We start from the raw sequence: 142,587 nt of genomic DNA, 5'->3' as shown, positions 1-142,587 counted from the left end.
CAGCCATTTTCCCATTATCTGAAGTTTAACCTGATTTAAAAAAAAAATATTGCACACCAGATACATATTAACACTTACAAAAATACTAACTGCATATATATATATACAACGAAAACAATACATACATTTCTAAGGCTCCCTGACTCCAAAAAAGCCCCTTCAAGCAGATCCAATAAATTAAGTGAAGTGATTTTTAAAAACAATATTGAACGATTGCGTGTAGTTCAGGCGTGAGGTCTAACAAGCTGCCCTCTGCAGAAGGAACTGCAGTCTAAAGTTGTCGCTCTCTGTGAATTTGTGAAGGGCCTGGGTAAATATTTCCTTCGGACACGCCTCCTCTTGAGGAAAAAAATACGTCTTTGTTTAAAAAAATCACCGTCTGCCGGTCGAACGCTGCGGTGCCTTCCCGGCGCCAGGCTGCTGGTCAGGGGAGGAGAGAGGCACCGTGTCCTCCGGCTGCGGTCCTTCACGCCGCCTCGGTGGCGGCCATCTTGTTCCTGACGCGCTCGAAGATCTGCAGGACCTTCGCCGTGGGCACGGCGCCCTCCCTCAGGAAGGACAGCTTCCCTGCGAGGCAGAGGGGAACGCAAAGCAGCTTCAGTTCGTTTCGTCTGGCTAACTAATAACGCGAAGGGTGGGGTGGGGGGGCTCAGGAAATCAGGGGTGGCTGGTTTGAGGCCTGGAGTCCACAAAAAACCTGCTGGTTTTCTTTCCAGCCCAGCCTAAAGGCTTCATTGTGGCCTTAATTGATCTAAGAAGGTGTATGATTGGAAAATTGGCTCGTTTCCCCCCCCCCCATTCGGTAGTTTGCAGCTTTATGGTGCTTGTGACATGCAGCAGTTACAAGGATGACGAGCCCTGCGTGTCGAAGAGCTGAGAACGGATGAAATCAATCCTGTTATTAAGTCAAGTGAGGGATCAACCCGCACACCCGTGGGACTGCCGCCCCAGCGCTGGGAACCCCTGGGTGAAGGCAGCCAAAGAGAGAGAGAGGGAGGGAGGAGGAGAGAGGTGGCGCCCAGCAGGGGGCAGTACCTTCGTCGATCTTGGTGCAGATGACCACCGTGGAGGAGACGAGCTCTGTGGAGTCGCCGTCGCACAGGACGCCGTCCAGCTTGTGCCCCAGGCGCCTGCAGGGGTGAGCAGAGACCGGCTGTCAAGTGAGTGGCTCACACGCCAGGGCCCTGCGGGTGCCTGCGGGCAGCTCCGGGCTCACATTTGCAGTAAAGCACATGACAGCGCTGTCGATGGCGCCCAAAACGGCTGCACGGCTCTAGATGTCGAAGGGGGTGGTACTCACGTGACGACCATGTCGTGGTGCGTGCTGTCGGGCTCCCCGCTGGGGTTGGCGGAGGTGATGGCCAGCGGCCCGGTCATGCTGAGCAGGTGGGTGGTGACGGTCAGGTCAGAGATGCGGATCATGATGGTGTCCTTGGTCCCCACGTAGTCGTAGGCTGGGCCCACTCCTGCTCCCCAGGGGGTAAGAGAGAGATTGGGCCGTGTGACTTTGAACAGCAGGGTGCCACACAAAGGCCATGGGGCAAGAGGTTGGATTTCAACAGCCTGTAACGTTAGAAAAAGTGTTCTGGGGTACATCTCTTTATATGCCTGCGTAAGACCTGAAAAATGGGTTCAAGGTTAATTAGTTCCTTTGGTGAAAGGAAAACCAGATGACCCCCTGGCCCGTGAGACACAGGCCGAAGAGCACAGCTTTAGTGGCTGCAGGTCTTGGTGGCTATAACACCCAACGACACCCCCTTCTCATCGTGTGGTTACACTCTCCACTCGGTCTGCTTTGCAGCTTGAGCAGACTTCACGCTTTTCCCCAACTTGAATGACTGCGCAGCCATAGCTCTCATGTTCATGCGTGCCTTGCCATCTGTGCCCTGCTGGACTGTGCCCTCCTCTCTATGCTCTGCTCTGGCTGTGCCCTGCTGTCTATGCTTTGCTGTGCCCTACCGTTCCTGCTGTCTGTGCTCTGCCTACTGTGCCCTGCCATGCTCTGCTTGCCCTGCCATCCCGCCGACAGGTGCTCACCCAGTTTCCTCAGCCACTCGCCCTTCCTGACGATGCAGCCGATGCCCCCAGGGTAGATGTTCCTCATGAACTCCCACAGCAGGGGGCTGAAGGGCGGGTTCACCTCCTCCAGCTGCTCCAGGCTGGCGATCGTCAGGCAGATCGGCTTTTCCAAGGGGCGTTCCTGCCGGAAGAGCGGCTGGTTAGGGCTTGGCCCCAGAGCACAGGTGCAGAAACCCTGCACACGTGTTCTTACTCTCTTCTTCAAACCAGGATTTGTGAAGCTGAAAATATTTAATGGTTTTCAACTATCAGAATTGGAGGGCTGTCATACCTTCCTTGCTTCTGGCCTGTTTATAGTTCAAAGTTTTATATTTGAAGTGCACTTTAATTATTATTTCAATGGGCAGAGATGCCCTCTGGGTACAATGGCCATCCGTGTTCTCTTAACAGTGCTTAAACACAAGTTTTAGAAGTGATTCCCAACCTCAACACTTCTATTGCCTAGCACTAAAAAGCAGAATGTTTTGCCGTATGTAAATTGAGCACACTTGGACATACAGCAACAGAAAGTTTAGTGTCTTAGTTACATGCTATGATTACTTCAACTAACTTGTCATAAAATTCAGTTTTACGGTACAGGGATGTGCCAAATGCATTTTAGAGCGAGCGAGAAAAGATCAATCAGTCACTTCACGTAAAATGATCCTCTCTTTCAGACTTCCCAGCTGCGGACTTGCCTTATGCGGTTCTAAGAGTAGCCAGGATGGCGGCGCTCACCTTGATGTTGTAGATGCGCTCGATGGCGGAGGGGTGCTTGCAGGAGGCAGACAGAGTGTAGACGGTGTCAGAGGGGATCCCACACACCCCTCCGGACTCCAGGATTCGTGCGATCGTCATGAGCCCACTGGTCTTCTGGGAGCTGGGGCAGGGGCAAGGCAGGGCTTCTGCGCTGGTTTTCTTGCTCTTCCCAGACTAGGGGAAGCAGAGGTACACAGGACATCACCCACTGCGGAGAGAGCCGGCTGCAGCATTTCCTAGGGGCATGCTGTTCCACTATTTCCACTAGCAATTTGTCTCTCTCTCTCGGCCGGCGCAAGCAAACCACTGGCAGTCTTTGTCACTCGATCCCTCCCTCCATTAGAATCCATCACATGTTGAAGTTAAGGAAGAGAAGGCAGGATAATGATTTTGCTTTCAATTCCGAGTGCAAAAAATAAAAGCTGCCAATCCACATCTCAACTGATCTTTTTTTGTTGTTGTATTGGGCAGTAACCCAACCTGCAGTGTGTTACAGGACCGTACCTTCATCAGCTGTGGTCCCATGGGAATCAGTGGTTTCTCAAACAGGTAGTTGGTGAAGGACGCAGTGGCCCCATACATGCAGAGCACAGTGAAGATGACCAAGAACACACCTGAGAGTGCGACAAGAGAGTCATCAGACATCAGTCGTCTATGAATTGGCTACATTACTCTGCTCTTCTCCCCACTGATCGCTGATGTGTGGGGAGCGTTCTAGCTACCGTCGCATCATCCAGGTGGGGGCTGCACACTGGTGGTGGTGGAGGGGAGTCCCCATTACCTGTAAAGCGCTTTGAGTGGAGTGTCCAGAAAAGCGCTATATAAGTGTAAGCAATTATTATTATTATTATTATTATTGTCAGCAGTTTATGCCTTTCTCCCCCTTTCAGAATAGCGCTGCTCTGTAATCAGCCTGGAGAAAGAGCAACCAAGCACGGTTGCCTCTTTCAAGAACTGGAGCAGACCCCTGCATCACTTATCTGCTAAACACCAAACAGCACAGATGTAGCAAATGGCCTCTCCTTGTTTTGTTTTTACAGGAAAGTTAGAAGACCAACAGAAAACAAAGGTTCGCCAGACCACACATTTCCAAACTACTTCTATAAGGTATTTAGAATCAGCACGGTTTTATAAGAACATCAACTGTGTATAAAAGGAAGATGGTTCTCAGATTGTCTCTGTAATGTATCATTCAGTGATAATAGCTTGCTTACTATGCATTAAAACAATCATTCACAGCCCCTGAGTTAAAAGTGTTGTGTTTCCAGCTGTCTGTAGAATTTCATCAGACAGTAATGGCTTCACACTGAGGTTACCCAGTAGTCCTAAAAAGCACGGCTTCGCTCATGTTATGCAACAAGACCTAGCTCTAAAATGGGCCCTTTTCTCAACTCCATTTTTTTAACTGAAATGACGAAACTCCTCTTGAACGGAAAGCGTTTTGCTTTGTTATGTTGCAAGACACCTTCCACAGAAGCCTGATTTCTGGCAGGGGCTTTGTGGAGCCCCGTGCCTTGTGAAAGTGTGCTCGTGGGGCACGGTGTGGTGGAGAAAAAAGGAACAGGAGGATCAAATCACTCTATTATCGGCCCTTACCTTCGAGAGGAAGTGGCAGTTTGTTCAAGGTGAACAGCAGGAAGCAGACAATGAGCACCTCCATTGATGCAGTGAGGGCCAGCAGCACAATATTGGAGTACGCAGCTGTGAGGGGGAACAGAAATCCTGTTACTCATGTATGCCTGGGGGACCACAATTACTGAAACACCTCGCCCTCGCTCATTTCAGCTGGAGGTCCAAAGGGAGGCATGTGGCGGCACAGGTATCCCGCGCGCATGCTGTAAAATGGAAGGAAGGTGGCAGCTCCCAGGGACGTACCAGTGATGATGACGAAGGCATTGATGATGAGGAAGGCCACAGCACCAGCAGTGAAGGCATGGAGAGAGGGCTCGGTGATTCTCAGGAGAGGGCCTGTGAGGAAGAGGGGGAGGGAGGAAGACTGAGGTTAACGAGGGCACCTGCACGCATGAAACGTGCACGAAACACCATCAATCCCACCCACTGATCTCCTTCACTCTTCCCTCACGGCACGTATTGCACACTGTGCAGCGTTCATACAACACTAGCATCTCCGTTCCATATCTGTATTGCTTTATAACCCTGCACATCATCAGAACGTGTGAATTGCTCTGGGATGTGTGTTATAGGTGGGACCTGCGGACCGGCAGCCCTGCCTTGAACAGCAGGAGTGTTCTTCCAGGTGGAGACGCTGTACCTGCAAACCGCAGCCAGGTCCAGGAGGCCCAGATGGCCGCGTAGCAGAACGGCACCGTGGGGCCGAAGCGGCGTCCCCCTCGAACCTGCAGCCGGGCCACATAGAGCTGAAGTATCACGCCCGGGATCAGCACCCAGGGCACGGACAGGTGGGAGCGCGCGAGGTCCGGGCCAGAGAACTGCAGGGCGGACAGGGCAGCCAGGCCGTTGCAGAAGAAGAAGAGGGCGTCGGACAGCTGGGCGCGCAGCTCCTCCACGGGCGAGGGCGGGGGCAGGGGCCGGGCGTAAGGGGTGAGGCAGCGCTTGAAGCCGAACAGCGCCTCCTGCAGCTTGAGGGGGCTGACGAGACGGGCCCCCAGCGGGATCAGGGCCTTCTCGGCGATGGAGTTGACCAGGCTGACGAAGGAGATGCCCAGGCTGAGGACGGCGTACAGCACGCTCACCACGCCGAAAAACGCGTAGCGGCCCTGCCCACGGATCTGGGGCAGCGTGGAGACCGTGAGGCCGGCGAAGGCGGCGTTGTGGAGCAGCTCCACCCTGTCGCGGCTCAGGGAGAGCAGGCACAGCAGGAGGGCGGCGGCCAGGAAGAACCAGCCGCCCAGCATGGCCGCCCGGGAGTCGCCCACGTCCTGCCCGGCCAGGGGCACCGACACCACAAACTCCTCCCAGCTCTGCACCAGCCAGTAGGCGCTGTGGAAGGCGAACTTGGTGCCGTGGAAGACGTCGAGGCGCAGGTAGGCGTAGTAGCTGGCCAGGAGCTGGGCCACGCAGTTGATGCTCACCCAGAGGGTGCCCACCTGGAAGGAGCGCGGGTAGCCGAAGCAGTGGAACGCCAGGATGGCCGCCGACACCGTGTCGCTCATGTTGCCCAGCGCCAGGGGCTCGGCGTACTTGCTGTTCTTCTTCTTCTCCTCCTCCTCCTCTCCCCGGCCCACCATCTTGCGCTGGGCGGGCTTGATCTTGGCGCCCAGGAGCAGCACGTCGAACAGCGCGTTGCCGAAGCCGGGCAGCACGTGCCGCTGGTACAGCCCCTTGAGGAGCAGGGCTGCCGCCCCGTAGAAGCCGCAGGCCACGATCACCAGCTGCGCCGCGCCCGACACGGCCAGCGCCCACTCGGCGAACAGCCCCACGGCCTCGAAGGCCAGCGTGATGGTGATGGCGCCGAACACCACGGGCATGACGTAGTTGGCGGTGGCCGAGCAGAAGGACACGATGAAGGCCACGCTGATGTAGGCCACCAGCCCCGCCACGGCCGACTCCTGCACGGGCGGCGCGCTCGCCGCGGTGCCGTTCCCCGGCTCCGTCAGGTTGGCGGGGCCCTGCGCCCCCAGCACGAGGCGCGTGGCGCCGTAGCTGCTCCACAGCGCGGCGAAGGCCAGGAACGTGGTCCCGGCCAGGTGGTCGTACTTCCGGAAGGTGAGCAGGCCCGCCACCAGCTGCACCACGCCCCCGATGAGGATGAGGTGCACCCCTGAAAAAAACACACACGCAACGCACACACACAAGAGCCCCCCGTGAGACACGGACACGCACCAGGAAATCCGCCAGTGAGAAAACCGTGCCAGCGTCTAGAAATGACATTTTCTGTTTCACCCGGTTCAGGGTCGCCGGGGAGCCGGAGCCTATCCCAGCAGGCAACAGGCAGGGTACACCCCGGACAGGACGCCAGTCCATCACAGGGCGGACACACAGACACACACACTCACCCCAGGGCCCGTTTTCCCAAAAGCCAGTACGTCAGTAAGGACTGTGGGAGGAAACCCACCCAAACACACAGACGGCGCCCCAAGCCTGGAACTGAAGCCATGCCGTGGGTTTAAAGCGCCTCTCCCGGACCTCCCCCCCGCGGCGCTCACCTGCCAGGGTGTTCTCAACGCCTTCGGCTTGCCGGTGGGTGGAGACGTGGGCGAAGTTCTGCAGCGCCACGTAGAAAGCGCTGAAGACGTTGGCGAGGAGGCCGAGCACGGCGGGCTCGCTGTAGAACACGGCGGCGAACCCCTGGGCCATCCTGCACACGCATGGAGACACCGCCCGTTACAGCTACAGCGGGGGTCCGGAGGACACGGCCAAGTACACAGGGAGACACAGTTAGCTTGTGCAGCTCCGTGTGCTCGAGTGTCGTTAATAAGAGAGTTCATGTGGACGGATGTGGAACAACCAGCACCGGAGCCAACGGGTCGCGCTTCTCCTTGAATTGAAGACTGGGGTTTAGGGGCGAACCCGGTGTTGTGATCAGTTCCGGAGCCCTCCCCGAGCGATACGGGCGCCGGCAAAATCAACCCCGCAGCTTTCCTCAGGGCGAACGGCGAAGCACGGACCGCGGGAAGGGCAACTGACAGGAGAGCAGGAGGCGCTTCTTTACACAGAGGGTGGTGGGGGTGTGGAACAACGTACCCAGCCGTGTTGTTGAAACCGATACCCTGGCTTACTTCAAGAAACTGCAGGATCTTGGGATCAATTTGCTACCAACTACCAGCCGGGCAGGAGGGGCTAAATTGCTCCTTTCGTTCGTAAGTGGGCAGTTATTTCCTTTGTCTTGAAACCTCCGCAGAAAGTGAAGCAAGGGTTTCAAAACCGCCGAGTTTCTGCTTTTTGGCTGCGCGCCAGTTCCAGTGTTTGTCGTCGCAGCTTTATTCAAGACCGTTAGTTGTCAACACGTCCAGATTGACTTAAATAAACGTATCGCACTGCTTTTTAAGTGCCCAGCTCTTTTTTCTGAATTTGAATAACGTGTTATAAGATTATTATTATTGTTATTATCATTTGTAAAAGCTTCAAATCTGTAACGTCGAAGACGTAAAACATTTTCGCTAATTCTGCAACCGGTTTTGTTCCAATTTGAAGGCGCACTTCTAATGGAGTTTTGTAACTCCTGTACTTACAAAGTGCACGTAGCAAAACTCTAAAACACCGAATTATGTGACCAACTCGTAAATGTGTATCCCCAAAAGACTTGTTTCTTAGGGTGTTTCCTCATCAGGATAAACGCGCATTAAACGTCACCGTCGCGTTAAATTAATGAACGCGTTTTTCAGCCGCTCAAGTCCGCGGGAAGCGAAGAGGGTCTAATTGCCTAAGAGTTTAAAAATATAAAAGTCCTTTGATTACAGCAGCTTTCTAGTTTGTGTTGTTCACAGCTGGCTGATGAAACCAATTCAGGAACGTAAGCAATTCTTTTCGATTCACACAGCCCAGCGCTGTGGCAGAATTAGGAAACATTACAGCTTGAATTATACAGCACCAGACAACAGAGCGTCCTGTGGAGAAATGATTTGGATATTGTTATGTAAAATGCCTTGCGTGTGTCGGTTCTGGTTACGAAAAAAGACATTCTGATTTCTGGTTTTGATTTCTTTTAATAACAAACCCAGACAGAATGAAGAATAGTAATAATAATAATAATAATAATAATAATAATAATGCGCTTGAAAAGTTAGGTCAAGAAAAAAAATAGCTCCCCTGTGAGCGCTAGACTAAAACTGAGATGACATGACTCAGAAATTCATCGTGCACCAAACGTCTGATACCATTGAGTCTGCAGCATAGTGTGAATATCAGTGAAACTAGGTGATACAATACTCTATTGTCGTGTATCACAACTGTAAGTTTATTGAGGTACCATAGTTATTTATAATGTAAAAAAAGTAGAAATTTGATTCATTAATAATGTAAACCCTTTAGAATTCTACAATTTTAACAAACTGCTGCGATATCACATTTGAATTAAAAAATGCTTATGGAGTGTAGTATTTTATTTAGTGCCACAAAGGTACCAGAATGACTGGAGAATGAGTTTTCAGGACTTGGCTGAACAAGCCTGGCTCACAGGGAGAGAGAAACGACACGTGTCTGTCACAACAAATCCGAGCAGTGATGCGAAGACAAAGGTAGGCACACTTACCTGGCTGTCGCTGGAGGAGAGTGCGGGGATGTTGCTCTTTGAAAGATCTGTCTTTTGATCTGGGCTGAAAATCTGCGTTCTTCTGTTTCCTGGCTCGCTGTGCTCAGGCTGAGTTGTGACAGTCTTCTCCTCTGTCCGCCCCTGCAGCGTGTGATGCTCTGTGCTCCTTTGCAGGCTGTATTTATAACAGGGTCCAGGAGGAAGCACAGACTGTGAATTATTTCCTTGAGTGGATTACCAGTCCCATAACGTATACTATGCTAACATTCCAGGTGGGACAGGTCAGTCATCTTCTGAGGTGTTTTTTGTAAAGGTAACATTTTTCCTTTTAATGATAGTAAGAAGAATTTACAAAGTAGGGGAGGAACCTTCAGCACATCTAACCCTTTGGTACTGTAGCTAGTAGTTAATTAATCCCAGGATCTCATCCAGCTGTTTCTTGAAAGATGCTAGGGTGTCGGATTCAGCACGGCTGACTAGCTTGTTCCAGTCTCCCACCACCCTTTATGCAAAGAAGTGCTTCCTGTTCTCAATTTAATGTCAATGGGGACTCCTCTCCACCACTCCCAGCAGTGTGCAGGGCCACCTGCATGATGCGGCGGCAGCCATAGTGCACCAGTCTGCTCACCACACACCAGCTCTCAGTGGGGAGGAGAGCAGAGTGATGAAGCCAGTTCAGAGAGGGGGATTATTTGGAGGCCACGACTGGTAAAGGCCAGGGGGAAATTTGGCCAGGACACCAGGGTAACATTCCTACTCTTATCGAGAAGCACCCTGGGATTTTTAATGACCACAGAGAGTCAGGACCTCGGTTTTATATCTCATCTGAAGGACGGGTGCCTTTTTACAGTATAGTGTCCCCGTCACTATAATGGAGCATAAGGACCCTGAAATGAACATCTTAAACTTAATTGTTGTTGTGGTTTGTGTTCTTTATCAATACAAAGTTTACCCCTGCTGTTTGAAACCAGGATTATTTCCTACATCCCCACTTCCAGCTGCTCACTCTGCGCCATGAGCTCTGTACTAGCCTGTCCCTGGAGAAAATGGGCTCCTATTCCCCTGATATTCTTTGTATAGAAATTCGTCCAAATTCTAATAATGACAAAAAAAAAAGCTAACAAATATAAAAGGATAGCGTACTTGACACTTTGGAGTTACTTTGCCTACGGGAGGAAATGACAACTCTGGGCAAAGATCAATGCTGTCACAACCCCCCTCAATTTTGAGGAATGAACTAGGGAGGCAGCTACAAGGGTTAAGTTGGAATTGAGGAGGGAAAGTCCAGCCAGAGAGTATTCTGAATTTGACCTCCTCCTGAACTTCTGTTATATTACACCCATATGCTCAACATACCAGCTGTGTGAGAACTGTATCCATCAGGAACCAGGAAAAAACCTCCACAAGGATCTGGGGATCACATGACTCTGGAGTCCTTGTACTGTGCGTCCAGTCTTTACCTCTGGAGCTTCACTCTTCCGTGTCCCTTTGGACTGTGACAGGTCCTTGGTCGGTGTTTTTAAATCCAAATTGAAAGGTTTTAGACAAAGACTCTTACTCGCTCTCTCTTTCCTAGCGTTAATCCCGCATCAGCAGGGTCCGCTCGTCGGCGCGCCCGTCTCCATTTGGTGGTTTGAACCAAATCTTTGAGCTGACGTTGCCATTAAATGTGACCGAGAATACTCCGACTCTTTTTTTTAAAATAACTGCAATACATATTATAAAAATGATTAGTATTATTAATAGATTAGTAATAAATCGATGATGATGATGATGTAACGTTTGGAGTGGTGAATACTCATTGGTGGTGCTCATAGCACATTATATGAGACTAAGTGGCACACAACTACAGTAGCTCCGGTTAGGTGCTCCTGTGTCCAAGCGCTTCGTGCCAATGGGCTCAGAGTCTTAGCGGCGTGCCACTGCAGGGCTGTTCTCAGGTATGTAACCTCTCCCCCACTGCGGGGCTGTTCTCAGGTATGTGAACCCTTCTGGACTACTGCTGGGCTCTTCTCAGGTATGTGAACCCCCCCACTGCTGGGCTACCCCTGGGCTCTTCTCAGTATGTGAAATCCCCCCTCCTGCGGGGCAACATCAGGACCTTGGCAGTGCAGAACTGTTTAGCAGCTTTGCTTTGCTGAGGAGCTGTGGTGTGTTGATGGCCCAGTGGCCCTCCCCCATCTCTGGGGACCCTCTCCCAGGGCTGGTCCGGCTGTGCTCCAGCTCCTCCGCATGACTCTGGGGCTCTGCCCTTGCAGTGGGGATGGGGTGTACCAGGACTCTCCGGTGTGGGAGGAGTACTGAGGTGTTGCGGTAACTTCTCTTCACGGGTGGAAGTGCCTGGTCTGGCCTGTGGTGGTCTTGGGTTTAATGATACTACCAATAAGTGTAATGTGAAACATATTACTCCGTGCAAGACAAATGAAATGAACAGGACCAACATTTTAGAAAGAAAACCTGTTCCTGATACAGCCATTGGCTTTACAACCCAGTTGTAAAAGTTCATTTTTACCCACGCCCGAGCAGTAACAGGTGTTGGCACTGGGCTTCTTTGTTTCCAGAAATGAGGTAGCCAGGTCAGGAATAAATCATCGAGTTAAAAATAAAATAGTACAGAAGCACACATTGCCTAATCGTATGTAGCGTAGATTACAGAAACTGCAGGTATCTGGACCCAGCCATTAACGGAATGAAAAAAACGATTAGAATTAGCGAGGCTCCAACTCTGTAAAGGAAATGGGTTCCCGGGTTCTTACAATGATAGAAGACCCTACTCAGGACAGGGTATCATTAGCCTGATAGATATGACAAAAAGGAACTTGTAAGCCCCACAATTATAAGACAACAGACCCTTTGCTAAATCCTGAGGTCGATGGCTTCAGCGCTCATATGACGGGAGATCTCTGTGGTCTGGTTTGCCCAGGATGAGCCTACTCTGGATTCTACGCTTCTTCTAAGCCTCTCCTCCTTTTCGTGTGTGCAGTCTTAGTCAGATTCTTTTAGAGCCCATTTTATACTGTACTGTCCCCAAAAATGTTGGCCTAATGATCTCCCAGGGAAGGTTAAACTATTGTTAAATATCACTCAAATTTTCTTTGGCCATTGTGGCTGCCTCAATAGACCTTAAAAAACAGGTCCTCCAATCAGCCGAACCCAAACACTCCAAAGAATGACCACTGTCCTAAAGTCTAAACTTCAATAGATATTGATAACTGTAATAACCTTTTGAAAACCCATAATACTATATACTGTAGTTCAGGTGGGTGGCTGCATCAGCATGCATAGGCTGCAAAGGAACAAGTCATAGATATATATAGATATATAATACTATACAGTATATTTCTACAGTAATGTACTTCTACATTATAATACTACTGATAAAATAATAAGAATTAACGCTCCCGTCAGAAAGCTCTGAGCTCTAGTTTAAAGAGCTGCAGTTTCGAATGGGACTAGGATATGGGTTCACTGTTTGTATCCTTCCTTGTTGTTGTTTTTTCTTCACCATCACGATGGTTATTCTTTAATTTTTTTTCGTTATTTATTAACAATTTACTTGTTATTGATTTGAGAATTTGAGAAGAACATAAATGGAGACTTGCAGTTGCTTTTAACCTTCTTTCATATATGAGAATTGTTTGGTCCCAGGTCTGCTGTGTCCCTGTGCAGTGGGACTGCTGATGTCTCACCCACTTAGTCCTGCACTGCAGTGATAGAGGATGGGGTGTCCCTTCGTGTAGGTAAAGTGCTTTAGTATCCTAGTGGTAGTAGTAACCATCTACAAATGCACTAACTGTGTTAAAGAAAACACAGGAATAATGCCTTGAAACTGCTTGGTGTAAAAAAGTTGATCTTCCTTGTCAAACATTTTTTTTTTCTGCCTTTCGTTTCTCTGCCTGGGTGTGAAACTGGACCAGTTGTGAGTCAGTCTAAGGCATTATTTCCTGGTTAGGGGAAAAAAGTTAAAAATAAACCTGATGATGTCGTAACCCCCCCGAACAAAAGAATTCTGAAAGGATTAAGAATTTTAGATTACCCTATGATATTAAAAAAAAACTTACAATAACAATAACAAAAAAAAAACTTTCGCCAAAGCCTGAGAGACAAAATATCACCCCTCCAATATCTAAAAACACCAAGTGATCCTTTGGGATAGAAAAGCACTATGTATACAAAAATATTTTTGATTGATGTTGCTATGATGATAAGGGTGGTGAATCATAGAATTGATTCAAGTAAACATAATAACATGCACAATTATGGCTGCGCTTTAATGATTCATGAGATGACACACCTCAGGAAGTGGAAATCAATACAGATGTACTACAAAAATGTATCCTAGGCCAGAGATCTACATCCCTACAGATTCCAGAGGGAACTCAAACTAAGAGTGAAAAATAGGACCAATTACTGTAGGTCAACTAAGAGCTCTGGCAGAAGGACTGAGAAATATGTTAGGTGGTTTGGTGGTCAGTGGGTTGGTGAGTTCAAACCACTGAGAAATATCTAGCTCCTTGTGTCCACCCTTTGGGAGAAATGTAGAACCCAGGCCCATTTATCCTGCTGATGATGTGGAGTTGGGCACAGAGAGCTGATGTGGAGATAGGCGAAAGTGTAACATGATTGACTCATTATTCTTGTTCTTCACCTGGTTCCTGCAGGTCCAGTGCCTTCTGAGGGCTCCGATCCCATTGTCCTGTGGTTCTTGTGTTGCATCCTGCTCCATGGTTTTGTTATCGAATGGCTCTACCTTACCTTAGCCTAGGGATCAAAAGGCCAACTGCTGCAGAGTCCCAGTGCAGCTCGTCCTGTAGGTGACCACTGAGTCTCCAGTTTCTAAAGATCAGGAACAATTGCACTGTGACCAATTAACCAGGTAACTTGTTAAATTCAGTCATTTAGAGATCATTTAGGACTCATATCTACTTATGAAAATCTAAGTAAGGTATGTACTAAGGGCTGGGGTGTCTGCAGGGGTTCTAGGCCTCTTCAAAGAAGCAACACCTGAAGACCTGGGAGAAATGATTGAACTGGTCTCACTAAGCCAATAATAAGCAAATTGATCCTGTTAATACATGAGTTAGAATGAAAACCTACAGACACAGCGACTCCTGCAGGACGAGGACCGCCCACCCCTGAAGGACCAGACGGCTCTTAGTTGAACAGATTGCTTGCTTCAACCATCACGCGTTTACAGGTCGTGCCAGGCTTCAGAGAGAGGTGACCTGTCAGACTCACTGGACTGGGGCTCTCCAGGACCAGGTCTGGACACCCGAGTCCCCCCGAGGCTATGCAAATAAAAAAAAAAGACCCTGGCACACAGAGAGAGAGCCCTTACCTCATTTACACTCATCACTGGTGGCAGCACTTTACCTTGTCCTTATTATCGGCTCTTTCTTCTCGTTCATTCTCAATGTTTCAAAGCCTTTTAGTATCTTTGAGGGTTGACCCACAATATGAGCACCCTGTATGCTGCTATCCTGAGCTCTGACGTCTTTAAAGAGGGCGAGAGGCAGCTGTCGCCCCCATCTCGCTGGTGCGTCCTGGGCTCTGCAGGAAGAGCTGCAGGCGGCTGTAGGGGTGACGGTTGTGTAACGAGCACACAGCGCCGAGTTGGTGCACCGCTTGGTGTGTGTTTCTTTCCAGAGCAGAAATGGAAGAAATCTGGTGAGCCTCTTCAAGAATGCAAATAAAGAGATAATTCTTTGGTAGTACAGCGGTTCGCTTCCTGCTACATTCATTGCTGATAACACCACCACCAGTGGCAGCAGTCTCGTCATGCCTGTGCTGTAATCCAAGTCTTGCATTAAACCGAAAGCACAAAAAGGCACAGGGTGTCGTACCGAGAGGGAGTCTGAGAGTGAAACTGTCTGAGGACGAACCCCACTCATGACTTGTGGACAGAGAAGACACGTTACATTAGCAAGCGGTTTGCCGGGCTGGCAATAATTTGAGAGGAAGTGCTCAAATTAATTTTCTCTTAATTAATTAATTGAATCCGCCAGCGTAGAGCGCTTTAATAATGAAGGATTCGCTGGAACAAAACTGGAATGGAATTTTATAACCTATTTCTTTTTCTGATTAGACATATAGCCAAAACACTACCTTGGCACTGGGCGAATTATTGTTCATAGGTGTGTGTATTCCCTGAGTTATGTCTGTTCCAAAAATATTACTGAAGGTGCGTTCAGTAATATTTTTCATGAAAACCCACAGTCTAGTTATTCCTATAGTTCTCCCCCTAATTACATGTAATTTAAATATAAGGCACCATTGATCCATTCAGCAAGTAATGTTTCAGTGAAAAGAACACTAGTATTTAACGGCTGAACTAAAATCACATTTTTGTTCTAAATGATCACTAAATTATTTAATTGAACAGCACCTGTTTATTTGAGCATAGTTAATTTGCTCCAGGCCTTTAGAAATTGTGGTTTTAAAGGCTGCCCTTTAAAACTTGCTGGACTGGGTTGGAGAGGAATAATCTCTGAGTAGGACCCTAGTGCCTTATAGGTTTTGCCTGGCTGTGCTCTCAGTTACTTAAGCAAGCGACCCTCACCAGGAGAGAGGGGTTATACAATGAGAGATGAGAGAATTGAATCTAGTTGCTCAGACAGACAATGAGGGTGTTGTGGGAGAGACCATGCAGAAGGAATTGCAGTCAGTGATGCATTAGGGTGGGGATATATCTTCGAATACTATGCTTTCAAGTTTTTCTGATACAATGGCCATACCTGGTCTGAATAGTAGCTAATGGCTGGTGATTAATAGATTTCTATCATTCCACTACAACGGAACAGTAAACATTTGTGCCAATGCAGATCACATACTGATTTATCCCCTTGCCCCCACCTTTCCAGTGCAAATTACCTTTTTTTATCCCTGCAAGGGTGTGGTATAACCCTTTCTGAGGAAAAGAACAGGGAAGGAAGTCCACAGAGCTGCAGAAGAATGAGGAAGTGTGAGAATGGAAAGACCATGGCCTCAACCAAACTTGACCTCTGCCGTCTCCCTTTCTGTTTTGCGATCACAACTAGAACTCAGACATTTTTATTGTCCCCATTTCCTTATAGGGGTTTCTTATGCAGGTTAGGTAACTGTTTATGCGCGTATCATTTACTGTAACTGTGCCTCTGTAGTTAAAGGAAATGTATGGTGAATCGATTTCAAGTTTGTCTTTTAACCGTCTGTCCAAGCCCCTGGGAACAATATTGCTATTGGAAAGTGGCAATATGGCTGGAAGACAGCCATTTCCTAAAGCAGCCATGCTGTAAGAACAAGGAAAGAGGAGCCATGATATCCTCCCAGCCTGTTCGGTAGTTTATTGATGCAAAGATCTCATCCAGAGGTTTCTTGAAAGAAAGAGCAGCGGCTTCAACAACATGGTGGGGTATCTTTTGTTCCACACTACTTTCCACTTCTCAGTGTGCAAATAACCTTAACTTCTTTCTTTCCAGCCAGCACACACTGAGAAACTCCCTCTGTGATAGCTTTACTGTACACGAGGCCCGGGAGGGCAGAGGAAGATCAGTGAAAACATTTCAAATGAATACAGGAAACTGTGATACAAGCGCTGCTGTTCACGTTCAATATGGTTAATGTCTACAAAACATCCCTCTAATTTTTGTGGAATAACAAAGAAAATCAGCTCTGTTTTCTGTCCTTTGTTTTGCATTAATTCTGCAATCCCATCGTTTTTCTTATATACCCTCCTAATTTGAGATTGCCAATTGATTTAGAAGTCATCAAACTACAGCTCCTTGTGTACAGTCTTGTAGGGGAGAATGTGGATGTGACCATATGCTCCTCTGACGATTGGCATCAGTCTGCCTTAACATCCAATGAGCTGCAGAATTATACCTACTGGTCTTGTAGCCAGTGCTCTTGTGATGATGCCTACGCACACAAACTGACTGCAGTGTGATGTCAGCTCCCTCCCTGAGTCTCTGCCTCTTCAGGGGAACAGGAGTGTGCAAATGTTCTGTGAAACATCATCTGTACATTTAACCTACGGTGATGAATACCAGCCCATTACCAAGCCTCTTTCGATTGCTGACAGCAGAATGGCAGGTATAAAAAGGAGGAAGGATCCACTTATTCAGCTGTTACAGTAAATACTTTGACGTCTGTCATAAAATTCAAAAGAAGCCTGGAAGGGAGATAAAAGAGAACGATAGAAGAATTCATTGTTTTCTTATCTTGGAAAGTGTGTGTCATGTAAAAGGCAAAGAATAAGGAAGTCTTCGCAGTTGTTAAGACTCTCCAAACCGGGAACACAGAACCTGGTAAATGAAACGGAAAGCGCTTTTTTTAGCACAATACTAGAATGTTTGTAGTGCTATGGATTGTAAATAAGAGCTGCACTCTCACACTACTAATCTTCCCTTAAGCAGAGGTGGGTGTTGGGAGTGGTCTGCTGCTTCAAAGGTCAGGAATTTTACTGTGAAACCTACTGATTGTTGAAAACGGGCTGCACGAGGAATTTTCCTGTGAAACCTACTGATTGTTGAAAACGGGCTGCACGTCACATTGCTACCTGTGCTACGGACTGCCTCCGTGGCACCCCAGACCCTGATATGTCTTATATTTACCCAATAAAAAACAAATTAACTGACTCCTGCACACCAGGCAACTTAATCCAAGATAACTGCTGAATAAATTCAGCAGTCATATCACCCTGCAACTCCCAGCTGGCAGCCCACTGAAGCCTGGTCAGTACCTGGATGGGAGACTCCTGGGAAAAACTAAGGTTGCTGCTGGAAGTGGTGTTAGTGGGGCCAGTAGGGGGCGCTCACCCTGTGGTCTATCTATGTGGATTCAAATGTGGGACCAAATGCCCCAATATAGTGATGGGGACACTGTACTGTAAAAAGGCGCCGTCCTTTGGGTGAGACATGAAAGTGAGGTCCTGACTCTCTGTGGTCATTAAAAATCCCAGGGCGTTTCTCAAAAAGAGTAGGGGTGTTACCCTGGTGTCCTGGCCAAATTTCCCATTGGCCCTTATCAATCAGGGCCTCCTAATAGTCCTCATCTCTAAACTGGCTTCATCACTCTGCTCTCCTCCCCACTGAGAGCTGGTGTGTGGTGAGCATACAGTACTGGTGCACTCTGGCTGCTGTCGCATCATCCAGGTGGGGCTGCACACTGGTGGCGGTGGAGGGGAGTCCCCATTACCTGTAAAGTGCTTTAAGTGGAGTGTCCAAAAAAATGTTATATAAGTGTAATGAATTAGTATTACTGTAGTCAGCATAGTGCAAATAACACACTGTGTAGGCTTAATTGATCTGCTTGCTCGTTTAAACTTTTATGTAACTTGTCCTTCGCGAGTCTTGAGTGTCAAAAATACCTTTCTCCTCATTCTCAAATCACAACGTTTCAGTACTTTTGAAGATTTACCCAGAAAATGAACACCCTGTATTCTTCTGAGCTTTAACATCCTTAAAGAGTTTTCTCAAAACTACTTCTTCCTTCAGTTGTTTAGGCACGCTTCTGCTCCTGACTGCCATTGCTTCTGATTTAACAAACCAGTTTACAAGTTGACCATTTTCTGCCGAACAGACGCAGGTGAATGAGACAGTATCAAGACAGGCTCACGGTGGGCGTGACACTGAACTACCAGACGCGCCCAAGAGCAGTATTATTCCCTTCTGCAGAGCTCCAGTTGTTACATTTCAGACAACACCCCTGGTTGAGGGCGTTCTGAAGGGCGCATATCATTTGTGAGAATAGATCTCTTTAAGATGCTGCATTCCAGTAACACGTTTATTTCTTCTGGATATCGAGAACACAGTTCATACTTAAACAACAAGTAATACAAATAGCAATGTTTATAGCACGGATTTTCTTTCGCTGTAATTCTTCAGACACAAAAAAAAGAACACCCCACAAACTTCACCATTCCCAAGTCCTTCGTAATTAGAGAACAATTATTAGAAATTAATAATTCTCCCCATCCGCATATAAAAAGGTGAAACGTGCAATAAGCTGTACTGTACTGCATTTCGCTAGAGAAGGCTGTACACCGGCAGTGCCCTTATTTCCCCCTGACGTCGGCAGTGTTTTGGTTTGATCTGATTCGCCTATTATTTCAGGGGGCGGGGATTTGAATGAGTGAGTTCACGACACGAGGGAGACCCGCAGAAAGGAGCCGGGATCTCTCCTGCTGCAGCCGGACACTGACACCTACTGGCCAACGGCAGTAAAGCACTTACTCTATGGGCTAAATGCTAAATTTAATTTTGTTTTTCGAGTTTAAGAAAATAAATATCCAGATTTAACTGTCCTGGAAGATGAAGTCGATGTTATAACCCAGGGCTTCCCAACCCTGGTTCCAGAGACTCACACACCGGATGGTTTTATTCTAGCCGAGCTTAATGCCTTAATTAAAGCCTTGTTTGAACGGCTAAATTGCTTGATTGCACTTTTTGCAAGTTATTTTTTCTCCTCTCAAAAGCTTGTAATCTTCTGCCACCTGTGAAATACGGCGGATAAAATGTGAGCCTCTTGTTTTAGAGCTGAACGCAGTTCGAATGACTCCTGTCCCGAAATCAATTGATTACTTCAGGGTGAGGTGGTGTATACGGAGAACCAGCCAGAACAGCTGTTATGTGACCTCACAGGACTGGGAACCCTTGCTTTAAACATCTCATTAAATATAATAGGTCTTGGGTGAAGCCAAAACAAGAACTATGTCATTCCGGTGACCATGTCCTCCCTGAACCTTGTTGAACCCTGTAGTGACACGTGCTGTCCAGCTACTGGTTACCAATCTTGTTACAACCTATTCCACGCAACATCGCTGTCACAGGCGTTCTTCATTCATATGAATAACTGTATATATGGCCCTTTTTTCACCTAGGCTTAGCTTATATAACGGAGGCTTTCAGATTCGGGTGTTTTAAGAATCACCTCAGCAGGATAAACTTTGAGGAACGTGGGTCTCGCTCAGAGGCAGTGAATCTTGAAACCCGGATTCCATCTTATTTCAGGACTTTCCAAATTAACACTGAATTCATTTTTATTTGCTTAATGAACCCTGTAACCTTCGAAACGCTCCAATAATTAAGATTTACCTGGAGCAGAGAGTTGCAATAGCCTAGAATCCAGGTGCCAGGTAGGACCACACCTGGTGTCATTTAAAGCCGCTGGCGACGAGAAAGGAACGGAAATGACGCATCCTTGCGCTAACCGCGTGTTTCAATGACGTCACGCAGTGGACTCTGTATGAAGCTGTTCCCTCTTGGAATCGGTGTTAAATTCTGCGGTCTAGAGCTAATGTGCCGCTCAGACTGGACGGGTTGCGAAAACAATTTGTATCGTTACCTAAAAAATACATTCAGCCGCTGTTGTCTGACCCAGTTTTAACGCACAGAATGGTGTTAACGTCATACGTTATTGGCCACGACTGTACCAGACAGGGGCGGCACGGTAAAGCAGTGGTGAGCATTGCTGTCTCGCAGCGCTGGGGCTCGGGGTTCAAATCGGGACCTGGGGGTGCTGTCTGTGTGGAGTTTGCATGTTCTCCCCATATTTGCGTGTGTTTCCCCCCACAGAGCAAAAACATATCGATAGGAAGTTATGTGTCTGCCCTCTGGCGGACCGGTGTCCCTTCCAGGGTGTGCCCTGCCATAAGGCTCCGTCTCACCCACGACCCTGAACTGGAAGAAGCTGGATACGGTACAGCATCTGTAAGGCCGATTTAAGGCCGATACGAAGTAGTGTGTGGCCAAATTTCCCCCTGGATTTGACGAATCATGGCCTCCTAAAAATCCCCATCACTGAACTGCCTTCATCGCTCTGTTCTCCTCCTCACTGAGAGCCGGTGTTGGGGGAGCGGACCGGCGCACTCTGTCTGCTGTCGCCTGTGGGGGTGGAGGGGAGACTCCCATTACCTGTAGAGCGCTCTGAGTGGAGAGTCCAGAAAGGTGCTATGTAAGTGTAAGGGATTAATATTTTTAAATACAGTCTACAAAAATCGTATTTTTTTAAAAATGTAATCAACAGCCGCTTGTTAAGATGCAATAAAACAGCGACCCATGAAACATACAGCCACAGCGGTATCATCCTTGACAAAAGGTAGTATATTGCCCCCCGTTTCCTCTTGTCTCGCGGGAAAGCGGGGCAAGGGGCTGTGTTCAACAGCTGAACACGTAAGGCTTTATTCCATGCTGAAAAGAGAAGAAAAGAAACACAACGTTTCGGCTGTGGAGCCTTCTCCGGGTGTCGCCGTGTTGAACAGTGGGGGCAGAGCTCAAGAAGCTGTGCGATGCCCACTAGGGTGCTGTGCACCTTAGCCGCCAGAGGGGGCGCTCGCATTCGCTCTGCGCTCGAGTCCGGGCCTATCTAGGCGCGGTGGGGGGGGATGTCGTGGGCACGTCCATTCGCGCGCCGCTTCCGGTTTCAGGCCTGGCGAGCGTCTTTGCTGCTGCTGCGAGAGAGAGAGAGAAAGAGGGGAGGGAGTTTCAGTTTCATTGCAAACGGAGAACAAGGAGGAGGGCAGCAATGATCTGAAATTAAACCTTTTAAATGAGGAAAACTACACATCCGCTCAGGCGGAAGAGGGAGGGCCGAGCTTCAAGCAAGCCGTCGTTGAGAGCCGACTGCTTCGAAAACCGGTAGCACAAAATTTTCAGCCCTCGTCTTTTTTTTTTTAAAGCCCTGCTACATTTTCTTAATTCGGAATCAACCGGCGTTTCAAACATATAAAGAGGGGGCGGATTGCATTAGTTTTTATTTCTTTATTGGCACGTACGTCTGTGAATCGGACAGGATACAAAAAAAAAAAGAATTTCTTGCCCTCTGCCTTTTACAGATTGGGACAGGAAACGTGACTTAAAGGGAGCTGAAAATATATGCGGCGTATTTTATATTTCCTGTTCGGCAATCTCGTAACTGTTTATCCTGGTCCGATTTCTTTCATTTCTCAGCAAGGAATCGCGATTTTAAGGGATATTTTCCGCGTGGTTCTCGCGGTAGAGGGAGGTCAAGCCCCACTGCGGTAGAAAATCGCTGAGCAGCGACGACTGTGCAAAGGCTTGCTGCTCCTGACAATATATATATATAATTATTAGAATCAGGTGAATCTTAGCACTTTACCTTGTTTTTGTAGCAGTCGATCTATGCTTTGCTATGGTCTAATACGCTAGAGAACCCTGGACAGCAGTTTCCGTGTGGGCTGTGTACTATTGCACTTTTTTTTTCCCGCTGGAGAATTTTTGCTAATTTTTTTTTTTGAAAAAATGAAAACCACCTGTTCCCTTTCGGGCTCCGTTCACCATTCGAAAAGGGCGTTAGACGCTTTCTGTGGGGGCGTTTAAAAGCGGTTTTTAAGTTTGTTCTTCGGGCTGCCGTTGGTCCCTGCCTCTTGTGCGACTTCGCGCTGGTCAGAAACAGAATGAAGGGGTGTAGGACTGGCACGGTGTAGACGTTGGGTGTCTCTTCTCGAAATTTATTTTTATTTTCAAATGTGCGTCTACACACCCGGACCCGCTTGAAGGAGAGAGAGCAGCCCTTTTCTCCCCCTCGGTCTCTCTCTCTCTCGTGTGTGTGTGTGTGTACATCTATTTTTTTAATTTTATGTTTCTGGCTGGAGGGATAGCTAACTCTCACTCGCAGCCCAATGAGGGAGTACAAGGTGGTCGTGCTGGGCAGCGGGGGCGTCGGCAAGTCGGCTCTGACCGTGCAGTTTGTCACCGGGACTTTCATTGAGAAGTACGACCCCACCATCGAGGACTTCTACCGGAAAGAGATCGAGGTGGACTCTTCGCCTTCGGTGCTGGAGATACTGGACACGGCCGGAACCGAGCAGTTCGCCTCCATGCGGGATCTCTATATCAAAAACGGCCAAGGATTCATTTTGGTCTACAGCCTGGTAAACCAGCAGTCATTCCAGGTAACGAGAGAGAGAGAGAAAAGTATTGTGACTCGTGTTATTGTTGCTTTGATTGCAGTACAGGAAGCGCACGGGTAGCTCGCCCTGTACTGCAGAAACAAGAGTTACTTTTCGTTACACTTTTCCAGTTCTCCAGTTTTAAATCGCACAGCCTGACGCGTTTTGACGATTGCTAAAACTTTTTGTCCACAGACCGCCCTCAGAAATGAGTTTCGTCGGTGAGAGAAGTTCTTGTGGTGTAGTTCAGCGACTTTCCCCCCTTTACTTTAAACGTTTAGTTATGTTCTGAGTATAGTAATAGCTGTAACTGTGGTTCCACACGCGTTTCTACCGACCCCGACTGAATCAGACCCATTTTGAACGCTGTCATTGCACAGAGTGAGCTCCCGTGCCTCTGGAGCTAACGTCTTCGTGGTCTGTACCCTAGTGTGGGTGGTTCGACTCCATCAAAAATAGGGGATGCCTCTTTTTTTAGATGCAAACATCGTGGCACGTTTTCATTTCCTTGAGGCGGTTCAGCTCGAAAGGTTTAAATGCGTGGTGTTAACCTCGCCAAGTGCTATATCTAGAAACCCACCTCGCCTTAAAAAAAAGGTGTCCCGTGCAGGGTGGGGCACGTCCACAAGCGTGCTTTCATTCCTACAGACTGTGGGAGAGAGCGAGACTGTGGAAGGCTGCCGCCACTTTCCTGACAGACCGCTCCGTTAAATACGGTTGCCATGCACAGAGCTCCAGGTGATTGAAAGCAGCGGTGATCCGTGGTTACCTGGCTGCCTCGCTCAAAAACACCCTATAAAACCCTGGAAGGCATTCGAGGAATGTGACGTCTTTTGAGGGAAACGCACGGAAGTCGGGACGTCAGACGTCCCCTGGCATTCCAGGAAGCGGCGATAGGGAGACTCCTGTTTACAGGGGCTTGCTGGGTTCCAGTAGCCAGTGCCAGCCCACCGCTGGGGTCTCGGGTTAAAGTCCACCCGTTCTCGTTCCTGAAAGCAAATGGGTGCAGGCGCCCACGTTTGGCTGAGGTTTTCAGTGAACTTTCCCTGTTCACGTGATGTGGAGATCGTGTGCATCAAAAAAGTATAAACTATGTCCGGTCCCCTGTAAAAAAAAATAAAAAAATCACTTTCAGATCCCTGAAGGACACGACAGGATGCAATATCTTGCAATGTGCCTGGTGCACGTTTTGTAGTTTAATTCTAACGCATATATCAAAATGGAAAGTTAGATAGTTCCTTTTGAGAGCTGCAAAAGGCACTGATTAAGATTTTGTGTGTCTGGAAGGGGAGGGTATTAATTATTCTTGGCGGTGAATTGGCTTTAAACCACACCCCCTGTGCTCAGCAAGGTGGGGGGCCCGAGTGTACTGTGTTCTGCAAAGCACTTTTCCCCAGTGGCTGCAGCCTTGCGTCGTGTGGCTCCTGGCTCTGGTGCCAGGCAGGCCAGCTGTGAAAGAGCACCAGAAACCACAAGCCTGTAGCGGGGCTGTGTCCCAGTTTGGAGAGCTCCCACAGCCTTTCAGAAGAGGGAGTGCGTCGTGTTTTACCCTCCCCAAATCACATGTTTTCAGACTGTAGAAACCTCAGTTTGTAGCCCTTGCCATCAGGCAGGCCCTGGACAGGGAAGGGACAGGGTTAAGGTTGATTTAAGCATATGCCTGTGTCGAAGACAGTAATTATAATTGAGAGAGTTATGTGAGAAATGCTGACATTCGGGCAAGTCAGTGCTCTACATTGGCCACATGGTTTGGATGTACACCCATACCTCTTTGTTCAAATGTCATTTGTTCCCAGAAACCCTTTTGTCGAGTGAAAATTCATAAAAATATTTTTTTCCGTTATTTCTTATGGGGAAAAATTATGATCCGTTCCCTTCCTCAAAAATTTCACCCCTACATTAAGTTTTGTTCACCAAAAATGACAACGGAAACACTAACTAACTAACATTCATGCTGTGGTTTGTGTTTTTAGTAATAAACTGCTTACCTAGTTAGACATAATCATTCCTAAGTACAGTACTGTACAGTTACCACTTCATCTGCTGCTTGTTACAGTTTTCTTTTTCTTAGCTTTAGGGTCCATGATAAAGTCTAAACCACAGATATTCACACAAAAAGTAAGCGCGCAGACAATAGTGATCACTGCACGGAGCAAGGCGAGGCGAACTGTGTCGCACATCTCTCCTGCCACTCCGTAGGCTCTGTGCTCGCTCACCCAGGCTAGTCAGTGGAATGTGATGCGGACATGCGCATCGAGCCGTATGACGCCTTCCTCTTCACTCTCTGCATTTGGCGGAGGATGTCCACATTTTTCTTCGTATCGCCTGTTCGTGGTTTTCCCAATGTGGCTTTTGTGATTTGGAATTTGGGTAACGGTTCACAGGCTTCATAGCAGCGAAATGACATGGAAACCAGTTGTGGAAAGAGGTCAGGGTGTAGTTTAATTATGGGACGCATGGAAGGTTAGTCCCTGGAGTTGCAGGTGTTGATCACTTCTTGTCCTCGCATCAGAACAGGTGTCGTGTCCCCTGTGTGGTCCCACACGTCCGTGAAGAAGCCCTCCGGGTTTCCTGAAGGCTGCATGTGTCATCTGTTTCCCGGGCGGCCTGTGTAAGCGCTTGTGCCCCCCCCAGTGCTGGCTGGGCAGGCCCTGACCCCCCCCCCTCTGTCCCCCCCAGGACATCAAGCCCATGCGGGACCAGATCGTGAGGGTGAAGCGCTACGAGAAGGTGCCGCTGATCCTGGTGGGCAACAAGGTGGACCTGGAGTCGGAGCGCGAGGTGTCGGGGGCGGACGGCCGCGCGCTGGCGCAGGAGTGGGGCTGCCCCTTCATGGAGACCTCGGCCAAGAGCAAGACCATGGTGGACGAGCTGTTCGCCGAGATCGTGCGGCAGATGAACTACGCCTCGCTGCCCGAGAAGCAGGACCAGTGCTGCACCACCTGTGCCATCCAGTGAGAGCGGCCCCGAGCGAGCCGTGTCTGGGGCCGGCGCTGAAGCAGGTGAGCTCTCCGCGCTTTCTGAAGCTTGAGCCCCCGGGCACAGGCAGGGCAGTAAATCCCGGGGAAGTTTCAAACCATCCGTCCTGCTTAACCGTGGCGCCTGAAATCACGGGAAAACACCTGGAGCAGTCACTTCTTTTAGGCACCTGGAACTTTATAGCCACCTGTTTTGGAAACTCCAAAAAATTTCCTCAGCCCCACCTGCCATGAGAGGCGCTCTTCTGACCGGCTGCCAGCCTTGTGGTGCCTGATGGGGGAAGTTTACAGAGCTGCCATTCAGCTGCAAGCCCGCAGGTGCCGGGGAGTCCCAGGTGTCATATTCTTGGTGAGGACGTTGGAGCCCTGGCGCCCCAATCCTAGCCCCATCCCCATTCCCATCCCTGGCGGAGCGCTGTTCCCCCGGGACAGCTGGGCTAGTGGCCTGACCCAGGCTGGGCCTCCCGACATCCGGAGCGTCACCCGTGCACTGGACGCACTGCTTGAGTTGCCCTCGGCTGCTCATTTAAGTTACACCCAACAGAACAGCCCACCGCTGAGGTCCCGCCACCTCCGCGTGCGTCTGCCAAGCTGAGACCAAGCTGCCGCTCGGGTGAAGTGGCATAACGTTTTTATTCGTCCCCCGTTGCTGGTTGCCACCGAGCACCGGAATATTAATTTAAAACTGGCCCACAGGTCAATGTTGTGTTACGTGCTCTAGCACCAGGTGCTGGACGTTCTGGCGAGGGAGCTGAGATTACTGCAGCCCTTCTAAAGTTCAGTGCCCTGTGATTTAGGCCTTTCTTGGGTGTAAATGTGAAAAGTGTCTCTGCAGTGTTGGCTCTGTAATTTTGTCCTGCTTGCTTACTGCTGGGAGAGGCTCGTGGTCTGCCTTTAAGTCGGGCGTTCCTGGCCTGTTGGATAGATCTCTGCTGTGATTTTTTTTTGCTACAGATTCCGTCCATTAGCCTTTCCGTACCGTTTGAAACGTCTTCTGCCTCTGCTGTCCGCAGTGTGTGTCCTGACATCACTGTAGAGCTCGCACTGGGGGTGTTTTGAGTTCTCAGAACCTCTTATCCTCCCTCTCACTGTGAGTTTCAAGGTGTGCCTTGCTGTCCTGTTTCTATATCAAATGCATCATTTTGAAAGTGAAAACGCGAAACTCTCTTAAAAGATTTCCTGAGGTATGAACTACAGGGCAGATTTTTTTTTATCCTTGTCCCAAAGACTGTGTGATATCCCCCCACCCCCCAAAACGGTCCAGCCGTCTGGTTGAAGTTAACTCTGCAACCATGCAAGAAACAGCTGGAGGTGATTTTCAGCTGATGTGCCGAATGGCTTCCGCTGTTTTACAGCCTTTCTTGTTTAGTTCAATTGGTAAAATGACGTCCCTGGTGGAATTTTCTTTGTGTGGAGTGATGGTGGGCAAAGTGCTTTCTCTATAGTCCTGTAAGGTGACATCTGGATCAAAGAAGTGGATCTGATTCTCCAGCTGGAGGTGGGGGACTGTTCTAGACAGGTGCCTTGTGCTTCCTGTGAGTTTCCCCAGCCCCTGTAGGTGGTGTGCTGCGTGTTTCTAGGGTTTACGAGGGGTGCATGGCTGATGGTTTGTCGGCTGGGCCGTTATCGGGCGATCACAGGAAGAATGTGGCACAAAACAGATGCTGTCTATACAGGCGAAACCTGGAGGGAGGGAGAGAGTGTGGAAGTGAGAGGAAACTCAGAGCTCACAACATCCTGAGTGAAATTGCTGCTCCAAAACAGGAAACACATTTCTCTGCTGTTAAAAAGTACCCCTTGAGTGTGCACAAACATGAGAATACACACACACACACGCCCACCCACCCTCGGGCCCTCTCTCCCCTGAACAGCTATGCTTGAAGTAATGGTGTTTGTTCTTGCCCGTCTGCTTGTGTCAGAGTGTGGAAAAGCCTACTTTGGTGGCATGCACTTCGCAGAGCTTGCTGCCTCCTCTTGCCTTACCACTTCTTCCCTGCTTTCCTAGGAGTTTTATAATAATGCGAGAGGCTGTGTTGTAATAGTGGATAAAAAGCAATTTTGCTTTTTTTCAGACCCTACACTTGGATGCATCGGTTGTTACTTGGCTCCCTCAGAAGGGATGCAAACCTTGCATGTTTCCTTTTCAGAAGCTTGTGGTTTTAAGAGTCGGTAGGTGCCAATGGCAGAGCTGGTGTGAATCAGAGGTGAGATGCAGCTCTCTCTGACAATGCTGTAAGCACATAGGAGCTGCTCTTGGGTGGCCAGCCAGTGATACCCTGCCCAACACCTACCCGACTCCTAGCCTATCTTGCCATCTCATTTCGAACAGGACCTGTTTAACAGGAAGCAATTCAGTGATAGCTATGCCATTCTCACCCTGGGTGTGTATAAGCTTAAAACCGACAACAGGAGGCATTTATTTACACAAACATAGTGAGCGTATGGAACAAGCTACTGTTGAAGCCAATTCTGTGGCTTCTTTTAAGAGATACTGGATGGGATCAGTGAAATTAGCTCCTATCCCCCAAACAAGCATAGATGGACTAAATTGTTAATAAATAAATTAATAAACTAAATGGTTTATAACTGTTCTTATGTTCTTAGACCCATTACGTTTGTGATTCTTGTCCAACCTGAATATCTGTGTCATGACACATGTAGTATAAGATAAGATCACTTTATTAGCTGTATACAATTTCTTGCATTAGGAATGATCTTTTCACAGACCCCAGCTTGCTCTCCATGAGACGCACAGACAGGGAGAGAAGCTGGGGGTCAGAGCGCAGGGTCAGCCATTTATATGGCGCCCCTGCAGCAGTTGGGGTTAAGGGCCTTGCTCAGGGGCCCAACGAAGTAGGGCCCCTTCTGCTGGCTGGGGGATTTGAACCAGCAACCTTCCAGCCACAGGCGCAGATCCTTAGCCAAAGAGCCACCACTCCACCTATGCCAGTATTGACTGGCCGCTGGCAGGAGAATGCAAAAATGGGTTCCTTCTTCATTTGCCCGGGACTCAAACAAAAAGCTGTAATGTCTAAATCCTGCTAATGAGTTTCAGAAAGTTTTAACACGGTGCTAAAGTAGAAACTTGGTGTTCTCTTTAGAGCAGTAAGTTGTACCCTGCTATGAAATATCTTCTCATCGGCTGATCGGTTTATTTCTGGTTGTTTATCTGTGGTGCCCTTTAACATTGTGTGGTCATCAAAGGTCTGCACTCTGAAGCACCTTAGAGCACACAGGCAGCCTTCCTGTTTATTCATAGGCTTCCTGTTTCAAACTCCTGTCAGCTCTTCGCTTCACGAGCAGTATCGCGCCGTTGGCTCGTATTGATGCCTCTCTCTGCCCCTGCATGCTGATCCTTAGTCCATTTATAGTCTTTTTTTTTTTACATGGCTCTTCATTTATTAACCTTCATCGCCACTGTCCACACGGTCGTCATAAACTTGGAACAGTTGTTTTAGTGAAATGAAACTATACAGAATGTAGAACTTTGTGGTTCTGTTGGCCTGTTGGTCATATTGCTTTTTGTTTTTTCAGACGGGGAAGTTATTGAGGAATCTGAAAAGCAAAGGCTTCTTAAAAACAAGTCGATACCAAGCTTGCTCATGCTGAAAACCGTGATGGGCAACAGAGGCGAAAAATGCTTCTTTAAAGGAATTAATTTCCTTGAAATCATTGCTTCTGGGCTTTGAAGGGGTTTCCCAGAACCGCAGAGACGTATATGCACCTGTGTACAAAACCGAATGGGCAAGGCCAGGAAGAGCGATGCTCTTTTGAGAGCCCCTGTTTCCAATGTGGGTCGCCAGGCTTTCGCGGACATGTGCGGTGCCAGCTCAGCTGTCGTTGATAGTCCACTTTCACTGTCAGCAGAACCTCCCAGCGCCTTGCCACGCGGGGGCGCGGTCGGGGTGTCGGCAAACATTGCGATCGGAATAAAATTGGGATATCCAGGATCAGCCGATTGAGCTCGGAGGGCTAACGGAGTCGGAGGAAGGGTGACGCCCTGAGGGTTTGTTCTCCTGCTGATACTCCAGGGCAAAGCGCTGAAATCCCACAGACTAAGAAGTGACATCTGGCGTGAGCGGTGCGCCCTCCGGCTTCTGCAAAGGCATATGGTGACTGTTCTCTCCCACGGCAGGTGTTAAGTGCTTTAGTAGATGAAGCCTTTAAACCCACTAGGTGTTTTTCCCTCCCATTACTGACAGACTCCCCCTCCAGCCATGGTGATTATATTTGCAAATTTTTTTTTCCAAAACGGCATAAGAACTCGACCGACGAGGCCAAAACGCCCGATGCGGAAGCCTTTGTGTCTGATCTGTTTTTCTTGGTGCTGAAGTAGTTTTTATCACGGTGGAGTGGTGGCTCTTTGGCTCAGCACCTGTGCCTGTGACTGGAAGGTTGCCGGTTCAAATCCCGTGGCCGGCAGAGGAACCCTACTCCGTTGGGCAAGTGAGCAAGGCCCTTCACCCCAACTGCTCCAGGGGCCCCGTATAAATGGCTGACCCTGCGCTCTGACCCCAAGCTTCTCTCCCTGTCTGTGTGTCTCATGGAGAGCAAGCTGGGGTCTGCGAAAAGACAAATTCCTAATGCAAGAAATTGTATACAGCTAATAAAGAAACATTATCATTGTCATCATTTGGCAAGGGTGATAGATTGTAGTGTAGTACGTTTTCACAAGTAGGTCCCTGCCTATAAAGCAAAAGTGAAAATGGAAAAGATGGCTGATAATCTTTGTAACCTTTGTATTTTGTAATCTGTTTTGTAGGGAAAAAAAAAACACGCTGGAGGATGCCTCGCCCACCCATTGCATTGACGACCTTGACCAGCTCACGGGCCGCTGAGCTGAGCCTTGACCTCTGACCTCTGCACCAGGGGAGGCCAGCTCTCCCGTGCTTACTAACAAAACAAGCCTGTCAGGTTGGCCGCCAGGCTCCTGGGCCCAGACTCAGACTCCAGAGCACACCTGCTGTCTTCATACGTGTGACATAAACCGTGTAATAGCATATACACTAGTTTAAAATGATGCTTTGGGGTAGGTATTGCGAATTTGTAATTGAGGTGGGGGGAGGGGGTGGCATTTGCTCAGGACGTTTCAATATTTCAACCATCCTGGAAGGTGCTCAATCAGTATCTCCATTCTTTTTATTATTATTTTTTCTTTTGTTAAAGGTGATATCTTCCATGGTCGATGATAATGGCTATTATGCAAGACTAATTGCCCCCTTTTTATTTTTTTATCTCATTTGTTAATGCTTTTTTTTCCCCCCTCCTCCTAAAATATTTATTAAATTCTTAAATTCAGTATTAGATACTCATGGCCTTTTTAATTTTGCTTTGTGAATATATATATATTGTTTTAATGGAAAGTTAATTGAGCCTTAAAGAATTGTTACAGACTTTATCTGTGTATTTTTACTGTGTCAGTGCTGCTTTGTTTTGATTGCTAACAATCAACCTCTTCTTTGTTGTTGGCTGGGCTCTGCTGTTTCTTTCTGTACACCAGGGCATTCCAAAACGGCATGATCCAGATCGGATTTACTCTTGGCAGCCAGGAATGACGGGATACCGTGTTGAGCTCTGTTGGGAATGAAAGCCTTTTCTCATTGAAGTCAACAGAGGATATTACCGTGATTCTGGCAAGTTGTTGTTTGGAGAGGGTTAGAAATGATCCGAGGTAACTTTGCAGGTTAAATTTTTACGGAATGTAGAGGGGGGGAAATTAAGGTTAGTATAAGTTTCCCAGTGCATGCCCACTTTAATCTGATTCTGTTGAAACTGCAGTGTTAAAGTTTCGAACGATCTCTCCATCGGGTAGGGACAGAATTTCTCGACGCGTTCCGAACGCAGTTGAAACGCTTCTCGAGGCTAAAGTAAAAACCCATGTTCCGCTGAGATCGCCCCCTAGTGTTTTGGCAGCCTTGTGCGCTGGTGAATGTGGAGGTTGTGGGAGACTTTTACTGGCTCCTCACTAAAGCCAGTCTGGATCATGCCTGGAGTTGCTGCCTCTGGAAAAATGAACCAGCTGAGACCGTGTTGTGTGTCTGCTGGCTACTTTTGGTCAGGTCTTGTAGATTACTAGTTAGGTTAGTGTAAAGTTTCTAATAAAATTTAATTTTATAGCCACTTCTTTCCCCACTCTGTTTTTTTTGGCAAATGTATTTCTGTCAGGTGGTGGTGATCGAGGTTTGCTGACTTTCGCGGGTCCCCATGACCCCCAAAAAGACTGCGGGCATTGAAGAAAGCATGCGATATGCAGGGGTGTGTCATCACAGACCCTTCACCAGCTGCGTTGTTTAGATGCAGTGGCCCAAAGAAAAGGAGTTGTCTTGCGCAACAGTGTGAGTGATTGGTGTCACTGACAAGACCGTGTGCTGTGTTCCCAAATGAGCTCCAGTTAGATTTACAATAAGACACCGAGTCAAATAGGAGTATCAGTGACAGTCTGTAAGGACACAGCTTTAAAAATCAACTTGCTTCTCCCCTCTGACAGTTGTAGAGGGAGTTGTCTTGTATATTATTGCCTTTTGGTGATGTGTATACCTGAAGACCTACCTGGTTTAACAGTAAAAAAAAAAGTCTCTGTTAAAGCTGTTTCCTTTAGAGTGCAATTACTCCTTAAAGGGGTGTGGTGTGGGACTTCCTTTACTGAACAGCATTGCTACAATCCTCGATTAGACAGTGGTCAATCATTACACTGTTAGAGCAGGCAGTCATGCTGATCCTATCCACTTAAAACTGAAGGAATAACTCCTGGAATTTCTCCAGTTTCTTCTCGCCTTATTTTTTAAAATTTTGCTTCATTGTTTGTCCCCAAGGATGAACCGGAATGTTATGGTTGGGCTTGAGTTGTAGCAGCGGGCTCAGTGCCAATGCGAGGTGTATTTGAGATCTATAGCTATATTTCCTCAGAGGGGGATGATCTGCACACTGTGCCACATGCCTGAGGGGCAGAATGTGCGCTTGTGCTTGCAAGCACTGCTGCCACCTGTTGGCAGTGCTGTGTTGCTCCATTGAGCTCTGCAGGTGGCCACCAGCATCAAGCCCTCCTGTCTCCTGCAGAGCCGTGCTGCCCGGTTTGCCCCCTACACAGAAACGGGCTGCTCCGCCTGAATACCCTGCAGCTGTCGTTTCTCTACCTTTTTAAAGTCATTCAACTCTTCTGCTGTGCAAAAGATATCTCCAGGGTGTGACAAAATCCTCCATGAACTTCTCCACGTGGGTGCTGGAACTCCACTACAGCTGAAGGTTGGGTAGTGAAACAGGGTAGTGTAGTACTCCCTGCCTGACAACATGGGGGTCTTGCTTTCTCTGACTGCTTGGCTACTTGGAACCCAGGAGGCAGGCTCTCCATCACCGACAGCATAGCTGCAGTCCACACCTGGGGCATGGAAGACGGCCAGGTGGAGCATAGGCGGCACCTGGAGTTCAGGGTGTTCCGGAAGAGCGCAGGTGAGGTCAACCGCGCCTCATGGTCGGAACAGCACGGATGGGATAGTTTATGTTCCGTGTAGCCAAGTTCCACAGACCTGATCTCTAAAAGAAATTGCTGCGTCGTGCTGTTCTTTTTTTTTTTGGATTGTATAAGAACGCGAGAGGTCGAAAACGAGAGGAGGCCATTTTTTCCCCTCTCCTCGCCTGTTTGCTCGTTAGTACTTAATTAAACGTATGAGGTACCCTTACCAACCGTATCGGTCCAGGAAGGTCATGTTGAAAAATGCTGTTAGGTGGGCCAGACGGCCTTCTCTCGTTATTGACCTTTGTTTGTCGTGATGCCGGGGTCGTGCCCCGACGGGTTTAAGCTCGATGCATCGCGCACCAGTGTGGTACTGCGAGTTATTTACAAGGGTACAGTCCTTCATTCCTCATGGAAATCACGCAGTGTTTCACACACCATGGAGACAAGGGTTTGTCAGGTTTAATACCTGGGGAATCCCAGGAGTGGATTTCTTTACATAATAAAGGGTTAAAAAGATCCATGTGCCATCCGTGTTTTTCCCTCCTACAGGGACAGCGGGGACTGTTCCTGCGCTTGGGGCAGGATTAAGGACGGAAACGGGGCTGCTGAAGGGAATTAGTTCAGTGTTCAGACGCCGGGTTCCTTGAGTGTCGTTGCAGCTTTCAGCTTGGCAGAAGGGAAGAGGAAGAAAAGGAAGGAAATCATACCTGCTCCTCAAACATCACTCTGCTGGAGAAGGAGTTCTCACGGGCCTGAAAGCGGTTTAACTACCTCCACATTTTATTGTTGCAAATGTGAAACTGACGTTCCTGGGAAGGCATTTGGCATATTTCTAAGGCACACACACACACACTTTGAAAGAATGTCCTCTTAAAATGAAGAGAGGTTTGTGAGAAAGCTCGGCCTCGAAGTGTGGGGGCAGAGCACACGGCCGGTGAGGCGCTCGGTCTGTACCCCCGAGAAACGCGAGCTGCATCGGGGGGAACGGTGGAGGCCGTGAAAGACTTTGATGTTTTACAGGGCTTAGGAAAAAGTTTTGATTAAAAGGTTTTGCGTTCATGGAATAAAAAGAGCGACTTGCACCGACGCACATTTCCACCATGGTTGACCACTTGGCGCACCTGCGCACGACAGCCACTAGGGGGAGACGTACCCTGGAAAGAGGCGGCTGCCAAGCGCTCCACTCGTTCGTCTGAAAATTGTTTCCGAGGCGCGCAGGAGCGAGATCTGCCTAATAAACTGCTGCACTCTTAGTCAAAAAAGAAGTAGCTGCAGCCATTACACAGCTTTTTGAACATGTTCAACCTGAGCTCCGGAGTCAAATGTATTGAATCGCAAGGTTAATCCCCCCCCATGTCATCCTGGCATCTGAAAGTTAAGACGGGCAGCAAAAAAATATCTCCAGGAGGATGGGCTGGTTGTCTGCAGCCGCGGTCTGCTTTTCCGTCTTCTAGCGCATTCTCCACAACCTGTAGGGTCTCTTCCTTGAACGAAACAAAACTCCTGCAGGAGCCTTTCATTCACGGGACCAATCCGGTACCAAATCCGAGGGGACGGACATGTTAGGATATAATAATGTGAGGCACCGTCTGAGCGCATGTTCACGGGAGCCTGGGGGAAAAAAAAAACAATTTAAAGACTCGTTTGTTTTGATAGTGTGACAGCGCTGCTTTCACATACAAAGCCACAGAGCCCCGGGTATTGAAGTCGCAGCACGCCTCAATCGGGCCCGCACGCCCAGTGGGCTGCTCCCGGAGGCTTTCAGAACGGAACGAGTGTTTTCGGTCACTCGCTCGACTGCCTTACGCGCGTTTCCCATTTTAACCCCCTTTCCCAGAGCGCCCATGCAACAGTTACCTAACTCACGGGCTCGCTGGGCAGGCCGCCCTCCCGGCCAGCACGCCGCCAGCCACGCGAGTCCCAGTTTAGAGCCTCCCCCCGGGCGCCCATTGGCTAGCGCTGCCAGCGACGGGCGGCTCCTGATTGGATGGCGCGGGAGGGGGCGGGCGGGGCGAGGTCGGTCAGCGCACGTTGTGCAATAAAGCTGCACCCGGACAGGTTGTTCTGTAATAAACATACTGATTTCAGTAGGGCTCTGGTCAGGCGAGGAAGGCTTTGAAACGCGAAGCGTGTACGCTTAAACACTTCAGGACGATAGAGGAATTTCCGATGAAATAATAATGAAGCAGAGTTGTACCGTACCTGCATTTCTGAGCAAGCTCTGGACGTTGGTGGAAGACCCTTCTACCAATGATCTGATCAGCTGGAGCCGAGTGAGTAGCCTGTTTACGTGCGTGACTGCGGTGCCGGGGGTGTGGGGTGTGAAGTGGTTCTATGGCCAGTCATGTCAGGGGGTGTTGAACTCGGATATTTTAAAAATGAGACAGATAAGACTTTATTGATCCCGAAGGGAAATCGATGTGTTGGGAGAGCGGAGGTCTATATTATTTGGTTTTGAATGGTATACTGGGGGGTGCGATCTGTAGTGGAGCCAGTGGATGACTATTCTGCGTTCATATAAGACGTATAAGACATATAAGCGTACATTCTGCACATGCATTAGTCCTTGGGGTGTTTACAAGCGGTGTGGTATTCCAATACTCCGCACCCCGGCTGAGCTGCTTGCCCAGAATACAAACTGCGTCACAGATTCACCTCGGTAAATCTCCCAGAGGCAGCAGCGTCTGAAATTACGTCTGACATTTTTGAGGTCAGCATAGATGAAATTCAAAAGGTATTTTGTCACTTTTTTTTTTATTCCGCTCCCGGGGGGAAAAAAACCCGAACACATTTGCAATATGGAAATATCTGATCTTCTAAAACCCTTGTTCAAGCTTCTCCAAGGATACCGTGTTTTTCTTTGACAAGGAGTGTTGAAATTGAAAACATTACCGTGAGTCGGATATAGTCCTAATTGCAGACAGGGCCATCAAGACTTGTCAATATACATTTTATTTTTTTTAAATACCAGTGTCGTTTGAAGGAATGAGTTTGATGCTGAACTATTTTTTGTTGTAGAACTGCTTAAAACTGAGTATTAATTTCACAAAACAAGATGTGCGATGTTGAGTCGAACTTGTAGTTTTTCTTGCTAGAGGAAGACGAACTTTTATAAAATGTTAAAGGACAAATCTCTGCAGCTCAGCTCACCTCCGCTTGGGAAACAGTTCCACGTGGATCGCAAATGTGCCCCTGAACCGCTGCCTCGATTGGTTCTTTTTCTGACCTATCGGTGACCACATTTCAAGGGACGCCCCGCCCCCACCCTCTACGAGTTGTCTGATTGGTTGACCGTGAGCCTTAGGCTCGCCAGTTGGAATACCAAAGGCCCAGAGGGAGGAACTCCAGGATGCTGTTATTCATTATACAAATAAGATATGCATGCAATTAAAATAGTACAGTATCTTAAAGATGTATACAGTTTACAAACGCTTTGATTATACACATAATACCTACAGTATTTAGATTTTACAATGGCCGTGATAGTTATTTGTTATTGTTATTGATGTTGTTCAAGCTCACGTTGATTTGTCATTCCAGCCAGATACAAGTATACAGTGAAATGAAATATCGTTCCTCCTGGTCCACGGTGCAAATACAGACAGGACACTGACACAGACATTGTAGACAGGATACACACAGTGCAAATTACAAGGCAGTACATAATACAATCTACACACCGCACTGGGGGGATTTAAACCCTGTCTCTGGAATTGGGGTGGGTGCAAGTAGATTCCAGGGTGTCGAGGAGCCTGACAGCCTGTGGGGAGAAGCTGTTCCAGAGTCTGGTGGAGCTGGCCCGTACACTGCGATATCCTCTCTCAGATGGTAGGAGGGTGAAGGGTTTATACAATTGCGCAGATGTTGTTGCTGCTGTCATGAGAAGAAGACTGCGGTGGTTTGGCCATGTCATGACAAGAGGTCAGGGCCTGATAACAGAGGTAGTAGAAGAGAATATGGAGGGAGAGATGGCGACAAGGCGGAAATCGCTGTAGATGCCTGGAGAGATAGGATGCGATGGAGGAGGCTAGTGGGTGAGGCAATGGACCGGCTTGGGTTCAAGACGCCACCTCGGTAGTAGTAGTAGTAGTAATTGCTGTGTTTGGCTTGGTTTTCTGGGTGCGGTCAGTAGACATTGGCTGAAGATACAGTCAGGTAATGTTTTGAAGAGAGAGAGAGGGTGATAACACTAGCCTATATTCCCTATAGTTGGACGTTGCACGTGATTCAGTGAAGGGGAACCGATTAACATTTGTTATCGAGCAGAATTCTATTCCTTTCCTTTCCAATGTGGTGAATTTCTGAACGGCATTTCATCCACATTCAGATACCTTTCTGGAGCTATGAAAATGCAAAGGCTCTGCCTGCATCGTTCTGTTGGAGCTTCAGGGTGATTTTTTGATACTCTGAATGTCGTGACCTGATTTCGGGGCCCAGGTGGTACGTCTCTAAGCCCAAGCGTGCGGACCTGACCCCTGCTGTGCTTCCCAATATCCTCGCCGTGAGACTCTGCCTCAGCGTCTTCACATCCGGCCCTGGCAGTGGTTTCCCAGCGCGCCTCTCAGGGCAGTGCCAGGGAACGTGCCACACGGGGAGTCCTGTACCGGAGGCTCGGTGGACTTCAGTAAGCTTTAAGGCCTCTTCAGCTGGAGAGTCAGGAGGACCGTTTGTGAACGAGCGATCACCCGAAGTGCTGCTTGGATAGCACCGCTGTTCTTGCAGCAGGCAGCTTCCCTCTGATCGCTGGTGGCAGGCGCACGAGGTGGCTGTGCAGCCCGTTGATTTCTAGGGTGGTTTAGGAACAGGCCCCCCTAGAGGTGTGTAAAGAATCCTGGCTAGATAATCACAGTAGCACAATGGTCACGGATTAGAAATAAAATCTCGGCCATATGTATGGGTTAGGTGACCCTCCGGCCTTCAGTCCCACAGGAGAAACTTCAGTCAGACCACGACTTTAGTGATGTGATCGGCTCTCTGGCGTTAATGAGTAAGAGCAGGGAGCTGGGCAGCGCGGTGTGGCGGGAGAGCAGAGGCTGCCAGCTCTGCAGTCTTGTCCTGGCCAGAGCGAGAGCCCAGCGGCTGGACGCCTGGCAGTGAGCGAGCGAGCGAGCGGAGCGGAGCGGAGCAGCCAGTCGGTCAGTAGCCCCCCTCCGCTGCCGGACCGTGAGATAAAATTCACTCGGAATTCTCTCTCTCTCTCTCCCTCTTTCTGCAGAATGGCTCCTGCTTCCAGGTCTCCAACGAGCGCCGCTTTGCCAAGGAGATCCTGCCTCTCTACTTCAAGCACAACAACATGGCCAGCTTTGTTCGGCAGCTCAACATGTGTGCGTCTCTCCGCCCGGGGTGCTGTGGGCTTTGGAGGGGGGGGGGGTGCAGTATACAGCCATGGTGCACTGCTGATAATTGACCGCACTGCCGATGCTAAGCCTTCCTCCTTCGACGTCTGCAACGGAGCGGTTCGCTCTGAAGCTTGGGCTTCCTGTCTGCTCGCGGGAAAACCTGAAAAATTGGGTTTTTCTATGGGCTTGTGTCAAGGCAGAAGCGTAACACGTTTTGTCCTTGCGAAGAAGCAAATGATTTAGCAGAACAGCACCAGAAAGGTCCACTCCACTGCAGTGCATCCCTTTGGTACCGCTAGGGACTAAATTTACACACATGAGCTACTTACCTGCCAAGTAAAAAAAAGTATAAGCAGGCCCATCCCTCCAACAGAATGGAGATCAGAAGAGATGGGTTCTGCAATATCCGACTTCGTCTAAACCGGTTGTCCTCCCTTGTTGTTGCAGATGGCTTCCACAAGATGGCGCATGCGGATGCAGGTCTGCCCCGGGACAGGGAGGAGAGTGTGGAGTTCCGGCACCCACACTTTCAGTGTGGGCAGCTCCACCTCCTGGACCACATAAAGAGGAAGGTGGGTAGTTGTTTGTGCGGGTGTGTGTTGGAGGAGTGATTCAGCAGGGCGGCTGCATGCCCACGCCTGGTGGCTCCCATCTTGGTTAGAAAACTCCGAGGGAGTTGTCAGAGGGAGCAGGGACGGCTGTGCTGCAGCCCCCAGCCCCCAGCCCCCAGCGTCCACCGTATCAGCTGCGCCACTGGGCAGCCCTGGAGTTGCCATCGGAAATGAGAGTCTTGTCATGGTTTTGAAAACCTTTAGATATGCCCACGCTGGTATGGGACTGGTGTTTAAATCCAAAGCATTTATTAATTCAAGATGCTGTAGCTCCCTGCCCTGCAGATGGGGGTGTTAATGTACTGTTTGTTTGAAACCTCCCCAGTCTTAATGCGTGTGCTCACTCACCTCCCCCCCGGGTTCTGCCTCACTGGCGCCGCCCTGCAGGTGTCTATTAGCCGGGCAGGGGAGGAGGGAAGGATGAAGCAGCAGGAGTTCTCCCAGATCCTCCTCGACATCCGTCAGGTGCAGTGCTGCCAGGAAGTGGCGGACTCCAAGCTTCTGGCTATCAAACGGTGAGCTGGTCCACTTTGTTCCCTGCGTGGCTCCTGTGTGAACTGCCCCCTGCCGTGCCGGCTTCCTTTGTGCAGAGTAGTGCTGAAAATTCACACAGCAGGCCATCAAGCCCATCGCTCTTAAAAACAGTGGTGACGTGCATCTTCTGCTTGCTCCTGTCGCAGTTATCTGATTGGTTGTTCACTCTTGTAGATCGCCGCAGGTTTTTCTGAGTATGGTATGCGGTCTTGTGTTTCCGGTCTGGGGAAAACGACGATTGGCGTAATAAAAAGCACTGCCTGAGTGAAGCAGCTTAACACCAAATTGCTCCAAATGAAGTTGCAGATTCCTGAAAACGGGAGATTTACATGTTTTTCAGTATTTCGTCTTAACGCCACAAGTGGAAAAAGCTTGAGGGCTTCTCTTAGTTTCAAGGGCAGCAGCTGAGATAGCCCAATTAATACCGGCATGTTTTGACGGCCATGGTTTTCATAAATAAGACTTTTTTTCAGGTAATAAGACTGCTAAATCAGGCAATAAGACTGTTAACCTGCAGCTCCTTTAGCAAATCACCTGTAATGGCTACATGGACATACAGTTTTCATTGTAATCATCATACTGCACTACTTGTATACATTGCATACACCATGGACACATAGCAGCTCTATTCATATTGAGTTTTATTCAATTTCTATTACATCTATTATTATGTTATCTTATTTTCGTAACCTGATTTTTGTGATTTTTGTGATTCTTGTGATTTTTGTGAGCTCGCAGAAAAGACATTTCATGCTGCATGCTGTATTGCTGTGCACTTGATAAATACACTTTGATTTGATTAGATTTGAAATGGCCAGCAGGCATGTGACTCGTTCAGCCGGAGGTGCGACTGCCGTGTCTCTTTTCCTACCCGACAGGGAGAACGAGAGCCTGTGGAACGAGGTGGATTCTCTGCGGCAGAAATACCAGCAGCAGCACAAAGTCATCCGCAAGGTGAGGAGCAGTCCGTGGCTCCTGAGTGCAGGGTGGCAGTCCGCTCACAAGGAACTCTGACCATGTGATGCACATCCCGATCTTCCTGGTTTGTCGTTTTCGAGCTGTCTGAGTGACCAGAGCAGGAAGCAAAATGACATCGGTTTGGATGCTTTTAGCTGGATGGCAGGGACTGGGCTTGGGATTGCACTGAATCAACCACTGGTACAATTCCCAGCCAACGTGATGGAGCTTGTGCAGGTTTGCCAGTAGAATGAGCTAGGAGTGCACCATCTTAGTGTTCACAGTTGGTACAGACTTCTCAAAAAAGACTGGTAGCTGTAACTGCTGCTGCAGGTCATCAAGTATCAAGTATTGGGGGGGGCCTGAACACTTATGCAACATTGAATAATGTGCTGACATTTAACTGATCGTATTGTTCCGAATATTTTTTTTTGTATTTACCAGAACGTTTGTCATTTGTAATTCATATAACTTTCTGTAAATAATTAGTACTATTGACTGGAATGTGCTAGAACAGTCACGTGAGGTGTCTAGAAGTTTCTAGAATCGATCCAGGTGTAGAAAAAGGGGGATCGACTGATTGGTGGGAAGAGTAAAGAGAGAGAGAGCAGAGAAGAAGAGAGAGGGATTCAGTACTCTTTTAAGATCACCTCACTTATAGATCAGATTTATATTCAGATTTACCGTTCGTCGAGGGACTTTGGCCATTGAACTTGGCCACTGGTGTTACTTCATTTTAGTGAAGTTTCACAAATTGAAAAGGAAATCATAAGAACAGCTTAATCTACTGAATAGTGACGGAAGTGCATTTATGGACAAAAGCCTTAGATACGTGAACCTTTGTTGTTTTTTCTGTAACTCGTTATAAGTAATGGTTATTATAATTATTTTCTTTTTCTTTCGTGGTTATTGTAAATAAATTTGTAAATACAAAAAAAAAAGAAACCGCGGACTATCTTTACCTTTCTGTACCGTAACAGGAATTGGGGGTTCGTCCAGGATTCGAATTTTGTAAATTCGGACTAATTATATGCTAATTATAAAATTCTTTATATAGACTTTTACCAGGCTAATTTAATTTTTTGATTGTGTAGGTATATCTTTAGAATTGTGGTGTCAAAGTCAGCGATTTTTATTTCATGTGTGTGTCTACAAGGATTCCCCGAAGGCTGTACCTCTAAGAAACAGTAAGACTAAGACCGTTATAAAAGCCTTGATGACATTTTTCACGTTATTTGGACTTCCTGAATCAGTTCAATCTGACCAGGGTTCGGACTTCCTGTCAGTAAGGCATGAGTTAGGCATTAAGCAGTATAGGTCTCCTGCTTACCACCCTGAAAGTCAGGTGTTCTGGAGAGGTTTCACCAAACTGTAAAGAACGTGATTCGGACTTGCTTTGATGCTGAAAAATAGTGGGATGAAGGAATTCCTTTGCTTTTATTTGCTGTTAGGGAGACGGTTCAAGAATCGCTAGGTTTTAGTCCATTTGAATTCGTTTTCGGACATACAGTCAGAGGGCCACTTAAGCTCCTTAAAGAGAAATTCTTGTCTGATGACGATGAGCATTTGAATCTCCTTTAGTATGTTTCGGACTTTCGCACATGACTTTAAAAGGCATGTGAAGAAGCAAGAGAATCTTAAATCAACTAAAAAATCAATAGCACAATTGAACGTAAATTTGAACCTGGTGAGAGCGTACTTGCTTTACATCCTGTTCCTAGAAAACCACTTGAAGATGGGGATTTTGGTCCTTTTGTTATTGACAAAAAATTAAGTGATTTAAAATATGTTTTAAAAACCCCTGACGGGCACAGACAGAAAATATTGTGTCATGTGAACATGTTAAAAAGCCTTATGCAGACAGAAATAGCGCTAAGAATGTACATCCTGTAAATTGAGTTAGTTCTGACCCCGCCCAGGCCGAAAATGATTTTTGTGAAACATTTTATGTTCCTTCCGTCTCGGCAAAGCTGGAAAAATCCGAAATTCTTTGAAATCTGGACTCAGAATTGTCGCATCTTCCACAATATGACCGGGATCAATTATAACAGGTTCTTCACAAGTTCGAACATTTCCAGATGTTCCGACCAGGACTGACAAAATCTTTCACGATGTTGATGTTGGCAATTCTTTACCAGTGAAACAACATCCTTACAGACTGAATCCCATTAAACAAAAGTATTTACATGATGAAATTCAGTATCTTTCTGACAATTACCTAATTGGACCTATCAAAAGCAATTGGACCTCTCTGTGCATCCTTGTACCAAAACCTGATAGAAGCTACCGGATGTGTACCAACTACAGGAACGTTAACAGCTTGACTAAGACGGACACATTTCCAATCCCTCGCGTCGATGACTGTATTGATAAGATGGGGAATGCCAAGTTTGTAACCAAATTTGATTTACTCAAAGGATTTTGGCAAGTTCCTCTTACGGACTGTGCTAAAGGAATCTCAGTTTTTGTTACACCAGAATGACTCTTCCAGTATAAAGTGATGCCGTTTGGCATGAAAAATGCGCCGGCAACATTTCAACGTCTTGCCAACAACATCATTTCTGGTCTCAGTGGTTGTGAAGCCTGCATTGCAGACGTACGGCTTTACAGTCATACGTGAGAAGTGATCTCGGAGGATTCTTGAACGACCGAGTGACACCAGGCTTACGATCAACCTCACCGAGAGTGAATTTGGATGTGCCTCTGTAAATTATTTAGGACGGGATTATTGTCGGCCAGGGTCAGGTTAAACCTACTGATGCTAAGCTCTGTGCTATTTCTGTTTTTCCTAGACCTGAGGGTAAGAAAGAACTGATGCGCTTTCTTGGTATGGCTGGTTATTACAGAAAACTGTCCAAATTTCTCTTCTATTACTGAACCTCTGACTCACTAAGAAAAAATATTAAACTTGTGTGGTCAGAAGAACGTGAAAGGGCATTTGAAGAACTTGGAGCCATTCTGAAAAGCGCTCCAGTTTTGTCAGCACCAAATTTCAATTCACAATTCAAAATAGCTGCTGATGCAAGGGACGCTCCAGCTGGTGCCCTTCTATTGCAAGAAGGCAAAGAAGGGGTGGATCATCCAATTTGTTACTTTTCACAAAAGTTCAACAACAATCAGATAAATGACTCTACCATTGAAAAAGAAAAGAAGAAGACTCTTCAAGTCTACCCATTACTGTCTTTAGTGCTCAAAACCCCCTCGTGTTTGTTGATAAATTGAAAGATAAGAACCAAAGATTTTTGAGGTGGAGTTTGATATTCCAAGAATATAATCTGGACATAAGGCATATTAAAGGGAAAGACAATTTAATTGCTGACTCTCTCTAGAATATAATTTGTTCATGTTGTCAGATTGTACACTTCCTACGATATGATATTCTCATGTATATTTTGTTTGTTCTTGCATATCCTTTCATTTTTGTTTGATTAAAAGAAAGTTTTCTTGACAAAAACTTTCTTTTCTTCAAGAGGGGGAGTGTTACGGTTAATTCTTTGTGTATTTACTAGAACGTTTGTCATTCGTAATTCATATAACTTTACGTAAATTAGTACTATTGACTGGAATGTGCTAGAATGGTCACGTGAGGTGTCTAGAAGTTTCTAGAATCGATCCAGGTGTAGAAAAAGGGGGATCGACTGATTGGTGGGAAGAGTAAAGAGAGAGAGAGCAGAGAAGAAGAGAGAGGGATTCAGTACTCTTTTAAGATCACCTCACTTATAGATCAGATTTATATTCAGATTTACCGTTCGTCGAGGGACTTTGGCCATTGAACTTGGCCACTGGTGTTACTTCGTTTTGGTGAAGTTTCACAAATTGAAAAGGAAATCATAAGAACAGCTTAATCTACAGAAAAGTCACAGAAGTGCATTTATGGACAAAGCCTTAGATACGTGAACTTTTGTTGTTTTTTTTTTTTTGCTCGTTATAAGTATTGGTTATTATAATTATTTTATTTTTCTTTTGTGGTTATTGTAAAAAAAAAAATGAATCGCTGACTACCTTTACCTTCCTGTACCGTAACAATATATAAGTGTTGAGCTTATGCTTTCAACATCTGATTAAAATGATTCTCTGTAAAAAAGTGTATACTTCATTTGTAATGCCACCAAAAGGGACACCACAGGAAAGGGCTGGATAGTTTCACCAGGCACTTCAAGTGCACGGAGTAATGAGGCACCAATGTTCCTCTCTTTTCTTTTGTTAGATTATTCATTTCATTGCCAGCATGGTCCAGTCCAAAGGCATCACAGGCAGAAAGAGAAAGCTGTACGTATCTTCACCTCATACCTGACCTTCGTGTGCGTCACGGCTCTGTCTGCGCGTGTGCTTTCTGGATTGAGCTAGGTGTGCATGTTCCTCTGATCAAGAAGAGTCCCCTGCTTGCTGGGATAATGTAGACAATGTAGCCATGCTGAAAGAAGTATCTTCTGTGGCTTTGTTTCATTGAACCTGAGCAGCCCTGTGTGACTTGTCTGCCTCTTTACCGCAGTCCTTTAATGATCGACAGTTCCGGACTGTCCCACTCCCATCCCAAGTACAGCCGGCCATTCACCATGGACTCCAGCCAGGAGACCTCAGTTTTCCACGGGATTCCGGTGAGTGGGGACACAGACTTCCCTGGAGTTGACAAGCATTGGTTGTTCAGTGTCCAACATGAGCATTTTCAACCCCAGGAATACAATATCTGGTGTCTTAGCCTGCTGTCTACGTCTTATGCACTTGTTCAAACTTATTGAGCACAAAACATTTCAGGAATTTGCTGAGTTTTGATCTATAAGAGTTAAATGCTAAAACACCTTGTCCCATCCTTGTTTCAATCTTCTCCATGTGAGGGTGTCTTCTACTTTTAAAAAAAACGTGAATTAATCATTATAATACTTGATTTTAATGAACAATGATAGTGTTATTTTAAAGATGTGCTTTCTCGTTAGGTCAGGCACGCTATCCATTATTTAAGTAAAACATACCCCAATGGTATTCCTCGGAGAGACATTAAAATCACAGATTTGAAAAACGTAATTTTCAGGCACAGATCTCTTCCTGATGCTTAGTTAAGTTTTATTTAATAGCAAAATACTTGTCACATTCTCCAAAGAGTCCATGACACAGTGTGTAGTGTCTTGTAAATGAGATGCGAGGGGGCGTGGCTGGTGGGCGGGGTCTTTGCTTTGTGTGCTCTGTGTGGTTAGCAGACTCATGGGCTCAGTTCCCTGTGGGTTGTGTCCCCAGCTGGGCTCCAAGACCCTGGGACCCTTTGAAAATGGCAGCGTGTATCCGAATGGCATGATCATCTCGGACATCACTCACCTGCTGGAGCAGCGGGAAGCTGATTTGTGCCAGGGGTCTTCCCCCGGGGGCAGCAGGTAACAGGAGAGATGGTGTCTGTGTGTGTCTGTGTGTGTCTGTGTGTGTGTGCTGGATTTTCAGCAAAGACCCAGCCTTGAATTAAAAAACGTGTCTGAACATGATTGCACAGCTATTCACATCCCTGTTCTTTAATAATTCAGAGCCCTACAGCTTGTGGGCAAAATAAAAAAAAAAAAGATAAACCTGTAACAGCACATTATTTGTTCATTGATCTAAAAGTGATCTAAGCTGTGCTCGAACGAAGTCCTTCTGAAGTCAATGAATGACTTTACCCTGGTTAATAACTTGGTTATATTCCAAGACACTGCATTCAGTGTGAAAGGAGAGGGAATAGAAACCTGATAGGCCCTTATACCGCTGAAGTCCTGTTGTTCCGGACTATATGTAATAATCTGAGACGAGGGAGGTGTGATCGCCTGCAGGCAGGCAGTCTGTATCTTGCAGTGGTTGTGGAAGAGGGCCGAGGATAGGGATGGTTTCCTCCCTTTTGTCGGGTTGTTAAGAGCCTCCTGTTCTCTCCAGGAGCTTTAAGGAATTCTGACTTCTTTGTCGCAGCAGAAATCAGCAGCTGCGTCTGTAGCAGGGCCTGGAGATTTGCTCCATGCACTCCCCTCTCTCAGTGTAAAGATGTGCCTCCTGCTCCCCCCCCCCCGCAATGCTTGTTCATCTTGCATCTGGCCCCAATCCTGGTGGGATTGTCTGGGGTGGCTTTCCTGCTCTCACTGTACTTGCTCTGTGCATGTGCGCTCAGGGATACCACAGGGATCTGTCCCTTAGTCTTCCCTGAGTCTTGGTCTCTGAGGTCTAGGTGGGTGCGTGAGGTTTTTCTGCAGCCACACAGCAGTTCTGTCTGTGTTTCTCCCTGAGCCAAACACGCAGAACCAGGTCACCCGAGTTTACAGTCCAAGAGCAAGGCTACGTCGCCCAAGTGCAGCTCTGCCTGGGTTCTAGTGCCGCCCATTAAAAGTCAGCAGATCTGGGAGATGATGTTGAAGGTCACCACCAGTGCGCAATATGGTATTGCTATCTCGGGAATTTCACCGTCACCAAGTTCATATTTGGGGTGCTTTCTGCATTACTGCCTTTTGTCCTTATGTGTGTGTGTGTGTTTATGCGTGCGTGCTACTGAAAACCAGCCTCTGTGGCCTTGTGAGTATAACTCCGTTTATTTTCCAATGTCAGACATGAAGTAAAAGATTTAAAGGCTAACAGTGAGAAAACAGCTGTGTAGATAAGCCCCCTTTTTTCCTGCGCTCATTCCTTTCGAAGAGTCGTCCTGATGTGGTAAGTGGGTTTTCAGTTCTTCTCCCCGATCTCGTTAAGGGCTTTCCTCCCAGTGCTTTCAAAGCGAGTACCAGAAACCAGGCCGTGAATTCTTCCTGTCGCTGCAGCTGCTGAAAACCATCCAGTGCATCATGGGAAGGGTGATCTGGACAGGGCTTTGTGGGAATCTGGAGAGTTCTCCATCGGGGGCAGCTGGGGCAGTCCATGCCCATGTTGATTTCTTTTCCATTTGAAAGACCTTTTCCACACCTGTACAACTAAGATGAGAACAGTGGAACTGGGCAGCAGCTGTCCTGTGTACGCTTGCCTGCTCCACTTCTTGAATGTTAAAACATTTTATATTGTTTTTTTTGTGTGGCAAAAACCAGCCCAGACAGTCCTGTGTACACTGGGGAGTCTTGAGAGTGCTTAGAGCAGATTCCTCCAGGCACAGCGTAACAGTCATGTCTGCCTCAGGCCTCTGCTGCTTTTCACCCCTGTGCTGAAGCTGGTTCTGTGTTTTTTTGTGTGAACCTATATACAGTGTGGATTTCTGTTACGTTTCCTTTGAATTCCTTAATGCTCTCTGCTGGTCTCCTTTATCCTATATCCTATCCCAGATCCTATAGTTCCCTACTTAACACAACTAAAACCGCCACCTCATTCTCTTCCTGATCCTGGGTACTGAAATTGCACACGTTCCGAGCTTCTCCCGGTTAGGGACTGTTGTGTCATGTCTTCACAAGGGGGCTGTGTTAAGGTAGCGTGGTGTAATTCTGGTCATTCTGTGGTAAGCTGATGATGTCAACAAGGACTGTGTCACAAATGTTGGTGGGTGGCAGGGGGGTGAGATGTATGACGTAAGAACTCGTAACATGATCACAGGTGGGTCAAATTTTTGTGGATTGAAACCAGGTATTGTATAATTCACTTCAAAAGCTCTTAGGAGTCCTTAGAAGTTTCTCTGATTCTGTCATAGCAATTTCTTCAAAGACCAACAGGGTGTATTATTGATTTAACAGACATCTGCACCCATTTCTCTAGCTGGGTATTTTATTGGAGCAGTTTTAACTGAAGTACCCTCAGGGGCACAACAGTAGTACCCACCTGAGATTTTACCGCCATTTCGAGAGCCCTGGCCCCTGCTGGCACGATTGGCAAGAAGTTTGCTAGGGGACACAGTTGTTGTTGTGGTGCAGCACTCGTGCAACACTCCTTCTTCCTGAAGACTTGCCTTTTTCAAACTTTTTTTTTAACCAAAAAGTGTGTATGAGGTCAGAGACTTAACACTGACAAATACATAAAAAATGATCGGGAAAGGTGCTGATTGTTCATTGCTCCTCCAAATCCTGTGAAACAGATGTTTCAGTTATACAGTAATTGCAATCAGCAGTAATGAGTGAGAACGTTTCTGTATTATTCTGTGCTTGATGTCTAGCCTGGAGGAAATGGGTGCCGATTCACACGAAGGATCTGCTTGCAAACAGCCCAGTCTTCACACTGTTAGAGTCAAGTGTCAGCTGATTTACAGTCTCCAGAGCTGCTTCATCAGGAAACTTGTAAATCATGCTGATGGTGTGCAGGTCTCCACTGAAAGACTGTGGCCAGGAAGCTGTTATAGGTTTCCTAGGCACGTTCTTACATGTTTTCCTGCTCCATGCCCATCCACAGAGGGGTTTGTCTTGCTTTTCCTGTGCTCACCTGGCCTTCAACCAAGGTGTGCATGTGGAAGTGTGCCTTGAGTGTTGTGGCTGTGTTTTTATATGTCTCTCCTCCCTCCGCTGTGCGGACAGCCCCCTACACGTGAGCCACAGGCCCTTGCTGACGGAGGCCATTGTCCTAGAGGGCTTAGACAGCACCCCACTGTCACCTCTCAATCCTGTGGACCTCTGCAGCGCGCTGCTGGACGACTGCATGCCTGACGGGCCAGAGGAGAGTGCCAGCGAGAGGTAGGCATGCTCCTTTTCATCTCTGCTGCCCAAACTGCTAAAAAACGGAGATTGTTTTCCTGGGAGAGCAGACAAGTCTGTCATGGCTAATATGAAGATTCTGTCACACAGGTCAGAGTATCAGCCTTATTCTAACCCACAAGCCACTAAGAACAGCACCGTTGTAAACAAGATGAGGCCGTCTGTCCCATTTGGTAGTTAGTAGCTAATTGAACCTTTTATTGAAAGAATCCATTCTGGGCGGCTTGTGCCACACTCCCACTTCCCTTTATGTAAAGAGAGCCTTTCTTGCTCTCATCTTAACTCTCCTTCTGGGAATGTCTGTTGTCTAATCACATGTAGTAGAGCTAGTTCAGATACGGTGACGTCATTGCCCTCCCTGCATGTAGCAGGGACCTCAGCCGCCTGGGCTGGGGGAGGTCTCCTTCAGCTCGGTCGGCTGGTTCCCTGTTGCGTTACACTGGAGACCCAGGTTGGCGCCCAGGTGTTTTGCGGGACGAACCGGTGGGGTGGAGCGGCGAGGGGATGAGACCGCGCGGAACCACGACGGTCACACACGCACCCACGTTTTTAAATTCTTCAGATGTTTTGGACTCGTATCTTGAGCGTGGGATGGAGCAGAATGCCAAGCAAATTTAGGAATTTCAGAAACGGGCCTACACAAGACTGGGTTTTTAATCTGCAGTCATGCGAATACTAATCCAGCCTTCTGCAGAGATGCCCAGAGGGTGGCGGGTTTGACTCTGTGCTCTGCTCTCCTCCCCCTGACCTCTCCAGGGCCGAGCTGACCGATGCCCTGGACGCGATCGACTCCAGCCAGCCGCAGGTCCCCTCCTCCCCTGACGCCTCGCGCCCCAGCCTGGACCTGCTCCGAGAGGCAAGTTCGGCTCTCCTGTGTAAAAACGGCGCACCTGTGTGGCTGTTCACGCAGAAAACCTACTAATCCGTGGCCTGGAGTCTTAGAAGCTGTGCAGGTTTTTGCAAATGGACAAATGGGTATCGCCCTGACTAGCTCTGCCAGGCTTTGCCCACTGTGTTACTTCAGTCCACCAGCACCTGAATTACAAGACTGACCCCTAAATCATTCACCGTGCCATTGCTCTGGGTGACTGGCTGTTCTAGTTTCTTGATACCCTTATTAATGAAATAGTTTTAAACTTCCAGATGGATAAATTCTTCTCGGAAAGCATGCTTTAAACTCGTAGGCATCTCGTGATGGCTGGGTCTCTGTGTGGTTTTCCGTTTCAGAAGACAAAAGACTGAAGATTAAAGCTGTCGCTTGCTTTTTTCCAAATGCTGTTCATTGCGAGGTGATCATTTTACAGCAGTATGAGGATTTATTTTTTTCTCGTCCCATCCCCTCAGCTCTTCAGCCCCACGTCCTTCCTGAGCTTGGCCTACCTGGACGCAGAGGAAGAGCAGCTCCTCAAGGTGAGTGCGGGGGTGGCTCACCCAGGTGGTCCCCGCTCCTGGGAACTGCTGTACAGGAAAGAGGGATTATCGCTCGCTTGGCAAAAGACCGGCTCAGTCACTTCTCAGTCTGCTGTACCCTTGACCTGAGCGTCTGCAGTCGTTAAAGGGTTAAAGGATTCGCACACTGCAGCAAGACTGCTCCTGCTGTTCCCGATCTTCTTAACTGCTGCACGGGCTGGGGAGAGCACTGTGTTGTCCAGGGTGGGAGCGGTCATGGCTTTGCTGTGTAAGAACGGCACACAGTTGAGTACTACACTGCACTGCACAGAGCTAAGGACAGGAGGAGAGTCTGTGCTGGTGGTCCGCATGGTCAGTCCCCTGACCCCAGTGTTTCCTTTCCCCAGAGATGCTCTGAGAGCGCAGAGGAGGACCGTGGTCACTCACAGCCGCAGAAGATCAAAGGTAACGGAGTTTAACTCTGGTCTTCAGCCTGGGGCTGCGAGACAGTCGCTTTCTGATTGACTAGACCAGACAAGACGTTTTGTTTTGTTTGTTTCAGCTGGGGTCACTTGGTATGTTTTTGATTGGCTTGAACCAAAGTATTAGATTTTATTTATTGTTAAAAGAAATGATGTTTGCATGGATTCGCAGCACAGTCCAGCGAAGGTTGGAGATGAGTTTTAATTGCAATGAAAACTGAATTGTCACTGAAGGAGACACACGCAAGGTGTATTTCCCACAGAGCCCTGAATTACAGCTGTGTTACAGAAGATTTTTAGTCGGAGTCCAGCCATGTTATTGGCATGAACGGGTGTTTATCCACTTGTGGCCCAGTGGCTCTTCCTGAGGTGACACAGACAACAGCGGGCGTTTGTTTAAATTGCCTGCAGCCAGGTCAGGAGTCGCGACCTCAGGACAGAGTCAGATCTCTACCATCTGAATTGCACAAGCATGGAAAAAGAGCTTGGTAAATAAGCACAAATCGGGCTCGAAGCCGAGTGAACGCGGTGCGGCAGCGATAGGAAGGGGATGGCATTCTGAAATCCTGCTCTCTCCCCTAGCGGAGATGGTGCAGTACAGCAGCCTGCTGCCGGGAGCCCCGCAGGAGGGCTGCGAGGAGGAGGACATTCTGCCCACGCTGCTGCAGCTGGCACAGGAGGTGTCCAACACTGGCCCCTGCCCTGGCGAGCTGACGCCGGGCCCCGCGCCCCCTGCGCCCGGCCTGGCGTGCAGTTGAACGGGCTGGCTGGAGCGCGAGCGAAGAGCGCTGGCGTCGTACAGTCGATTCTCCGCCTGCTGTCTCCCTCGCTGCTCACCGCACAGGCAGAGTTGTCTAGTGGGCAGAAAGGACTAAAAACGGTAGGGGTTTGGGAGCTGGTGGAGGGATCCTATCTTTTATCATGTGCGCTGTTTTCTGCCCTGAGAAATGCTCTATCCTGCCCTCCAGTGGTAGGAAGGAGTGGAACAGCCCTGTGGTTGTGTTGCAAAGACGTCGCCCACTCGTGGAAATTCTGTGAAAGTGCATGTAGGCAACCCCCCCCCCCCCAGCCACTGCCTACATTGTAACAGTATATCCATTTTCAAACAATGTGTCTCTCTGCTGGTTCTGGAGAGCCCTGAGGGTTGAAGGCCTAAAAACAGCTGTGATTTGGACCAGTGAAGTTGCACATTAATTCAGCTCCTGCTGTTCTTCAGGCTCAGGACTAATACTTGGTTCTTTTTTAGTACTTTAGTAATATATGTGCTTTTTGAGGTTAACCAACCAGAATTGCTGTTTTGCTGTATGGCCATCTAGTGGTAGTTTGAGCATGTAGTATGCAGCAGTCCCCCTTGTGGACATGCTTAGGAATTACATGCCGGTTGTTCTTCTGTGTGTCAAAAGTAAAAAAATTGACTGTATCTGGTAAATGTAGCACTCTTCTCCCTCTTGGCTTTCTCAGTGGTACTGTGAAAATGGTAGATCTGGTATGTTCTATCAAGAATGGCCCCTGAACATGTGGCGTGAACTAGAAGGAATTTGTGATATTGGCCAGCAGAGAGGCATTTTGAGGGTTTCAGTGCTAGAGCTCCTTAGCATGTCTTAGGGGAGAAAAATCACACAAAATGAGTGGTGTCCAGAAATCTAGTGACCCTGCGACTATTCTGTACAGTGTGTTGGTGGTGGTGGGGAGGGGGTCAGGGGAGAGGAAAAGGGGTGTCCAGGACGCTCAGCTCTGGCCCTTGGAGTCTCCCTGTGGGGCGCACAGGTGTCGCTCTGAAGTGCCATTACTGCACACAGGCTACTGTGTGGTAAATCCTGCCAGTTCTGGGCAGCCTTGTTCCTTTTCCTGGGCTGCTGAGCGGCTCTTAACTTCACGGATGTGTCTTGGGCTCCCAGGGCAATCTGTCCTTGTGTTGAATGTGTCCCTACACATGCTGCCATGCAAACATCTGAGACACTGTCTACAGGAAACTGCAACACGCGTTGGTTAACTGAGCAATGCAAATATGCTTGAAGCCCTTGCGATCATTTTCTATTACAACAGCTTTGATATTAATGCCAAATCCGTTGATTCGTTTGGGAGAGAAGATTACAATCTTGTCATTTAGGAGTCTTTAATTCGCATTTATCAGGAGCTCCCGAAACCTGACCTCACCAGCTGAATTTAACCCACACACGAGTGGTGAATGTGAATGTAGTGACCCCTGAGTCATCTCATTCACCCGGCAGGTCTGATCGACTCGTTGTCAGGTGTTCCTCCCTGTGCCTCCATGAAGATAAAAGCTACTGCTGGCTTAGAACAAGCTGACTCGCATGTCAGGAGAGAGTCAACATTGAGTTGTGTCTGTGCAGCGCAGGAGAAGGGAGTGTGCACAGTGTCCGAGATGTTTGTTTGTGTAGCAGCAGAGATGTATGCAGGTATGGTCTGTGACCTGCCAGCTAACTGGAGCCAAGCACAGCTGCTGACAAAGGCCAGATGTTCTTGGCAGCCATTTAGCAGTCCAGCTGTTTGTTTAGCCTGGTGTCAAAGAGGAGAAAAGACTGGAATTGATTTTGGGATTGAAAAAGAAAAATCTCTGTTTGACACTAAAAAGATGTAATAATGTGTTTTGTTTTGTTAATAGCACTTTCACCCAAGTGTGATGTCTAGCATCATCTGATGTTTTGTTCAGTTTGTGTTTGTGATCCTGTGTGTGTGAGGGTGTAGCTCACTCTTAAGTGTTATTCCACTGTTTGTGACTGCTGCTGACTTATGTAGGCATTTGGCTACTGACCGCCCTGTACAGCACACTTTGCACTGAAGAAATATATCTTGTATTTTATTAAACAAAACCTTTTGGAAATATCTAAGGCTCATGAATAGACTTTTTTATGGAGTGTCATGTGATAGTGTCTTGAGTTCTGTATATTACCAAGAAGTAATCTCATTTACAATACAATGGGTGCCCCAACGTGTTCCAGTAGAGCAGTATAACCCTTTGCATTTACTGGGTCTTTGTACATTATGAAACATTTAATATCTAGAAGAAAATGTTATGGTGATCAACAACGCCCACTGTCACCTCTCAGTTCTGCAAGAAGCCAGCTTTCACAGTGGTAGAGCTTAAAATCCATTTACTGGCAGGCAAGCACATTGGAAACTAAAAAAAGTCATATTTGTTTTTGATGATGGTATGTTTATAGTTCTGAACTAATAGTTTGTAAGACTTTGCATATTTTCTGTACAGTATACTAGGCATTACAGTACAACATCAATATATCAAAGTATATAACCTATCAAATGTGCCTAAAGCCACATGATATTCACAAGAGTGTGAAAATGTAGGGAGTTTATCATGCGAAAACAAGTGTTGTGTTTTTTCTTGTAGTATTGAGATACCCAGTAGTTCCTCCCCCAGCTTCAGTGATTGAAACGCATCTTGAATAACAACAACTGGCCATTCGTTTCAGTTTTATTAGTGCAGAGAATTTTTTGTCGAAGTCAAAGTTTACAACTGAAGTTTTACAATCTGTAATTTATTCTTAAATATTTCTGAAAACAAAAAAGGCTACTTTTAAATTTTAGGAAGAATAAATGTCATTTACTTTCTCTCTCTTTTTTTTAAATCAGTTAATGTACAGAATAACAGTTAATATCTTTGAAAAAAGAGCAATATGTTCCTTTTTTTTTAATGTCGCAGTGCAACTTACATCTTACACATCTGTGCAATGTACCATGAGGTGTATACCCTGGAAATAGCACACAGTGGAGTCCCTTTCGGACAGTTTCCTAAGACACACAGACAGAGAGGAAGAACGGGACAGTCTGCGCCTAAAATGCAAATCTATGCCTTTAATAGATCGTCTTTTAAAAAAGGAAAAATAGAATGCCACTATATATATTGGGGGGGGAGGGAGAAATCAAGAGATCTCTACAAATGCAGGACGTGTGCTGATCCCTATAGCAGGGAGGTTTCCTTTTCTGATTGGCATGCTCTAAGCTCCAGGCCAGTTACGGCAGCGCTACTGGCTTCTGGGTTTGGATGGAGGTATGTCAGGGCTGGGGGAGGGGGGAAGTAAGTGGATTGAAACGGGCGTAGCGACACAGCCCCCCACCCCCCCCCACCAAAACCAAGCAGCGGGCGCGACGGTCCACAGAGGGCAATCACCGCATCGGTTGCTGACAGGGTCCCATTTATCAGGTGAGCAAAGTCTTCATTTACCTTTCGATGTTCTCAGCAAGGCTGAGCTGGAACACGAAAGCTCGTTCAGCAGGTCAGAAGACCACAGAATGAGCCCTGCGGTTTTGGACCGTGTTGCTGGCCCGTTCAGGGCTGGCGGGGCCTTCAAGGTCCAGTGTGCGCACCCTACCATCCTCCTTCCTGCTGCATGAGGCCTCTTTCATCCCCTGGGGGTTTGGGAATTTACAGAGCACTATTGAGAGCACTGTCTCTCTCGCACGTGTGTGTCTGCTACAGAACCATGGCTGACGTCTGATCGGCTTCCTATCTACGGCTGCAGGGGGTGGGAAGAGCCGGCTGGAGAAGGAGGAGGCTGAAGGCTGAAAGGAGGCTCAAAAGCACACCTCCATTTCTTCTTCTCTACAGCGGAGCAGCCTCAGGGTCTGGGAAACGTCTCGCCCAAGGCCTGGAAGGGGGTGGTGGTGGATGCTCACAGAGGAATGCTCATTGTCCCCCCCCCCCCTTAAGCTGTTCTTTAAGATTGGCTGCCTGCGCCTAGGGGCCCCTAGACCGTGTGGTGGAGTCCTGCAGAGCCTTGAGCCCGCGTGACGGAAACACGGGCCGGTGCAGGCGTGTGATGAAGGCAGGTCCGGGGCGTTCCGTGCTCATGCCTGCTCAGAAGACGGAGGCACACGGCTGGTGGGCCACATGGTGTCTCCCCCGGAGGGCTGCCCTCCCAGCCGTGGCTTGTGAAAAGACAAGAAGGGCCTTTTTTTGTTAACTGCGGCACCGAGGACATCGGAGCTTTTTGGACCCTGAGGCTGAGGCTGTAGCCAAACCCATCCATGGGCCGAGACATTAGCCTCTTCCTGCTCCTGTCCCTGTTTCTTCAGGCCGTAATGAATGACACGTTAAACCGTTCTTCAGCAAAGTGCACTCCTGCTCTCTTGGCATCACAGTGGTATACATTTTCACATATATACACATATATTATAGGTCGAGATATACTGTACATGTATATTTTAAAGCTGCAGCTGTTGTCTGAATCCCAAATCGTGCTCAGAACTTAATCTAATGCACCCTAGTACTCGCACGGTTGGTTCCTAACCCCTGCCTTTCGAATGCATAGGCTGCTGACGCTTGCACTGCAGAAAATATTAAAGAATCGGACAAGATGGAAATAGGGTTAAGTCTCTTGCACTTATTCAAACAACTGATTAAAATAGCGATAAACCTGTCTAAAGCACTACCCCTGTTTCACCACAGGGCTGTAGCCTTGCCCCAGGAATGACACCTCAGCGGAGGTCGGGGGGGGGAAAAAAAAAAACCAGGCCAGCGAATAAGCAGGACCCTGCATACAAGCGCATGTGCTTATTCTCAAAGGATCCTCCGAGTTCTCCTTCCTCATTCACCCAAGGGGACCCCACGTTTGTGAGACTGTTGACTGGGAAGTAGTTCTTGTTCAGACTGGGGGTCGGTGTGTGTGGGGGGGGGTCCCCATATTTTTCCATGGCTCAGAGCAGGAAGTGAGACTGGCTTCTGCCCCCCCTCAGCTTTCTGAGTGCTTTCACAGCCGTGGCGAACATCGCGCGACAGACCGCTCCTCCACAGCCAGCCCCTCCCGACTCCGAAGGAACCGCACAATGCTCGGCTACTTGTCTTCCACGGCGCTTCGATTTAAAAAAAAAAAAAAAATCCTAAATAGAAATTTCTCCGAATCCAGGTGGCGTTCAGCCCTTTTTTTTAATTTTTATTTCCGAACGTGCCCCCTGGGGCAGGATTCATTCCTCCAGGCTGGTAGGGCCGGTGGCCTGCAGGCCTGGGCCTCTGCTGGGAGTTTGCCCACAGCGGCGAGGGACAGGCAGCAGCAGCAGCAGCAGCAGCGGGGAGACCCCCTCGGCACACACTGGCCACGGGGCAGGACCGTGCAGTCAAGCACACAGAAAACAAAACCCACAAGCAAGGAGAGTCGCTTGAAACCTACGTGGTGAAAATAACAGCAAATCTACCAGCGGTGTTTCCGACAGGCACCCCAGATCAGCCCTCCACAGCAGCGATGTTGGTAAGTAAGACCAGCCTGTGAACATGGGGCCCTATTTCCCATGGAGCTTTGCACAGTGTCCCCTGGGGGCCTATCCAGCTTGGCCAGCAAGGCCCTGCTGTGTCCGATCCGAAGAATCCTCTTGCCTTAGCTTTGGAAAGGGTGGGGAACAGCCGAGCCTCGAGCGAGAGGGAGGGAGGGTGGGGTGGGTTGGGTACGGCGCTGCGTCTTAGCAGGTGGGAAAAGAAAGGGGGAGAGAGAGAGAGAGAGAGAGATAGAGAGAGCGAGCGAGCGAGCGAGCAGAAGGTGGTGCTTCGCTTCGCACCATCTTGCGGCGATGTGCCACGAGCCGAAAGGGGAGCAGTAGAGGCGTCCTGTGGCCGTGGCGTGGCGAGAGAAACGGTGGCCCTGCGGGGGGGAACCCACTGGCGCGGGGACTTCACGTGCGAGCCTGCTGTGGCGTCTTCGTCGTGGCGGACACTGGCCTCTGGGCCTCGCCGCATCCCAGGGACCGTGGCACCTTCCTCAGGGGGTTTAAACGCGGGACAGCGACGTGCCCCTCTGGGCACCGGGGGTGACTGTGAAGCCGAGCCCGTCCCGCAGCGGGGAGGACCTCGGACAAAAAAAACCCAAATCTCTAAAAACGGAAGAACGAGAAGTTGTCTCCACAGAACCCAAACCTGAGTCCGGAGATCAGGCTGAGGCCAGGAGGGCGCCCCCTAGCGAAATGCACAGTCAGAAGCAACAGTGACCATTCAGGCAATACAGTGTTATGTGTTTTTTTTGTTGTTTTTTCCTCCATATTTTTTAAAAAGTTTTTTTTTTAAGGATTCCACCAGAATCTGAAGATTGCATTCACAAGGGTAGTTCACAGTTTTAAAGAGATGCTTAAAGGCAAATAAAAATAACATTCCCCCCCCCGTGTAGTTATATTTTTCTCCCCCTGTGATGCTCGTTTCATGCATTACTTTGAAATGTTTTATTTTACTTCAGAAAGGTGGTAACTCTAACGACTGAAATCGAGGGATGCTTGGAGCCCTGCTGTTCCCTTGAAACCTGCACCCCTTCCTTTCACACTGGGCCATCTCTCATTTCTGTCTACAGTATTTAAAAACAATGAATCCTAGCAGTCGGAATCGTATAAATATATATATAAAAATCTGTCTTAGTTGGTGAGAGCTGTTGAACTGCAAGCTTTAGTACAGTGGTACAGTGACGTGGCAGGAGAGACTCCCTTCTGTATTGCTGCTACATTGCTCCCTCTTTTCTACAGCTAAAAAAATACTAATTAAAAAAATTAAATAACAGAAACTGAAGAAATTTGAAAAAAAATTGCACATAGTGCTACACAACAGCAAAACCGAAATAAAAAGTACTTTTTTGTTCCTTTCTTCAGAAGACAAAAGGGAGGATAATACTTTCTCTTCAAGCATGCAGTAGGCATCCTGTGGCGCGATTTATCTCCAACCTATTTACAGAATAACTTTTTTTTTTTTCCTGTTTGTTCTGAATACATTATTTACAAATATTACAGTGGTTGCTTGGTCGGTCAGCCTGGTGTGGGGGTGTTGGGGGTCGGGGGGTGTTCGTTGGTCTTTTCAGTCTCTCTCGGGGGGTGTTCTGGGGGAGTCGAGGAGCAGGAGCTAGGCGGGGGGGGGTAGGTTAGGGGTTTTGGTGGCGTTGTATGGGAAGCCGGCAGCAGGCCCGGTGACCCGGTGACCCCTCTCCCCTCCCGGAGGTGCCTCAGACGTGCGTCTCGATGAAGGAGTGCGTGTGCGTCACCAGCAGGCTCAGCGGCGACAGCTCTGGCGCCCCCTCGTGCCCGTCCCGGGGCGGCGCCGAGCTGAACTCGCAGATGTCCATGAACAGTTCGTGGTGCCGCTGCTTCCAGTCCCGGAACTTCTTGGAGGTCAGGTGGGGGTCGTCCAGGACTTGGCTGACGATGGCCAGGTCGCCCTCCTTCGCCTGACAGGACAGAGACAGGCGGCCGGGAGGAGGTGGACATGATAAAACCGGTCAATATCCTACCGCGTCACCTGCGCTGACATACCTCAAGACTGGTTAGCACATAAAGGGAGAATTTCAGTTTCTTTCAGTGGACAGGAGACACGTGCAGGAGCCTTATACCTAATAAAAAAATGTATACTAGCTAGCATTGGATTTTTCTGCAGGAACTACAGATTCGGAGCCAGAGGTACTTATTGCCAAATGCGTCGTTTTCAAACGGAGACATCCTCAGCAAGCAGGGGCATCCTGCAGCGTCAGCTGTACTTGCAGGAACACAGTTGTTTGGGTACGGCCCCACTGAGACTTACAGATAACCTAGCTCTCTTTTTACAGGAGCTCTTGTGGCTATTTTGTTTTTAACTGTAGCTGATCAAAACCGAAGTCAGCTGTACGCTGCTTGCTTGCAGCAGTTTTAACTTCAGGTATTTCCGTACGCAGCCCTTCGCTGCCAGTCTGAGTACAGGGCGGGCGATTTGACCCACTGATGGGAAACAAGCCCCTCTTCGGGGTCCGCACGTCGAGCTGCAGCATCTCCAGCTGTGACCGCCGTGTCCCCCCCCCCCCCCGGCCCCCACGCGCGAGCTCGAGCCAGAGCCCTACCTTCAGCGTGCTGCGCAGGGCGCGGATGCGGTGCAGCTTGTCATTAATGACGGGGTCGTTGCAGCGCTTGACGAAGGAGCGGCGGAACTCCTGCCTGGTGGAGGGGCGCTGCTCGCCGAAGGCGGACAGGCTGGCCTGCTCCAGCGTGCGGTAGAGCTCCTGCAGCTCGTCGCCGGTCTCCCCCTCGCGCCGGCTCTCTGGCAGGGGCAGAACGAGAGGAGTCGGACATGCGGGCGGGGGATTCAGCTCTGACGGCACTGACGGAGTTATTACCCGACCGGCTGACCAGCTGACCGCCTGACTGCTCAACTGACTGACCGGCTGACAGCATGACTGGCCAACTGACTGACTGGCCGGCTGCCTGGCCAGCTGACTGACCGGCTGACTGAACTGACTGGCCAACTGACCGGCTGACTGGCCAACTGACCGACCGCCTGACTGGCCAACTGACTGACCGCCTGACCAACTGGCTGGCCAGCTGACTGACCGGCTGACTGAACTGACTGGCTGGCTGGCTGGCTGGCTGGCCAACTGACCGGCTGACTGGCCAACTGACCGACCGCCTGACTGGCCAACTGACCGACCGCCTGACCGACTGGCTGGCCAGCTGACTGACCACCTGCCTGGCTGACTGACCAGCTGACTGACTGGATGACCAGCACGCAAGACGATCTGCAAACGACAGATGTGGCCCACCGGCTTCGTGTAGCTGATCCACCTGTCAGCCTTCTTGAATGAAGTCCGGCATGAAGAGCGGGCCGGGCCGGGCCCAGCAGGACCAACGGGAGGGAGGCGGCGCTCACCCTGCTTCTCGCCGCAGCTGTGCTGGGGGAAGGGCACCTCGTCGTCCTCGGACCTCTCCTCGGAGGGCCCGCCCGGGCGCAGGCTGCCCTTGGCCTGCACCTCGCGGTTGCGTGGCAGGCTCTGGCTGCGCTGCTTGTGGGCGCGCCGGTGGGGCTGCAGCCCGCGCTCGCTGTCCGCCAGGGGGAAGGGCCCGTCGCGGTCGTGGCGGTGGCGCCGCTGGACGGGCAGCGTGGCCTGGCGCCGGCGCTCGGGGGACACGGCCGGCCGGCCCGCGCCGTAGCCGCCCTCCGCCTCCGCCGGGACCGTCTGCAGGAAGTGCAGGCCCGAGCTGGTGAGCGGCGTCTCGATCAGGTCCTGCCAGGAGCGCCGCTCGCGGTGCGAGGACCGGCTGCCCGGGGCGTCCTGCCGCGAGCTCTCCTCCGTCGAGGAGTGCGAGTACGTGGATTCGCTGGAGAAGTGGCGGCCGTGCTTGGGCTCGGGGAACGGGCTGGACGAGTTCACCTGGCCGGAGGGGGAGCGAGAGGTCTGCTCAGCCCTGCAGCGGGGGCTCCCAGCTCTGACCCGTCGCACCTTGGTCAGACAGCCGAGGCCTTGACAGGTCTAAGAAGCCACTTCACCTGAATTTTGCGTTCTCTTTCTGGTTGCAAGTCCGGGGTCTTATTTCAATACCACGGTTAAAGCTCGTCTTATTGATTAACTCTCAAGTCCATGAAGGGCTTGATTGTGTCACCATGGGCTCTGCTGGAACATAAACCAGTGTGTGTGTGTGTGTGTGTGTGTGTGTGTGTGTGTGTGTGTGTGTGTGTGTCACCAGGGCCAGGGCTGGGGCTGGGAGCCACTGCTTTAGAGCCAAACCTGAAAGTATTGCTGTTAAAGGCACCCAGGAACAGAGAACAATAATTTAAATGATAGTTCTATCATGTGTACGGTCTTTTCATCAACAAGGATCACAATACGCTTCACAACTACTAACTGGCCAGACTGAACAATTCCTGAGTGGAATTCAGCCAGGATGTCTGAGTTATTGCCTTTACAGTTAAATGATAGTTTTAGCATGTGTACGGTCTTTTCATCCCCAGGGATCACAATATGCTTGTCAAGACAAAAGTGCGCCACCTACTGGTCCACAGCAGCAACCTAATTTTCCTTAGCGGTCTCTCTTTCCAGGACTGACCAGACACAACTTTGCTTTGCATCTAAGATCTGATATGATCATATGCCTCTAGTGTGAGAAACACAGGAAATAGATTCAGTATGTGTGTAAAATATTTGTCATGAAACATCGTTCAAGAGTTTGTCTGTGGAAAGATGGAACGTTTTTCCCTATCCATATTTGTGTTTTACTTCAGTACGCCAGATTAATCCTCACTCTCACTGGTCATACAGCTCCATCTAGTGGTATAGATGGCTAAAAAATCTACAGATTGCAAGTAGGTTTAAAACAGGATAGGCAGATAGAATGACCGAGATGTTTTATTCAAGCTAAAAGCTGCAAGCTTTTTTGGATTATCAGATGATTGGAACAGAAGCTAGAAAAAAAGTACATATCATGCTCCCATGCTGTATGCCTTTATCAAACTGAAAGCATTACATAATAAATAATAAAAATCTGAATTTTAACTTTTCAGCAGAACAGCTGATACGCTGTGCCATACTGTGAAGCAGTGAGTCTCTGTGCACCTGTGCGTCCGTGTGTTTATGCTCAGACACAAACATATGGGCTGCAGAGTTCTGGAACCATAAGGGGGAGATTCTGTGTTCTGTATTGACGCTGCAGATGAGACACTGCTGTTGTACCTCTGAGCAAGGCACTTCACCTGAACTGATCCAGTGAAATACCCAGCCGAGCAGATAAATACAAACAGAAGCAGCTATAGATAAAATGCCACCCTCATGTATGTAAATATAAGATGCAATATCTGCAATGTCTTTTATACACTTGCTGCGTTACTTGAAATGCCAGGGTGCAAACCCTTATTCAGACCCCAGCTGTGTGTGCTTGTGCGTGAGTCGTGAGTGGCACTCACAGAGGACGTGCGGTGATAGGTGTCGCACAGGGAGGAGGGCCCCTCCTGTTTGAGGGTGAGGGACCCATCGATGTCGTCCTGGTCGCTCTCACTCCAGTAATCTGGAACACAAGGTTCAAAAGTGACAGCGGTGAGCCACAGAGAAAGGAGTCGGGCCTCCAGCAGCAGGGTGAAACATCAGGACATTTCTCAAACACCTCAGGCTAATCAGAATTCGCAGCATATATGGAACATCCACTCATCCATTTTCTAACCTCTTTATCCATAACAGAACTGAGTTTTTTGGGGGGGGTTGGAGGGGTCTGATTTTCAATCCCCGGTTCGTCTCGCGCAGTGCTCACCTTCATCGGGCCGCGGGACTTTGTCGTCGGGGGTGTAGCCGATCGCCGCCAGGCCCAGCCGGTTCATCCACCTGTGAGGAAAGGGTTCGACAGGTGAGCCGCATTCAGAACCCCCTGAGGTTCCTGGGAGGTGGAGTTTCTGTCACAGGCGGGCTGGGGACAGGAGCTTCCAAAAGCCCCTTCAACCCCCCACACGCACGGTAAAATAATGAGAAACAACCGCCCCAAAGCTGTCAGAAACATACGCAATTGTATGATTAAGTGAGGACAAGCGTGGAGTTTTTCAACGCTGCTCACAGTCACAGAGACAGCAGCAGGCCACCGCGTTTCACTGCCGAGAGATAACAAACACTCATTCCCCTCCCGCGGCTGGAATAAGTTCCGAATGTCTGCCGTGCTGCACTGCTGAACAGTCAGGAGCGCTCTGCTGTACCAGCCACCCCTCCTTCCTGCTGGCACAGCTCTCTGGCGCCCCCCAGCTGCAGAGACTGGAACCGACACCCCTCTGGTGGCCTGACAGCGGCCACACAGTGACTAAGGGTCAGAGCCCATTTAACCAATAATAATTCCTTACACTTTCGGTAGTGCTTTTCTGGACACACCACTCAAAGCGCTTTACAGGTAATGGGGATCCTCTCCACCACCACCAGTGTGTAGCCCCACCTGGATGATGTGACAGCAGCCATAGTGTGCCAGTATTCTCACCATTCACAGTGGGGGAGGAGAACAGAGTGATGAGGCCAGTTCAGAGATGGGGGTTATTAGGAGGCCATGTCTGGTAAAGGCCAGGGGGAAACATTTGGCCAGGATGCCAAATTTCTGATGTATATTAAGGGACGCCCACTCCTGATGTGTCTGTGAGCACACCAGAGCAGGGGGAGTCAATTTCTTTCAAGCCTGCAACTCTTTATTAACTTCTATGTTCTTTATGATGACTGCACCAGCACGTTGACCTGCACAGACTGTTCGGAGTGTTGGCGTGATAGGGCTCTAAAGAAAGCAAGACAGCCCATGCCTCCAGCACCTGTATGTCCAGCTGAGGAAGCCAGGAAATTTCTATGAGGCACTGCTCTTGGCTACTGCACTGTGAACAAAGAGATGTAGCCACAGGGAAAGGTTTAGAACGTGCTCTGTAAGGCTGCTCCATCACAGAGAACATCAGAGACAAGGGGAAAATCACATTTCTTCTGCTAAACTAGCTCCTCTCACAACACATCTCTCTTTACCCTCTCCCATCCTCTCCTCTTTCCTCGTCAGTTATTCCTCGCTCTCCTTCCGTCTCTCTCTCAGTATGACAGAACAAAGGGAATTCTTCATCAACCCAAACTCGGTACAGCAACGCAGTAATGAGGAGAAATCCATAAATTATAAAGCAAGAAAAGGACTCAATTAGAGCAAAAAGAAAGAGTAAAAAAGAGAAATGTGCACGCACAAAATCGTAACTGCTGACCTAAATGATTTTTTCCATTTCTGTTTTTTTCTTGCACTGTTCTTTGCAATCATATCTTTGCAGAGCGGCATCAAAAGAACTCTGCTTTTGATTTTATATTCATTTGAAGAGGGAAAGATGGAGTGTGGAGAGAAGGCACGCTCCCAGCAGCAATCTGGGGAGACCTGCTTTTCTGGGAGAAAGTGATGACCCCTGGAACAGTAGTGCTTTACTGCACCTTAAACACTCGTGAGAACAGATATCAGCCAAAGGGAGGGGAAGGCCATCCAGCTTATCTAGCTCATGTGGTGGACAGTACACAGCCAATTCTTCAAAGAAGCTGGGGGATTGACTTCAACCACATGGCTGGGTAGCTTGATCCATACTCCCGCAACTCTCGGTGCAAAGACATGCCTCCTGTTCTTGGTCATAGGTGCACTTCCATGTAATTTCTGCTTTTGTCCTCTGGTTCTAAAGCAAGCGTGTAAAATTCCCATTAATGGGAAACAAAAACGGTAGGAAAAAAAAAAGCATCGACGAAGCAGCTACTGAAAGGGATTGAGTAAATCATTCGGCGAGATAGTCTGCTCGTCAACTTTTTTTCCCCTTCGTAAAAGAGTGCACAGCTACGGCGCTGATCATCCACCGGTAAAGGGAAAGGAATGAGAGGAGAGAAGGAATCACAACGGGAGGAATGCCAGCTGTTTCCAGCTGCAAGGGACAGGTGAAGATTTCACTGTACAACGCACCAGGATGGAGGCCTGATTGTCAGCCAGGGCAGACTGAGCAGCCGGCTCCTTTACTACACTGAAGCACATTTTTTATTTTAAGCCATATTGATTAACATGAAAAGGACAGTTAAAATCTGAAGTATTCTCAAGGACTGAATTGTCTTGGGTTTTTGAAGACTGCCCAGCGGGATAGGTTGTTAAACCTTCACCCCAGTGAGAAACAACATACTTAATAAAATATGCTTTATTTAAGGTCCAGACACTCTGTAGTATTTCTTTCCATTATGAACTCCCCCCCCCCCCACCATTTTTAACCGTACCTTACAGTTCATCACTACTGTCACAAACAAAAAGATGCTCTTGCCCTTTTTTTAATTTCAATTTTCAGGCAAACGTTGATTCTATGCTCAAAAAAGGGCAACACAATCAATTTTTCTTAAGGGAGCTCAAGCCATTTAAGATGGCTAATTCACTGATGATCATGTTTTAGCAGTCTTTCACCGAGTCTGCCTGAACATTTGCCCTGATCTGCTGGTTCGGGGTGGGCTCGAATCCGAGGAGCAAGTACAAACAGGGTTGTCTTGTCTAGGTATGCCAGGAAGTCATTTGTGCTGATCTTTCTCCTCTGCCCCACGTTTGTGTAATGATTTCCAATTTCTCCCATCAGAACAGATACAGACTTCGCAATCTAAAAACAAACATACTTAAGTTCTCATTCATACCTGCAGCCATAACCCTGCTCGGCAGAGGATCCCCTTGTGCATCTATACCGTGTATGTAATGTTTATTTGTTGTGTGGTCTTCTTTATATTGTCAGCTGCTGCAAAACAAATTGCCCCTTGGGGATAATGAAGTCTCTCTCTTTCTCTCTCTACTCTGCTCAAACCACTTTCAAGCCTGGCTTGATCTGCAGTCACACTAAAAAATGTTTTTTTTTTAATGAAGAAAACACCTCTGCTGAGAACCAGATACATTCTTGTACCTCTCACACCTTTCAGTTTCAATGCCACCGCCGAAGGAAAATAAAAAAAAAAATACATAAAGGTCGATTAGCCTGCTGTCATGAACAGACACGAAACAATATCATTTGTACCAGATTGTGATCCTTCTAAACTTCACCACACGGATACACAGAACTGCTCTAGCTGTCAGCACTCGAAAATGTGGCTGAGCATGTGCTGGTGGGCAGGGAATGTCTTCTTTTCTGATTTCAGCACCACGGAGAGCTCCACGCTCCACGGGCAGGCAGAACAGGGAGCAAAAATCGGAACTGTGGAGGAGAGAGTGTGCAATCTCCTTTGGCTGAAGCTGGTTTATCGGGTTTACGGCTCAGGCTCAGAGGACTTAATGCCAACGGGAAAACATGGGGCTCTCGGAGAGTGTGCCGCAGTATCGACTTTGCTCACAGGAAGTCCAGAAGGCCTGCCCAGATCTGCAGGAGCTCCGAGCGAGCCCTGCCCTGCGGCCTGCTTCCCAGGCAGACAAGACCGGGATGGAGTGTCAAAGCACTCTCCGAGTTTTATTTTCCGGGAGCGCTAAGATCGAAATTAATCTTTCGTGTCACGATCTTCGAAGATCTTCCGGAAGCAGAGTTCGTTCCCCTTGGATGGGCTAAGCCACAGGTTACATGGAAGACTTACGAGCTTGTTGGAATAGAGGGCACTGCTGTGAGGGATCACGAGGGAACGGGAGAGCACGACGAGGGAATCGCACCTATTATTTCTCACATGTGCTGTGGAATACTTCTCCTCGCACTGCTAATGAGAGTTTACCTGGACCTGCAACAATCCCACTTCTTTTAAAGATTTTTAAAAAGTATTTATTAAAGATTGAAGAGATCTGTAATGGGGACCAGGGCCCCAATCGCAGCCCCTGACCTCTTCTTAGACATTGCGAGACGTTCACAGTGGGGGAGGTGAGGGTGATAGGGGGCGTTGTGTAAACGGTGTTTGTCCGATTGCTTTACTTTATTGCAATATTAACGAGCCATCACATGCTTGTGTGCACAACAAGGCAGGTGTCCACACCAGAATACAAACTCCCCTGCATTTCAGAATGAGCTGTTTTATCATAAGACAATAATGTAACTGCTGGCTTAATGGACAGAGGACAGACTTTCAAAAGCCATCAGCACAGCCGCAAACAGGAATTTCATCTGTCCTGCTGTACTCTACCTGTGAGCTGTGAAGCAGAGGGGGCTGAAAAACACCATGCAGGGATGTAATTGTAATTTAAGTGTGTGTTTTCGATCCTCTCAGGTATTCACCAAGCTGAACAGTGCTCTGCAAAGCAGGGTGTATATAAATAAATGATTATTTGCTTGTCAGTCGTTTTTCCCCTGGCCTCGGGAGCACTGTGCACATGTGCTCCCAGGCTGAGCGTTAATTGTGCAGCAGGTTTTCCACAGCCTGCGGATGGAAGAGAGTGCACCCTGCGAGGTTACTGTGACTGGAGTGCTGGGGCAGCACAGCTCTTGGCATCAGGATGTGTCCCATTGAACTACAGCAGCTCTGCCAGAAGGGGGCACTGTTCCCGAATGGCCATGGGTGTTTTAGGTTTGCAACACACTGGAGTTCGGTGCCTATTGTCCCACTGCTGCAGGTTTTTTCAACACCCATACCTGCTGAGTTGAGGAAACTGGTTCTACATGGGATAGTTGAAATTAAGTGGGCAGTCAGCACTGACTCAGCCTTCCTTCTGGAGACAGCGGGGAGCCAAGTCCTCTCATGACTCTTTAACATCTGCCAATCATGGGAAAGTATCCCAGCAGGAAACCCAATCTTCTGTCTCTCACCGCAGTCATTTCACTGAACATCACTTCAGACGCCTATCACTGTGCCTTTCAGGTATAGACATGGCATCATCCAGGAGCTAAATGAATTAAAAATCTACAGGGGAATGGACAGGACTTTGTATAGGACCACCCCCATTGTAAACGACACTACAGAGATGTCATGACTTTTAACAAGAGTGACCTCTCCTTTCTTTATATGTCGGTGGTGGAACAGAACAGATCTGCAGCAGTTTTCCCTGCAATTCCACTCTCCAGTCTGGGAATTAAGGGAAGGAAGAGCACAGCCTCACCTGTTCATCTCCTCCAGGCAGTCGGTAGCGAAAAAGAAACTCTTGATTTTGGGATGACAGGCTTTAAAGGCACTGCAGAGGAGGACGAGAGGGAGAGAGAGAATCAAAGAGGGACATGTTAATAAAAAAAAAGCATTGTCCTCCTTTGACATCACCCCACTTTCATAACATGTGTCCCCACTCGAAAGGTTTTGAGCCAATGTGTTCTTCCTCTGTCACACCATCCCTGCTTATTCTACAACTTCACTGCTCCTGATAACAGCCACAGGAATCTATCAGACCATAAGCAGAAGCAAGGACATCTATGTCTTTCTCATCTCTAGAAACCGAACAGGTATAATGTTTTAACCTTCTTGCTCGAGACGTCCCTGTGCCAAAGTCCCTCAGACGCAGAGCAGCGAAAGGCACGCTATGTGAGTGCCCCTGCCATTCAGGCTCTGACGTCAGCGCTGGCCCTCAACCCCACGGCCAGCTGCTCCTGTGTTTCTGGTTAAACAGCCGCCAATCGGCGCCACAGCTGAGTCCGCCTGCTCCTGCCACGGAGACAGTGCACTCTGCCCATCTGTCTGCAAACTGACCCGAAACACTGCTTCAAATGCGACCTCTCAGGTGGAAAGATCGCTCTGGGAGAACACGGCTCTGTTACCAAAATAAGCAAATACTATATTTAGCACTCATCGCAAAATAAAAAAAAAAAGAAAAGCCTGTCTGATCTTCTCTTTTGCGTCCCCGAAACATCCCTGCGCTTGCAACCCTCTGAGACAGCCAAGGCAAGAAAGGTGAAGCAAGCCTCTAGATAACCCTTTCAGAGGCATGTATACAAGCAGGGCAGAGTCTCGTTAAACAAAACCAAATGTCCTGGTGCCGTCGTACTGTATATTCTACATCAATAAACAAAAGGACCCGGAACACTTACAATTTCCGTCTGCATTCTATTGCTCTGTCTATCCTGAACTCCGGGAGGCTGATGAACCCTTCAGCCTTCTCGTCCTGGGGAAGGGGGAGAGAAACGAAGAGTGACAGGGTTACAAAGGGTCTAAAGCAGAAAGGGAGCTCATCTGTTCTTCTGCATCACACGTGCTTTCAGATACCTTGACCGCACCAAAAGCCGCAAGACGTTAAGTATTGGTATCTGATGGGCAGTGTTGTGCGGCCAGACTTCCTTCATCACACAATAATTCTCAAAAGCATTAGCTTCTTCCCAGGTCTCATGATATTCCAAACCACAGGTGCCAGTTGTTATTTCCTCCCTGTGAGTAGGGCTTGATCATGGAGTACAGAAAACCAAGCACAGCTCAGTCTCTGTGGTCTGGGAAGAGAGAGTGTCACCGATATAGCCGGTGTAGCCACAGATCACATGTGGATGAATCTGCTCCTTTCCGAACTGAGCCCTCCAGCACTGAGATCTCTTCTTGAATCACGCAAAGGAACAAGTACAAGTTGATCTGAACTTGTTGAAAGCAAAAGCAGACAGAAGAAACTCAACAGCAGGTGTTTCTTCAGGTGTGAGCAAGAAGGCTGAATGGCTGAATCCTTACATGCTCTTGTATGGCTGACACAGCTGCCCGCTCCAGCCTTTATAAAGCATCCCCAGCAAACATGATTAGAGATCCAGCAATTTAGTAATTAATTTAGTAGTAGTTAAGAGCTAAACTGAACTGAGGAGAAGTGAGTGGCCCCTGAGGAAAGGTCAGGACCACTGCGCCCTTATCTTCGAACCTCAGGGAAACAAAGCTGATGGGCAGGCTTGTCTCCAGTTTGCCCCCAGTGGAGAACAGCAGTCAGGGTCAGGCGGGCGGACTCACGTTCTGGTTGGTGTACCAGTAGAGAGAGGAGTCCTTCAGGATGAACCAGTACTTCTTCCACTTCTGCGTGAAGTAGCCCTTGGCATCCTTCTTCTTCCAGAGCCAGCCCTCGCAGTCTCCATGCCCCAGGTCCTTGCAGGAGATCCTCCGGCGGCTCCCGCTGGTCAGAGAGCCTGCTTGTGGTGGGGGAGAGACCGTAAACTATGAGAAATGGCCACCCCGGAACAGCCACTGTCTCCTCTGTCGAACCCAGCTCCCAGCACCAGGACCTGGGTTCCACCTGGTCTCTCAGCTCTCAATGCTGAGACACACACACACACCCCTGCAGGGCCCCCACAATCAATGTGCTGCTGGTCTGCTTTCCCCCCACTTCCCTGGGTTATACCTGAGACACATACCCCCCACCCCCTGTGGCCCTGCAGGGCCGCCACAATCTGCGCTCTGCCAGCCTGCCCCCATCCGCCACTCCCCTGGGTTATACCCGAGACAGACATCACCCTCCCCACCCAGCAGAGCCTCGGTCACACACTCACACTGCCACAGACACACGGGGGTCTCTCAGAAGCCCCCCACTCTCGCGTACCTTTTGTCCTCTTTTTGGTTTTAGTCCTTAAGGAGGCGTAATGAAATGACTGGAGACAGAAGGGAGAAGAAGAAAAAGAGAGAGAGAGACGAGAGTTATTCACTTGAGCCAAAGGTACAGATTTTGTAGTCGGGCTCTGCCACCCTGCAGATCATGGACGATATCTGCTGGACTCCAGAAGCCTGCCGGCTGCCAAGCATCCCTGGCACTGCCACACCAAGCAGTATTTTCCATGCCCTACTTTTGTATTTGTTGTGAGTGTTCTAGCAAAACAGGCCACTGCACAGTTACCATACTGGGCTGGGTGTGGGGGGGAAGGGGGTATACTCCTATATAAAACGACCTGATGGCGCCTCCTTCCATCTCTGTGTTTTTGTTTCACAAGACCCTGGACAAAACTCCTGTTCATTTTGTTCAACTGATTTCCAAGATACAGCCTGGGCTCGATGCAGTGAATGCAGCTGACTGAATGCATTCTCCAGTACGCTGAGACTGCCCTGCGCAGTTACAGCTATGTGCATATGATGGTTTCAAATTTTTCACTCGTCAGCTTAAAACCCCTTTTTTCTCCTCCCCCTGCGAGCTCAGAGCCCATTAGACCAGCACAGGAGAGCAACGCAGAGTGAGGAGTCATTACGATACAGGCAGAGACCCCCCAGAGACCCTCCTCCCCTTATTTCTCTTCAGCATCACCAGGGTCCAGCTTCAACAGCCAATTAAAGGGTTTAATAAGGTTTTGGCTGAGTGGGATGTTAAGCCAACCTTGCCTGGCATCTGTGATCAAACCTACTCGGTGCTTGTCCGAACTGCACGGCTCTCTTGCTCCCTGGCTCTCTCCCGAGAGCTACCGCAGGCCAGGGCAAGGAATAAACCGGACAACGCATGCTTGTCCCCGTCCTCTCAGGCAAGTGCTTTTGAAAAGACGAAACAATGATCGCTTTTCAAGTCGCCTGCATTTGAATATCTTATTACTATGTATATTTTAAAGATCTAATAAGATAAGATCACTTTATTAGCTCTGCACAATTTCTTGTATTAGGAATTTGTCTTTTCGCATACCCCAGCTTGCTCTCCATGAGACACAGACACATAGATAGGGAGAGGGAAGCTTGGGGTCAGAGCGCAGGGTCAGCCATTGTACAGCGCCCCTGGAGCAGTTGGGATTGAGGGCCTTGCTCAGGGGCCCAACGGAACAGGATTCCTCTGCCGGCTGCGGGATTTGAACCAGTAAACTTCCAGCCACAGGCGCAGATCCTTAGCCACAGAGCCACCACTCCGCCCCTTCATAGCTGATGGTCTAATGATCTTTTCTTTGTTGATATGTGTTACATTCCTTCCTGCATTTCTGTTAAAAAAGGAATTCTGGTCGACTAAATATGAAGCTGCAAGGCTCCTTGGACAGTGAGTGGTTGTCAAGTGTCTGTTTTCAGTGAACGTTTGGCTTTGTGCTGGTCTGAAGCAAATCAGAGTAAAACAAGACATTTCCGGGAGTCTACAAGCAAAAGCTCAACACTCAGTTCAGCTGGTCCCTGCGCTGTGAATGCCAGAGCAGGAAGAGAGCTCACCTTCCTCATGGATGTACCTCCTTGCCGCTCTACGCCAGAACTAGCATACCTGCGGAGAGCATGGAAAAGGGAGACAGGTCAAAAGAGAGGAGGAGAAGGCTAGAGGCTGCCAGACAGACAAATGCAGAGCACCGCGTTTTGATCAGCCTGCAGAACGAAACCCAGAGACAGTGCTTTTGGACAGATGAAAGTAACCTCTGGGTCCTGCCACCAGGAGACACATCTGGAATTTGGCCGGAGGACAGATGTGCTAGTTTTAGCACAACCAATGCTTGAACGCAACAGAAAAAAAAAACACTTTTCCCTTATCCTGACCTAGGTATGTTTTTTTTTTAGCTGTAACCTTTAAAGTTTTTATAGCAGGGGATGCGTTTTGTTGTGGAGTGACACCCAGATTTTTAAGCCTCTCTCTCTCTCTCTCTCTCTTCGGAAATCGCGTTCGGTACCAACAATCAGTGAAATTCTTCTCAGAACGAACAGGGCTCAGAAAAACAAGCTCTCTTGAAATGAGCCTTCCTCTCAGAGCACACGGCGCACACAACAAGCCTTGATCACGAACAGCCTGAGCCGGAGCGATGTAAAATAAAACAAACACAAATGTATTTATCGGCGCTCATCTTTCCAGGGACTGTTGCAGCAGAGTGGCTTGGTGTCCAATTAGACGGCAGACAGATGGCTTCTCTCCTGTTTTGCGAGGATGCTGTGGTAATCTCTCTAACACATCACTCCATTAACTCTGTGGGACTGGCACTCTGGCAGCGATTCCTTCGCCCCTGTGCCTCTCGCCGCCTCCAGAGCGCAAACAAGAGAGAGAAGCACGCTGCTTCAGATCCCTCCGTCTCGCGCTGGGCGGAGGCTGCTGCCTTGCTTCCTCGGTTCCGCCACCGATCCCTGGAATTCTCTCCCGGGGGATATCGGAAACATTCACTCCCGCTCTTCCAGGCCAGGCCTGCTCCTTGCCAGAAGAGATCCAGCTGAGCCAGCCTCGGCAAACTCAAATGCCACAGGCGCACAAGTAGGTGGCGCTCTTACCTCTGAAGGGGAATTCCTAAACCGGTGACCCCACAATGGTGTGAGAAGACACTGGGGCGTCACACTGAGGGTCTGATTTATTAGTGGTTGATCTGATCGTAGCGTTTTTAAGAGTAGGGCTGTGACCCCTGGTGATTAAATTCTGCTCTGAGCTTGCACACAGTTCCCCCTTAACTCAACTGGCGAAGGAGTGTCTCACTCCTCCACCCGAACTGCTGTGCACTGGGGCTGCTGGGGCACAATGTCCACTGTGTCACCCAGGTGGGGGCTCCGCTGCAGTGCTGGAGGAAATGGGTCCCTTCCTATATGCACTATACAGTGCTTGGGGGGTCCTTTAGGATGAAAATCACTAGGCAAATACAAGCAATTCTCATTCTAATTATTTATTAAGACAACGTATTGAGGTTAGAATAGTCATTAGCCACAGTAGGGAGAAAAAACTGAAACAGGGTTCATTTAAGCTCTGAATCTGCACACAGACAGACATGCAACATGCATGGTTCTATATCCCTCTTCAATATCCAAAGGGCTATGGAATCCAATGGTATGAAAAGTGCTACAGTATAAAGGTGCAATCAAAAGGATAAGATCTCTTATTTAAGATCATTGCAACCTTGGAATGAAATGAAATGCCATCAGAAGAAAAAGCATTAAAAAAACGAAAAAATTAAAAAGGAAATACTTTAATGATTTAAAAAAGACCTCTTTGGAAAGTTGTGAATTAGAAATAAAGGGCTTGTGGCACGTAGGAAACCCTTCAAAACTGCTTGTTTCCTCCCCAGCCAACATGACATCATTCGCTTTTCTATTTTTGTTGAAAAGGGAAAACGTTGCCCTCTTTGTGTGGTTTGTGCTGCTCTGGTGGAAACTGAACAAGGCCAAAGTTGCAACAAAAAGGGAAAAAAAACTCCAAAAATGACATTCAGGAGTACCCACGTTGGAAACGATAAAGTGGTTATCGTGGTTAATTATCTTGGGAGCCCAGCGAAACCCACAGAGGCTGACAGGAAGCAAGAGGCAGCTTTTCCAGCCACAGACAGAAGTCTCAAGGAGATGAGGATGCTGCGCTGAGAGAGACAGTCACGAGCCTCCTTGACCTTAGCACCCACCATCGCTGTCAAAATGGCTGTCAAGTTTTTTTTAAAAGCAATACTCCCAAGAGAACATTCAAAAGCTCAGAGGAACACCTAATTACGTCTAGGAGAACATCCTTTATTTTCCTTGCTCACCATAAATCCCATTGTATTTTCATAGCTGTAACCTTCTAGGATGCCTCATCTGTCTTATCAACTTCTTTGTCCCTACTCTCGATGTCTATATACACTGAGAGACATTGAAAATGCAACACATGGACATTGGAACCCAACATCTTTTTTTGTTGCACTTTTAAGGACTGTCACTACATGCTGTATATATCCAGTTTCTTGGTCATTAATTGTCTTATTCCAGTCTCTGTGGTCAGATGATTTTCGGTTTATGTTTAAGACATTTGATCGGACAAGAGCAAAGTCTTGCGCACAGAGCTGACGAGAGACCAGGGGCCACAGATTGCTGTGATCACCTTTCAGCGTGTCAGCAGCTCAGTGTGACTCACCACGTCACCACCATGCTGACGGGAAACAAGCAGGCTGAAAAAAGAGAATTACTGTGTTTCTCTGGAGTATGACCTCCAGACACCAATATTTGATCTCAGTTCCCGGCAGGAGAGAATTAGCAGGGGTTATTTCAAGGATTAGCAAAGGTAACCCCACAAAAGATATCCGACAGATTGTTTTTCAAAGCTTTCACTCTTTGCAAGACCTACCACAGTTTTTTCAGCCAAAATGGACTTTCAGCAGAAATTTCCAAATACATTCTTATGAGAACACAAATATTGTTTATCTGTCCCATTTTCACTCTGTTGGTAGATGTGTTTCTAGACTGCATTCAGAGAACAAAAAAGGGATAGCAAAATTCATTCAGGTGCACAAAGGTTTAAAGGTCCACACACCAACTGTAAGCCTGAATCCTCACAGCACAGCACACTCTCACATCAATGTCACTGTCCTCTTGCTGGTGCCTTAAACACTAATGACAACATCAGTCAGTGTAATATCGGTGTCTTATCCAGACTGTACATCTCACAACATATTCAGATTAAAACATCCGTTCGTGTCTCTCTTCAGAAATGACGGGGCTCAGCCAGATGAACAGACCTCAAGCCTCGGGTTAGTCATAAACGAACGAGCACTATGCACAAGCTCGGCCTGACTCAAACGGAAATGAATAAAGATGATTACAAAGAAACACCCTCCTGTTTTCCTTCAATGATATCAAAAGAAAAACCTTTTCGTTGCCTTACTTTTTAAGGACAAGATTCAACATTTCTGGGGGGGTTTATTTCTGCCTGAAAAAAGGGGAGATAATATTCTGGCTAACCTTTGTAAAATAACACACTTACTGCATATCAACACATTTGAATTTGTTGGGCTGTATAGCTTTTAATAACACCCCATCAGCCACACTTGCAACCGATTCTATTCCACTCCTTCTACAGCTAATAAAAATATGTTCAATACCGTAGAGAAGCACCTCAAACCAACTCGAGCCAGCTGCAATTCACAGTGGGCTCTCAAGAGGTTGATCAGATCTGTCACGAGCTCCGTCCGGGCTGACGAGTCCCCTCCTTCTGTCTGACTGCTTCCATCCCCCCCCGTTCTCACTCAGAGAGGACCCCCGAAAAAGAGGCGCGCTCACCTGTCCGATTCCCCTGCGCGCAGCGTGTCCCCGGCTCTCTGCGAAAATAAAAAAAAAGACAGCAGAGGATGAAGGGAGACCGAATCTGGGGTGGCAGTCGGGTCACGGAACGCGAGCAAGCCCACACTTCCTGCCTATCGGCGCGCAGGGGAGTGATGTCACTCTGACACCGGGGATGTGGTGAGCAAAGAGACGGGTGTCGGTGCCAGCAGTGCAGCTGAGGGGCCTGTTATGTAACTGCAGGGGTGGGGGTGGTGGGTAGCATGAGAAGGGGTGGTTTTCGGAACACCTCGGTAACTTCCACGCTAATAAGTGACGAGTAAACAAAAAGCTATCGGTGTGTAAGCAACATTTCCATTTAATCACTACCCCCACCATCCAACTTCCAGTCCAATTCAGGGTCGCGGGGTTGAGCTGGCGTCTATCTCAGCCAGCAACGGGCGCAAAGGGAGGGTACACCCTGGATGGGACGCCAGTCTCACACACTCACACCAGGCCCAATTTTCCCAAAAGCCTTCCAGCATGGTTTTGTGTAGTGGGAGGAAACCAGAGCAACTGGAGGAACCCCACAAAAAACACGAGGAGAACATGCAAACTCCACACAGATGGCATTCTGTGAACTGAACCCAGGGCCCTGGTGCTGCGAGGCAGCAATGATGGCTACAGCACCACCCTGATGCCCCAATATACCTACCATATAAATATAAATGAAGGAATATAAAGGAATATAAAAAGTGCTCAAGTAGAGCACAGAGCAGTGATCTTTAAATGAAGGGTCAAGTCCTGTCAGCCTGAAAGTCGCTTCACACTGAAGACAGCTCAGGGCTTCTCCCCCCTGAGGCAGGAACCTCTGAGAAAGCTAACAATGGACATGAGCCATCAGCGCAGAGAGACTACCGCACTTATTTCACACAGAAGAGCACGCGCTCCTAAGCCAGGGTCTCAGACTGAGTTCCTGGAGGAGCTAATCAGGGTCTTCTGGCTTTTGTTCCACCCAAGCTTTCAGTGACATAGTTAGTCTAATTATTTAATTAACCGCATAATCATATAATACTATTGGTAACTGTATTTCTAATGAAGTGAGTAGTCTGCTGCAAGGTATATTGGGAAAAATCTTGTCTAAAGAAGAAAATAAGAAAGTTAGTTGTCTAATTGTCTATGCAGAAGATACTAGGCCTTCCAGGAAATGAGCTTGAGACCCATGATCTAAGAGACACACAGGGTTTATGACATCCAAATCTGGAAAAATGCCTCTATATAATACAATACATATTGTAATACTGTATAGTACTGATATGCTATTATTACCTTTCTCAGTATGTCTCATACTGTATGTTTTTTTAGTACTGTATGTATGTGCTATTTATTGGATGGGTGGCTCCAGGTCAGTATGATTCCGTTTCTGAATAATTCAGCAACTGCACGCCCTCTGATCTCTCTCCACGACCTGCAGATGAAGAGAGGCTGGCAGCCGGGGGTTCTGCACCAGACTCCCACCTCAGCCAGCCCCCTCCAGCTGCGTGGAGCAGAGTAAACGACCTCTTAAAGCCGGGGTCTTAAAATAGCCCTCCCTCACAGCCTGGAGCATTCGCGTTGTTCCGCTGGTCGTCGTGCCAGGACCCAGCGGGTTACATAACAACCATGCATCTCCCCAGATACCACCACACTGCCCTATTTAAAACACAGCGGAAACCTACAAGGAAAAGCATTTTGTACATGCTACAGTAAGCATGTGTATTCATGCATGGCAAAACGACCACCACAGCCTAAAGTTTCCATTAGTGCAAGACTTTCATCACTCATAAAGCAGAAATGAGGGAAAATTGTCAAGTCGATTCGTTCCACCTCCAAAACTGGATTCACAATGATTTAGTCATAATCAGGTTACTGCATAACGAACCTCTAAATTCAGGTGACAATTAATAGTAGGTACAGCACATACTGTACATGTGTTATAGAAGGTATATGTCTCTCATAAGGAACACCTTTTTTAAAAACATTTCAGAAACAGACAAAAACATACCAATTAAATCACAGCTTCAAGCTCCACTATTAACACTCATCCCATTACAAATCTACCAGTACTCTTTATTTTAATTAATTTCATTATTTTCATTTATTATGACTCATTATTGTCATTAACTGTATTTATTTCAGTGAAACGCCTCCTACCCAGGGGCTCTCTGGGAAATTCCACATTTCCTTATTCTCAGCTTTTAAGACTCAGATATATTTGCAGTGATAATGAAGACTTTCGAAGCAAAGGTGAGGATATGTGTGGCCTCTTTTGTAAATTGTGGTTTTGCACGGACATAATTCTGACTACTGTAACAGTAAACAGCTTTAACCAACAGGAAGAAACGTACAGACAGCAAATTCCCTTTAATCACTACTACACCAACATAAAAATACACAGATTGTGCAGAGGAGCTTCAAAATTCTACAGCACCAATTTTTTAAAACTCCACAGCTAATTTCATACAGAAGGGACAAGAAACTAAAGGAATACTTAGTGTGCAGTGACATTTATCATTCTGGAAAGCCTCTAAAAGGCACTTTATCATGCATTAGACCAAGATGTACCATCAGCAAATACATCAATACCTGCACAAGGATCAGACGCCCTAAATCATGAGTTGTCATTTACCAGGCCTTTATGTGCAAATGCAAAGACGTACTGGAGAATGATTAGCTGATCACTTTGTGGAACATATTCTTTACAAAGCATTCAAATGAATGCCACAGTACTTCCAGATGCCTGACACTTCAATATCAATAATCACACCTCTGTATACATTGTTATCAGTAGAATGACTCAGACCTTTGACCTGGGGCTTCAAAACCCCTTGGAATAAATATTCTATAATGACACCATCACAGCATCATGCACAACATTCTGAGCAACGGGTTTGCTGTAGACTGGGTACATTTCCTTCTCGACAGCTAGAGGAATTTTGTCCAAAATATCTTGAAATATACATTTTGACAAAGAAAATCTAACAAAAATCTATCTAATCTAAAAAGCTCAAGTCTGTGAACATCACAAAAACATTTCCTTTTAAAGGTATGGGAAACACTCAGTGATTCAGTGACAAATATCCTAATATCAGTTTAATGTCCCATTCTGCTTTGTGCCCAACCACGAATACAGAGAGTGGATGCACTGATCAAGTCCCTTCAAAAAGTATTGCATGCATCTCCAAATCTTTGACAGCCGACTCGTGAAAGGCACAAGGGGAGAACATGAACCGAGCAATGCTTTCCGCCTGAGGAGTGTGGCTGCTGCCTTACCCAGCGCGCCTCCCACACTCCCTCTGCTCACTGAACTCCCATTGTCGGGAATCTCCCAGTGTCCCGGAGAGCTCTGGAGGAGCCAGTCTCCCCAGAGCTGCACCGGGAGTCTATCCCTCCAGCCAGTCTACCGAAAACACACAGCAGCTCAGCAATGAATCAAAGCTGGTGGCTTCGGGAAATAATTCTGTGCTGCCGAGAAATCTGGCCCCCACACAGAGGGATGTGTGCATCAGCTCCTCCGAGAACATCTTTACTGATAGCTTACATCACTGTTTCTCTTACACTCTTCAGCACAGCCGCCCTTGGTGTCACGGACTTCGGAACTAACGGAGAAATTCTGCTACAGGGGATTTTTATCTCTAAAATTTGACGTTTTTTCCCCTGCGGTAATGGGGAAATGCGCAAATTAAAACAAGGTAAAAATAACTACTACGTGGGTTTAAAATTCAGGAATTTCAAGGGTGCTTGATCATGATCATGGCTGCCGAATGGCTGTTGTTTTATGAAACTGATATATATATATAGTGATATTAATGATAATCCCTTCCCTTTGGGAGATTGAAGCGGTGGACTCCGAAGGACTATGGAGCAGAACTAATTCAGCAGAAGCAACTAGACCACTTTCCCCCTTCTCCACCTGTCACCAGTGTAGGGCTCTGGACAGTGACACGACTGTAAATGCTTCCTGAGCTTCGGGGGACGATGCCGCACCAAGCAATAGACTTGCCATGCGGAACCTGAGCCCCGGCTGTGAAGAGGGGGCACAGCCGAGGCCGAGACCTCTGTGACACCATCTCGACTCCCCGCCGGGCCGGAGAACGATTCCCGCCCCGGTCCCCGGTCCCCGGCACGACGCAGGCGTCAGAAGTGCTGATGGGGAGTGATTAAAATTTAAAGGAGGACGATTCCAGAGCACAAGGCAGGCAGCTCCCTCCTCTCTACGCCAGTTAACATTCTGGAAGAATGCCTCTGCCTGCTGGGCTTGCATCAGTGTCTCCAGACCTCACCGTGGATCAGGCCCGCTATTCAATATTTAAAGTGCGACTAAATTTACTTACTCAGAACAAACAGCAGTTAGAAATGAACTAGCTCAAAGTTCAGCTGTCTGTGCCTTCGATTCTCACACCTTTGTAAGACTGTTCTCTCTGGGTGCCGAGAGACCTGGAAGACAGGACCCAGACGTTTCGAGGGCACGAAAGCAGTTGTCTCGATTTTCTCCATTTCTTTGAATAAGATTTTTAAAAAGACCCCTAGTTACCCTGCGAGCATGCCTGCAACCACCCCCAGCCTGCAGAGCTGATGTAAAAGCAAGAAATAATTTAGAATATTGTGCACAAGTTTCGGTAAGATATTGCTGTTCTGGGATGAGTCCAGAGAAGAGCCATCAGATATATTAATGGGCTTAAAGGCCTACACTTTGTTTTAAGATTAAAAGAACTGAAAGAGCTGCGCTCTACAGAAAAGACTATGAGGGCACTTTGATTCAACTACTCAAAATCCTTTAAGTCAAAAGGCCTTGACTCGCATCCCACTGGACTTCTTAAGGATCGACCCTGAAACACTTTCCAGAGGACACAAGCAGAAACTGCTTGGAAGTTCACTTAACACTGAGGCCAGGAGAGACACCTTTTTCTAACTTTCCTCTTGTTCTTGTCGCCCTCTGCCAGCTGAGTGTCACCCCTGGGGCTGCCCCAGTCACCCCGCTATCTCCTGGCCTGAAATATTGATATGAAGAGTGCGGGAGATTGCTCTGCTGCTCTGCCTGTTCGTTTTAAAGCTATTAGGTTCTAGTGGAGAGGAACGGGAGGCTCTTTGGCTCAGTTCATCCGTTTCCTTACTTGTTATTAAAGGTAAAGGTTTATTCCACAAAGAAGGCTCCACAGCCTAAACGTAGTCTCTCTTTTCTTTTCCTTTCGGCAGAAAATACACCTGAAGCCGCTCCCTGCTTGTCTGGCAATGTGCTCTGAGCAGGGAAGGGAGTGTGGCAGAAGGAAGCATCACTGGGACAGACCAGAGCTGCACTCTCCTGTTACAAATGTAAAGCCAGAAATGCCCAACTTACAAGCTCCTGCCATCCACACCCCACCCCTCTGCATGCCTCCTGCGTTTCCTGGTTCTACTAGGAAGAGTAAGAACGAGTGACCTTCACTTCCAGGTCACGGAGTTCTCTTCCATGGTTGTTCAACCCCTGGGATGCATCAAAACCTCCCCGATAGCTCACGGCAAGGTGTGGAACTTGCACCATGTGGGGCCACACACAGACGATTACGCAGAAGGCTCATATTTATGCCACCAGGTGTGGGGTGCTGTGTTAAAACTGGGGGATTCCACTTGGGGGGGGGGGGGCTCCTTTTAGTTCTCACCCATTCCTCCTCTGAGCTCTCCCCCTCGTTAATCAATTACTCGTTGCCTCGCAATCAGTGGTTGTGCCGAAGCCGCCGTGTGGCTGCGCGGCATTAGGGGACCCCCACTGTCAGGCCTTCTCAGCTGGGAGTCCCTGCCTTGCATGGCTGAGCCACGCCAAGCACCCAGTCCTGCATTTCCACAGCCAGTGACACAGAAATAAGTGATTACAGTAAGGTTATTACATAGGTGTGCTTCGCCCATGAGCACATTGTCAGCTCAGTCCCTGCACTACTCTCAGAGTAAAACAATCTCATTTTTACATCCATTATTAATGAATCCAAAAGGTTTGCACCTCAGAGACCAAGTGCTTATTTATAGGCCTTATCTCACAATGTTGATGAATAAATGATGACACTCATTACGGATTCAGATTTCCTTCTTTATCTCTAACTTCCTTGATGTCTTGTCAAATGTAATTTCCCTTGCCAAGCTCACCTTGGGTTTCTGGGTCTCAGAAATGCAAGGAAGCTTCAGCATCACAATAAACTAGAACAGCACTGTCGTTTGAAGAAGACTCTCTTAATCGGAATTCTGGAAAACCGAGCTTCTCCTGAAATGTTTCCCTGTGCACACTGAATTCTGTACTGTAGTCTTTACAGTACTGCCCTACGAGGAGATCGATGGAAGACTTTCATTTTGGACACGCGCGTCTAGGGATGACGGAAGGGTCTCCTTCTTGCGGATGATGCAAAGACACATACAGTATAAACCATGAGCTTGATCTTGTTGGAGAACGATGCCTGAAATGCTCCCCTCTCCTATAGATTCACAGCACTTTTTTCAAGAAAACACTTTGCATCGCCTAGATATGAAGCCTAAGATATATCAACTCAATCCCCCCCATGCACTTTCCAATCTTTGAAGAAAACGGTGCACAGCGAGGGATGGAGACAGTCAGAAAAACACAGATACGCATGCAGACATCTAAAAGTAGAAAGTCCAGATCCTTCCTTTAGAATTTAAGCTCCCTGTCACTGCTGATGTAAATGACTGAACACCATGTTATGATTACAGGTTTCTGTCAAACAATGAGTGCAGATAGATCGAGGGCACACACAGCTAACCTGTCTTCATCCTAGGGACAGGTAAAGGTGTATGCCATGCTGAAAGGAAAAGAGACACAGTGCTTTGGCAGTGGAGCCTCCAGGTGTGTCCTGGGACCTTTACCCGTTCCTTTGCAGCCTACACGTGCCGACGGAGCTCCCTGCTCGGATCTCTTCATCCTTTCTGTGCTTTGGCCCAGAGAGAAACAGCTCCTGCCGGCAGAGCATGCGCCAGTGTCCCTGGCACAGCTCTGGAGCTGCCCACTCGTCCCCGTGCCTGTCAGCGCCAGGCTAGAGGCTTGAAGCCATAATCAACGAATCAGGAGCCAGCAAGGAGCTTCCCCGGGCCCCTGTGCAGAGCTGACACGCGAAAACGGTAATTTCACCACCCCTGACTGCGATGAGTCAGGAGGGAAAATTACTCTGTAACAATGTGTGTTTTTGTAGAGGGAGGAATGGTGGAAGGGGGAGCAGGGGTACACCAAATACTAGAAAGAAAACAAACAGTGATTTTAGGCTGGCTTGCACGCCGTAGTACAGAATCCTGAAATGACTTCTATTTTGCTGGGAGACAAAGACGGCATGACAGCGGTTGATGGAAAGCAGCTTGACTCAGAAAACACTTTCTAGTTTCACACACAGGCAGCATCCCACCCCCCTCAGCTCTTGCAAGAGCAAACACGCAGACTAGCAGCTCTCACAGCACAACCAGGGTCTATCATACGTATCTTTGAGTTAGAGAGTGGACAAGGGCAAAACTGACACAACCGTCCATTTCCATTTAGGTCACACGGACGCCTGACGCCAGTTAAAGGTCTCACTTTCTCCTGCAGGGCCCTGGCCTGGCTGAAAGCTCAACTGTGGGACACCACCCTGAACGGAGTGCAGCAGCAATGGAGATGCACAGCGATAGGTGATCTCTGAAAAAATCTGGCTTGCAGCTCAATGAAACAGTGGTCAACAGACCTCAGAACGAGAATCAAAGCAGGAAAAGTATTCAACCCATTAACCCCCTCGGCCAACTGACCATTCTAGCTGTCAGTCATTGCTAATGTTGGGCAACATCAATCAATCCTTCATGCACAAGCAAACCCCGATCAATCAAATTACTTAAATCTGATTAAGACACATCTAACTACGGGGCAACTATCATGGGGCAGCTTTCAAAGTCTTTTACAAAATAATCACTCTGCTTTTTTTTAAGTGGTCACACCAGGCTAAATTTTTAAACCCATGTTCAGGGGCAGAAGAAAATTGCTCCGCTCCTTTGCGGTTCTGCAGCTTTACACTTTTACAGGGACTTCCAGCTAGCGGGCAGGCAGGCCGCCTCTGGAAGCAGGTAGAGGAAGAGAGCGCTCACGTGGTACAGCGGCACGGTGTTGCTCTCGGGCAGCGGGAAGGGCAGGCTCTCAGGGGGACCCGAGTCCATCCTGACAGTGGGGGCCAGCAGGGAGTTGGGGCTGATGGGATAGCTGGGGCTGCTGGGATTCTTGCCCTTCTTCCGGGACCGACGCCCCGTGTCCCTCTTGCACTCCCGCTGCGTCTCCGGCTCCTCCTGGATCACCAGGATCTTGTCGTCGCTCAGGTAGCGGAGGAGGGAGTTTTCCGAGTCTGGGGGAGACAGAGGAGAAGGGGGAGGAGGTTAACCTCACCGTCGTTCTGGGGCCGGGAAACCAGACTCTCCCGACAAAACCCCAGGAGACTGGTTTCATCGGAATTACTAGAGAAACCTGGCAATAAACTAGTCACTGACACTGGTCAGAAACCTGATTGATCTTAAAGGACAGGATGTAACTCTCTTGAAGGAGCAACTTTATAACTCCTATAGGAAGCTGACATTTAATCTACTACACCGCTGTGTTTCTTTTGTTACAGAGCAGGTCCAAGACTGCACTCACCCACACATTGTTCCCAGAAAACAGCCAGAGTACTGGAATCCAGTATCAACGAGAGGACCCAAACACGGAGATACGAAAACAAACACCCATCATTTACAAAATGATGATAAAATGCTAGTGCAGTGCATTACGTTCAGGGTAGCTCCCAGAGAAACAGAGGAAAGCTGGGAGATGTGTTGGAAAGCTATAGAGTGCAGGCAGGCGATACTGTGCTTTCATGAAGCAGAACCAGGTCTACTGGTGCAGTTCACCATGGTCACACTTGACCACCATCTGCAGATAAACCACAAATAATCTGTATCAGACAGGGGAAGAGGAAAGTTGAAACTGTATTCATTTGTTTATTTTTAATAAATAACCTATCAATGGATAGATTACATTTATAAAGCACCTTTCATCCAAACTGCTTCACATAGAGGAGGGGACCAATTTCACCTCCCAGTGCTGTTCTTACCTGCTTGACACAGGGCAACCATACTGCACAGCAGATCAGGCAAAGAAGTGAGACATTGCCTCATTAATTAATTGATCAGCTTCAGCATGAAGCTCTCTTGTAAGCATCGATCTTTGAGCAGCTCATATGGCCTTTCCTAATCCAAATCCCTACAGGCCACAATCTGGAAGGTTTTCAGGCTTTTTCAAGTTACCGGCCACTGAAGACCTCTGCAGAAAAGAGTAAAATAATAATTTTGACCCACATGACAATCTTCTTTAGATCTAAACTTTCTTACAATGTTTAAAAATTTGATTTGCTGGATTATAATCTCTGAGAACTAGAATTGAAGGCACATGAAATAATTAAAGGGGCAAATGTTCCTTGTTTCACCATTGCTCACAGGCAATATGTGTCTGTATCTTGATTCTGAGGCTTTTTGGAGATTTCAATAATGTCACGGGCTAAACTTAATTTACAGTCAGAGACAGCAATGATTCCAGTAACAAGTAACAATCAGACGCATTGCATCTCTCGAATCAACCTTGTCAACAAGCCACACTGCCAATGCACTGAGTAACCAAATGATTCCCATGCATCTGGTTCTAGGAACAGCAGAACTGGCCGGCCCTCTGGACAGACAGGTCTCCCTAAATGTTTCTCAATAGAACATGCACTGGCCTTCAGAGCTGTCAAAACAAGCTCATTTTGTTTGAAGAGGGATCTCTGCCAGGTGATTACAGTGTCGGTGCAAACAGAGCGGAGCAAAGCAGGCTGTGGGCTGTGCAAGGATGAAAACACTGGCCATCTCTCTTGCTGCGGGCAGCTGCCCGGGGCGGTCGAGGGGAGAGCGTGGCTGCCGGCAGAGACCATCGCAGCTCCCTCTCAGGTGGGCGGCTTCTATATTTAGCTCCTGTGCGTGGGAGTGCGGTGCAATCGCCCCCACACATCCAACAGGAATCACTTTCTTTAATGCTATTCATGGGCTTTTCACGATGGCTCTCCGCTGTCGACATGCCTGTGCCAGCTGAATACAAATCAGGGGGCTCTGCAGTGGAGGAGAGCTTGCAGAGCGGGGGACTCTGTGAATGTGTGTGTATCGTCTCAGGATGCGGTGGCTACATTCGTACAATTATAACAACAACCTTTCGGCTCCTCACATGCTATCTGCTCTAGAATGATAAATACTGGTTATTAGGAAACGTTACGGAGGTGTGTTTAATTGATTCAATAATTAGCACCCTTGTGCACATATAAAAACACATCCTGTGTTATCTTGGGTATCATATGCCACAGGGGTGCTATTTTGTAACTGTGCAGTTTCCTGGTTTTACTTTTACTGCCAGAAACTAGGATGTATAAAGTGAAGAAAGCAACTAAAAGTCCTTCCCCTTAACCTGCAAAAAATACTGGAAACCCACTAGTCTTCCTGAATATACCATCAAATTCCAAATTAATGTATTATCCACTGATGCCTGATCAGTTGCTGTATTTTGCTCACACACTGTGTACTTACTCTGATCTCTGGGGCACCTTGACTGACTAAGTACTGCGATACAGCAAGCACGATTGTCAGGCAATATGTCAAAAAACGCGGATTTAATTATTTATATCTAGTTTAGTGAACACAGGAAACATCTAATAAAAAAGCATGAGGGACAAAAAGTGAAGCAAACAATGAATAATGAATCCATCTATGAATATGTCATGTTCAACATGTGTGTGTCCAGTTGCTTGTGTTGCAGAACATGTGACGAAGAGTCCCCTCAAGGTAACTGTGGGCTAACTACAATGATCCAGACTATTTTTAAAAAATGAAAGAACATATTTTTTTCTAAACCTATGTACTTAAAATATTTAATTAATATTCTTGGCACACACCTGTGTACTTTTTCATTTTTGGTGGAGCGTAGCACAGGAAATAAGAAAAAAACCAAAATAGAATGAGAGTCAATGGAGGCCAAAGGCAGGAATGCAAAGATGAGCTGCACAGCTGTGTGTTTGTGTAGCAGAGTGCACGCTGTTGTGTCATGGGGAGGGTGTGTGCCGGTGGGTGACGGGAGCATCAGCACTGTGGGCGTGCAGTTAAACAATTCTTGAATTTACTTGCAGTTGTGTCATCAGTGCCACATAAAAACAGAAGATAGAATATGAAACAGAATATGATCAGAAACCAAGGAAAGGATTCCAGTCCAACGTGTGTCTGAACACTGCAAAAAGCCCAGAATGGAAAAAAACATACCCTGATCATCATGTTTAGCAAGGATAAAAGCAATAACTGCCGATAAGGTTGAATACCAAGAAGACGACCGACAACAGTCTGAAGAAGATCCATTTTTGTCGGATTTAGTGTATGTGGCATTCATCTTGACTGGGGATTCCCCCACGGGGGTCTGTGTCAGGCTCCCGCAGGTCGATGACAGTAACGCCACAGCAGTGGAGCAGCGCTGGGCTCGTTCGGACCGCTCCGTTAGAGAGGCGGGTGTGTAGATGGTGTGAGGCGATTGCGACACGCGGGCTGAGCCCGCGAGGGTGAGGTCGTCTTGTGCGTCTCTGCACAAGTGTGCAGCGGAAAGAAACCCACGCAGGCCTGCCAGGAAGTGGTTAAAGTGGGGAGCTAGAAAAACATTAAATATAGATTTCGAGGGACTATTTTTAGACCGCTTCGCTTGTGTGAGCAATTTCTGAAACGGCTTGAAGAAAAACACCAGAGGCTCAGATAACAGGAGAGATATTCCTTCCCAAAATCGATGCTGGTGTGATCTGCAAAACAGAAACCCAGAGCCTCAGCAGGACCTGAAGAGGAATTCATCGGAAAAAGCCGAGTGAACAGCTGTGCCAAGATGCTTTGGACATCACTATCGCCAGAATTCCCAAGCTCCTTTGAGCAAGATATTTGTGCTTCATAATCTTGCGGAACTGGGGAAGAGCAACCCTGCTTTTCTTTTCCGTGTCAATTCCTGGTTCCTCGTTGGTCTACATCCTAAAATATATATATATATCTATCGCAATCAGGAAAGTTAAGAGGATGACTAAAAAAACAACTCAGAATAAAATCGCACTGAAATATTTAGTCAATTGTCTACATTTATCTCTCTCTTCTGCCATCTTTGTCTCTCTACAGTATCTTTCCAATGTGTGACTTGTAGTCTTGTGTACAGTCAAAGCATTTAATTCATCTCCAAAACTTCCCCCGATTTTCGAGCAGGTGCTCCCTCTCCTCTTTCTGATTAATGCACTCTGTCTGTTTAAGCTCAGTGTCACTCAGCAGACAGATAGGCTGGATATTAAAACCGAGGGGGGGGCCGGAGACTGATGACAGGCAGGTTGATGGATGCTTTTCTGAGACACTGGCTGATCAATCTTTCTCTCTTTGCCCCGCATCACACCTACTGAACATTCAAATCCCTACACACACGCTTCTCAGCAAACACAGGCGCTGCTGGAACAGGGTTTCAGAGCAGCAGCAATTCCGTTCCCTGTGCGCAAATAAGCTTCACCATTCACAGGTCATGAACCTGCGTTTTGGACTGTTTTTCACCAAGCTGTGGGTGTAAAAGCTGCTGTAATTTCAACAGTGTCCCAGCAGTGGACATAGAAGTCCCCCAAAGACAAGGAAAGGGTTTTGGGAGCACCTACAGCAGTCTCTGCCAGTTAGACAGCCCTTGCTTCTCTACTCCCAGCACAGGAAAGGCTCAGAAGAGGAATCAACATAGCAGGAGGCTCAGTAGCTGAACTGCTCACTACAGCACGCATTTTATAATGGCAGGAGGATACCCACTCTCGAGAGAGAGGCTGGGCCATTTTTTAAACAAATATTTTAGTGTTATGACTGGGGCATTAGAAATTGTTAGCCAGGTAGCTGCTTCACAATACTGAAGGAAAGCTGATTAATTCTCTTTAGGCCTGTGGTTCAGCTGTTCAGTTCAAAGCACTACAATCAGCACATTAAAGAAAGTTTATTTCTATTTCAAAAGCATGCCAGACCCAAGAACACTGTTCTGCAGACAAATGGTCACACCACAGAGACCTGGACTGTAACTGAAGCAATACGCAAAAAACCGCTGCAAATGAGTCAGCTGACACCTCTCAGAATTAAACATATCTCCTTTACATGGTAATGCTGATTTGTCTCCACTTGACTTGAAAAGTTATTTCCCACAGCGTAAATACAACAGTGGAAAAATACATCTTTAATGGAAGCTCGTCCTCTGAAGCCAACGGGTTTTGGATCATACCACCTCTGTTAACGGGGAACCCACCTCTGCTCCCCCTCTTGTACATGTTGGGCTCCTTGGTCTCACCCATCCAGCTGTACTCTGTTGGCATGGAAACCGGCCTTAGGTCACCTGGAAAGAAGCCCGAGGAGCACATCAGCCGCCATGTAAGAACAGAGGGAGGGTGGCGGGGGGGGGGGGGGGGGCTGTTCTGCTGCACAACATGCTTCCCACAGATCAGATAAGCAAAGCCGAAGCAATTATTGCACTGGAATCCTTCCACCACTAATTCCCTGGCAGACTGTTACTGTGGAAAATGCTCTGGCTGCAGTGGCCAGTGCTTTATCTCCACCAGCAGGCTTGTTCACTTCAGGAGGAAGTCCATCCCCAGCTGGGGGAGGAAACCAACGAGCTCTTTATTCATCTTTCGAGGACTGTAAGCATGCCAGGACTGGGCCCAACAGTGTGCGATGTCCATTTTCTCCATTCCGCATTAAAGGAAGGGAAGGAGAGTGCTAACTGACCATGTGCTCGAAGCACGCAGACACGAGGAAGAGCTTCCTATCTGTTCAAAACAAAGGGTTTTTTATCTATACTTCCATAATAACATATACCTGGAATTTTTCTTCCCGGAGAAGCGATCCTCGTGCTGCAGTGGGGGGACCCCCGTGCGAATGGGGCGCAGTGCCGAGATTTTTCAGGGGCACAACCCGCACGCGCACAAACCCACACCGACGCCAGACGTGTTTACAAAGGGGGGGGGGCAGGATGAAAAGGCGGCACTGCCGAGGGCAGTGGTGGATGGCGAGGCAGGCCGGCGGCCGGACTCACCATGCGTGGGGGTCTTCTCTCTCCGGCGCACCCCGGTCGAGCGGCCCCTCTCGTACTCGGGGCCCAGGGGCACCCCCTCCCCTTCCATCAGCGTGTAGTACTTCCCGCTCTCGTGGTCCAGGAAGTAGCTGGGGGACTCGGAGCCCTTCATGCCCGACTTCCCCATGTTGTACTTGCTGATGTCATCGCAGGACATAATGCCCATCTCGTCCCTGCACGCGTGTGACAGGAGAGAGGGGGGGGGGACAACAGAAACAGTTTTAACGTGTGCTTCAAGGGGAGACGCACCCATGATCCTCGGAGGTCTGAGGTCGATTTACACCAGGAATCTTCAGCCCTGGGCCTGCAGAGCCTTAATCTAGTAACTGCTACTGGTCATCCTATAGGAACTGCTTCGAAAGACCGGGCAAAACCCCAAAAGTTACTGACAAGTTGAGCAAGATGTTCGATAAGTGGAACTCTGGTGTCTGGGTGAAAAGGAGCAGTTTTTAGATTTTTGGTATGAATGATTGTTAATAAAAGCATGGCCCCAAGCCTTGAGAAATTGATGAGCGAATGCTGATCAATAGAACCTGGTGGATTGATCAACAGACGCACAAGCATAATGTGTGATCCGGTGACCGGGCGATGCAGCAGTGCTGTGGTCATCAGCGGGTCATTACCTGGGTCCATAGAGTCCAGAGACGGGCGACAGGATGAAGACATCGTGCATGTTGGAACTGTCCATCTTGGAAGACAGGCCCATGGTACTGGTTGGTGTGGTGGAGTTGCTGCTGGGGCTGGTCGGAATGGGCTGTGGAGACATGGGGCCCAACGGGTTAGGGTGTTGCACAGCATCCTGCTCCACCAAAAATGAAGAAAAAAAAATGCGCAGGGTGTGAGTCCATGAGAGTGCGACTGGACAGGCCATCAGGGACACTGGCCAACAGAACGTGACCCTTTCCAGGGATGATCCTTTGCATAGCAGCTCAACCCATTTCACGTTCAATGACCTCAGGGTCATGTATATATAGTAGCGCACTATAGGTCACCACCTGGCACTGACATTTTAGGGTTAATCACACTGTCTGATTTTATTCACCTCATGCAAAACACATATTCCTGCTTCATCACTGCAAAGTGAACCTGAAACCTGAAATGGATCCAACTGTTATGCAACAGAAATTATATTATTGTTATTATTATTCTATGAATTTGCATCCTCCTGAGGGTTTCAAAAGATGATTAACTGTTAAAAAAATGAAATTGTCTTTATCGGGAAATACCAAAAACATCAGTGCATTGCTCTATTTCAGCAAAAGCAGCAGCCAAACTCAAATGGACAGCGAACATCCAAGTTTCCATCTGAGCTGAGAATAACATTTAGCGCTGTTCATAAATCAATGCCAGTTTCCTTAAGACAGGGGTACACATTACTATGGGGGCTCCTAGCCTCCCCCCACCCCACAACCTGATGCACAGCCTGCTTCCCTCCTGCAACATTGTATTTATCTAACGTGGCATCTTCTCTTAGCAACTAAGCACAGGTCCTTAGCAACAAGGAAACACTTCACCGAGGTCTCATAGTGACAACAGTTGGGGGGGGGGGGGAGGGGGTACTGTTAACCAGCCTCCCTAGCAACCAAAGAGAAGCAGAGATTGTCAAGAATCCCCTTCCGATTGAATCAACTTCACAGAGACCAAGACCGTGTTACATCTCAAGTCCTTCTAATGAGTATTACAGCCTGCAGCTTTTGTGCACCTTTATTGTTCACATTAGAAAGGTGATGACTGAACCTCACACCACATGCTGACCAGAAGAAGCAGAAGAAGGCATTTTATAGCAGGAATGTTCCCTTGAACCCCAGAGAGTCTCGGGCCTTCCCAGCTTATACATCGTTCTTAATGACTCAGATCAATTATCGCTGTCTCTGGGGATGTTACATTAGCCAAAACAGGGGTTCTGACTTTTTTTTTTTAAGCTAAAGGAGTCCTTTTTAACCAGCCACGCTTGGTAATGACTGCCACATTGAAACCTAAAGGTACACTGTTTGTATATAAAACTGAATGAAGGGCTCCAGGACTAGATCAGAGGAAGAAAGAATACAAAAATATCTGTGGTACTTGTAACAGTGCTGGAAGAATGAAAACCCATATTAAACCCTATACTGCCAGCAGCTACAGAGCCTGGCCAATACCTGGATGGGAGACCTCCTGGAAAAGCTAAGGCTGCTGCTGGAAGAGGTGTTAGTGGGGCCAGTGGGGGGCGCTCACCCTGCGGTCTATGTGGGTCATAATCCCCCAGTATAGTGGCTGGCACACTATACTGTAAAAAGGGGCCGTCCTTTGGATGTGACGTAAAACCGAGGTCCTGACTCTCCGTGGTCATTAAAGTTCCAGGGAGTTTCTCGAAAAGAGTCGTGGTGTTACCCTGATGTCCTGGCCAAATCCCCACCTTTATCAATCATGGCCTCCTAATAACCCCCATCTCTGAACTGGCTTCATCACTCTGTTCTCTTCCCCACTGAGAGCTGACGTACAGTACTCTGGCTGCTGTCGCATCACCCAGGTGGGGCTGCACACTGGTGGTGGTGGAGGAGAGTCCCCATTACCTGTAAAGCACTTTGAGTGGAGTGTCCAGAAAAGCGCTATACAAGTGTAAGGAATTTTTTTCAGGGCCTGATGTTCAGCTGTTATACTGTACTTGCATCCATGAGTCTGGAGGCCATGTGGAAATCAGACAAAGATATCAAAGACATTAAAATGTAATAAAAAAGACAATAAAATGCATTCATCTTCATGTTGAACTCTTCATTCTGTTTGATAACGTTTTATAGCCCTCTGGTTGTGGGCGCTGCAACAGAAATGTGTGTTCAGTAAAAAGCAACATGCAAATTTCAATTTGCTTTCTATGAGCACCCAGAGTGCCCCCCCCCCCACCTTTTATTTTTTACACTGAGTATTTTTTTAAATGGAGTACCAGTTGTTCAAAAGAGGTGGATAATTTCTTCCTGACCAGCTGAAAAGTGAGAAAGAATTACTGATGTTATAGAAGTGCGGTGCTATGGATCTCTTGCCTATTTAAAGTCACTCATTCTGCACCAGTTCTCACCATTTAAGAACATAAGATGCACAGTTAACTTTCAGGTGAGGTCATCTGGCCCAGCTAGCTTATTGATCCAAGCACCTCGGGCAGTTGTTTCTTGAAGGATGCCAGGGTATCAGCTTCAGCAACACGGCTGCATAGCTTGCTACACATTCCCACAGCCCTCTGCGCAAAGAAGTGCTTCCTGTCCCGGGTTTTAAATGCACTAAATGCCTTTGATGTTCAGCCCTCCTCCTGGGGGGCTGCAGCCCACCAGGTTTTTATAGGCCATTTGCAATCCTTAACGAGTCCAAACATGGAAACAGTTAAGCGCACAAGTGACTCTAGAAAAGGCAATTAAGAACTCAGGGTAGAACGAAAGAGGGGAGAAACCCAGATCTCCAGCACCAGGAATGAATAACAGTAGCGTCATGCATAAAGGTGCAAAGATCTAGTGTGTCTAATTGGCAATATCCTAAGAATTGGGGTTGATTTCATACCTAAACACGATCTCCTTTCACTGTGCTGACAGGTGAAAAACACTGTGGTGCTCTGAATAACAACCAAAACAGGCTGGTGCTCATTTTGCCCGATCCTGGGCCAGTCTTGGGATTAATCTAACCTGTAAAGAGACTGTGCGACCAGTTTAAGACTCATTTCCCAGCCCAAGGAACAGCCGAGCTGAAGCTTGCTGCACTGTGGCTCCCCGGTACTGACGAAACGCTGCTCATCACAAAGCAAATGGAACAGCTTGGAAAGACCTGTGCGGACTCTGTGTGGTGGATACCTTCTATTTGACGATGCTCATTCCACAGAAAAGGGAAAAGAAAAGGGCCAGCTGTTTTGAAACCTCAAAATACCCGCTTTAGACCCCAATGACCTTTCAACTGCCGTCCAGGTATCAATATTTGCCCCAATAATTGCCTCTGACACACTTTTTGCCCGTGTCCTTAATCCAGTGAGGGGCTTGCAGCAAATGAAAAAGAGAGAGAGAGAGAAGAAAGTGCTCCCAGCCTCCCAGAATTATGACATCTAATGAGTGAAAACAGTAATTTGCTAATTATCACAGCCGCCTTCCTGTCTTTGTCGCCTCCTCAGCCCTGACAGTAGGCGAGCAGCTCTGACAGCAAGATTACATGCTGAACGCAACTGAGAGGAGCTCGGGAACAAAGAGCTGGCAGGATAGTAATTTTATTGAGATAAAACAGCATTTAGAAAAAAAGACAAAGGGAACTCAAGCGATACTCCAGGTATTTCCTCGCGATGTGACTCCGGGCTGTGATGTGCGCAATCTCCCATCTTTCAGTTCTGCTCCGGCTTTGGGTGTTCAGTTTCTGCTCTGCACTGTGGGGGCCTCCTCTCCCACTCAACACCAGGGCTCCCACTTTCCTCAGCCCTGCAGCTCTGCAAGCTGAGCTTCTGAATGACCAGGGCGGGAGATAAAGACACCCTTTGCGTCTTGTTGGACTGCCTCCTTCTGCAGCAGAAGGGATGCAGGAGGGACAAGATGCAGTCAACACGCTTGGGTACATGAGCAAAGCGAAGCACAAAAACATCAGCTTTTTCACAAGAAGGGCCAATTTGACCCAACTGTTCATTGAGAGAGACTTCAAAACGAAACCAGTCCCGTTTCAAACACCCAGAGGCCCCTGCAACAGCTCGCAGACTTACATCAAAATTAGACAGTACTCAGAGCATCAGCCACCAAAACAAAACCTACCGAGTCAGGAGTTCTTCAGACATCCAGACTGCTACACACGTACATGTACAATGTCATCGTTTCTACATTAACTAATTTCCAGACCCTCTTTCATTTTTAAAAAAGAAAAGTCCTGAACGCAAAACAGCTCCACACTTTGTGCTTCCGAAACTTCTGCCAATTCAGAAACTGCAGTTCCCGAAATCTGACGTGGCTCTGTCTCAAAACGCTTCTCACTCCTGGCCCAGCTAATTACAAGTATAAAACAAATAAAAAATGCGAAAGGCTATTTATTCGTGCAAAAACAAACAACATGCATGCCTGTGCATTCAGATGGCTTTCATCAGAGCTTGGACAAATGTCTTGTCACCACAGAGATATCGTCACAGCTGTATATGAGACAGAGAGGACAACCAGAGTCGTTCTCCAAGGTTCCCCAACTGTGCAATTTGCATTTGGCAGACAAACGCCTTCGCTACTGAATCGATCCAATGTGAGACGCACACAGCCCAAAGACCGCCCATATACCCCAACAGAATGAAGCACATGTGAGTTGTGGTTTCTGTACCTTCAGTACTGAAACTCTTATCTGTTACAATCTTCACACTTAAAGCCCCCCACGCCACCAAACGAGAGATTGGACAGTGGGCAGTTTCAGACTTTCTGTGTGTTTACTTGGGCCAGCAACATGAGGAAAAAAGGTCATATGCCCAGGCAAATATTTACAAAAGCCAGTATTTAAAAGAGGCTACCGATTAAATCAAATTAACAAAATTCTCAGCATCACTGTTACTAGTTTTAACATCACCAGCGCCAGCTACACACACACACTTAACAAAATGGAAACAAATATATTGAGATCTTTTACTTGGCTGCTGTAACAGTCTGGGAACCTTTCATCGTCTCATTCAGATCCAAATCCTGGAAAGGTAAAAGGGGGAGGTTTGGCACCTGCGATTGCTGTGCCAGTGTAAAGAACAGAGAACAGATGGCAGCTTCTTCCTATGCATTTTACTGTTTTTTTACAGTCCTCATTCAATAAGTACTGGGTATTGAGGAAAATATTCAAGTACACAGCACTAGTACAGAGCAAGTCAACATCAGGATGCTGTGTGTACAGACACACAATACACATCAGATGAACCATGAAAACGCTGAACGTATAATAAAAAGAGGCCATCACTTATCATCCAAATACGCATACACATTACTCAATACAAGATGTGACTAATGCATACAGCTGTAAATGCAAATACAACTATGCAAAAGCAATGCAGTCCGTGTTTTTTTTTCTGTACAGAAGTCTATGGGTATGCACACAACAGCTCAGGCACTGTGTAAGGCATGCACTTAATATTCTGTGCGCATATGGATTTTTCTGTTGATGCTTCAGAAATGGAACAAGAGAGTGCTTTGCCACATCAAGGCAGGCAGGCGTGCCGCATGAAAATGAATTAGCCTTAATACACTACTAAAAATAGACACAGCTGTGCAATCGAGGGCTCCCCGAACGGCAAACCACACAGCTCCCTTCAGCAGAGTGGCAACCCTGCCCCACCTCCCACAATCCTCTGGACCGCAGCCCACTGCTTCGCGTCCAGCCCGCCACACCCCCCCAGCTCCAGCGGTTCGGGGGTTGAGATAATAGGGCGCTTAGGATTTTAGGGGAACCCCCCCCCCACACACACCTCTGCTATTATCGCCCCTGTCTCTTGTGAAAAAAAACCCAAACAATCTCCTCGTGACAAAGGGGGAGAGTTATCTCACAAGGTTTATTGTGAAGGTCCAGGATTCGGTCCCTCTCCCAAACTATGCCGCTTGTTAACAAAGGCCGAAAGCACAGCTTAAGAGCACACATTCTCTCTCTCATTCTCACACACAATCCTGTAAAGGTGTTTTGACCTGACTGAAGCCAGGGGTGCCAGAGTGTGGCTCAGGACCGGGATGGGAATGGGTTCGAAGGACAGGGGGTGGCAGGCGGCAGAGGAGTGATGGGGTGAGGAGCCCACTTGATCGTGCCACGCCCTCCAGCGATCAGGGCCGATCAGATCACCGTCAGTGGAGTAGCTGAGTCACGCCATGAGCAAGCCAGTAGAACGGGCTCTGTCAGCACAGAACCCCGAGCCCCAACACAGGATTTCCTCTATGGCTTGCAAAATGAAATTGCTCGTCGGCGGTACTGAAGGGCAGATAAACTACTGCTAACCACTAAAACTGGTAGAGCAACTTACTTTTACTTCTCCTAGGTATGATTTCAATAACATCTAAAAACAGCACCATGGCTAATCAGAAATGAATTGGAAAAATATTAATAAAATGACAAAGCACTGCAAAGACCAAAGGCCTCAGAGCTTAGAATCGTGCTGTACAAAAAGCTTCTCTAGGAGGAGTCTGGCTGAAGCATGAGGCAAATCTACACCAGCTCTCGCCTGGGTCGAGGAAGAAGACGATGCTGGCAGCAGTGACGAGTGAAACAAGTTTCACGGTTCTCGGATACACTGAGAACCAGCTAAGGTTCTGGATGGGTTTTTCTTAACATATCTCTTGCAAATACTGACTTTGTCAGCACTAATCGTGGGAATCCGGAATGCAATGAGCACATTTTTATTAACGATTGAGTCATCCGTCATTTCTCACACAGTACCAACCGACGTTTTTGGTTGTGGTTTTAAGGAGACAAACCCTGAGAGCAGCTGCCCTTCCTCTTATAGTTAAGCAGCCTGAGAGTAAGATGTGACGCAATGCTGCCAGGCATGAGAAAGCCATGCTGGCAGAACTGTGCTCTTCCTCACATGCAGTAGGGAGGAACTGCTTGGCGGAGGAAGACTTCGGAAAATTAGGGAACACGACCTGGCAGACAGCGTGGGATGAAGATGGGAGATGGGGTTTCTCCTGCCTTCTTGGCTGCTCTGCCGATATTTGAGATGAAAGTAACATTACGCATGACCAGCTGACCCACATCTAAGGCCTGTACCATTTACCTTAAGCATGTTAGGTTCCATTATCTCGTAGATCTTTTTTTTTAAGAAGTTAAGAAATATAAATCATGTGGTACGCTGTGCTGTACAACATGTACTGTATTTGAAAGTGAATCTGATATTCCAAGTTTAACTTTCGAATGCTTTTTATGAAGCGGCTGTCTGTCACAATTAAGAAATATACCTCCACAAATACAATTTATATATATACACTATTTCTATGTGTGATGTGTTTTTTCTTTTACATTTTGGTGGATTATTCAAAGCCTATCATTGCATATAGTTCATATAAATTATATGCATACACATTTTACATATAGTACATACGTGTACACATTTTCACAAACACCTCAACATCTCAGCCCTGGAGAGACTTAAAGGATGAAGACCAAGAATATCTGGGCAGTATGTAAGGGAAGGCCTATGCAGATCTTGACAATCTACTCTATTGGTAAATAATACCAATAATATTTATTGGTAAAATGGCAGAGAGTTTTCAAAAGTGAACAGCTGATTACTTCCCAGTCATAAAATCTTCAGGAAGCAGATGGACATATTTTTCCAACTGGCCTTCGGTGATCAAAAGGAAAAATAGAGATGAGTGCTGTAAATAATGGTTTCAGCCTACACTGCACTTAATAAATATCAATTATCTCCCAGACTCTCTCTGCAATATTGCAGGCGGTCCTGCTCACTACATTATATGAGACATTTTGCCTGCTAGCAGAAATTGCCATGTGTATTGAATTAAATTGAGTTTAGTTCTTGATATCTGCCCATTAACCTGGATGTAAATTGTATTCATTTTATTGCTGTTTTAATTTTACCCTTCTGGAAGCTGGGTGTGCCTGCAGTGTTTAAGTGGCGGATTCCAGACGGAAAAAGGAGCCTCCGAAAACAAGAAGGGACCTGAAATGTGCGTCTTGCTCCTGCACTCTGGAGAGACTGGTGGCCGTGCACAAGGAGCGCACAGAAGGAAGGTGGGATGGGGGATACATTTCTGGAGGGGGGGGGGGGTTGCTTGGTGGATCAGGGAGTGGGGGGGTTACCTGCAGGGCGAGGGGTTTCCACCGCACATTCTTGAGCAGGGCGGGGGCGGAGGTCAAGGTGTTCTGCGGTCTCTTCTTCAGCGTGAGGATGACTCCGCCGGGGTCCTCTCTCAGGGCGTTCACCAGGTTCTTCAGCTGCCAGCCCACCTAGGGAGCACAGACACAGGCCACAAAAACACAGACTGTACTCCTATTCACCTCCGGCATGCAGGGCGTGGCGTGCAATCAGGGGGTGTTCGCACTGGACGCGAAACTCTTGACTACGAGCCACAGGCACGCCCAGCCCCCACACTCTGGTTTACACCGTGCCATGTGACTGCTTTTCTTTTCCAGCTTGCAAAAACATCTGCTAACCACTCTGCCACTGGTGCTGGGTTGCCAATCAATAATAAGAATAATCTTTATTCTGTGCAGTGCCTCTCATGGCTGGGGCACTGAAAGCACTGAAATTAAAACCGAGGTGAATACAAGTATAAAGACACACAGACTCAGCCCAGTCACACTCAGGATCACACAGAGCCCCCCTCCACCTGGGGGATTATGGGAAGTCCGCCACTGAACCTCACAAACAAAGAGGAAGCATTTCGGTTCAGTTGTTCATGATCTTTACTGGAAGGCAAGAACGCCGTCTTGTCTCCAGCTGCCACTGAGAAATTGAGAACCTTTTCCGTCTTCAATTTGTCAAAATTGGCCCCAGCCTCCGCTTACCAAAACCCACCTAAGCGAAATGAGATAGCACTCTACACAGCAGACAGGAAATGACAAACAAGGTTACAGTCAGAGAGAAAGCACTCAGCTCCAGTAGGCGCTTAGGGACGAAGCTGTAGTGACATCATGTAAAAGGTCTATTTTAAAGTCCGCAGGACGTATAACTGCATTGTTTTCCCCAGGTTTTTATGAAAATTTTTGCCACTCAAAATTCCAACAGCATTTTAAAGTCTACAGCGGATTGTTTCAATTAATCGACCCTTAGCAGCTAATAAACTAGTCCATAAACAGTTGCCGCTAGTCTGGTTTTACTCCCCACACATGGCAATGAATCTCGCCACCAAGAACAAGGCCAAAAACAACAGTTTTGTCTCTGCGACAAACAGGAACTTCAGACCGGAGGTCAGTCATCTTACACTCATGCACCTTTGCAGCACAGGTCTGGCACTGCTGTCCGAATGCACTGAAGCACGCTGCAGCAATTTTGTCATTTGCTCTACAGTACACTTGCCAAGCAGCATGAAGCACACCTCATAAGCAGAGCTATTGTTAACTCATCAGCCCCAGACGCCAGGCAGAGTGGCACTCAGCTTAGACATTGACAAACAGCTGTGATTAACTGACACTAAGCTCACTACCGCAGGTGTGCCTTGTCTAGTCAGATGCCACCTGATTATAAGATGTGCACGAACTGAAATATTCTAGTCATCTGGTCATTTAGCTTTTGCAGAAGAGCTACCGCATTTCCTGTATCTTTCTGCTGGAGGAAGAGGCCAAGGCCTATGCAAGGACTGCCCTTGTTTCTGGCAGACTGCAGTAAATATGATGGACTCAGATGCCATCCAAGCACTCAGCAACGATCTGGTTTTCTAACTCGCCGCAATAATTCGGCGCCCTCTTGCACACCCCCTCTTTCTTCAGGCAGTGGAGAGGTCAGGACAAAACACATCGCAGAGCCTTTGTGAATGCAAAAACCGTAACCACACAGGGCAAAGGGAGAGGAAAAACAAGGCACGCGCATTTCTGTCTCTCGGGAACAGGGGTTCAGCTGTGCAGTACATCTTGGAGGAGCCGAAGGAGAGATGTGGGGGCTCTTTAAAACTTAAGAATACATCTTGGAGAGCTGTGGGGGGTATTTGTGTCCAGTCTGACCCTGCAGTTCAAAGGCTGATCAGCTATCACCCGGGTCAGACGTGCCAGGCTCCATCATCAAAGCAGGCAGACAGAGCTACATATATATATATGCATGCTGAGGCCTGCTGACTGGGAGTTCATCAGTTCAGTGTGATGTGACATGACCGGTCCCAGGGTGCGACAGCTTGGCGTGGAAGTCGATGGAAGGGAGATGATTTGTGAAACAGCAGCTGTAAACAGATCAGTCGCTTGACGACAGACGGTGGAAACTTCCTAAGAAGCTGTGACGGAGCATTTCACCTCTGCAACCAGTCAGCTCCTGAAACCTCTTTTTTTTCCTCACACGGGTGAGTCTCTTGGAAGGTACGGGATACGAAAAGAAAAAAAAAAAACTATAAAGGACTGAGCTGTATATCTATCTGCCATCTATGAAAGAGGCTCAGCATTAAATACCACCAATGCGTCATGACGTGCCCCCTTAAAAGGAACAACAGAGAGGTCAAGTCAGGATGAGCATCTCCCAGCATAATGGAATGACCCAACTTCCCCACGCAAAACACGTTAATGACAGTCATCTCCATGGCCCTCTGCACAGAAATAATTATTGGTCATCCAAGCACGAAGCCATCACTGGATAGATGGACAACCAACAATTATCAGGGCCGTTCAGCGTAACGTGTGAGTGCTTGCTGCAGCGGCGGCCACTGAGGACTGAAAAATCTCTCCTTCTGAAGTGAGAGCAATCCCCCAAGGTCCTGATTATTTTTAAGACAAAATTAATTATGCATGGGTGCGTTGTTACTTTTTCAATTGTATAATGTATGTATGAATGCTGTTTTATTTGCAGAATAATTAAAATCAGCCTAATTAGATTTTTTTTGTCACTGCTCCTGCACTCTTGAGAGTTTCTGAAAAGAAAATCTGTATCTACCTCCTGTATTTTTTGTTTGTATACTTTTATATGTTTTCTAATTACTGCAGAGTGTAGGGACTTTAAACACTTTGATTCAATCCCCAGCACATGTCAAAAGCAGGTGAAGAGGTCTCTTGCTGCTCTCCTAAGTTGTGTAATTTAACCAGCCGAGCAAAGTTAAACACAGGAACACTCATCTCATCAGATGCCTGGGAAAAAAAATCTTCAACGGACTAAAGCACAGCATAACCCATGTCCATCCTGTTAAGTGCAGACTGCTGACAAAATGAATGGAATGAAATGTATTTTCAAAATGCTGTCCGAACACGTGAAAAAATAAAGCTCTGCACTTGTTGTGTACTGAACCTGTGTTAATTCAATAGGTGCCAAGAGGTGCTTAAATCCTCACATTCACACAGTGAAGACTACCTCATGAGCTTACACAGAAGGCACAGCTACAGGCTCGACAACTTATCCTGTACATGGAGCTGGATACAGATGCTGCTCCTATCCAGATCAGGCCCTACTTGGAGAGACATTGCATGGATTAAATATTGACAGAACCAGAAGCCAGCGCAAACTTAAAAGGAAGGAGGGAAGGCGACCCAGGCTGTCCAAAGGAGTGTAATACTGCAGTATGAACTGTGAACCCCTGGCGTGCCAGCCATCATGAACCCTAGCTCACACTACGCACTGTGCCCGCCTACTGTCAGCATGGTTCTATGGACAAGGCCCAGTGCTGCACAGTGGGGGCTCGATTGCAGGGCTGCTCCAGTGATGCGTGGCTCATCACTACACTCACATGATACCAGGGGATGGGAGGTGACGAGGAACAAATCCAGTGTACTGATGCCAGTTCGTATGATATATAACTGCGTAAGCCAGCCACAGAATTAATACTGAGCCTCTTCTGTTTTTTTCTCCCCCATCAGCACTGAGGGATTTTTAAGTCCCTGGACTGCCACAGTCTAGCATGAAGTCCCCTAATTTATAAAGATCCATTTAAAACAGGAAAAAAAAATGCTGCAAGTATTAAGTGCTCACGGAGGTGGTTATAAATGATAGCTCTATATGAAGAACTCGCCTGTCTCTCCATCTCTAAATCCATCCACTCATCCATCCAAATATGAACTGGGAAGAGCATTATCCAATCAATGTGAAATCCAATAAAATAACAATTCCAGTGGGACCAGAAAACTCGGCTGACAGATGAACAGCGGAGCATTTTAACATTGTCTGCAGGAGTAACAGACACCAGTTAAGACACAAACTCATGTGTATCCAATATTATTTCGAGAAACAACCCTCCTGACAGCAGCTAAAAGCCCTTGCTGACACATCCCATTCAAAACATAACACATCAGCCCAGTGACGTCTCCCCTGCCCACGGTTTCAGGGTCTTGAAGACTGCGGCCCAAGAGTGCCTTCTGGAGTCTAATAGCTCCTGAAAAAAAACTGAGGTTTCCAGGGGTGGAAACAAGTCCAGCTGCATAGCAGTTCAAGACGCTGAGAGTCTGGAGAGTTGTGGGCTTTTGTAAGTAATACACCAACAGATGGTGGATACTGCACATTTGTTACCTTTTGTTGAGTAAATCTGAGTAAGATCACATTATAAAAGCTGTTCTGCTCCACAACAAATATTGCCTGTACAAGAGCCGAGAACATCATGAAAATCTGAAACGGCTCCAAATGCTCTGCGAATGGGAGTCTGATTTATATGAGTTTATTGTTACAGATCAGCTCCTGTGCTGCCCTCCCCAAAGCTACGGTATAGACAAGATGAGAAATCCCTGAGGAGCCCATCGAAAGCACCGTCATCTTCCCGAGGAGATGTTTTGTCAGTTTCGAAATTTCATCTGCAAGCTAGATCGAAGGGGCTGGTGGGATTCAATACAGACTATCAACCCCCCCGTCCCCCTCATTCTCTCAGCCCCACCTGCACTAATGCACTGTTCCTGGGCCGCCAAGACACCCATGCTTTTATACAACATCAACACAGGCTCCTCATAATAAAGAAGGGGCATCCGTTAGCTTCGCACTTCAGAGGGGGGAAAAAACCCTCTGTGTCATCATCACGGCCAGCACAGGCCCTGGAGTGCGCCAGAGCTACATTTCGACCGTCCCTTGGCCCTGATCAGTAGCCGCTGACAGGGAATGCATTGTGGAATACTTTGCATCTTGAGCCTGCGCTTTCATTATTAATATCTGCGTTATTGAGCCAGCAGCCATATCGCCCTGCAACTCACCACTGGTGGCCCACTGAAGCTCAGCAGGTGTGAGCCTGGCCAGTGCCTGGATGGGAGACCTCCTGGGAAAAACCTAAGGTTGCTGCAAGAAGTGGTGATAGTGGAGCCAGTAGGGGGTGCTCATCCTGTGGTCTGTTTGGGTCCTAATGCCCCAGAATAGTGATGAAGACACTATACTGTAAAAAAAAAAAAGGCGTTGTCCTTCGGACGAGAAGTAAAACGGAGATCCTGACCACACACACCATGAAATACTGAAGACAGGGTTGTTGCAAAAATGTACATTTTCCTTATTGCTTTGTTTCATTTATGTCTGTGCCTTCCCTGTCTTCATCTCCTTTCCCTCTGCTTCAGCAAACAGTATTCATTTTGTTATGTGGTTAATTAATTTGTTTATTGTCTGAGGGGAGAGAGGCAGCTGGGATCAAAGACTCATTGAAGAAGGGTGTCCTGGAAACTGGCGAGTGAGCCCCCGTCTCTGGGCGGACGCGCGCGTCTGAGTGACTCTCCAGAGGGAGCTAATCGATTGCACATGTTCTTCAGCATGGCTGGGTTGAGTCGAGAGGCAGCTCCGGCAGAGAACAATCGATAAATAGATCAGTTTTCAAGTCCGAGCTACAGAGCGGCAAAGCGCCCAGGACTGTTGTACCCTGAGAAGGAGATTAAATTTGTTTTAAGTTTTGAGCTAAAACTGAAAAAAAAAAGACAGAAAGAACATAAAGGTCACTAAAGAGGAGAAGCCGTTCGGCCGATCTAGCTCATTCGGTCGTTAGCCACTAATCGATCTGAGGATCTCATCCAGAAGGTGCTTCAGAGGAAGAAAAAAGGGCAACAAAACCCAGATAAGACGTTTTTTATATTATCCAGCACAGAATGGTCTTTTTTGCTCTGCGGTAACTCCTCAGTTATGTCAGGTTTTGTCTGTGAAGACACTGAAATTTCATTGCAATCCACCGTGCATATCCAAGAGTCCTGATCGAGCTAAAGACACTGGGCCCGCTCGGAGCTAACGAACTCAACGGCCGATTTAAGTCTTTGGGATTGATTGCTATTCTCCTGGGATACCTGATCCACTGAGCATGCATTAGCACAGGCAGTGAGAGACCGTATCTCCAACTACCAAGCCCTGTTGGGAACATGCAGACAAGTGGCACCCTTCTTCTTAATTAACCCTATTAACCCTATTATTAACCTAATTAATTATCCCATTCTACCTTACTGCAGTACACATCCTTAACAGCTAACTGCAATGCCTCGGAGTCCGCGCGTGTCTGCACTACACACTTTTCACATGGTCTACCATGTTTTGGCTTTCACTACTCCATATTGACTGTTCTGGCTGTTATTATTTATCATGTCTACACTGTGTGGTGTTGTCTGCTGCACTGTGGGTGTCCAGAGAGATCAGCGCGGATAAGAATTCCAGTGTACGTGTAAATACAGTATGGCGATAAACTTCTCTACTCTACTCATTGACCCCGCGCCAGTGCAATTGAAGAGGTCGGGACATCGGGGGGGAGGTGCAAACCCAGCAGAAGCAGCAGTGTGCCGTGCGTGACGCATTAAGGAGTGAGAGGATGAATATCACAGTGACACACAGGCAGAGTGGGCAGCCATTCTCAAGAACTGGAGTAAATGGAGAGTTGACACGAGCTCAGCAGCACAATATACAGCCTTTTTTAATGATGTGCAGAAGCACCCCCGGCACTAGAAATGTTTTTCTGCCTTCTGTAAAGCAAGCTCTATATACTGTACTGTAATACCGGCAGCAGTCAGATGCCTGGCACCTTAAAATAAGTAAACCTAAGCAATGCAATATTCAATAATCTTAAAAGGCTAACATTAGCACAGAAATTAAAAAACACAAAACCGTAGGTTTTCAATAATTTTTCCCTTTTTAAGAACCACTCACATACGTAGACCTACGGTCTGTGCACAGGTAGCGTACAGCCACGTGTCCTTCTTGTGCATTACAAGAAGCGATACCATGCTTGAGTGACATGTTTAGCACAGACAATGAGACCAGAATTTTGTGGACGACATACATCTGCTTCAGGACCAAATGAAACAATTTCCAAAGGAAGACCCAAGGTAAAATAGCATTACTTTCTTCTGGAGGGGAGCTACAAGACCTGTGATTTATTTCCAAGCAATTAGCACCATGCAAAGTAAATGAGGAAAAACTCACAACAGACATGTGGCTTATGTAGTGACGTGCATCATTTTAAATGACTCACGAATGAAAAATGTGCACTTTGCATAAACACTGCATCCCTTTGCGAGTTACAAAAACAAACTTTCGAAAGATCACTTTCAATGGAAAAAATCAGTCCTTTGTTCTCCATGATTTCCAAGAGTCTTTACTCACTGCTTGCAACTAGGTAGGGATGTAAGGATGAAAGGATCCTACATCTTACATGACAAAAGTAAGTTATTATCCTCCCCCAGACAAACTCATCACACGTTTTTTTTTGTTTACATGAAGTGACATTTTCTTGAATGTACTGTAATGAGAGTTAATTGCAAACTCACCAGGCTCTTAATTACATCATCACTGCCTCCTTCGGCTGCTCCAGCCCCAGCCTTGCAGAACTCTCCCTAAAAACTTAGCAAATTCCATCCTAACACCTCTCACTTCAGCCCCAGTATCCAATGCATCTGGGTATCTAATAAAGTCAGATCAACATCTGCTGTTTACCCATCACACACGAAAGAGGAATTCACATACACCTAAGCATATTACAACACTGTACTACTGACTCAACAGTGTGATTCCACATGCTTTGGAAAAACGACCTTTGCTAAAAGCACGGTCAATTTCATGAGAAAACATCAATGAGAAATTTTCCGATTTAAATAAGACTGGGTGTCTTATTGTCAGGAGGCTATGGTGTCGCATGAGGGCACTGGGACAGTGGGACAGCCTGTGTCCCACTCATCCGCCTTTGAATCTTCTCAGAGCGGACTGGGACATCACACACCAGTGAAGCCACAGGTGTCGTGCAGTTGTGCTACAGGACACAGAGAAGGTGAGCTGCAGGCTGTCCAGCTGAGATTGGAGCCATTCTTTTGAGCCTCTAGGGAATCCAATGAAAATGTACATACAGGCAGGAGCACCACAACGCCTTAGCGCTTGTGTGCTTGTGATTACAGGCTTTGCAGTAGCACATCACAAGCCAGCGTGGAACAACTACCCAGTAATTCCCATTCATATTGCACCATTGGGCTTAACATGTATTTCTATGTAATATAATAACATGCTTTCATCATAACAGAATAATATAATTCCTTTAAAAACCCTCCATTCTCAAGTTAATATAAACCACATCTCAGACATGCAACAAAAAACAACACCTATTTAAAAACTGCTTCCATCTAAAGATACTTGAAGTTATAATAATTTACACAAAGTTACACAGATTGTTCAAGAAATCTGTCTACCTAACCAGCCACCTGTCCAACTCATTACCAAAGCAAATATTTGTTCCTTCTTTTGCAACATAATTAAAACAACCCACTTAAAAGGAGCTGGGCACAAGGCAGATTTGATAGACTCACTCTGTTTCAATACAGCGATCACTTCTGTCGCTTTGCTTGCAAACAGCTTCCTCATCAACAAACTCTTTAACAACGCTGACAGAAAAGCTGTGGACTGTGCAGTGCTGAGCAGGTGCCTGGTGTAGCATATCCTCTGCAGCAGCTACAAAAAAACTGACATCTAATTTCATTTCCCAACAGATTGTTTTTTGTTTGCCTTATAGTAACTCTGAACGAGCTGGCTCAAGGGTCACAACCACGCAGTTCCTTCTCTGTAAACCAGAAGAGACCTGTATACACAGCAACCCAGCATGAAATGAAAGACAATAATGGGTTTCATCCCATTTAGAATACCTGCCATTTAACAGCAGAAAGGGGCTGAGGCAGGACAGAGAAAATGTGTTTTGTGTTCAGAGCTACCGCTAAATCATTTCTTTCCATAGAGCTTTTTTTAATAAAAGGTACTTACCCCTCAGTGGTACTGTGTAAATTTCTACAGTGGCTGTTCAAAGATTTAATAGCAACCATGAAACACAAAAGGGTAATTCATGCTGAGCATTTCTTTTGACTATTTTAAGTGAACACTTTTTTTCCTTTTGTGCAGACTCTTACATCAGTCTTGCATCATTGGGAAAAAAAAAAAGAATCTGTTTCTCAGAGTCGTGAAAAAGAGACACGGAACAAGTGACGAACTACAGCATGCAGCCCTCCGGCTGAGCCCATGTTTGCTGGGGTCCCTCCAGCGGGACACACCGTTGCTGGCGCTGCGGTCGGGCACTTGGTTCCTCAGGAGGAGAAAAGAAATTGTCTCAGCCAGGGCTGGGAAAGGGCTATTTTATCTTTGCGAAACTTGATTGTCTTTCTTACAGATACTACAAGGTGCCCAACGCAATCGAATCAGGACTTAAAGCACCCGTGAAGCGATCCTGGGGGGCGTGTCAGGTGTGACAACGAATGTTGGCTCAGGAAAGGGTGGTTAATAAGCAGAGCAGACCAGACCCAGATCTTGCAGTGGGGGGGTGTGGGGGGGGGCCCGCGTGTGGAGGCAGACTCACCACTGTCTGATGATTGACCTGGATAACCTCGTCCCCAGCATGAATCTTCTTGCACTGGTCAGCAGGGGACTGCAGACATGCAGAGAGAGAAACGGAGGACATGTCAGACAGGCAGTGCCCAGGACACGGGACAGACCACAGACCTACGCATGAAAGAGGGGGAAATGTCCTCCTAGCGGTCACTCTGTACAAAGGAACCTTGAAATGCCCAAGCAGACCACACAGAATAGTCCATCTAACCTCCCTCTTATAACAAAAAACACTGCCATTTAACAAGCATTAACAGACTGGTGGGTTATGGAGCTAAAGGTTAAGAATGTAAACCAATGACTTTTCTTTTCTTTTTTTCTTTGTAACAAAATGTCTTTTTATCTTTTTTTTTATTCCTTAAATATGACGTACAACTTTGGAAACCCCGTTACCAAAACGGTGTAACTGTGATGGAATCGGTCAAGAACACAGAGAAAAAAAGGATTCATTCCTGAACTCAGAGGGATGACCTACACTGACATGCTAAAAGAACTACTGTACTGTGTATTTTTTAGTGTTGAACAGAGAAGACTACGATGGGACCTGATTCATGTATTCAAAATCCACAAAGGCATCCACAAAGTCAACCCAATTATTGCTATAGAATCAAAAGTTAAACATTGAACCAGAGGACACAAGTGGAAACAAACACATTAAAAACACAGAACGGGAGATGTTTTTTTACCCAAAGGGTTACAGAAATCTGGAACAAGCTACCCATGTTGCTGAAGCTGATTCCCTGGCTTCTTTTAAGAAATGACTGGATGAGACCCCCAGATCAATTAGTAACTACCATCCAAACAAGCTAAAGGGATCGAATGGCCTTCCTATATAAAGAATGTAACCTTTATATTCTTGGAGCCAGTAACCACAGGGGCTATCGCATAATTATTTCTGAAGTGCAGAAAAAATAAAAAAATGACAGTTGTAAAATTAGCTGGAGAAATTTCCAGCTTTACTAATTTATGAAATGTGAAACTCCAGTCCAATTCCTCTTTTTTTTAAATTAGATTTTTTAAAATATTTTTTCAAAAGAATATAAAATATTAAGGAAGCTTTAGAAAAACTAATCAGGGACCTGAAAAAGGTATATGTAACATACTCTGGTGCTCTGCAGTTGAACCACATGACAGACGTATGTCTTTACCAAGACACGTGTTCCGACGTTCGCTTTTGTGTTTAGAGCATTGGAATCACTGCAAGCACAGCTGGATCTGTGTGCAGCAGTCTTCACTACCGAGAGATCCACAGCTTTCATAATTGGCAGGCTCACTGGAGGGATGGAGGCTGAACCTGGTGCAGGCAGCTGATCTTCATGACCTTTGCACAGAAATATCGTGGGCTGCAAACTGCACTTCTGGTGCAAGGTTGCTCACTCTCCAATGACTAGACTCGACAGTGAGGCAGCACATGTCCGTGCATCTAATAGCTCAGTTCATTTTACTTGTGACTAATGAGAAAGCCATTATTCTGGAGGTGTACAGAAGCAGAGGTTTCCAGGTTACTTGCCACAGTACGAACCAAGCGGAAGCTAAGAGGAGCTGACAGCCTCCTGTATCACTCCAGTGGACACTGCATGACTACCGACAGCACACAGGGGCAGCCTTGCATAAATAACTCTTCGCTCTAATATCCACAGCGTGAATACAGAGCCTCACAGGAAAGCAAACCTACTCAAAAGGCAGCCTCTAGTACAAACAGGACAGAAGACTGCACACACACGAAAAAAGTTTAAATCATGAAAACCCACATGCTGGAGTGCTTTCCTGGCTAAAGTTCAGCTTGCATGACCATACAATGCTGCAAGGAGAAAAAAAGAACCGAAGAAAGCAAACAAACCGCTCTCCTAGCTTTGAAAAATATCTAATTAAAGGGGAAAACACAAAGCGCCGCCATCTGCAATTAGGCAACCTTCCTCTGCAATCTTGGTGGCAGTCCTGGAGCTTAATAACCACAAAGCCACCAATTAGAAGGGACCCCGTTTTAAGACTAATTGGATGCTTCACCCAAAAAAAAAAAAAGGAGATCAGAGGCTTCCTCTTGGCCCAGTGCCGGCCAAAGCCAAACAGAGCAATACAGAGCTTGCAAAGGCACACAGAGAGGGACAGATTGTTGCAGCAGGGATCTGAACGGCACAGCCACAGGGCCTTCAAGCCAGCTCGGAAAGGGAGAGAGAGCAGGAGGGGCAAGGGGACTGGGGCTGGCCCTGGGAAATGGGGCAGGAGGCTTCGCGAGGCAGCATATCGAAGCAGAACTGGAAGGATCCGAAAGTGAGAGAGGTGGGCCAGCGCACTGCCCCACTTAAAGTGCTCCGCATCCAGCTATGAACCGAGATAAGAAAGGACTCCTGGTCTTGGCACGACATGCTTGGACAATGAGTTTGCCGCCACCACCACACTGAATTCTTTGCAAGGTTTTGTTTTGCTGGGATGAGGCACAGATACTCTATCTCTGATGACCCTCCATTTCTGTCCAGGGGTCTGGGAGGACTGGGGACTGTCGGGATCTGTTCTTGCAACACGTCGGAGCCAGTTGTGCCCTTCCTATCCAGCGCGTGACACAGGATGCATCTCCACGCCGTCAGTGGCTCATTGCTCACGCGCTGCTGGAGATGACACACCTCAGGTGTGCTCCAGCCTCCGTGGGTGCCGGAGAGCGACTCCCATCGCGGCCTGCCCCACAGGACAAGCGCCTCTGGCAGGAGGCTTCAGGGACAGAGGTGCCTGGTGGTACAGACACTAACTACCCCCCACACCACTGCCACACTTGCGTTTCTCATTCCCTTCGACTCTTCCTCTCTCCGTCCCTTCGCCTCCTCTGCCCAGTCACTGCAAGGGGTTCAGTCTCCCAGGTAACAGCAGAGTTGCATAGCAACAGGAGTCGCTTTCACATCCAATCAGGATCACCAGGGAAGCAGCAGCTGAGTTCCCTCAATGGTGAAGGAGAGGTGGACAGCATGGAGAGGAGGGGGGGGGGAGGAATTTGGTTCTTTTCTGTCAGTGATCCAGGTACAGTCCATCACGTTCGTCAGAAAATACCAAATTGCCACAATTCACGAGTCACTCTTGCTTCCCTGCAGCATCCTCACCCCTACACCCAGGTTGCCTGTGTGGAGGAAAACACAGCCTGCAATGATGTGCTGGCTGTGCTTTACTGGGAGAAATCAGAAGATATATAGGCAAACTCATCACCTTCTGATCACAGCTGTTAAGAAAAAAAAAAGTTGAATGTAACGATTCCCTAACAATAAATTACAAAACAAAAAGACTGAACTTTTACAATGCTATCCTCATTTTTACTGCATTTTAACTGGTTTGGATCCTCTCAGTGTTTTATTGCTGTGTGCTTGATATATTAACGTCAGCCCGTTCTCTCTTTATGAAGCCGCCTGCTATATAGCGCGTTCCAGTTTGTCGGATCGTCTCTGAAGCTGCCAATGAGGAAAGAGCAAGGCAGAACACAGACTGGCACTGCAGATTAACAGATCAGCTTGCACTTACTGACAGGACGGCCAGCCTTCCTAACGCACAGGAGAGCACCAGCGGCATACCGGCAGACACTCTTAAATGTCGCTGCTGCGTGCTGCACACCTGCCAGCGCTACTATTGGTGCCCACGCGCAAAATGCAGGGAGATCCCCGGCATGGCAGTCTTCAGACAAAACTGGAGAGGTTTCCTGGCAAAACCAGCCCTTTCATGAGCCAGCACGACATGCGTGGCTACACTGAAAGACTGGCAGGAAGCGCTGGCTGTGAAAATGTGATACAATGAGAGGTCGTCTGCCAGCACTAGAGGGGAACTGAGAGGTGCATTGTCCTTACAGGAGAGAGACATGGGGCTCAGGCTGGGCTCTGCAAGAGCATGCCGAATGTACTTCCACACAGGCTGATCCTACGTCAAGCAGAGAAGGAGCTGCAAGAAAACTACACAACTACGAAACTCTAATGAAAAGGGAAGGGTCAGAGGGAATGACCCTGCCCAGCTGGCAGGTGAGACAACCGGGTTTCAGCGCAGTTTGTCTAGCATGCAAAACAAAAATCTGCCTTAAACAAGACACTTGAAAGTCTGGTTCTCAAACAGGACAAACAGACCCAGGAAGGACATTGTGTAAATCCCGAGCTACATCTCTAAAAGCTTAAAAAACAGTTTTGCACAACATTTTACTTAAACCACACAAGACTCTTCAGACACCTAAATCCCTAGTTTGTATTATTACAATACGAAATGTAAAACACTAAGTGCAGCCCTAGCCTTCACTCTAAAACCCTAATTTGAACAACATCCCTTGTCCTTAAGCCTTGATCCGGGCCCTCTACTCATCTACTTATCCCTAAACCTAACTTTCTGGGCTATGACTCCACCGAAGACTCAGGGTTAAGCTTAGAGACAGAACTTGCCAGCTTGTTGTTTTAAAAAAATCCATTAAAAAAAAAAAGCGAGGGAGATTCCCACCACAAAACGTCGATAAGCAGAGACTTACATTCTCCGTCGTCCCCGTGATGACGTGGAGCCCATCATAGGTCGACTTGATGTACATCCCCTGGTCAGGCGAGGAGAAAAGGAGGAGAAAAAGCATGGGCATCAGCATGGGCACAACAGCTGGTCATATGCTATATATGTAGTGTTATTTAAAAATGAATGACATTAGCAACTTGACTTATTGGAATGCGATGGTTCTTTGTCCAAACTTAGTGGTCATGGTCAGCATGATGAACTTGTCACCTGGGAAAAGCACACCCACGCAACCACCAGATATTTTCATTTACTTACTTAGCATTTAGATCAATGGTCATAATGCAGAGGACAACTGGGGGCTTTGTCACCGCAGGCACACAGCAGGGGGATGGCCAACCATGACCATCCCTGAGTGCATTCTAATACGAGAGCTGACAAACAAGCAGGCTGAATGAGCCATGTGGAAGAAGAAATTCAGTGCTGCATGAGCCCTGGTAAGACAGGAACTGAGCATTCAGTACTCTCTCCAACTCCCTTAATAGACCACATTTTATTCCAACCCCCTGTGCGAGGCATCAATCATTTATTTTAAATTTTAATCAGCTCTCCACAATACTTCCAACACGCGCATTTTCCAATTTGTAATCAACGGACATGGATGAGCACTGCGTAAACAGACAAATATATTTCACATTCTCGGGAGAGAGACAATTGAGACACTTCAGGCCGACAAAACCTAAAGTGCCTGTCGCCGGGACAAGGATGGAAACTGAAGCACCCTATAAAAACCCACACAAACAGGCGGACTCTTTATATTATTGTTAGATTTACACAGTTTGTTTAGGTACCAAGTCTTTCATGCCATGATGATTGTTAATGATGATAATAATTATGATTTATTAATTATTGTATATGGTACCAAGTCATATTATTCTTTCCCTGAAAAACCAATCCACAAATTGAACATTACATGCAGGCTCCAGACACACAGATGCCCAACACAAACATCAAATCCATGTCCCAGAGGTCTGTGTGTGTGTGTGTGTGTGTGTGTGTGTGTGTGTGTGTGTGTGTGCGCGTCTCCTGTGATGGACTGGCCCTGGCGTGCATGCGTGCGTGCGTGCGTTGTGATGAACTGGTGTCCCGTCCGGGGTGTACCCTGCCTGACACACGTTTCTTGCTGAGAATGGGTGCTGGGGTCTGTTGGGGGAGCTAGTTGTGATAGTTGCTCTTACCAGCCCTTCGCTGGGCATGACATTGGTCAGATGCACCACCTCCAGATGGGCAGACTGCGAGACGAGCGAATCGGAGGACAGAGAGATGATGTGGTCACAGATTCCAGACAGGGTCTTGCACTGGAAGGAGGGAAGATTAGACTTACAGCAACACTGAGCTCATTTGCCACACTCTTCAGAACGTTGTTTAAATCGATACAGCATGCTTCTAAACGTGAGAACATGGTGGTGCACAGAGCCAGAAGCTACATTGGTAAAGAGTTAAGCAACTTTCTTGTAAGGCCCCATTTTGAATAGAGTGTGTAATCTTATTCACCACATTCTAGAAAATACATTGCAGCTCTAGGAATCACCCTTCTCAAAGGCATCTGCACAGTTAACCCAGCAGATGTCTTCAGAATGAACAGAGACACACAAAGCAGAGGACAGAAGCTGAAAATATACAGAAGTGCGTTGGATACTGAGAATTGCTGGAACGTCTTTACCCAGAGGATTGCAGGACTCTGCCACAAGCTACCCAGGCATGATGTTGAAGCCAATACCCTGGCTTATTTCAAGGAACAACAGGGTGAGGTTACAATTAGTTCCTAACCGGTGGGCTGAATGGGCACCTCTCATTTGTAGCCATTCTCTTCAGACATTCTTAACACAAGCTATAAAAATAAATAAAAGATAACCCTCTGGATACAGCCCCTGTTCCTCCCGCTGAGTGTTTCTGTGAAGTAGTTCAATTTTCTGATGCTTGCAATGAGTGTGGTTTATCAGCAAAGGCAACAGCCTTTCCCACATTAGAAAGGGATGATAAAAATGCCACTGCTGTGCTTTTCTTAGTGTTCTTGCAACAGGGTGACAAGAGTGCCGTGTGATATTATCTGGAAATCTGACCTGATATTTCATCAATTATCATAGGACTAACCCTATCAGAGATGTCACCCCTCTTACTTTCAGTAATGGTCAGCAATAGTCTAGCTGATCCTGGAGAGAGGTGAGGATGTCTCCCATACAGTACGTGCAGGGAACAAAAGCTCAGAGAAAACCAGACACACCGGGAAAGGATCACGGGGCCTGGGGAGCCTCACTATCCCTCCCTCTCTCCTGCGATTCCCCGTGCTTCTCACTCTTCATCTGACTGCTGCAGGCAGGATTCCTCAGAGGGATGGGAAACAGCAGCGCGGTTTTGCATTATTGAACACCAGCTGCCAACGGAAGAGCTTAAAAATGCTGTTTTAAAGAAACGCGTAGCCGGGCTCTAATAAATATCCCATGTACCCCATTCAGTGCGCTTCAGAGAGCAGATCGCATCAGGCTCCGTGTGCCAGTGAGAGCCCAGCTGACGGTGAGAAGTGCCTTCCTCTTGTTCCGGCACACCACACCGCACACTTACTCGCTCACCTGGGCAAACGCGCCCACGAAGGCCAGGCCATCCAGGCCGAATGTTACATCGAGAAGTGTAGCCTACCGTGAAGGGCGATTGTCAGTGCTATTGGGCTCGGCTTGCAAAAACAAAAGAAAGCCGCCTTCTACGTGAACGTGCACGAAGGATAAAAAAAACTCAGCTGAGTAGTGGCTTCACAGGGAATTTTGTGAACAGATTTGCGCAACGGCTGAAAAAATTTAAAATGCATGGCACAAAGACACCATCACAGATACTTATGTAATGCCACACAGCATGCAGTCATTATAATACACTATATTTTTACACAGCTCTTTTAAAAGCTGTCATCTTAATGCCGAACAGTTTAACGCTCCCACAGGGTCCTTTCTCTACCAATGGAGAATAGCAATGCCTCTCTTAGGCAACGCTGAAGGGCACTCCAGCACAAAGTTCTCCTAAAGAAATAAGCATATGTGGGATCCCACCCCCCACGGCCAGCAGCATGGCTCTGAGGTTTAGCCCGTGACCAACGTGCTTCAGGTTCCCGGGCGCAGAGCGGCACAGGGTTGGGGTGCTGGCGCAGCGAGGTGGGGGACGGTTCGGTAAACTGGGTCAGGTCTCAGCTGGCCTCTCTCTGTGCGGGAGATGGGGATCAGGTGGACATGCCGAGGAGAGAGGGTGAGCAAAAGCAAGGACTGCATCACAGAGACAGAAACAGCAGGAGGCGGTGAGCAAGGCACCTTTCTCTAGAACCCCCTTATAACGAGCAGCGCATGATTGCTGTTGTTTTTTTACGTGCATATGTAGCATGGGGCTGAGATGGAATTTTACTTTCCATTAAGACACTTTGCTGTTTATTTCTTCTCATTAGCCAGAGAGCTTTGATGACGAGAAGAAATGAGTGTTACGGTTGGGACTGGAAGCACCGAGGAGCTCGCTTCTCAATAAATTTATAGAGCTGTGCAAATTGATTGCGTGCAACAGGCTAGTGCATGGGGTTTATTTTTATTGCGGTATTTTGCTCAGTAGGAGAAAAGTTTTAGTTGACCTCTGACCCAGCCGGAAGTGTTGTATGTGAACAGGTAGAGGAGAGAACGGCACAATACTTTTTTTTCTTTACTTTTCCCAATGAAGTTTGATCATCGGCTAGTGAAAGCTCTGTTTTCCTTTATATAAATGCCTGCAACCTTAAACAGAACCTCGGATTTTGCACTAATAATAATACATTATAACCTGCTAATGCTTAGACTTCATTGACAATCAAATCCTGCTACACTGCTACTGCTACAAACAAAATCCGGGATAAATAAAAACGTACATCAAGGAATATTTCAGAAAGCTGTTTTGACGCCACCGCTAAACAAACAAGTTAAATCAACTTCATACCATTCATGACGAGAAAATGTGTTATATATCTTGTGATAGACAGAACAGCAACTTACCACATGGAGAATCTTGTTTTCCGTTTCGTAGACGGTACAATCCTGAGAGAGAACATAGACAAATTCAGACGATAATTACAGCAGCATCTTCACAGAGAAAGAGAGTGAGGAGACTTTCGAAAACAAACCGACCTGCTTCTAAGAACAAACACAAAAAAAGAGTTGTGCAGTCCGTTTGCATTTCACCTGAGCTTCAACAACAGGTACCTCGGCTATAATGCTTGGAGTTGAAAGAAAAGTAATACCGCACATTAAAAAAAACAATTACCACAGAAAACCAATGAAACCCTAGGTGCTGTAAAATTTAACGTTCCCATTTTCTATGTTGCTAATGTCCAAAATATAATCTTATATACGGAAATCCCCGACACAACTGTGAAACCATGTGTATTTAATGGGTGCTAATTTTAAATTGAGTATTTAACCTGAGTTGACATTTTGCCATGCGGCATTTTGTATTTATGTTAATACGCAGGTTTATTTTTTGACAGCGATATTTTTTTGTAGCATAAGAAAAGCTTTAGTTGACCTCTGACCCAAGCGGAAGTGCTGTGGTGTGTTGGCAAGAGTAGCGTGAAGCACAAGTCAAGAGGACGCGTCCACACTGTGCCGTCCTCTGTTCAACTGTATTTTTTTTCTTTATTTGTCCCAATAAAGATTGATAACCGGCCAGTGGAAGCTTCGTTTTCCTTTCTACTAATGCATGCAACCTTAAAACCGAACGTAGTATTTCACCCAACTCATTTGCAGATACATCTTAGCATAGAAAACAAAATGTGTTCCGTTTTTTTTTTGTTCGGGCGATCCGTAGTACTTGAAGAGCACAAGGTCCTCAATGTAGATTTCAGTACGAATCTTGGGAGTCTCTTCGAGGAAATGAGTTTCCGGGCTTTGCCGGTAATCCAGCGCTGTCTGGCCTACGAGCTTCGCGTTTGAGTGGGAAGGGAAAGGGAAAAAAATACGACTGGCTCCCTGCGAGCTCTGTTTGAGAAACATTAGAGGGGGGGAAAAAGCACCGAGGCTCACTCCTCCCTGATTTGAAATGACAGCAGAGGGGGGGCAGACACAGGGCCCTGTCGCTTCTCTCGGTGCAGAATCAAGCCGAGGTCTATCAACACCCTGCGAGTTAATTGGCACCGAGTTATCCTGTACGCGCTGCCGTCTGACCACAGACGCGGGTGCGCGCCCAAGCGCAGGAGAAGATGCGTCTACACACATGGGTGGCTTCTCAAGGCTGAAACGGCCGGTGAGTCGCTGATAGAAGCGCAGTCAAGTGTATTCTAAACCTCCGTTTCTCAATCTCCCAACACACAACACGGAGAGTATTGTGGACTAAATCAAAAACTGGGGGGAGAGAAAAAAATATTTACATTTGACAGGAAAAGTTTCGTGTCTAACATAACAGGAAACACCACGGGACATCTATTATAATAATACACTACATTAATAATATTATAATGCAAAGTCTGTTATAAGTGGCACATGCAAGGATATATAATTAAACGTGTTCTTATTTCATGCAGAGAGCCTTCTTTTGTTATTCTTTCTGTGGGTAAATGCTCTTTTTCATGCAGCCCCCTCGGAGGTGGAGGAAGAGAAGGAGTAGAGCCAGTCCGGTCTTGCCTCTCTCTCTCTGCAGGAAGCAGGGAGAGTCCAGCGAGTCCGATCCACTCGCTGAAACTCGCTGAGAGAGCCGAAGAAACGCCAATATCCGTCTGTCGTCAGACGTGAGCGTGTATGATGTCCCGTCATCTTAAAGCACGGATCAAAAAAGAGAGGGATGTCCTGTTTGGCTCTTACAGTGCAAGATGCTCCCTTGCTCAGGTTTCATTGTTTTCGAAACAGCCTAGTGCACGCTTGTACCTGGAATAGTTCACTAGAAACACATGCATCCAGTTATAGAGCATCTGACAAACACACACCAGGTACCAACCCAGCACTGTCTCGTACGAAGTCAATAATGTAAATTAGATGAACTAGGTCTCGCAGACCCAAGGCCAAATATCAAAGCTAATAGCTTTGTGTAATTAAAAAAAATCTTTTTGAAAAGACTCAAATATCGTATTCGATTGAAAATATTATTATGTCTTAAGCGCACACTACAGTTGCAGGGCAGCCTGCCTTTTGGCCGGTGTGCTGCAGTGTCATTTAATAAAGTTGCTGCGCAGAGCGCCCAGAGTCCGGGCGCAGTGCCTCTTGCTTAGATTAGCTGGACAGCACAGCCCGGGCAGCCCAGCCTCACACTGCCTCTCTCCACATCGCCAACCTGGCGGGCCGCTCGGAGGAAACGGAGCTTTCCTCCTCTGCCCTTGGCTCTCTGACGAGTCGCAGGCACCACGGGAGACGCCAACGAGAGCCCTGCGCCTCTGGAGAGGGGGGGGGGGAGCACAGGCGTGTGCGTCTGCGTGTGTGCCTGGAATCTGCTCCCTCAGTGAAGGCAAAACCAGATGAAAGGAGGGCTGTTCCTTTAAGTAGAATCAAATAAACACATGAGACCAGGGAGAGGAATTGAGCACTGGGCCCCTGGAATGAAACGCTATTCCTTTGTAGCCGAATTCTCTTCGGGATGAATTCAGAAGCAACATCAAAGCGGGTTGTTATCAAAATAATTGAGCGTGAAGGTGAAACATGAAGTCAGCTCCCGTCCCTAATCCCTCCGCTGAATTTCTCCGCACGGCGAGAGGGATCGCTCTCCTTTCTCTTCTTCTGTGGGCTCGGCCCCGCGAGAAAAATAAAACCACAACCTCCCCCCTCCTCCATGACCTCTTCAGCCTGCAGCGCGAGGCGGGGCTGCGCCCTGATTAACACCAGTTAACCTAGATTAATTCAGCTAACCGGAGAAAAACCACATGGACGCCGGGGAAACACACAGGCTCCATGCGGAAGGTGCTGCGGCCCAGAACCAAAGGTCCAGCATGCCACTCTCCTTCCACCCTCCTGTAAAGTTATTTTTCCCTTTTTATTTTGGATCGTGTTGGTTTCCAAATTGCTGGCCCCCAGAGCACGATTACGTTTGCAGATTGCATCACCTCTCGGCTCCCACAGGGCAGCTCTCCAGCCTCGATGGTCCTCCTGACACAGAGCTGCAGGGCGTAGCGGAGGGGACTGACTCACGAGCCACGCTCCGCGCGTGCTGCCTGCACCCAGCTCTCCCTGCGTGTCACTGAGCATTGAGCAGGGAATCCCAGCCTCTGGAGAATCAGGAGAATCACTGCTCCCTCTCACGACATCCGATCTGCATAAGAGGCCCAGGAGTTGCGGAAAACTGGGACCATCGAATTTTCCCATTGCAAAGGGAAAACCTGATCTCCATTTTCTCCCAGTGATGTTTAAAAATGGCAAGAGACGATGCCAGCTTGGAAAAGAGCGCTAAAATGTACATGTTGTTCGCTTGGTGAATGTTGCTGGATTTATGCGGAGAATCGAAAAAAGAAAAGAATCTTTGTACAGCCATGCCGGTCGGACAGTGGATCCTAACTACCATCATCGGTGCACTGATCCCTGATCGGCAAAGAGCGCATTTGTAATCTCTGGATAAAAATGCAATTTCCTGTAACCTAGCACTCTAAATCATGTTATACTGACTGCTCGTGTAAACATTCACGCATAACGAGGTTGCCTCTCGGCAGCCTTGATAAAAAAAAAAACTTTGTCTTTCTGACACCTACCTGTTGCACCATTGTTGTTAATTCCAGGCACAGTTGAACGATATTGTTTTTGAGTAGAGAGTACTCTGTCACACTGACAAATGGAGACCTGGCAGAGAAGAACAAAAGGGTTTTTAGATGACCTCATCCATCGCTGCTTCAACGGGAGACTCACAATACAGCCTGTCACTAATGGCCCTAATGGACTAATGAATCTGAAGGAGGGGCTACCAGAAATACTGCATATCTATTCCTACAGTCCACAGATTGTTTTCACTTATTCTTCCCAGGGCCCTATTCTGTATAGATAAAATCAAACACACAGAGAAACTCTGTCCCACAACCTCTCCCAGCTCAATAGCATCGACCATTAGCCCACGCCGTAATACAGAACAATTTCTTCTTGCCTATGACACTCCACAATGGCAGACAGATGGACAGATTTTACACTGATCTTCTGTTTTCATTTTCCTCAAACAATACATTCATAACCTGTAATGCACCCATAATGATACGTTAATACACTACCATGTCAAACAGGAATACCTGCCTATACAACTATTTAAAAAAAACACCTATACACACAATATGTTCGCCAATTCATCAATAACATCATCTCCAAGTTGCTGACCACGCCACCTCTCCTCTTTCCAAACCCACTTAAACATGTGCAGTGGGTGTACTGGTTTTTAAATTCTGAAACCGTAAATTAAAAGCACATCCGCTGTCATCAACATCCTCTCCTGACTCTTTAATTAAAAAAAATAGCCATCTTAGCATGGCCTAGGCAAAGATTATCCAGGGACACCCAATACTTATGTATCCTACTGCAGTACCTCTAATGTATTGTTTGTTTGTTTTTTCACTTTATTGGCCATATACAATTTCTTGTATTAGGAACACAAGAAATACCCCAGCTTGCTCTCCATGAGACACACAGACAGGGAGAGAAGCTTGGGGTCAGAGCGCAGGGTCAGACATTTATATGGCACCCCTGGAGCAGCTGAGGTTAAAAGCCTTGCTCAGGGGCCCAACGGAGTAGGATTCCTCTGCCATCTGCAGGATACGAACCAGCAACCTTCCAGCCACAGGTGCAGATCCTTAGCCACAGAGCCGGAGTCCGGCTCAGCAACAACCACACAAGAAATGAATGTATACCAAATGTAAAAATCAGCATACACATTTAGATTGACAGAAAGAAGCCGACCGACGAAAAAGAACAGAGACTAGTGAATGGACATGACCATCCACAATCCACACAGAGACATACAATTCTACACACAGACACAGATCAACAGGCCTCTCCAGCCCTGGCCCCAGAGAGCCCCAGTCCAGCAGGTTTCAAAGTAGCTCTTAGATCCTCGATTTCCAAAGGCCTGGAACAACCTACGATCAATTAAACAGGCCGTTCAATTACGTAATTCAGAGAACATTTGGAACAAAGCTCGGGTGTCCATTTCATTGAAGCAGAAGCATTGCTTGTTGAGTCCATCAGTCGGTGGGTATACAAGTGGTCCTCGTCTCCCGACGGCAGGCGATGGAGGGTGACCTGTGAGGAGAGCAGGGCTGGGGCTCTCAGGGGCCAGGGCTGCCGAGGCCTGATCAGCACTGCTCTACTGACGGAGGGGTACGTGGCCAGAGGGACAGGTGGCTGGTCCAGTACCTGTCCAGCCACGCCAGCAGGTTCTTCGCTGCCCCGATGAGGTCGACCACGGAGGTGAGGAAGTCGTTGGGCAGCCGGCGGGAGGTGCGCCCGTCGTAGTGGCCGCCGCGGCGCCGGCCGGTGATGAAGTTCTGCAGGTTCTTGGCCGAGGCGTTGAGCTTGTGGGACAGGGTGCGCAGATTCTCCGTCTCCAGGCCATAGTTCTGAAACAGGAGTGTGCAGGAGGGGATTAGTGGGAATGACTTTAAAAAAGACCCGTCAGAAACTCTGACATGGTGAGACATGGAGTGAGGCGAGCACTGTGAACGGCAGAGGACAGCCAGATGCCCAGAAATCTCCGATGCACCAAGACACAGAAATTCAGTGCTTGAATATTTTAGCACAGTCTTAATACCTAAGCAGGTGTTCACCTCCGTTCTTCAGATCGTGCATCTCCTGGGAGGATTTACCCTGTTAATTGTGCAGGGCAATTGTTCATGTTTCCAGAAGGTTTCAGTCTTGCATGTGCTTTGTTGCGTCATGTTTTACCATGACGTGCCAGGTTTTACCACAGCTTGACCACAGGTGTTTACCCAGATTGCTCCCTGTTTTAATACACCTGACACACGAAGAGATCTTGCACCGGCAGAGTTTGTTCAACGTGTGTCTGAAGGACCACAGTCCCTGCTTAAATCATGTTGCAGTATTACACCCCAGATACAGGCGAGCCTCTGCTCAAAACTAGTGAATTGGCGTTTTTGTATTTATTACTGGTGCGATGAATGACTAGAATGAACAGCGAGGTGTCCAGATAAGCCTCAGATTTTCCTGCAAAAGCCCAGAGAGCTCAAGCACAACAAAATCTACTTTAATGTTAAGTCTATTTAATTCCCTTCATCGCCTAGGCTTCATAGCAGCACTGGAGCTTTCCTATAAGAGGCTGCAATAAACCAGCCAGGCACAATTCTGTATTTAGCGTGTGTAGCACAGGGGAGGTCAGAACAGCAGATAATGGATAACTTCAATGTTTTTAATTTAAGACTCAAACAGACTGGTGAGTCATGAACTCTCAAAGCGGCAGTTTTATACGATTATTTGTTTCTAGATGTATTCATGTGTTTTCTTAACCGCTCGTTGCCAAGCAACCGGACAGTCGGCGCAAACTTTCCAGCCGGCGGAGGGAAAGTGCCGCGCTGCCGTTCAGCGTGCCGGCGGCAAGAGCTTCCCTGTCCGTGTGGCGGGAGGGCGCAGCTCCGGCCACGAAAACCCCGAGCTGAGCCGAGCCGAGAGAGCTAGAGAGGCACTTGAACACTTGAAGCAACGTGATACTGTTAGCAGCGGCGCGATGTGCTGGTAGTTAAAGTGGTACCCTCCAAATAGTGAACGGTCTTACACTGATACGGTCACTCGGGCACAGCTGGCATCAACCCCCACCCACCCACCCACCCAAGGCAGCAGGAATGATCCCAATCCGACTGGCTGTCAGACACACCGATGAGTTTGACAGTCCACTTCCGTGCACCCTGTGCCCTCCTAACGCAGGTGCAGTGGGCAGGGTGGAGCTGGGCGTGGGCTGTTGAGGGGTTATTGCCGGTGGGGGACAGCCTACCCCCCACCTGGGCCACCCCAGACCGCCAGACACCGCGCTCTGTCAGTCAGGCCAGGAAGAAGGATGCTCTTTTGTCTTCTCCATTTACGTGCGTGTCAGCCTGTGTTGCAGGTTACCGTGGTAACCTTCTTCTTTCTGCACGCCGGGCTTGAGGGCGACAAGGCTGATGACTCAGCCTCTCCGCTCGTCTCTCCCGGATCCTTCCTCGTCATCTTCTCCTTCGCTCAGAATGTCAAGGCGTTACCTGCCGAGCTCCAGGGTGGGGTCTTGGTTTTGACGGCCTTTCTTTGTCGCAGAGAGCAAGAGGGCTCAGGAAGAGACATTTCTGGGGTACCAACCCCCAGCGCTGCTCGCGGTGAGGTGCCAGGGGCTGAAGAGGATGGTGACCAGAAAGACCAAGAAGATAAAGTGTTTCAACACTGAATGCCAAACAAAGGGAAAGCAAAAAAAAAGCCGTGTGCTGATGGAAAGTCCACAGCAAATTTTTACAACAAGCCACCCTAATGCATCCTAATTGTTCTGTTTGCGTTAACTTGTGTGAACTGTAGCTAGACCAGTGGTGTTGGTGGACCAGTAGGTGGCGCTCTTCACTCTGGCCAATAATTTCCAGTCGGGTGCCCTAGTCTGGTGACCAAGGATACTATCCATATGGGAGGTGCTGTCCCCACTGAGGTCGTGATATATTCCGAGGCACAGTTCGTAAGAGAAGAGGTGCTCTCCCTGGTGCACGCTGGTTCATTTTCTCTCTGGGTTTGCACAGTCTGGCCTCTCTAAACTCGACACGCCAAGCCATTTCTCACCTCTCCTCCAGAGAGGGGTGGGAGAAGTGGACCCCCTCCTGAATGGACAGCACTCTGCTATCCTTTGTGAAAAGTGTTAAACGCGTGCAATAATAACTTCTTCTTCCTCGGCTGCAGCCCTATCCATTTTGAGCCTCTCCCGGCCTAGCTGTGACACACTCGCTGTCTGTACTAATCGCCTCCCCACCCTCCCTCCGCCTGGTCCCAGACTCCCCTACGGCTGCCGAGAGCAGGAGGAAGCGTCAGGCTTGACGTGACTCGCGGTACAGCAGCTAATCCTGCCATGTGCAGCGCTGAGATAGCGCCACCGGCTCCCTCTGCACCGCGGGCCATGCTGAGCCCTCCAGCTCCTGCTGGCGGAACAAGTACCCCATCGCCTACCCCCACCTTGGATTTCCCAGATGCCTCCGCCACCTGGGTATCCAAGAAAAAATGGCTAATGAGACTGAAAATCATCAAGAATCAGAAGCAATCCATTTTTCTGATTTGCCGATTGGCTTCTATTCACCTCAGGGGGAGAACAGAGGGCTTCCCCTCTGTCCTGCACGGGGGGCTCCTGACCCCTTCCATCTCAGCAATTCAGGGGACAAGCAAAAGTCCACTGGTGGCAGATACAGGAATTGTGCGTTGATTTTCAGCCTGGCACATGCGAAATGCAAAGATTTCTGTGTGGGATTTTCATGAAAAAAAAAGAAACGTGAGCCCAGCCTGTAAGAAGGAAATCCTGCTGCCTTTGAATCCGATTCAGCGTATTAATCCAGAGCACTTTGGCGTAGCCTCTGCATGGCTTTCACCCCAGCCTTGATCGCTTCAGAACTGCAAATCCTGAAGTGTCCTGCAAAGACGGCAGTCGCATGTCCAGGCTCTGTCACTTTCGGGTTATGGCCTAGAGCCAGGTTACAATCACTCAAGACTTCCCAGCACTAACCCACTGAACCTGCAGGGAAAACAGTCCGATCAGGGATCCTAGGCCTGCTGTGCAACAATGGATTCTTATAAAGCCACAGGTGGCAAAGCCCTCATACAAACCCACCAGCTACAATCCCTTGGGAGTCCTCTCTTTAGCAAAGGCCATGCATTTCTCCCTCATGAGGTGACAGCTCCAGATTGAAGGCCCTGATGCTAATTTAAATTATGAGACCAAACAATAATCCTTTATAGCATGTCATGCGCCCCGTTCATGGAGATTCAGAGAGGCATCAGTGGCAGTGGTTTCTGTCCTCCACCTGGCACATACTGTACCTGTAACTCTGCTGTGTCCACTCTGGGATCACAGTGCAAATAGACACAACCCTGCCTGCATTTCTCCCACAGCAGTGCAGGGAAATAGCACTGACAAGTGCTACTCCATGGACTATTCTAGTCCATGTGACCGCCTGTATTCTATAGTCTGCATAGGTGAAACATGCCCAGTTTCGTGCCTTTCTCTGTGTGTCTTCCACTCCTCTTAAACGTCCAACACCAACAACCTGTGGCCGGCACGGTGCACTCACTGAACAGTGAGCCATTCTCTTGTCGGGGCTCAGTGTGTGTTTAACAGAGCCAGCAGCTCAAGCTCCCTCTTGTTTTCCCTTTGACTTCGTTGCAAAGGGGCGCTGAGCGAGAGACAGAGCGAGAGACCTGTGGCTCAGCCAGCTCAAGCCCTCGCTGCCCAGGCAGCTGGGCCCTGCCTGTCACCCTCCTCGCTCGCCGGGCGCTCTGTGCATCCTTCCCCGGCTGCGCTGACAGGCGCGGCCTTTCCCCAGCGCAGCAATTACTCATGTCAGCCCTCCTGCCGGAATGACGTAATGCCTCTACATGATCTGACTTTGAAACACTCCGCGCAAATCGATAAGGGCTTTGTAAGCGGCCGGGCATGAGTCATGGCAGGAATCGGGAATCGGGGAGTCTGAAGACGCTGCCGTGCTCCAGATCATAAGGATGCCCTGAGAGGCCCGTCCAAACGCAAATGCTGCATGGCTGACCACTCAGATGCATGGTGCAGCCTACTGTACATAAGATCTGAGCAAATATATGGAGGGTAAAATCCTAGTATTTTTTTGTACGATACATTGCTCAGATCAGTAATTCCTTATTAGAAGTGCACAGAGCTCTACTCAAAATGTCCATGAAGAACACAAGGCGTCAGTCCCTTTCCAGACCTCATGCTTTTTAATTTGGGGATTAACGTGCAGCATAAGGGACAAGAGTCTCAGATGATTACGACTCGGTCGAAGTCGAGAACTGGAAGAAGGGATGTAATCTGGAGTTAGGCATTCTGGAAGGATGTCAAAATTGATGTTTAACAACACAGTCACTCTCGCCCGTTCGCACAGAAAGAGGTTTTATTAAGAGAGGCAGATCACTCATGACCAGTTCCCAGAGGGTACCTTAAAGAGCACAGATCCAAACCGGGAAAAACCGGGATGAGTTTCCGTGGCCCAGCAGGAATAACAAGACTGGGAAGACTGGGACTGGGAATCTAAATGCAGAGGAATCCCAGTGCATTTGGGAACAGAACGACTCGGCCCACAGGAAATCAGCTGTCTGTCTGCTTCCCACCTGCTCAGGAGATAAGAGGTGCAGAGGTGACCTTATTCTCTCTCCTTCCAGTGCCATCGATCTGCCTCATTCTCCTCTGCGCTCTGGCCCTGCAGACACACGCAGACGGCCACAGGCCTGGGTCATCTTTCCGCACTCCCTCAAACAGCAGGACCCAGTCACACCTTACAGCAGCTCCCTCCACAGAGACGTTTCTTTCCCCTCGCTGGCTAAGCCACAGTCATGAAGCGGGCTAGGTCTTCGTCAGCTTGTGGGCCTCTCAATATTTAGGCTTTCAGAGCAGAAGAATCAAGACAGCTTGGAAAATAAGCCAAATTCAGTGAAACAGCTGCTGAAACCACCCCTTCCCCCTTCTTTATCGTGGCACCTCAGATGAAGGAAGGGCTTTCGGACATTCCTGGCGTGCATGCTCCGCCCTGGCTCTGTCCCGCAGCCTGTCGGCCAGTCAGGACACGCCGCTGCCCCGTCCCCCCTCTTGATCGGACTCCACAGCAGGGCTGTCTGTCATGGAGAGTCACAAAGGAACGCGCCGGAGACTCGTACCTCCTGCCAGTGTGCACCTGCGCTACGAGCCGGCAGTCGGCAGCCGAGGAGCCAAGGAGATGGCAGGCAGGTGTGAGAGACGCTTTGCGACGTGACAGTTCGGGGGGGAAATTGGTTTACGCTGTGGGAATTGTTTCTTTCATCCTGCCTTCCATTTCTGTTTTCTGTCCCCCATAAACACCTTCCAACATCATCCTTACAGATGCCTGCACTTTAACACCTAGAAACTATTTACCAGCTGGAGACAAGCTTAGCCAGGAGCAGCAGAGAACCGGATTCCTACTGTAATATGAGTTCAGCTCCAGTCCCTGCAGCACTCCTACCTTCTGAACCACCGAGTTCACAAAGATGCCACATCTCTCACTCACCTCTGAACCCCAAAGTACATTTTCTCCTTCCCCCTCTTGGTTATAACGCCTTGCATTTTCTCTGATCTGACCACTAGATTCTCAGTGTGGGGTGCTCAGAGACCCTCCAGGGGATCCCCCCCCCAAAAAATCCAGGCTTTGTTGCCTCCCATGGTCTCAGCCCTGGCCGGGAGATAAATCCCAGAGCTGTTCTTCTCCTCCTTGGATCACAGGGTTGTTTCCTGCCACCCCACCCGGCAGCTCCACCGTGTACATGTCTCCTCTCAGCAGGCCTATACCCCAGGACAAGCCACGCTGAGATCCTGCTCCCCTGACTTCTCTACTGCTCCTCTTGCTCATCTACAGCCCTCTTGAGCTGCTGTTGGCTTGGGAAGCTCATGTGTAAAACCAGCCTCTGGGTCTGCACTGTCTGTGCAGGGAGTGGGCCCTCTCTGGGTGAGAGATGACAATGAAGCAGATGCAGTAAAGGGGAAAAATCATGGGGTGTCACGGTTTTTCATAGACCGCTGTCCTGCAGCATTCAAATTCGTAAACAAAAAGCAAGGCCACTCAGCTTATTTCGCTTCTTTCGTTTCTAGTAAGACCTTGACTCCAGAATGGCATCCAGTCCAATACAGTCAACTGGGCTGTTGATTCCAGACACCCAGCAGAGCTCTCTCGGTGGGAGAAGTTGCAGTCTGAATTTATCTGCTCGCACAGCTGGCTGTGTTTATCCTCTCATGTGGAATGGGCTTGGGTTCTGGCTTCAGGAAGAACTGACAGGGTTAGAAATGAACATCTGCACGCTCAGATAATTATGCATGTACACTTTTACACTAGCACTTAATTACCGTCTATATGTTACCCCTGGGATTCACTGTTCAGTGGTGTGGCACGGGTTTTTATTTTTTTTATTTTTACACTGATGAACTAACTGTGTTAACATTTACAGTAAAATTCCTAGAAGTCAGAAGCAATTTTGGTCAGGTCTTATTCATACGTGATACGCAATATTCTTGTACATATACTGTCCTCTGTATTCATGTATATTTATGTGCTGTGGATGGTTTTCTGCTTATTGATGGACATGTTCGGGTAATTCCAACATTTTCTTTGTCCCCAAGACACGACTGAATAAACCTGGAGTTAAAGCTTTCTGTTTTGACGGACCAGTGTTCGTTTTGCTTCAATGCCTTTGAGAAAGCAAAAGAGAGAGAGAGGCTGAGCTCATCAGCTCGGCAGCCTGACAGTATGGCTTCCTCCTTCAAACAGCAACTAAAAATAAGACTTTGCATTTAAATGCCATGTATTATGCCAAACCTGAATGAAAGTGCTTTATAAATGAGTAAATAGGAACAGTAAATTCAGCCTGGCAATATCTGTTGGAGACATATGCTGGCAGAATGAGAGGCTCTGGTGAATTTATGGGCATCAGTGTTCATGGGGCAGCAAGCACAGCAGAGCACAGCCAGTCTGAGTCACCAGGGACTCATGGCGGCCACCTAAGAGTCCATCTGACCTGCATGATGCCAGATTGGAGACCAAGATGTTCCCAAGGAGAACCCTATGACAGTCTTAACCTCCCAATACTGGGCTTGGTCTGGCCTGTTTAGTAGGTCAGTAGAACCACTGTATTGGATGGTGCAGCTACAGTATTTGTGCCAAGTCACATGGCACAGTATGCAGGAGCATTGCAGTGCCTGCGTGGATAGTGGTGGTCACACTTCAGGGTTTCTGAGTCAGTAGGGCATGGACAGGGGACAGCACTGGAAAGAGGGTCAGCTCTGGAGTACACAGATGGAAGAAAGTGGGCTTAACTGTATGGATTGCCACCTGCAGTGCATTGCAAGTGCAGCGCCAAGAAAAGGCCGTCTTACGCGTGGTGCTCGACACTGACCAGGGCACAGAGGAGGTCCACTGCTTCCAGGATGAGCTCCTGGTGCCCGATGCGCGTGACGCCCAGCTCCTCCAGCTCCTGGTGCGTGATGTGAAGCAGCTGCTCGCCGTTGATCTTCTCCCTCTCGAAGTTCTTGATGTACTGCTGGAGGCAGTCGTCCAGCCCTGCAGGAGAGAGGGAGCACACAGCTGAGCGAGGCGGAGAAACCCTGGACCGCCATCCAGCTGGAGGAGCAGACGCAGGCACGGCCATGGGACACGCGTACGCAGGACTGACCGAGCCCCGCAGGTACTGTAGGGCTCAGGGTAGTTCCCTAATCAGTAGTGACGCTTAGGGTCCTGTTTGGATTGGATTGTACCCTGCCTGCTGCACTGTCCTTTTCTGCAGTGTCCTAGGGTCCCCAAGCAAGGCCCCCATTCCCCTCCCTGGGCATCACATCACTTTGGCCAGCAGGGGGCACTCACCCTGCGGTCTGTGTGGGTCCTAAAGCCCCAGTATAGTGACGGGGACACTCTACTGTAATAAGGCGCTGTCCTTCAGATGAGACACACAAACCAAGTCCTGACTCTCTGTGGTCATTAAAAATCCCAGGGTGTTTTCTGAAAAATAGTAGGGGTTTTACCACGGTGTCCTGGCCAAATTTTCCCCTGGCCTTTACCCATCATGGCCTCCTAATAATCCCCCTCTCTGAACTGGCTTCATTACTCTGCTCTCCTCCCCACTGGGAGCTGGTGTGTGGGGAGCGGACTGGCGCATCATCCAGGTGGGGCTGCACACTGGTGGTGGTGGAGGGGATCCCCATTACCTGTAATGAGCTTTGAGTGGAGTGTCCAGAAAAATGCTATATAAGTGTAAGGAATTATTATTATAATTATTACTTTTGCATAAAGCATGGAAAGTGGAACCCTGTCACCACCCTTCTCTTTCACGCAGGGCCCCCCAAGAACTTCTAGCCTTTTCAAGAACTTTCAGCCTTTTTTAGAGTGGAGACCCCCCCCTCTGTAAGGCTGCCATGTACCTTCAAATGCTCCGTCACGTTCTGGAGACTGGTATAGGAACAGCATTGTTTGCACTTGTTTTTAAAAGCTCAGCCCTGTCTGCCCAGAGTTAAATGTGTCCCAGCCCCCCCTGATTCCAGCCTCCTGGTTTAGGAGAAGTCTTTGCTTGCTGGCCGTGATTTTCACCCATGTTTTGGGGCATGAGAGCCCACGCCTGTATGCTTCCAGCTACCAACTAGTGCGGCATAACTGCATTACCCCATTTGTTCAGCGAGTAATCAACTCTGGACCGATGCAACCATTAATCAGCTCTCCAGAAAACATTAGAGTAAAGCTCAGAATCACCTCCGTTAACTCTTCATTTCACTCCAACAACGAACAAAGCAAATGTAGCAAAGAGAAGCTCTAGGGAGGAGAATGAAGGGGAGGCATTTCACATGCACATGCAGACATGGGTTTCCACTGAAACCTTTTCCCACTCAGCGCTCTGAGTCAGTGGGCCTCTCTGCTCCCAGCACTGTGCTATTGTCAGGCTGTGCTTCAAAAACACAATTCAGAACAAAAAAAAAACAACTATAATTTTAAAGCAAGATGAAATGTTTGAAGTTGGTTTCTTGTTCTACCTTTAGAAGCGTTCCCAATTCTGTGCTTTCACTTCAGTAGTGATATAGAGTAGTGACATATTGTAGCAGCAGGGCAATAGAAGTACTAAATACTATGGGCCAGGGTGTGGAAACATTTACACTTATAGCCTTGCCATGAGACATGATTTGTAGTTCTCAGCTACAGACTGCAGCTGCTACCACAAGTGCTGTACCAGGAAGCTGTGGGCTGCTTTAATGCAGGTGTTTTCCAGTATCCCCGAGGGTTCCAGTATAACAGTCCAGCAGACCAGTATACCTGGGCGCAGGTTGGTGAAAAAGCAAAAGCAACAGAGACGTTTACAGACTAATGGAAAAGAGCCGAACACCCTCAATTAAAGCAAAACATTGTTTTGGTCAGTGAAGGGAATTAGCCTACTGGCTGGTAGTTAAGACTTGCAGTACGAGTCAGAAAGGAACTCCACTAAGGGTTAGGTATTCTTTCACAATTTTTAACCTTTTTACATGAGACTCCCCCAGACTTGGATCTTAACTCCTCTTTCATACTGAAGGATAAGTGAAAGCATTTGCCCATAGTGACCAGAACGTCCCCTCACAAGGTGTCACTATAAACTGTATATCTTTATCTGCATTATGGGAGCATAAATATTAATTAGTTCTCACCTTTTCACCACTCTGAAAATCTAATTCTGCTTTGCGTATATGTAGTCCAATTCAGCAGCCCAGCACAGGTGATTCAACCGAGCTCTTATCGATGCTCATGAGTGCGCCAGGGCTAGATCTGACCAGTGAAACTGATGTTGCTCTCTCTCTTAAAAGGAACGCCTCTCAGATTTATGGTGTGTTTGCTGTGAATTATGGGAATGTAGCTATTAATTAGTTCTCGGCATTTTACAAGGTTAGAAAACAGAACAGTCCCTAACAGACGTCAGATTCCACTTTGTATATGTTAATGATGTATTGTAAATTAAGGAGCTCGAGGGTTGAGGTGCTCCCAGATTTTTTATTTTATTTCTCTGTCTACCTCTGGAGCTTTGCGGGAAATTGCAGCCAGAGAAAGGATGAGGCTCTTGGACCAGAGCTGCAGAGCTGTGTGCAAAAAAAAAAAGTGCAGTTTGAAATCCCATGGAACGTTCACGTGGTGAGCTGAATCAGCATGTCTTTTGTAGGTGAAAATGATACCACTACATCCATGTAGTTTTTCTGCTCGCTGTTTAGCAGCAGTGCTGTAACCTGCGTCCTCCTAACTGTCACAGCACTCCAGTCCTGCCAAGATCTGTTCTGCGATAATAATGATGCATCTTGCAGAAAAAAAAAGTCAATGCAAATACACTACTGTATTAAATTCAATAGGCAATCAGTCTTGGTATCTGAAGAGGGCATTTCTGGAGCAGCTGAGATTAATTGCACCTTTTCACACTCCAGATAACCCAATTATCTGCATGGTAAAACAAACTACAGGATGAAACTTGTGCTTGTAAACAAAAACAATCTGGATTGCTTCCAAGAATCCAGAGTTTTTCCCCGGGAAATAGATAATAAAAGTGAAATCCAGTTATAGGTACCAATCTAGAGGCTGCGTGACCCTTGATATTGAAGGTGATCTGTGAATGGCATTCACATCCAAAAAACCAAGGCATAACTCCATTTGACTTTTCAGCTTTTTCATGACGATGTAGCTGATTAAAAACTTTAGCAGTTAACTTCATGTGCCGTCATAGAACCATACTCAGCATTATTAACCCTTTCTGCCTCATAATAAAATCTTTTTTATAGAAAAGGTTTCAATACATCTGCTGATGTGTTGAAGATGTTTGGATACAGACGGTGCCCAATTCCCCCAAAGCTTAAAAGCGATCTTGAAAGAGTTTAGGAAGGGAAGAGAAAAGATTCTGGTAATGATAAGATACTTCCATTATAGTAAAAGCAGAATTTTTACACTTAGGATATCTTTATCGATCTTCAATTGAAATGTTAAAGTAATTCTCCCTCAAAATGTAGGCTGAACATGGATCAAGTCAATATGCAAAATGGAAACAAAGTGAGACATCTGGAATGAGAGCTCTTCTTTGATCTTCCTCTATAATTCAGCAGTGAAAAAACCCAGAAAGATCTGCAGCTGAACTTAGAGAGGGTTCACAGAGGCATGCTGTGGAGTCATAAAGAAACATCATTTCCTGTTACCCTCCCTCTCCCATCTCTCTGTCGCTCCCTGCTTGCCTTTGATCACAGAGCACAGTCCTGCCAGGCTCACACACATCACAGCTGCCAGAGCTGGCTTCTTTCTCTGGGCTCCCGCACTGACTCACGCCCACCTCTCCCTCGCCAGCAAGGGGCTCGTCCATGAACCTCCCCCTGGAGGGCAGTCACCGTCTCCCACACAGATGCTGCGTCTAGCGGGGTGTCATAAAGCAACCCCCCTTTTTAACCAGGTCCTGCATAATACACGAGGGGAATGTGGTGTTTGTTCCTGCTCAGTTTTGTGCTTTGTGGTGGGTGGCGTTTTGAGACGGCAGGACTGCATCATCGTCGGTGAAACTGTAGCACTGCAGCAGAGCAGTTTTCGTGAGCTCAGGCACTTCTGCTTACTGTTAACAAAAGACAAAGCCTGCGCACACTGATTGGCTGTTTGTGGTGCATTTCTTACTCTGCGTGAATATCCCTGATCTTGCCAGTGTTCGGTTTAACATGTTTTTGTGTCGTTATATGTGATGAACATTCAAACATCCTACAAAGCCCAATTAGCTGGTAGTTTTCTGACGTTTCTAGCCTTGGTTTGCTGTGACTCGTGGTGCTTTATTTCAATGGCATTTGTAGGTCTTGTGCTTTGTTCCAAGCTTTTACCACACTACAGTATAGATGCATTGCTTTAACTACTTTATATGAGCCAGACAGTATTTCTGCAGCACTGAATAGCAAAATTATTTAATACAGCTGAACTTTTTTGCTGGTTTTGATTTATTTTTGAAACTTTGGAGCACATTTTCAACACCTCTCTGTTGTAAAAGGGTGCTTTTACCGTGTTACATGCACCTTACTGCCAATCTGAATAATCACTGAATAACTGAAGGAATGCTCACACAAGTGCGTTACACAGTTGTGCTCCTTACCAAATCGGATTTCCCTCTGCAACTTCAATAAAAAAAGTTTGGAGAGGACTGTGTGTGTGTGGGAGGGGGGTTCATAAAATTGTACAGAATGCAATGAAATCAGTTTATGTTCCTGTTTCAAAAAGTTGTTTCTCATATACTGAAACTCTAGGCTGGCTGCTGTGTTACACATTTACACTTTTTTACAATCCTAGTTCAAATTTCTGAAAGCGTGCGATTTTACCTTCCAGCTTGCTGTGCCTAAACAATCAATCATTTTTTGGGGTAAAATAGGTCCTACTTTATCACACTTCTCTTAGTGTGCACAGCACCACCTGGTGGAGTGATGGAGTGTGCAGATAAATTAATTCGTTCTACACTGCACCTCAGGAGTGGCCATTCCTGATCCAGAAGAGCCTCAACACAGGCCGTCACTCTTCAACATCAGCTGGCATATAACCCAGGAAATACAGGTTTTTGATCAACCGGGCAAATTTGTTGACTTTCTTCAGGAGTGGATAACGCTGGCCCTGGAGAGTTGCAAAATGTACACTTCAAAGGACCTTGAATGGATGCCTTTACAGCAGCTAAAGAGAGACTTATGAAAAACCTGCTCTCCACCAGCAAGCATGGCCACTCCAAATATCAAATATCGATCTCATGGATATGTTAACTACATTATCATTCTTCAACTTTAATTTAAATTCATTAATTGGTGTGCATGCACCCAATTGAATTCATCCCACACAGCACCTCTGGGGTGGCCATCCCTATACTGCAGTAGTTACAACTTCCTCGTTCAAATGCCATCTAACAACAAATTAGGGATATGCCCAGACCCCTGGCATCCTAGGTGACTTCTCGATTTCAATTTAATCAGTCAGGTTTTCGCAAACGAGCTTCAAATGAAATAATCCCAAAATACAGGCTCTCTGCTTACCCTCACGTTTTGTTCCTTTTCTGTTATGTCAGGGTATGAGAATCAATACTCTATTACTGTGTCATTGCACAAGCTGTCTCAGGCCATCATAGGCAGTGCTCGACCCAGTATCTCTCTACCCCCTGCCTGCGCACGGATGTACACGTGCACACATGCATACACACACCCACACACGCGTGTGCACAGACACATGCACACAAATGAACACACACACCCACATGCACGCGTGCACAGACAAACACACATACACACACACCTGCAGACACGTACATACATGTGCATACACGTGTATACACACAGACAAACACACACGCACACACCTCCTCACCACCCAGATGCAGAATTGATTCTTCAGCACATCAGCTGCAGAGGTCCATGTGGTGCAGAGAGTTGTCACCACATGAAGAATGGGGACTGGATCCCTTGCCTCCAGCTCCCTCTAATAATAACTCATCCAGCCGCCCCAGCTGCCTTCCCAGCATGCCGCAGGACACCAGTGCCGGGCTGCTCTTGTTTTGTTTTCACTCACCGGTTCAATAAAATCTCACGCTGGGGCTCTCTCTTTGCAGGGCCATTGCTAAACACGGTCTGTGCCAAAAAGGGAAAAATATCCAACCCCACTTTTAATGTGGGATAGGAAATATATGAGGGCAATTTAAAATATTTCTTCCGGCTGAGATCCGGCCGACCTGCTCTCAACAGCAAACGAAAAAGGACGTCAGCATTATAAAAGACTGCACGAAGTGCCAAGCAGCGTGGCAGGTCCTTACTCAATGTTTGAAAGCCAGCAAGTCTTTGTGTCCCAGTATCCAGAGGGGCAGCCTAGGTACAGGCAGTAATGAGCGCCGGGCCTCTGCATAGTCCCCATGTGTGAAATCAGTCAGGCTGTGTGCCTGCTGCCTCGCAGCTCCCAGCTGTCCCAGGACAGGATCGTGAGGAGTCCTGCTCCATCACAAGGCGCTCAGCACGTGGCCGGTGAGGAAGGCGAGGCGCTCACTGCCGAAGAGCTCGAGCCGTGGAAAAAACTTCTTTTGGCGCACGTGAAGTTTCTCCATTGTTAAAGGAGATAAAGAAGCACATCGAAAGGTCTGCATCTGCAAGGGGGATGAGTCTGAACCAAGCTGGAGTGTCCTAGTTAGCCAAAACTACCATATGTGCTTGGTAAATTAGACATGTGCATGTGGTCATTTGGACACAGGAACCAATAACATGCACATCTCTTATTAGAGACTTTTCTCTAGTTGTGTATTGGATCTAACTGCTTTTGCAGTCAGCTGGCTGGGCTTTCTAGTCTGTGCACACTGCAGAGTGTGGATGCATTGGTGCCGTGACAAGGCTGTGATGGTCAATGCAATCACTAGGTCTTGATCACTTACTTATTTTGCTGACACTTTTATCCAAAGCAATTTACATTTGCACCCATTTCTAGGGCTGGTTATTGTACTGGAGCAGTCTGAGTGAAGTGCCTTGCTCCAGGTACAGCAGCAGTGTCTCGCCTGGGATTTTAACCCACAATGCCCCAGTTACAAGTCCAGACCCCTGACTGCTCCTCCACCCTGCTGTATAGTGTCCTGGCCCTTTGCCCTCGTGAGCACTGAAGCCATTTAAACACAACTTGCAGATGTCAGGCATCAGGCGTAACCAGTCCATTAAAACCCACCTCCACCTCTCCTCTTCTCAGAAAGCCCACACCGTCACCGTACAGATTCATGAGATGCTCGAGATATAGTGCCTTGATGGTGGGTAAGGGACCTCTTAATCAATCCATTTTGCTAAGAGGCCCTGAGAGCTCTGGAAATAACTAACCCAGGATTTATACAGCCTGTATCTCACCAGGAGCAGGAAATTTACTCTCCTGTGAATGTAGGTCTTCGCCACTGTTCGTGCATTTCAATCTCCTCCGCTGCCTGTTATTTTTTTTCTGTTCTGTTTGAAAACAAACAAATAACTAATATTTATTGCAATATATTGAAAACCCAAGTCTTGTGTTTCAGCAAACCATTGTGCCTTCGGTGTGGTCCCCTAACCCACAATTTCTTTGGAAAAAGCAAATACATAGAACCTTAAAAAAACAAATTGATTTACGGCCCGGTAGTACTTGCAGCAAATGCAGTAAATTCTCTTTCGCCTAATAGGTTTGACTGCTGAAGTCGGTTTCAAGCACCATCTCAGTGCCAATTAAAAGTCAGTCCCATCAGTGCTGCTACCTCAAGAGATCAAAATCCTTTCTTTTTCATTGCGAACCAAAAGAAAGATAGACAAAAGTTAAAAACTTTGCCCGAGAGAATGTCTCTACCACCTTGCCAGTCAATGGCTCTTGTAGCAGGTAATTTGCCTTTGGTTCCGAAAAGACAAATTGAAATTGCTTTGTAAGGGTCTTAATGCTGTATGGGAGGTGTGTGCAGAAGCCAGACAGATTGATGAGCGTTAGAGACTAGTTTGCAGGTAAAAGTGTTGAAGAATGAGGTGTAAAGCATGTGGACGTGCACTTCAGATTGAGAACAGGAGTTTCTTTACCCAGAGGGTTGTGAGAGTCGGCCAAGCTGCTGAATCCGATACCCTAGCTGCTATCAGGAAATGGCTGGATAATACCCATGGATCGCGTATCCACCAAATAGGTTTGATGGGCTGAAAGGCCTTCTCTCGTTTATGACCCTTCCTAAGTTCTTCCTTGTCAAACAGGAGTGAAACTGGGTCGATGCATGGATTGTAGTTTCAGCAGCCCCTTAGACTGGAGAGCTCTCACTCTTTCTTTTTCTTCAGTGCTGCCTTACGTAGATCGAGCAGACGGAGCATTAATTTTAATTAAATCAGCCCCTCATCTATGATGGAAGATGGAAATATGGGCCTCTACAGAATCAGGTCAAGCTGTAATCGCAGTTTCCAGTCTAAATGTGGAGCACTGGGAGAGATATCAGTCCCCCACCCTGCTCGAAGGAGCTATTTTAGACATGACGGAGTGCCCTGCACATGCATAAAAATAGACCAGGGTTGTCATTGTCAAAGACACCTGATACCGAGGCACAGCACTTGGTCACAAGAATGAAACGCTTGCACTCACGTACAAAGAATGCGGCAGAAACTCAGCCCAACAATTTTGAGTTTTATCTCGCTAACCACCCAAAAGACAATCACCTTCTCTGACAGGTCTGGAGTTCTTGTGACTTCCAGCACGGTACTAATTTTGCACGTTCTCCTTTTTTTGCACAAGTTTTAATTGCAAATAGGAAAACCAGCTGGTCTTATCATGGAATTTCACACAATCCTCCTAAGACACTAAGTCAGCTTACCATATCTTCTGATAAGTTATGTGCAGTCAGTAAAAACAATATTTGTTTTTGCTTCCACACCAAAAAAAACTTGTGCAAAAATGGCACTCTGCTATTATTTCTTTACCTACTGCATATAGTAAAACCTGAAGTGCCTACAACACACTGCCAAAGAGGCACTTGTGAAAAGGCGATTTCTAATCCACTCAGATGCTGGATACCTTTAACCACTGGCTAATTAGTCATTTATTTATGAGAGCTAATGAGCTTAATCACTTAATCAGATGGTAGCTCCTGTACCAAAAAGGATGGGATGATCTTCCTATGGGGAGCTGCTCACCTGTGCTGCATTCTTGGTCTGTATTCAGTCAAGAACTACTGTTGCGCAGGTCCTCTCTGTAATGGCTGGTGCTGTGCCGAAGCTCTGAAAGCTGTCCAAACATTGACACAGTGTGACATTTGATGTGCCATCAAATACATATCAAGTACCGTTCGGACAGCTGTCCACTGTCTATTAGAAACAAAGCATCATCCATCTATTTTCTAACCGCATCTTCCAAATCAGGGTCACAGGAGAGCTGGAGTCTATCCTGGGGAATCAGTGGGCGCAAGGTGGGGTACACCCTGGAGGGGACGCCAGTCCGCTGCAGGGCGGACTCAAACACACAGGCACGCTCGCTCCAGAAGCCAGCCAACCCACCAGTATGCCTTTGGACCGTGGGAGAAACCAGAGCACCTGGAGGAAGACCACACGAGCACGGGGAGAACATACAGACTCCACACAGACAGCACCCTAGGTCCAGAATTGAACCCGGGGCCCCAGGGCTGTGCCATCATGCCACCCAGGAATGATTGTGAGATGACGCCAGGGTGCAAGGCAAGGCCCTTCCCAGCAGCGCAGCTCGTTTCCATGGCGCTGTCACTTTGAGCTCACATTTAGCTCTCCGAGAGGATGGAGAGTCAGCCCTCCAAGAAGACGCCTCTCCCACGTCAATTATCTTCGTTAACACCACCGATCGGCTGACAGCTGGGGCTGTGACAGGACTTGGCGGGGGGGGGGGGGGGGGGGGGCTGGCCCTGAGGGGGGATGACTCAAAGACGCGCGGCGATGCTTCTCTGCGGGAGCGGCCGAACCCGCACAGAGCAGACGTGGCCCAGCCAGGCTGGTCCCGCCGTACAGGCGCGGCGGCCCAGCAGCAGCCAGGAGAGCCGGGGGACTCTGGGAGGACCAGACGTCATGCGTGAGGGAGCAGCGCGGATGAAACGATCCGCACAGGGAGGGGGAGAAGTACTGAGTGATCTGGGCCTCGCAGCGTGTGGATCGGGGATGAGAGACGCTCGCCCTGCGGTCTTCTCACGGCGAGCAGCTGAAGGACATGGGGAAAGGGTTAAGCTGCGCACGATCAAAGCAGCTGATCAGGTGAACTAAGAGCTCAGGGGAAAACAAAGACAGGAATCCGAGTAAACGGCCGTGGGGACACTGTGGGAGCACCCTGCTGCTCTCTGACTAACGTAAAAGGAGAAATCAGTGCTGCTCAACCAGCAAATGTCAGAATCAGGGGTAGCATAGGATCCCCCCCAATCCCTTGTCTCCCTCTGTCAGGTCAAGCTCAGTTAAGCCACGGGAGCACTCTGCTCACATTCCCTGAGAAGGCGGGAGGCCGAGGGTGGGGGGTACAGGGTTAGTGTCATCGTCCCCTGATTCGTGCACTCCTGCGTCTGACACTTCCCACATCGCTTCGAAAGAAAGAACATAATTGTGTTTTAAATAAATCAGTTCTCTGTTAAAAAAAAACAACACTGTTCTCAAATCCACCCTAACAGCCAGGCAATAGAAAAATAAATCATTCATGTGACATTTTGCTGTAGTCTGTTAATATCTCTGATTCTTTTTCTTCAAGTCACCCTTTTAATAGTATCTATTTTGTCATGCAATCAGTTCTATTTTATTTGTAATTTTTATCATGTCTGTCCAGTGTGCAGTCCTTCATGTCTGTGTGTCCAGTGTGCAGTCCTTCATGTCAGTCTGTGTGTCCAGTGTGCAGTCCTTCATGCCCGTGTGTCCAGTGTGCAGTCCTTCATGTCAGTCTGTGTGTCCAGTGTGCAGTCCTTCATGCCCGTGTGTCCAGTGTGCAGTCCTTCATGCCCGTGTGTCCAGTGTGCAGTCCTTCATGTCAGTCTGTGTGTCCAGTGTGCAGTCCTTCATGCCCGTGTGTCCAGTGTGCAGTCCTTCATGCCCGTGTGTCCAGTGTGCAGTCCTTCACTGGCACCGGGGCCTCCAGCCCTCCCTGGCTGCTGACAGCGAGTCCTCCCAAACTGTCAGCCGCTGCTGCCTGCTGCTGCCTGCGGGTTCTGCTGTGACGTGCAGTCTGAACAACATCTGCTCTCCTCCTCAGCTCCCAGCCAGACCTTTCGCAGTGCCAACACTGCGCCCAGATGTTTCCCTGCCACGCGGGCACGTCAGCTCTGATTGCCGTCTCTGGATCGACTCAGCAGGGCACAGTGACGTCAGCGCCACCAAGATATTGGACACACAGCCGTCGGGAAAGGGTGAGAGAAGCAGAGTTCAGGCGGAAATGTTTATCGACGGGCAGTTAGATTAGTCTGCCAATAAGTCTCAGAAGGGCAAGTGACTCAGACGTAGTGATATTTCCATGTGGATCAATGCCCCCGCATGGCAGAGGTCACAGGGACCATGTCCATGTGGCCTCAAAGCTGGATGTCCCAGCGACACCAGCAATCAGCAACAGCAACAATCTCCTCACGCAACACCCGTGCCTTCTCACTGTCCCTTACCAAACAGAGTCAATTTCCATCCATTATCTACCCACTTTATCCTGTACAGGTGGTGCCTATCCCAGCGAGTGACGGGCACAAGGCAGGGTACACCCTGGATGGGACACCAGTCCATCGCTGAGCAGACACACCCAGACGCCATTTAACATACCAGTATGCGTGGGACTGTGGGAATTCCAGGAAACTGAAACACCTGAAGGAAACCCATGCAAACACAGGGAGAACATATACACTCAGCACAGACAGGACCCCAGATCATACCCAGGGCCACAGGACTGCGAGGCTGCAATGTTCACCACTGTGCCACCGTGCCGCTCCAGAGGCGATTTAACAGATTCAATTTCACACGGGTTTCACAGCTCGAAATTAAACAAGACGAAACACAGGACAAGATCTGTAACCTTCCACGAGGGGATGTACTACTGCACCCCAGTTCGCCCCTGGAGACAGAGAGACCGCCTGCATTTAAGAAGCTCAGTCCACCGAGGCTCAGCAGAATTACACAGCCGCCCAGGTCTCATCTTCTGCAGTAACGACAGGGGTCCCACAGAAAGTCATGATGTCTAGATCTCTTTCATCACCATCTGCATAAAAACTCAGAAATACTGATTCATTTGTTCAGCACAGGAGGACTGAAACTCTGAAGGTCCGATAACCCT

The 142,587-nt window shown here is 47.8% G+C and overlaps 4 protein-coding genes across 6 annotated transcripts in view; 2 read left to right on the top strand and 2 right to left on the bottom strand.

Moving 5' to 3' along the window:
* The window catches only part of LOC148828773 (uncharacterized), a 9,096-nt gene extending 64 nt beyond the window's left edge, over positions 1-9,032 (bottom strand). Inside the window, exons 1-11 of one of the 2 annotated variants that reach the window (XM_088925624.1) lie at positions 8,990-9,032; positions 6,945-7,128; positions 5,090-6,559; positions 4,693-4,785; positions 4,414-4,518; positions 3,322-3,431; positions 2,797-2,991; positions 2,038-2,200; positions 1,301-1,466; positions 1,036-1,130; positions 1-567 (exon numbers count right to left, since the gene is read on the bottom strand). The exon at positions 1-567 is cut by the window's left edge and continues 64 nt beyond it. In XM_088925624.1, the coding sequence (XP_088781750.1) occupies positions 467-567; positions 1,036-1,130; positions 1,301-1,466; positions 2,038-2,200; positions 2,797-2,991; positions 3,322-3,431; positions 4,414-4,518; positions 4,693-4,785; positions 5,090-6,559; positions 6,945-7,095 (2,649 nt within the window). In that variant the 5' untranslated portion in view covers positions 7,096-7,128; positions 8,990-9,032 and the 3' untranslated portion in view covers positions 1-466. Of the gene's footprint in view, positions 568-1,035; positions 1,131-1,300; positions 1,467-2,037; positions 2,201-2,796; positions 2,992-3,321; positions 3,432-4,413; positions 4,519-4,692; positions 4,786-5,089; positions 6,560-6,944; positions 7,204-8,989 lie in introns of those variants that run through there. The other variant, XM_088925625.1, reaches the window with a different exon arrangement.
* Positions 9,033-21,367: 12,335 nt separating this feature from the next.
* Positions 21,368-31,975, top strand: rap2c (RAP2C, member of RAS oncogene family). The gene is made up of 3 exons (XM_088925658.1): positions 21,368-22,880; positions 25,557-25,879; positions 30,618-31,975. The coding sequence occupies exons 1-2, from the start codon at positions 22,608-22,610 to the stop codon at positions 25,833-25,835; spliced, it is 552 nt and encodes a 183-aa protein (XP_088781784.1). The 5' UTR covers positions 21,368-22,607; the 3' UTR covers positions 25,836-25,879; positions 30,618-31,975.
* A 3,381-nt stretch (positions 31,976-35,356) lies between these two features.
* Positions 35,357-54,068, top strand: LOC148828771 (heat shock factor protein). 2 transcript variants are annotated; one of them, XM_088924912.1, is made up of 13 exons: positions 35,357-35,581; positions 38,524-38,632; positions 39,095-39,219; positions 39,646-39,773; positions 40,671-40,746; positions 44,957-45,018; positions 45,260-45,347; positions 45,982-46,115; positions 49,176-49,331; positions 50,109-50,208; positions 50,697-50,762; positions 51,149-51,206; positions 51,806-54,068. In XM_088924912.1, exons 1-13 carry the CDS (start codon positions 35,489-35,491, stop codon positions 51,979-51,981), a joined length of 1,371 nt encoding a protein of 456 aa, XP_088781038.1. In that variant the 5' UTR covers positions 35,357-35,488; the 3' UTR covers positions 51,982-54,068. The 2 variants fall into 2 exon arrangements, with proteins under 2 accessions (XP_088781038.1, XP_088781037.1); XM_088924911.1 differs by having other exon boundaries at positions 45,242-45,347.
* Positions 54,069-58,386: 4,318 nt separating this feature from the next.
* Positions 58,387-134,179, bottom strand: LOC148828770 (connector enhancer of kinase suppressor of ras 2). The gene is made up of 27 exons (XM_088926055.1): positions 134,089-134,179; positions 130,235-130,398; positions 122,519-122,721; positions 120,877-120,964; positions 117,209-117,250; positions 114,392-114,511; positions 113,182-113,241; positions 108,673-108,741; positions 99,083-99,229; positions 90,955-91,085; positions 90,293-90,504; positions 89,507-89,593; positions 84,209-84,524; positions 83,057-83,190; positions 80,591-80,625; positions 80,192-80,212; positions 76,171-76,304; positions 72,403-72,451; positions 70,838-70,886; positions 70,255-70,427; positions 69,366-69,439; positions 68,450-68,521; positions 63,206-63,276; positions 62,865-62,965; positions 60,837-61,338; positions 60,034-60,230; positions 58,387-59,391 (listed from the first exon to the last, which is right to left on the bottom strand). The coding sequence occupies exons 1-27, from the start codon at positions 134,177-134,179 to the stop codon at positions 59,170-59,172; spliced, it is 3,564 nt and encodes a 1,187-aa protein (XP_088782181.1). The 3' UTR covers positions 58,387-59,169.
* Positions 134,180-142,587: the final 8,408 nt, after the last annotated feature.

Source organism: Atractosteus spatula, chromosome 9 (assembly GCF_055471065.1).
Source record: "Atractosteus spatula isolate fAtrSpa1 chromosome 9, fAtrSpa1.hap1, whole genome shotgun sequence".
Classification (NCBI taxonomy): Eukaryota; Metazoa; Chordata; class Actinopteri; order Semionotiformes; family Lepisosteidae; genus Atractosteus; species Atractosteus spatula.
This window is presented reverse-complemented; position numbering and strand designations above follow the sequence as displayed.

Coding starts and splice junctions, on each gene's coding strand:
- rap2c (XM_088925658.1), top strand. CDS start 22,608: ATGAGGGAGTACAAGGTGGTCGTGCTGGGCAGCGGGGGCGTCGGCAAG. Junction 22,881..25,556: donor TAAACCAGCAGTCATTCCAG/GTAACGAGAGAG, acceptor TGTCCCCCCCAG/GACATCAAGCCCATGCGGGA.
- LOC148828771 (XM_088924911.1), top strand. CDS start 35,489: ATGAAGCAGAGTTGTACCGTACCTGCATTTCTGAGCAAGCTCTGGACG. Junction 38,633..39,094: donor TGTTCGGCAGCTCAACATGT/GTGCGTCTCTCC, acceptor TTGTTGTTGCAG/ATGGCTTCCACAAGATGGCG. Junction 50,763..51,148: donor AGGAAGAGCAGCTCCTCAAG/GTGAGTGCGGGG, acceptor TCCTTTCCCCAG/AGATGCTCTGAGAGCGCAGA.
- LOC148828770 (XM_088926055.1), bottom strand. CDS start 134,179: ATGGACGAGCCCCTTGCTGGCGAGGGAGAGGTGGGCGTGAGTCAGTGC. Junction 76,305..80,191: donor CGGGGCTCAGGTTCCGCATG/GCAAGTCTATTG, acceptor GCGCGCCGATAG/GCAGGAAGTGTGGGCTTGCT. Junction 62,966..63,205: donor AGTCCCGCGGCCCGATGAAG/GTGAGCACTGCG, acceptor CTTGTGTTCCAG/ATTACTGGAGTGAGAGCGAC.